Source organism: Pelodiscus sinensis, chromosome 5 (genome assembly GCF_049634645.1).
Source record: "Pelodiscus sinensis isolate JC-2024 chromosome 5, ASM4963464v1, whole genome shotgun sequence".
In the NCBI taxonomy this organism is placed as follows: domain Eukaryota; kingdom Metazoa; phylum Chordata; order Testudines; family Trionychidae; genus Pelodiscus; species Pelodiscus sinensis.
The window spans coordinates 48,859,169-49,003,347 of NC_134715.1; the positions used below are offsets into that span (position 1 = coordinate 48,859,169).

Below are 144,179 nucleotides of genomic sequence, written 5' to 3' on the forward strand. Positions count from 1 at the left end.
ACTCCTAAAACTATCCTCTGCAATATATATGGGTTATTTTGTGCCATTAGTTCCCTGGGCATTCTTTGGGAATTTGAAAGATGGTCAAAAACTCTAGTGATGACTATAGAAGGAGCACCTCAAAAATACAACATTGTATAATGCTGTAGATGTATTCCATTGAAAAGATCAAGAGGATTGTGGTGTCAGCAAAAAAAATGTTGCTTATCCTGCCTAAATGTGAAAATTATTTAGAGGTTATGTACTACTGCTGCATGCTTCCAAAAGTAAATTATTTTCCTTGCAGTTGAAAAACCCATTCTTATCCCTTGCTGTTATCAACATGCTTAAAGCTGGGGCCAAGTTTTCAAAAATTGACACATACGTTACATCTGAATAATTTTGAATGCACCCATTTTTGTGAATAAATATATCTGCATGAAACATAGAAATTACTTGTGTAAGTATGTGCTGTCACTCTTAGCTAAGAACACAATTCGCTGCTAGAACTATTTTAAGTCAGCAGAAGATACATCCAAAGTAAAACCCTAATTCCAAACTCTTCGGCTACGTCTACACTGGCACCCTTTTCCGAAAATGCTTAAAACGGAACAGTTTTCCGTTATAAGTATTTCCGGAAAAAGCGCGTCTACATTGGCAGGATGCTTTTCTGGAAAAGCACTTTTTCCGGAAAAGTGTCCGTGACAATGTAGATGCGCTTTTCCGCAAAAAAGCCCCGATCGTCATTTTCGCGATCGGGGCTTTTTTGCGGAAAAGAAATCTGTGCTGTCTACACTGGCCCTTTTCCGGAACAGTTTACCGGAAAAGGACTTTTGCCCAAACGGGAGCAGCATAGTTTTTCCGGAAAAGCACTGATGATTTTACAGTAGATCGTCAGTGCTTTTCCGGAATAAGTGGCCAGTGTAGACATAGCCATATAGTAGGTTCTGAAGTTCTGATACAACCCCAAATCTAATCTGAATTCTGTGTATGCCCATTATCGCTGTAATGGTCATAGTGAAACCTTATATCTGAGCATCCTTGCCAGGGCCGGCCCATAACATTTTGGCACCTGAGGAAGGGAGCTCAAATGATGCCCCCATGCCACCTTTTCTCCTGCCTGCCTGTTATGTCTCTTGTGCCCTCCTTACTCCAGCACAGTACACCATCTCTATGCATCCAGAGCAGAGAGAACACATATGCACCAGCAGCAGACACAATTTTCTACACGCTGGGTCCTAGTAGTGTCCCCCCACAGTCTGGCACCTGAGGCGACCACCTCAGTTCGCCTCATGGTAAGGCCAGCCCTGATCCTTGCACTTTTGGGGAAGCTCAGAGCTACACAAACTTGGCTGTTCTCAGCTCTGTTTAGTGTTCACTTTCTGTGGACCTTTGTGCAATCTAAGGGTATGTCTACACTACAAAGTTAGTTCGAATTAACGGATGTTAGTTCGAACTAACTTTAATAGGCGCAACACTAGCGCTCATTTTAGGAGGATTAAGCCTAGTTCGAACTAGCTAGTTCGAATTAAGGGGTGTGTAGCCTCTTAATTTGAACTAGTGGGAGGCTATCCCTCCCCAGCTTTCCCTGGTGGCCACTCTGGCCAACACCAGGGAAACTCTATTGCCCCCTCCCGGCCCCGGACCCCTTAAAGGGGCATGGGCTGGCTACGATGCCCGTGCCAGGTGGAAGCCTGCCAGCACCCAGCCAGCAGACCCTGCACCTGGCATGGATCAAGCCACCCACCTGATGCCCCCCAGCCCTCCCCCTCTTCCCGGGACCAGGCTGGCGGCTCCCGGGAGCTTGCCCGGGACCGCAAGAGGCGGGCACCCTCCTGGGCTAGTGCGGACATCTTGGACCTTGTCCATGACCTCCACACTAGGGGCAGGAGAGCTGCCAGCCTGGCCACCCAGGAGCAGGTGTGCATGAAAATCAAGGGGGTTCACTGAGACCCCCGACCCTGAGCCCTGAGCTTACAATGGCCGTCCTGGGTCAGACCAAAGGTCCATCTAGCCCAGTAGCCTGTCTGCTGACAGCGGCCAACCCTAGGGACCCTGGAGGGGATGGACCAAAGACAGTGACCAAGCCATTTGTCTCATGCCATACCTCTCCAGCCTTCGACAAACCTTGGACAGGGACACCACTCCTACCTCCTGGCTAATAGCACTCCATGGCTTGATCTCACTTCCCTTTAAACTCTGTTCTAGTTCTAGCCTTCACAGACTCCTGCAGCAAGGAGTTCCACAGGTTGACTCTTTGCTTTGTGAAGAACAACTTTCTGTTACTAGTTTGAAGCCTGCTACCCATTCCTTTCCTTTGGTGTCCTCTAGTCCTTCTTTATGGGAACTAATGAAGAACTTTTCTGTATGCACCCTCTCCACCCAACTCCTGCTTTTAGAGACCTCTATCTTGTCCCCCCTCCATCTCCTCTTTTCTAAGCTGAAAAGTCCCAGTCTCTTTAGCCTCTCTTCATATGGGACCTGTTCCCAACCCCTCATCATTTTAATTGCCCTCCCCTCTCCCACCCTCTCTCTTCCCTTCTCCCACCTCCTTTTCCCAGTCTCTCCCAGTTTTGTTCAATAAAGACAGATTCTATTTTTAACACAATTGTCCTTTATTTTGTACATCAAGAAGAGGGGCTAGGGAAGGGTAAGTGGAAGGAGGTGAGGGAGGAATGGGGTACGAGCCCCCGATGGGGAGGACTGGGTTGGCTCTGCAGGCTTCTGGGGGTGGAAGCTCTCCTGCAGTCCCCCAATTGCCCCCTCTCCCCAGATGGCAGCCTGCGGCAAGTGTAGCCGGTCTGATGGCCGAGTTCTGTGACGTGCCCAGTGTGGGTACTCCGGGCAATCCAAGCCAGGACTGCTTTGCAAGCGGGACACCCCTGAGAACTGTCTGTCCGGGGTGGGGGTTGGGACCCTTTAAGCACAGCCCTCGGCTAGCCTGAGACAGCATCTCCACGCTCTAAGTCCTCCTCTGATGCCCTGCCGGTACTGCTTCCAGACATCCTTAAGCCTGGTTCAGGGTCCACTTAATGTGGACATGCTAGTTCAAATTAGCATAATGCCTATTCGAACTAGTTTTTTAGTCTGGATCCGTTAGTTCGAATTAGCTTAGTTCGAATTAACTAATTCGAACTAAGTTAGTTCGAATTAACGTTGTAGTATAGACCTACCCTAATTTTACTGGTTAATATATTCATAGAAAAGGTGACTATTGAAATCAAATATTAAATTCTCATTTACAAATGTTTTTCAGGAACTATCATCTAAATAGGAACACCAGAGGCTTATCTCATTAATCAGAATTAAGCATTGATCTTCAAATGGAACTGATCCTGCGAATTATGGGCTCTCTTCTGAGAAGCACTCAATAGCTGACTGTCATTGAAATGAATCTGCCAACTCCTCAGCTGCTCTAAATTAGCACAGCTATATTGAAATCCATGGAACAAGGATGACATGTGACAGTGTGAACTGGAGACCGCGTTTCTCATTACATCTAACACTGTAATATTTCGGAGACAAAATAGTGTGTGTGTGTGTGCCCTGTTTTATGTAAAAATGCAATTGTCAACACTATTACTAACAGGTAGGGTAATTCTGAAGATTACACAAATGTAGATGTACATATGTGATAGGGAAATACTATAGTTCCATTAAGAGATTGAACTTTAAAGAAAAGAAAGAGAATATGAACTCTTATTGCATCATTTTCCATCTGTTCAAAAGTCAGATGTTGATGTTAATTCCATAGGCTCATGATTTAGCACTCTCTCACACCTGATGCTTTGAATGTACCCCCAAGCAACCATCATTTCCAGTGGAGACTGGAATTTGTCTGGCTTTTTGGAGAAACATAGCGATATTTACTGAAATATTAAAGAGAGGAACAGATTGCAAAACCCCAGGCTAGACAGCACGGGGAACTTCAGAGACATCTTAAAGGCACTTTTTTTCTACTTCCCTTCACAAGTACGATAAGGTAAACACCTTTCCTTTGAGCAAGCATTGCTTCACATAAACTCCTAAGCAAGGCACATACTTCCAAAAGAAAGGTAAATCTTAATAGAGATGGGATGCATATTGGAGAATTACACTAGTTTACAAAAAAGTAAATTTAATACTCAGTGAGCTTGCTTCCCATGCCTCACTTTGAAAATATATTGTTTAAAGCTTCCATTAAAATTTATTTGTGGTTACAAATTAAAAAGTTTCTTGTTCTAATCTTAAATATGAACAGAATAATAACAATTTTAGGTTGAGCAAGGTGAAAGTATTTTTAAAAAGGTGAATTGCTTAACTTTCCAATTATCTTCATTAGGGTCATCTCTTTCGTTTTGAATGTTTATGCTACATGGCCCATTTAGCCTGAGATCATGGATGAAGATTTCAAAAATCATACTTAGCCTTTCCTATTGCTTCACTTCACCTTCATTACATTGCTTATCAGTTCTGTTAGGAATGTGAAAGAATTCTAAGAATATTAACAGTGCTTAGAGGTAGGTCTGGCTGGAAAACAAAAATTCCATTTCATGAAAAATGGTGAAATTTCAAAACTTTTGTTCTTCATCCCTATGAACCCAATTTCCAAAGATGACCTTAATAGTCTAATGTCATCTACAGTTAAAAAAAAACTTGATACTGCTGGTTATACTGTTTCTCCAGCTGGATAGCCCATGTGCATTTGATCTACACAATAGCTTGATTCTAGATTCAGCATAAGTTATTCCTCTTTATTTAATATTTTCATATTTGTAGCACATTCCAAGTTCTTTTTCTGATCTTATGTGAATTTGATTGTTGTCAGATCTGCTAGTTTGTATATCTCTACCTTGTTCTTCTTTCCCACAGTTGGCACTCTTTCATAAATGACCTAAAATTAGTAATGGCCTCAAATTGGGCTATCCATTTTGAAACGCATTGTATTACTTTCATTTTCTGGGGAAATATTTATCTGATCTAAATGCCATGATTCATTCATTCTCCATCTGAAGCTCCAAAGTCCATCCTCCCGCCCCCACACACTCAATAATTATGGAGTTACCCAAACAGAGAATTGAGATATAGAACTTGATCCTGCAAGGTACTGAATACCTCCATGAGTTTCCTCAACTCTTCTGATATCATCCAAAAAATAAATACTCAAAACTTCAGACGATTGACCTCACAATAGACAATCCTTTACTCAGAGACACCCAAAACAGTAGAACAATAAAAATAAATCCCTCTTATGTCAGTATTTCTTCCTGTAGTTGAAAATATATATATATATATATATATATATATATATATATATATATATATATATATTAAAAGCAATGTTAGCATGCCCAAAGAAAATAAAATGCTTCATAAGTATCTTGAGTCTTATCTTATTGAAGAATTCCTATACCAAGGGCATAGAGTTTTGCAATCATGATCAACTCTGTCATCTGGAAAATCTTTAGGATCTAATGACAAAGTATATCTCCAAAATCGATTTTACATTCTTCAGTTTAGAAAACAACCAAAGTTCAGTTAAAACACGAGATAAATGTTTAGAAATCAGAGATGAATTCATGAAACCCATAATAATGTTAGAAAAGAACAAAAAACAGGTGGTGGCTTTGACAAAGACTTACTATGATAGGTTTGGCTTGTGTTTTATCCAAAATCCCAGATTCAGGTCCAGAAATGGCTGATCTGAGTTAGTCTCACCCAGACTGTGATTGAGGGAAAGGGACCAGCATGGTGACATGAGCTTTTCCCAAAAAATCTGTGTGTGAAATGTTATTTTAAAAGGTAATTTGGTTCCACATGCCAGAGCACTGAAAACATAAAACACACTCAGCTCCCATTGGTCTTTTCACCTGGCTACAATTGGGTCTGAAATTTGGTGAAATTGGAATATATTTTTAGTGTGGGCCCATCTCTAAATAATAATCATATTACATTGGGTGTCAAGATGACAGTAAAAGAATATTGAATCAATTATTTGAAATTTAGACATGCTACAATAAACAGTGTTTATGCAAACTTGTTAGTCTGCATATGATGTATGAACTCATACTGAATGAGGCCACTGGGTTTTTTTCACCCACAGGATCCTTCCTCAGCCAGGGAACAGGATAGGTGATATTTACTGAATGAGTAGTTATTTAATATTTATTTTCACAACTATTATCCTCCTCCTCCAGAGCATTGCCCCCCGGCCTTCTTTGTATCACATATTACCAATTACTTTGAATACAGAATTATTAATTCCATTATAGGCTTTTCCTGGAATCCTCTTCACCCTAGAACCTGTGTGATTGATAAATATGAATAAATTTAGTTTTGCAACACTTCTGTGAGTCAAGATAGTATTACTATCCTCATCTTACACACAGAACTGAGTCACAGAGATATTGAAGTCAAAACTGTCAAGTGTCAAAAACATATTACACAGCATATTTTTAAAAGTAATATATTGATATAATTGGATATCCATTAGATGATAAAGCTTTTTAGAAGCATACAGACAGATATTATAGCACATTTATTTATATACATAATATTTCCTACCCAGATTTTTTTAGTATTAGAAGTAAGAAGATATTTTCCTTGCCCCAAACAGAAGCTATCAAATATCTTTGCTTTGCTCTAACTACTAAAATACCATGACTTCTGCTATGAACATTTATGTACTGCAAATACATTTGATTAAGTGAAACCCATCATTCACATTAGTGTTGGCAAGGCTGTCATTCTTCATTTTACAGATGACTGACTAATTTATTTCCCCTTCTACCTATGGTAAAGGTGCACATTGTCCAGATCAAGTTGGACCATGCTTTATGGAGAAAGGTGATTGCTTTGCTAGTGATTAAATATAATGATTCAGGGACATTAGCCATTTTATCTTCTTCAAGGTCCAAAGTGAAAAATGCTCCCCTTTTGACATTTTTCCACATGAGAGAGAGACAAACTACTGTTCAAGATAAAGAGAATTGCACAAATTGAGGCATTTACTTTTAATATCAGCATTTGAAAAAAGATTGATATTATGCAAATTTAAATTTTATCCCTTTAGCATGAAGAGCAGAGAGGAAACTTTAATAGCGACTGGTTTGAAGTGCCAACTATACACAGGAAATGGAAGAGTGGGTCATATATTTTGGAGCTATTTATCATTTTCAGAAGATTAGCCCCACACTCTTGTTACTGTACTATAAATAAAGATGACTGAAAATGTAAGTCAGCAGACACCAACTGTATTTGTAGTTCTTATAATTTTGATGAGTAGATAATTTCATTAACCATTATAATAAGCTAATCTAAGATATTTTTTGTAAACTGGTGTGTGTTTCATTAACTGAACATTTTTATTTTTATACTTGTGAAATACGATTCATTGAGCTAAATTCAAGCCATGTAATAGTTTCCCTGTGTTCAGTTGCATTGCTCGGAGCACATTGCCTCATTCCTCATGGTTCCACAGAGAGCTCAACTCACAGATTTTACACACTACTTCCTTTTGTAGGTACAATATAGATATTCTATTCTATTCTATATTGATTGTTATACTTTGTCTGTAGTGGGGCAGATCCCTCTCCCGGGCCAGGAGGTATTGAAATGTTTCTTTTGACATAATCAATATGAACCCAGTGCATCTGTGACATCATCAAGCCTGGAGATGGATATGTCCTTAAAATGGAGAATTCCAAGTTTATTGCAGGGCAGCTCTCCGACGGAGTACGAGTGTATAACCCAGAGCTTCTTAGAAGCAATGAGTCCCTCTCATGAATTGATAACTGATTAAAAGACTGGAAGAAAGGGTAGGAATAAATGGTCAGTTTTCAGAATGGAAAGAGGTAACTAGTAGTGTCCCCTAAAGGTCCATAGTGGGATAAATCCTATTTACCTATTGATAAATGATCTGAACAAAGGAATGACCAGCGAAGTGGCAAAATTTTCAGATGATACTAAACTTCTCAAGATAGTTAAGACCAAAGCAGACTGTGAAGAGCTCCAAAAGGATCTCACAAAGCTAGGTGATGGAGCAACAAAATGATAAATGAAATTTAATGTGAATAAATGTAAAGTAATGCACATTGGAAAAAATAATCCCAACTACACATACAAAATGATGGGGACTAATTTAACTATAACCACTCAAGAGAGAGATCTTGGAGTCATTGTGGATTGTTCTCTGAAAACATCCACTCAATGTGCAGTGGCAGTCAAAAAAGTAAACAATGTTAAGAATCATTTAAAAAGGGAAAGAATATACCTACACTAGCTCATTAGTTCGAGTTAGGTAGGGTAATGAGGGAAAGTAGAATTGCAAATGAAGCCCGGGATTTAAATATCCCAGGCTTCATTTGCATGTTCCCGGGTGCCGCCATTTTTAAATCCCCCTCAGTCCGAACTCCATGCCTGCGGCGACACGGAGTAGGTAGTTCGAATTAAAGATGCTAATTCGAACTACCATTACTCCTCATTCCACGAGGAAGAAGGACTCTTCTGAAAGAGGCTGTTTTTCTGAAATTTGGCCCAGGGTAGATGGGCCAAATTTCAGAAAAGCCTTTTCCGAAAAAACTGTCCGATAAATCATTGTAGTCTAGAGATATCCTCAGAGAGGAAAAGGTCTATAATCCCCCAGCATCCCTCCAACTTCCCTTATATTTTGGGGGTGCAGAAGAGTGCTTCTTGAAGGCCTAGAACTCTGGGTGGGAGGGTTGGTTGATTTATTTTTGTAGGCCATAGAAACATACTGATTTTGTTGATCCACTTTAATTCTCCCTAAAGATGGCAATTGCATCCAGAGGGTTTGGCCCTGGACTTTGAGACAGAAACAATTAAAGGTGTAGCCTAGTAAAATGGTCATCACCTTGATATCTGAGGGTACGTCCACACAGCATGGGAAAAGTCAAATTAAACTATGCAACTTCAGCTACATCAATTGCATAGCTGAAGTTGAAATAGCTTAATTCAGCTTTTGCACATTCTACACAGCAGGAAGTCAAAGGAAGAACACTCTTCTTTTGACTTCCCTTGCTCCTCATAAAATGAGGGTTACAGGAGTCAGAGTAAGAAATCTTTAATTCAACTTTAGCCCTGCTGGGCAGATATAACCTTTGGGTGAGTTCCTTGCACCTACTACAGATCTGTTACCCCTTTTAATAGAGTCAAAGTTGCATAAATAAGCTGTGACAGTCAGTGTAGCACAGTAGAAGACAGCTATAAAAGAGTATACAGGCTGTGAGGACAGGGATAGAATCAGGACAGGTCTGTTATGGAGAGCAGGTTCTGATAGATTCCAGGCAGCCTAGGAATACTATTGAATTTAGACAGGTCCCCAGAGTTGTCCAGCTTATACCAGGAACCTTTCTAGTGCCCAAAGTAACCCAAGATTGAAAGAATACAAAGTTGATTACAGCACAGTCTCCTTTAATACATACAACCTTAATATTTACTATATTTGTACAATGATTCCTGATGTTCCTTTGTTTAATTGAAGGAAGATCAATGCATGAGACCCTTTTAAAAATGTTCAAAAGCTTCATAGGGGTAGCTGAGTTAGTCTGTACAGGATAAACTTAAAAAAAAATGAATAGTCTGGTAGCACTTTAAAGACTAACAAAACATGTACAGTGGACTTCCGATAATCCAGAATCTTTGGGACGTAGGTGATGCCGGATTATCGGATATACCGGACTATCAGGAGGTGCTATAACCCTTTTTATTGTACATACTGTATACAGTATACTGTAATGTTTTAGGTTTTTTTAACTCTTTTACCCTTTTTATTGTATATACTATAATGCATAAATTTAGGGATCGAATGAAAGAATAAATGTACAGTACAGTACTCACCTTTATTGTTGCAAAGCCTTTGAATACAGAAAGCAGAGGATACTATGTACTGTAGTGTGCAGCACTGTCTAATCACTTAAACTATTAATACAGTAAATTAAAACACGTAATACAGCACTTTATTCACTTAAGCACAAAAAGTATACAGCACTAATACAGTCTGTAAATTATTTCCTTAAACACTAAAAACCCCACAAATTTAAACAAAACACTAAAACTTAAATCTTATTTTATTTATTTGACATGCTGCACGACTACTCATCATTTGATGAAACCAGTGCTTCATCATCTAGGACAGGGTGCTGGGGTGGGAACAGTGTGCCAGTGGTGGCAGGGGATAGGATGCCAGTGAGTGCTGGGTCAGGGAACAGGGTGCAGCGGCAGGGGAAAGGGTGTTGATGGGGGTAGGGGACAGGGTGATGGGGCAGGTAGCAGGCTGCCGGTGGGTGCTGGGGCAGGGAATAGGGTGTTGGTGGGGGCAGGGAACAGGGAATCCCCAACATGCGCCTCCTCCCAGGACTCCAACCCCCTCCCCCCCCCGCAGAGGAGAGAAGTCCGCGCACGCCTTCTCCGGGGACTTCTACTGCCTCCCCCTCCAGGGGAAGGATGTCCCCAGCATGCCACAGACCTGGCTTTTCAGGTACCGCACCAGCTGTTTGGGGGAGGAGGAGCAGCCAGCGCACTTCCTGAAACCCTGGAAGTGGCGCGTAGCTGCGGGACTTCCGTCCACTTTGCGGGAAGCCGGCACTACTTCCATTGTCACTGGAGGTAGGTAGTGGGGCTTCTTGGGGGAAAATGGGGGGGGCCCCGAACACCTCACAATTGACTGCTCGGGGCCTCCTGATTGACCAGTCGATCACGATCGACGGGTTGGTGACCATGGCACTAGGCTCTTGCCATTTTGATGCTGGATTTTCGGGAGTGCCGCACAATTGGATGCTGGACTATTGGAGTTTTACTGTAGATGGTTTCATGAGCTTTCGTGGGCACAGCTCACTTGTTCAGACGAAGAAGTGGGCTATGCTCACAAAAGTTCATGAAACCATCTACATGTTTTGTTAGTCTTTAAAGTGCTACCATGCTATTTGTTTTTTAAAAGATGTGGCATTCTTCCTTCCAAGGGATCATGGCTCTGTTTAGTGTTTTCCACTCTCTACCCACTTTCAAATGAGCAGGTCAGGAGCTGAGAAGTAGTGGAGTAATTTAGTAATAGCTACTGCTTTGTCCAAGCACAAGGACAATTACTGAACTTCAGGATTCCTGATGAATATCCCTTTCCCACTATCCATATTACCTGTACTGACTCTCTCCATCCCTTTGTGTGACTTCACAAGAGTGACTTATTCTAATCAATCTGGAGGATACTAACACAATATCTTAATTAAGTGACTTAAAGAATGTTTGTCCAATCTCAAGGGGCTTGGATCTGATTAGTGTTATATATGAGGCTAGTATCTCATTAACTTATGTAAGTGCAAAACTGTTTTTTATTATTGTGAAGATAATGTGGTTACTTCACATTCCACAACAGCTCTATATAACAGAGCATAGTACTTCTGCCTGGAAGGCAATTCTTACGTCTGACAAAGCAGGGAGATTTCAGTTCAGTCCTTAGCACATTACCCTGTCAGCAGGGTAGGCATGCTTCTTAACTATGGTGCTATCAAGTACAAAATAATAACATTGAGAAGCCCTATAAAAGAACACTGAAATTCTGTGGAGTCTGTTTGTTTAGAACAAAATAATTTTTTCTCCCAACATGAGGATAATGAAGCTGCTTTCCTGAAAAAATAATCAGTATTTTATCTAAATTAAAATCTAAATTACATCTACTGTTTTGTATGATCCAAATTTTTTTAGACTATCTCATTATTGCAGTGAATTCACAGTTTCAGACAGATGTAGAAATGTTAAAATCTATGAAATCAGTCAAAACAAAGACATCCCATTCAAAGTAAGAATTGGAAAAAATAGGAGGAGCTTGTTGAGAGTATCAGATTAGCCTAGTTTTAACATTTAACCTCCTTTTGAGGAATGAGGCAGCTGGTGCTACTCACCAGGTAAACAGAGGCTTGAACCCAGCACCCTAGGGTCTCCAGACTACTGCCCTAATCCCTAGGCAACATGTGATAGGACTACTTTATACCCATTTCTAAATGTTTTTACATTGCACCTTCCTGCCAAAGTATTGAATTTGAAAAGGTCACAGTATGTTAGTGTTCGGCCTTTTGAATGGAAAATACAAAATGAATTTTGAATTTGAAGGACATCTCTCTTCTATATTGCTAGAAATATAGAATCCTCTAAATTTGAAACCTCAAACTAAAGAATCAGTATAATGAATGAAATATAAAGAAATTGAGAGCGACATTGGAGCAAAGGAATAGAATCTATAGATAATAATTAAACATCTGGGCAAGATTCTGATCCCATTAGACTGGTTTTAAACTGATGTAGCTCCATTAGATCAGTTCTTGGGTCTGTCTGAGGAACTTTAATGCAAATTGGCAGGGGCAGGAAGCAGTTGTGTGATTCCTGGTCTCTCCAACAAACCATTATAACAAGCAGCTAGGGATTATTAGGGCACAGGAATGCCTACTCATACTCCTTTTCCTCTGGCCATATTGCTTGTGCTGGCTACAATTGCTCTTAGCACACAAGATGTTGGAGGATCCTTGTGTGGCTCCTTAAATTAGCTTCTTAGCAACTTCATGTCATCAACGTGATGCAAAACGGCTGAAGGATCTTCTCCATTGACTTCAGTGTATTTTACTCCAAGCTTATAACAATGTTAAAGCAGAATCCTGTCCTTAATTATTCCCACAGTAAAGCCAAACATATAGATATTTGTAATATCTTTATAATAGTGTATTTTCTAGGCATTCATTATTCAATATTCATTGTATTGTGAGTTGTAATGAAAGGAAAGGCTTATTCTTCTCTCCCTTTTTATATATGTGTCCTTGTGTAATAGATCCAGCTGATCATGAATTTAGATCTAGTGCATCTCTCTCTTTATAGAGAAATATAATGAAAGCCCCACACTTTCTCTATATCTTGCTATATCTTATTTAGGTTGCAGTGACCCTAAGTTTCTGGTTAGGATTTTTTGTCAAGCATTTATAGATGAATAAAATAATAAACAAGCAACCCCAAAACAGAATACCACAGACAATTCAAGGGAAAGAGAAAATTTTAGCAACCAGTATTCCTGCATGGTTTATGTTACAGCTCTTAATCTTAAAAAAAAAAAAAAAAAAAAAAAAAAAAAAAACCCTACAACTAACTTTTCATTGATCTACTGTTCAACTGTTGAAAAATAAATGTTCAGAAACCCTCCAAAGTTTTTCATTTTTAAGTCATGCCGGAACACTCTAGTAATTGCACTCTGGAATTCAGTATAAAACCTACAGTGAGGGAATAAACATTGGCTCATAACTTTTTGAGATATTTTTTCACGCTGTGTTGATGTACAAATACAATACATATTTTCTGAGTTTATAGTGAGCCTTTAGGGGACAAAACAAGTTCTCAGAATACATTGCTACATTAAAACCACACAAATTAAACACAGTTTCAAGAGGAAACAAAAATACAGTAGACCACCCGTGGCATTGAGGATTATTGCCAAAACTCAGCAGTGAACCGTACTTGAACAGCTGAAAATATGATAGTGAGGGAGTTATACATTATGATTAGATCTGACATTATAAGAATAAATGTGAATTTTACCTTTCAAAAACATAAAGCAGGAAACATTACCCATTAAAAGAACAATCAGGTAGTATGGCAACAATGGTTTCATAACTGGAGATAATATCCTGAAAAAGGATTGCAGATGTTTGAAAGGATTTAAAATTACTGGGAAATACTCACTGTTGGTAAAAGAAAGTGCACCTCCACTGAAGATGGCAGAGGTGAGACACTTCCATCAACAAGCCTTCAAATTCATATTTCAAAAGTAGAATTTTGATTATTAGGTTTGCTTTCACACTGGACAAAAATAATTTTGTTTAATCAAGTTAATTTTAAAGACTCTGGGAACTTGGTTTTAATAAAGCAGATAATATTACTGAGAAGTTATTTTGGTTTAGTGAGACTGCCAAATAGATCAGCCATCTAAGCATTTTTGTATTGCTGCATGTAATGTAGTTTTGCTAGCATAAAAATGACTCTCATTTGAGCTGTTTCCATTCTGTATTTAAAAGTTTGAATAATGTAACTGAGCTAAAGACTATTTTTCTGAAGATTGAAAGCTGGAAAACCCAGTGCATATTCAGTAAAAATACTAGAAAAAGAATTTGAAATGAATGTTCAATAGCCAGTCAAGAATCACTACATGATATCCCCACATTTATATTTGCAGGTTATAAAATATCCAAGGACAGGGACTGAAAAATATTTTGGAAGGATTCAAGAGATGGAAAGACAGATTCTGTACCCCCTACTTGTTTTGAGAATAATATTACACATATAAATTATTTTGTGACTATCGAAGTTCAAGTTGAAATGGCTACCTTTTGCTTTACTTTGCAAAGGAAGTGAGTGTGCTTTGAGAACATAAGCCCTAAAACTAGCAAAAATAGTGCAACAGTATATTTAACTAACTGAAATGTAAAATTGTATGAACAAGAAGTAGCCTGACGGTAATTAGATGTATCATTTACTCCAGGAATATGAGAAAACTATCTTATTACTTATATTTTTTCTTGGCAGTCTAGCCAAAAAACAGCCCTATCAACTGTGCTGCTTGGCTGCTAGGAAATCTCCAAGAATCTAATCATGGCCCATTGACAAGCCAATCTGCCTCTTTAAATGGGGTAGTGTTGGATGACACTTTGGAAAGCTAGTTGGCTGCTCAGGTTTGCCTTGTGAACATACATTTTGTCCTGAGTATTAACTTCATGATTGATTTCAAACACAGCACACTAAATAAATCTGCATGTAAGTATAATTAAACCATGCTAACTGGAGCTGGCAGAAACTGGGACATTTTCACCCTCACATTTTCAGAGAAAATCCCCATTTGATATTTTCCTATGGTGGAGGAAAATATTATATACATTAAAAAGAAATGGGGAAACTTACTTTCTTCAGTTTTTTTTTATTCTCCTCCACCCCCAACTTTTGCCACTTTTACCAGGTTCTCTCTCAACTCCTACTTTCTGACATTTCATACTGGAAAATGTTAGTGTTAATTTCTCTCACTTGAGAAGAGAGAAAGTGTTAAGAAGTTTGAGAGAGTGTGAATTTTAAGAGTGAAAGTATTACTTTGTCTTAGAAAGAGATATTCAGTATTTATCACTATTAAGCATTAGATTTCCTTTTAAAAAGTGAAATGTAAAACTTCTAAATAATGAACTTATACCTCCATTTAACTGTTCTTTAAACCTTCCTAGACTTTACTAAAGGAAATAAATTAATTATTGAGATAAGTGTGTATTTTCTCATGGGTACAACTAGGAAAAGATTGATTGGAAAATACCCTTTTCCAAAAATAAGTTTTTCCACAAGAGCGTTTGTTTCGACATTTGTTTGCAATAAAATTTGAAAACATACATTTCCAAAATAACTTTTTAAATGAAACTCCATTCGTAAACAACAATAACAAAGAGCATTATTGCCCAGGGAAGGGAGGTAGGTGGTGCAAATTTGATAATTGAATAGGTGGTCACAAAGATAACTGTAACTTGTTTCTTCTCTAATAAGGTTTTTTTACCCTTGTGTCACCTGACACACATTACTGATCAATGCTTCACTTATCTGTATTCTGTAGAAGTGTTGACCTGGAGCAGCTTGTGTTCTTGATAATGAACTACACCCAGATGTACTGTTTTCAAAGACCAACTACAGTATATCTGCTCTCTTCCTTAAACTATTTTATATGATGACTAGGATATGAATATTATGCTCATTACTTTCTCCTCCAGAGTTTTGCTCCTAGGAGACTGTGTCTACTTTCCTGTTTCTGCTTTCTAAAAGGAACTATAAGAAAGTGGTACATTTTCTTCTAGTCCCTCCCCATTTTATCTCATTTTCCTTGTGTTTTTGACAGCAGTAAGTGCATCAGATTAACTATTCTTGGCCACTTGATTTCTCTGTATAGCAGAATGAGTAATTGATTTCGGGAAGTCAGGGGCTGATCTGCTAAACATGGTTAGCTTTTAGCTAAAAAATATTTTCTTGGAAAGAGAAGGGTTCTTCTGATCAAATGAAACATTTTGAATGTCATTTTAAAATGACTAATGAAATGTAACAGAACCAAAAGTGTCAAAATAGTTATATTGATATACAACTTTTTTTAAAAAATGTATAAGTATTTGTAGCTGAAAGCATTTGCCAAATTCAGCCCAAATGATGAATAGCTTTGGTGACCTAAAATGCACTCTTTGGTGAATATACTAATTGCTGGGGACAAGGGGTAAAGGGTTTGCCCAAATTAGCTCTATTCTGTTTGGTACCCAAACCAGTGAAATTCCTCAAAACATCTAACTGGCTCAGATTTGTATGTAGTGCTGAGCTCTGTTGCAGAATCTACAGTCCTAAGGGCAGGCAGTATGATGACTCTCAGGGTGAATTAAAACAGCTTTAAAGTATCTTAAATTTTGCTGGTGGGGATCAGCCAGAGTGCACTCTGGTTAGAGCCACAGCTGGTATGTGCTGATCCCATCTCTCCACCAGGTGGAAATACCTAGGTGCCTTATTATGGCAGCTTTGCATCTATTTTATGATATTCAACTTCTCACTTAGAGAAAGTCTTCATGTGCTCCCACAATTCTACTATTACAGATTCATGCTCAAATAGAACAATCAAACCTTTCCTTTCTCTGATTTTTTTCCTTTTGATTCCTCCACACACTGAATGTAGCTCTGTTGCAGTCAAGAGTAAGTCTCAGGTCTGACACTGGGTTCTCAAGGTACAAAGGACGCCACACAGGTATCTGTCAGACACAAGTAGTTTATTTTCTGACAGCTAGCAGCTGTGCCCCATAACTGGAAGAACAATATAACGAATAAGTGGCATATCTTATGTCCCTTCCTACTAGCCTGGAACCCTGGTAGGCTGCAGACAAAGTGGGAGGTTGTCTCAGCTTCTGAGTCACTGGTACCCAAAGCCCATCGGTGAGGTCCAAATTGCTGTGCTTTAGTGCAGCCTTAAATACAGTTTTCTTGTCTTGTTTTGCAGTTTGGAAATTTCCAGGGGTTACTCATTACGTGCTGATGTAGAGCTTAGCTGTTAGTTATCGACCTGGTTCTGATCTAGTTCTACTTGTTCTTTGGCCTTGTTTACGTGATCAGTATGTTAGGGTAAACAGAATTGTTTATACGTTCTTGCCCTTTACCCTTATCTTATACTTGTTCTTCCTATACTGGCAACAATGCTTATCGTAAATGGCGTATGTTCCCAAAGATTTGTTTCTGGCTCATCAGACATAGGGAAAGGCGGGAAAGAACTCAGGCCTCACCACCCCTAAAGTTGCACGTACAAAGTTCTTCTGCAATTAACTCCTACAAGCTCTCACTACATTAATATTTAAATTAGTCAATCTATTTCACAAGTTCATGAAGTTAATGTACTACTTTAGTCAAGACTTAATTCCAGGACCAGGCAAGTAAACAACTCCAGCATTCCAAATGGAAAATTAGAATAAGATTGTGATTTTTTTTTTTGCTTGACGCACATTGGTGTGAATACCAGAAGCTGAATACAAAATGTGAAAATATAATGCTGAGTAATTAGTAAGACATTTTTCTGACTACAAATAGTTGGACCCATGCACATCACAGTCAATTCTCTATGCTCAAGGAGAACAGGGACTACTTCGCCTCTATTCTCCCAAGAGGCAGATGGCACCCAACATGAGCTATATAGTCCATCTCCCATATATGCTGATGGATCAAGACTGACACCAATGAGGAGCAGAAGAGGGTGCACACTTGAGGTCAGTGAAACTATACACCACCCCTTATTATGGGTTAGTGTCTCAGGGTACGTCTAGACTACATACTTTTGTCGACAGAAGTTTTGTCGACAGATACTGTCAACAAAGCTTCTGTCAACAAAGAGCGTCTAGACTACATCCAGTTCTGTCGACAAAACAAGCCACTTTGTTGACATGACAGCGTAGACGCAAAGGACAATGTAGATGCAATAACACCTTCTGTTGACAGAACTCTGTCAACAAAAGGCGTTATTCCTCATAGAATGAGGTTTACAGCTGTTGACAAAACTGCTGAGTTCTGTCGATGTTTTGTCAACAAACTCAGCGGCAGTGTAGACGCAGGTATAGTTTTGTCGACAAAAGTCCACTTTTGTAGACAAAACCCTGTAGTCTAGACACACCCTCAGATTTGATGCAGCATTTTAGGGACAAGAAAGTAATGATCTCACTCAGGGCCAGATTGTGACTCACTCACATCTGCAAGCGGTTTCACATAAGAGCAATCCTATTGAAATAAACGGTGACTCAAAGGCAAATAAGGAGGTAACAAAAATACTTTAATCAAGTACACCTATCTTTTAAGATGTATTGTAAACCAAATTGTTCTAAATAAAAGTGAGGATTATGCAGGCAGTTAAGAAAAGAGTGAAAATTAAGGTCTGTGCTAAATGGACTAATGTAGAAAAGCCATACAGTATTTTAAGGGTAATGGTATATTTTGGAGCACATTGCCTATGTATAATTCTGAGCTGCATTTGTGGTGTTACTTGTTTGAAGTGGCTTGTGGAGACACTAACAGCTGTACCACACTTGAGAACAGCTAATGATAAAAAGATTTCCTGGCAAGCTAGTTCTTTTCTGTTAAATGGGGAATGTGATGTGTTTGGCATGTATAATTTAGATAATTTGTACAAGAAACACATTACTTAACCAGCTGTAGATTCCGCTGTTGCATGATAAAGATTGCAATCCATTAATCAATTTATAGACATAAATACATTATCACTCAAGAAAAAAAAACCACAAGGATTTAAACACCATTGAATCAATGAGTATAATTAAAACAATGGCATGTTGCAGTCATTTATTTGATTGTCCTACAGCTGTCTGGTGAGATTATTGAAGCAGAGAGCCAAACAGCTAACACTACATTTAGTTTCGTTTATTGAAATAATGATGGTGTGTTAATGATAAAGTACAGAAGTGTGTAATAGAAATTAATGTAGTATGAAATAAAATTGTGTTTGAAAATCAAGGAGAGTACAATAAAAGTTTAAAAATCTTAAAATGAACATTATATAAAACATATTTGGAAACAGTTTTTTATTATTTTAATAGAATAGTGACTGCAAGCTATATGCCATGGGATAAAATAGTAATATGTTCTAGATAGAAGCTAAATTAAATCAAATTAGTTTCATGAAAAAATATTCTAATCTTGTTTCTTGAATTCATAGCTAAAGAGCAAGAATGAGAGGCATTGACTGCGATTGGTATTTCAATCTTTTGTAAGCAAATTATACATATGACTCATTAGGAGATCCAAACTCAAGTCTTTTCCTGAAACTTCAGCCACTTTCACTGAGTGTCTGTGTATAAATTGTAACTGACTGGAATTTTAAAGGCATCCTAAAATAAGTACACATTGTAACTTCAAATTATGAGCGGATGTGACTAAATTAGAAGAACGAATAATCACACTGTTCAGTTTCTTTCAAAGTATTAATGAACAAATAAAAGGGGTTTATAACTTAACAAAAAGAATACAATGACATATTATTGGCTGCTTTTCAAGAAGATTATAGTTAACAAATTGGCAAGTACAATAAAAAGATGTTGTCCATTTGTTATCTGTTTTACTGCATAGTGCATACTAAACACCATCAACAAAGGAATATGCCAATGTGTACCAGCAAGTAAGATAATAACAGTGCTATTGGACATTCCATATTTTTATAAACTCTTTATAACTTTTAATTATTAGTTCATCTTAACTGTTTTACTGATTTATAAATATTATGACAGGTTATAACCCTAGGCTAAAGTGGGGCCTGATATAGAGTCTTAATGCCATCCTCTCTGCCTGATTCTTAAAATGACTCTTTGATGTCAGTGGAAACTTGGAACTTTACACGTGCCTCAATACTTAGCATAATGTTAGGCTCTAACATCTAACTCCTTACTTTCAAAAGTCTAGGCTTAGTAAATCTTTCCCCTTAAAAAGCTCATTTAACAGGAAAAAGAGGGTAATTGTATCTTTGTTTAAAATATATTTCTGCCTCCCCTACCCCCAGCCTGCCATCACTCTGAGCTGATTTTTTGGTCAGGTTCAACATAATTTGGACTCTTTTTTGGTAACATATCTCATGTTATTTTCCTACGTGGATGGTGGTGGTATGATATACAGCATTTTGATTTTTTTTTAAATCATGGAACGACTCAATGTTAAACAAGAAATCATTACGGTAAGGCAGCATTTCAATATATTTTAATATTACTGCAATAGGGATAGTAATGAATATGAGGATGGGAGACAGCAATAATACAGGATCAATGGAATATGACAGAGGCTTCAAAGATCCTGGTGATAACTAACCTTTCACATATGAGAGTAACTGGTAATGCTATTCAATCATTATCACTTTATCTTACATTGGAGTTTTTATTGCTCTATTATTTGTCTCAGAAGCAAAATGACTTAAGTTTTTGACCTCTTCAAAGTACATGTGTTGGAATTAGTGAGTCTGGAGCCTGCAAATAGCCTTGGAAAGATACAAAAGGCTTAGTCATACTCTACTACAGGTACTTTTCAGTAGAACTGTCACAACTTATCACTATTTCAGGACAGAGAAACTACAAATTTATTAACTTTGATGGCTGGTAAAAGTAGATTTTTTGGGGGGAGGGGGAAATGTTACATAGCTGATATAAATTGTAGGAGATATAAGCTTACGTTTACAGGGAGTGGCACAAGACTTTTAAATTTCAGAAAATCCCCTCTTGTTTGTACTTTTTTATAGCTGTTTTCCAAGTTTGGACTACTAATGGGAGCATTCTTATGGGAGAAAAGGATGATCCAGTGATTAGAACAGTGGTTCCCAACCATTTTTATACCACAGACTGGAAAACCCATTCACAAGCTTTTGGTGGACTGGTAACATTTTATTTGCATATTCATTATACAAACAATGAATATGCAAATAAAATGTTTCCCATCTACCAAAAGCCCTGGCCCCCAGAGCTGCCACAAACAGATTTTCCAGCCCCCTTCCCCTTAAGGCTTAGAGCCCCCACCAGGCCCTGCCAGTGCCAGCCTTCTGTTTCCAGAGCCCCACTGCACCCAACCCTCCCAATATACCCTCCAGTGACAGCCTCCAATCGCTAATATTAGCCTCATCACCCAAACCCCCCAGTGTCTGCCCCCATAGGCCCTTCCCACTGCTAGCCCCACCTCCAGAGCCCTCCCCCCCCAGTGCCAGCTTCCCACCGAAATGTCCCAGGGCCCCCCAGTGTCAGCGCCCCACCTCTTAGAGCTCCCACTCCTTAAAATACCCCACAATTCAGCAGCTGTAGGGTTGGGCAGAGAGAGGGAGAAAAGGCTGTTTGGAATTATTCACATGGGGACTTGGGTGGAAAGTGGCAGGTCCCAGCACTTGCAGGTGTTTGCTCAGCTAATTTCAGTACCAAGCATGGTAGAAACTATAGTAAAGAACCTCTTTCAAATATGTAAACACAGTTTGTTGGGGAAGAGGCTTCACCAATCTATTACAATTCTTAAAGGATGTCAGCAAGAATGTGGTATAAGGTGAATCAATTGCTATATCATATTTGAATGTTCAGAAAGAACTTGACAAGATCTCTTGTCCAGGATCCTTCAGAAAGCAAAGTAATCATAGGAAGGTCCTCTCATGGATTAGTAACTGTTTAAAAAATAGAAAACAGAGAATAAGAATAAATGGATCGTTTTCACAATGTAGAAGTTAGAGTAGAGTTCTCCAAGGTTCTGTACTGGGAACTGCACTGTTCAACATGATTATTAATGATCTGAAAAAAGTACAGTGAGTAGTAAAGTCTGCAGGCAATAAGTAACTTAAAAAATTTCGTAACTCCAAAGCCGACAACAAAGACTCACAGGGGATCTCACAAAACTGATTAATAAAATAACAGATGAAATTCATCATTGATAAGTGTAAAGTAATGCACCTCAAAGAAAGTAATCCCAAGCTATATACACAGTTTGAAACACTGAAGCTCTGGCACTGGCCACTGTCTGAGCCAAGATACTGGAATTAGTTGATGTACAACTTGATGGCCTCTGATCATCTTTATATAGTTTAGTTTAAAAAGGCAAAACTGACAAAAAGTGAGTGAAAAATTTATTTCAGATACGTAGATGCCACATTAGTGACTGTAAAACAATCAGCAATTTGCATAGAATGGAATTGCAAATGTACACAAAAATGAAATATGTGAAATTAAACTTTAATGTTCTTTTTCTCATGAAGAAACTCATGTTTCTTGTTGATATCCCGTAAAAGTGTATTTTCTCATTATTTTAGATCTTACACATGGAAGGTTTTGTGGAGAGGATAATTGATTTGTTTTCCATGTCCACATTTTAACTCCCTTAGCAAGATCACTTCATAATCCTACAGGGAGTACCTACCATTTAACAATTTTGGAAATACAGGACAGTTACAATTCCCTAATGCTTGATTGCAATCTCTGAGTTGAGAGTCAGTTTTAGCTAAATATAATGTGAACCTGATTTTAAAAAACCCTGATAAATAATTGCAGAGTGTGCTAGCACCTCTTTTTCGCAGTAGAATAGCCCGGAAATCCCCAATGTACCTTTATATTTTATATCTTCAAGAGTTCAGAGGATGGGTGAGGTCTCAGAGGACTGGAGAAGGATAAACATAGTGTTATGTTTTAAAAGGGGAACAAAGAGGATCTGGGGAATTATAGATAAATCAGCCTAATTTATATACCTGGGAAAATACTGAAACAAATTATTAAACCATTAACTTGTAAATACCTAGAAGATTCTAGAATGATAAATAATAGGAAACATGTATTTGTCAAGAACAAATCATGCCAAACAAACCTAATTTCCCTTTTGATCAGGATGATTAGTCTAGTAGACTGGAGAAAACTGCATACATCTTGATTTCAATACAACTTTTGGCAGTCCCCTGTGACATGCTCATAAGCAAACTTGCAAAATGTGGTCTAGATCAAACTACTATGAAGTGGGTGTGTAAGTTTACCATCAAAATTGGAGGGCACATCTTATGGGGACATGAAGGAATCAGTTTTGTCTCCAACACTATTTAGAATTTAATTAATGACTTAGATAATGGAATGGAGAATGTACATATAAAGTTTACACATAACTGTAAGCGGGGAGAGGTTGCAAGGATTTTGGAGGACAAGATTAAAATTTAAAGTGATTGTAATACATTGGAGTATTGTCTTCATTTTGGGCACCACACTTTACCAAAGAAGTAAACAAATTGGAGAAAGTCCAGAGGACACAAACATCTTATCGTCAAGATTTTTTTTTTAATATAAAAGCATATACATGATCTTGAGAGAAGAATACTGAAGAGGAACCAAACAACAGTCTTTAAATATGTTAAGGCTATCAGAAAGAGAAGACAATAATCACTTGTTCTGCATCTCATCTGAAGATAGGACTAGAAAGAATAAGTTTGTTTTGCAGCAAGAGTTTTTGTGTAGATGTTTCAAAAATCTAATTATAAAGATAGATTAATATTGAAACAAGTTACTGAAGAATCTCCCACCATTGCGGATGTTTAAGAGCAAGTTAGACAAACACTTGTCAGGTAGGATCTAGCTATTTTTGGTCCTCAGGGTTGCAGGGATAGACTAGATAACCTCTCCAAGTCCCTTTACAGTTTCACATTTCTATGGTTCTATGAAAGATTTTTAAAAGCATTGTCTGGCTACATTCCGTGCAATTCTTTGGGGAGAAATGTTTTAAACATAATGTTTAAACTAAGATCACTTTTGGATTGTTAAACAGCAAAATGGAACACATTTTCAAATCTGAGTCTATGCCCACCTGGTGCTAGTGCCACAAATGATGCCCCTTTTTCACTATAGCAATGCAGTGACTCCTGGCAAATGCTTCTGGGAAAGCACATGTTAATCAAATTTTATCTTCCTATATGATTTTCAGTTTCTACATGTCAAAAAGTGCTTCCCCATCTGAACTTTCACAGCACAGCACTGAGCATAATACATGCCAATACTGGAAATCATTGGGTTTTTTATTTGTTGCTTCATTGCTGGAAGAGTGCTAGTTTTTGTTTAATTATTATAATCATTGCTGTTGTTTGTTTGTTTTTTTGTTGCATACCTTCCAAGATAAGTAGACCATGAAAATCTGAGAAATAACTTGCAATGAGGCTTATTATGCTTGCATAAATATGATTTGTATGGTGGCCCAACCGTGACTTTCACTTATTGAAAATAATAGTAAGAAGCTAATGTGAACTTGCAGGTGGCATAGCAGGCTATTGCTATACAGTATGTTATAGTCTTGACTTTTGAGGAGGGTGCTGAAGACTTTGGCACCCAAGTCACATCAGTGCTTTGGTCCTACTATTCATTTTCCAAAAAATGGCCTATGGAGCTCTTCAGAAAGCTTGAAACATAAAAAGATAATTATTTAATGGAATCATAAGTGACTTGTTGGAGGGTGACAGTAAAGGGATATCCTGAAATCTATCTATCTATCTATCTATCTATCTATCTATCTATCTATCTATCTATCTATAAAAGATGAGTGCTGATGGTTGAAATACTCTGAGAGCTGCATAAGAGATATGAGTGTTCTTTTGGACACCCGACTGATGCTGGGAAACTTTAATAGAAATAGGAAGCCACATTATAACCAGGAGGAGAAGCAATGAAAAGCTTCCAGATATGTTCTTAAAGGGTGATTTATTTCTGTACATTTTGAAAGTTTTACCTTTAGATAAACATACCCATGAATGTACCCTGGGTAAGAATTTGATCTGCAAATTAAATAGATTTATAATTTACCTTTTGAATGAAAATCTGCCATTTTCATGAACTTTGCTCCTTCATGGTGGATCTCTACATGGATGTAGATCAGGCACAATTTCTTGGTCCTAGTTGTTCAGTGTGCATAGCTGCTATTATGGTCAATAGTGCACGGGAAAACATCTTCAAGATTGGGCTACAGCAATGTATCACATAGCTGCTAAAGTTCAATGTCAGAGCAATACACAAAGTTAAATGAGTCTTTCCACAATATACCTCAGATTTCTAGGATACATATTTTGCTGACATAAGCAGTAGGAGGTTGAAAAAAGGAGAGCTAAGGCAGCTCAGATGACAGTTACCATCAAAGGATAAACTTTATTTGTGTACTTGTTTTTAAAATTCTTTTCACAGTACATTATTGCAACAGTTATTAAAAGTGTGTGTCCAATATCATGTTTAAAGTTAGAATATGGGTTGATCCAACATGGGAGAACTAGAAGGGGAACAGGGAAGTGTTCATTTGCTCTATCAACTCCTAAGTTCATCAGTTCAGAAGACAGCCTTTCACTATGTACCTCACTGAGCCCTAGTCCACATTAAGGAGTTATTTTGAAATAACTCCCCTTATTTCAAAATAACAAATAATAATAGTTATTTCGGGAGTTATTATTTTCAAATACGTTATTTAGAAATAATTACCTAGTGTAGACATTCCCTATGAGTACAACAGTACTCTAAGAGGTTTAACAATGAAAGGGATGTTAGATCTGCTACACTGAGGTCAGGTCTAAACTACCAGAGAAAGTTGACTTAAAGAATGCTAGTCTCACAGCTGGAGTTGCATGTCTTAAGTCAAATTTCTGCAGCGTTCCCACTGCAGGAGGTCAACAGGAAAATTCCTCCCATTAATTTCCATTATTCCCTATGACCCAAATGGAGTACTGGGATCAACAGGGATGCCATAAGTGGTTGATTTAGTGGGCCTTTACTAGAAAACATTATAATTGAAATTGATATACTGGTACTCAGGGTTGGGTTTTTTTCACTAAAATTATTACAAACCTCTAGGGTCAGTGCACTTCCCACTACTATAGCAAGGCTTTTAAATATCAGTATTTCTATTTTTCTGCACATGGGTTATTCATCTGTTCCTTTGAATGTTGTTAGCTGAATATCAACAAAACCCGTGGTTAGGTCCCTGGAGATGGGTGGCCATTCCTAGTGGTTGGACCAAAAGATCAGTAGCCAGGGATAGGAACCAAGGGTCAGGAACTGTAGCTAAGGGTCAGAGTTGAGTTACCTAGAATGAGGGAAGTCTGGGGTCAAGACTGGAACAGGGTGGGAACAGGTATGTACAGTGGTTAAAATCAAGGACAAATGCTATTACTGGCCTAGTGCTACCTCTGGGCTGAAGAGTGGGCCTGCTGATTCCTCCAACCAATTGGGTGGTCTGGCCAAACATATTCATCTACTGAAAGCCAGCTATTATCTGCTATTCTTCTGCCACTCAGTAAGGAGGTAGAACTAGCTGGTCCTAGGCTAAGCTGCAAGCCCTATGTTCTAACACCTTCATGCCAAATTTTGAATCTATCTGTCATATGAAAGGACCGTATGTATAAAAAACAGATATATACATGAAACATACTAAGAGATGCAAAACACAAGGGTCCATATTCATACCTAACATAACTGCAGAGATATCAGTGAAGCTACACTGGGGGATGAATTTTGTGCTTGGGGACTTTATCAGACTATATATTTGAAACCCCCAATTCAGATAATTGTGTTACTGTTCCTTAAAGTTTGCACAGTTAAAGAGTTAATCAGGGCCACAAATGATAGGCACAATCCATGTGTGTGAAGGAGGGGGAATGTTGCTTCTTTAACATCATCCATAGCCTCCCATGGATGTATGCCTGAGGAAGTCATTATGGCAGATGATCTGGAAAGCTCTGGAGATATGGGACTGGAATAAGATTATTGTGACAGGAGTTGACATTGACTCTCCGAATCTGCTTGTGAGATACATCTCAGGACTTCATGGTAAAAGTAAGGGACCTCTTTTGACAATTTTGTATTGATGACTTTAGGTTGTCCAGGAAATATGCAGGATTTTATTTTGTTCTCTAATTTTCAGCCAATGCAAAATATGATATAAGAAATACTCCAGAGGGGATGACACCACATAAGCATATGGTGTGCTCTTTCAGTGATAGGAATATATTTTATAAATTCATCTTGGATATTATGCATATAGTGTTTTCAATATTTCTTCTGTATGGGTGCCTTCTACTCCTAAGGGGATTTCTGTTAGTCAGATTGTATTGTGGCAAGATCTAGTGTTGAAGTTGTACAGTTTTTCCTGCGGAATCTGGCTTTTTTTCTTCCCATTTAGTATTAACATTTTTCCATTTTTAACCTGCTTTTCACTGATTCTCTGTTCCACATCAGATACCTTGCCCCAAAATCCTCTGTATGAATGTGTGCATAAGCATACACACATACTGAAAACTTATTTAAATTCTCTTTTATCTCTCCCAATCTTACCTTCTATATTTATATTCCTCTTTCTGCATTTAGTTTTTTTTTCTGATGATGATGGACTATTTGATTTTACTTCCATTTTATTCACTGCTGGTTCTCTGGACTCGTGGCCTATCAGAGAATATAGCTATGATTATAGACTATCCCTTGGTACTGGAAGTGACCAAATATGGCTTCCCAAGGAGAAACAGGATGTAGAGTCATGTAGCAATATGCACAATCTGCATGGCATGGATTTTGGCTCTATCACAATCCCCTATTATGGGAGTGCCAAGTTCCTCAGGGATCAGTTTTGGGGCCAATTTTATTTAATCTTTTTATCGCTGACCTTGGCACCAAAAGTGGAAGTGTCCTGATAAAATTTGCGGATGACACAAAGTTGGGAGCTATTGCCAATTCAGAAAAGGATTGGGATATCATACAGGAAGATCTGGATGGTCTTGTAAATTGGAGTGATAACAATAGGATGAAATTTAATAGTGAGAAGTGTAAGGTTATGCATCTAGGGATTAATAACAAGAATTTTAGTTATAAGCTGGGAACACATCAGTTGGAAGTAACGGAGGAGGAGAAGGACCTCAGAGTCCTGGTTGATTGTAGAATGACTATGAGCCGTCATTGTGACATGGCCATGAAAAAGGCTAATATGATCTTGGGATGTATTAGGCGAGGTATTTCCAGTAGGGATAAGGAGGTGCTAGTTCCATTATACAAGGCATTGGTAAGACCCCATTTGGAATACTGTGTGCAGTTCTGGTCTCCCATGTTTAAGAAGGATGAATTCAAACTGGAACAGGTACAAAGAAAGGCCACTAGGATGATCCCAGGAATGGAAAACCTGTCTTATGAAAGGAGCTTGGCTTGTTTACCTTAACAAAAGAAGGATGAGGAGGGACATGATTGCACTCTTTAAATATATTAGAGGAATAAATACCAGGGAGGGAGAGGAATTATTTAAGCTTAATACCAATGTGGACACAAGAACAAATGGATATAAGCTGGCTAGTAGGAAATTTAGACTTGAGATTAGACGAAGGTTTCTAACCACTAGAGGAGTGAGGTTCTGGAACAGCCTTCCAAGGGAAGTAGTGGGGGCAAAAGATCGATCTGGTTTCAAGATTTAACTAGATGGGTTTATGAAGGGGATGGTTTGATGAGATAACATGATCTTGTTAACTAATTGACCATTCATTATCAGTGGGAACTAGGTCAATGGAGGGATGATAGGAGTTACTATAGAGAACTTTCTGGGCGTCTGGCTGATGAGTCTTGCCCACATGCTCAGGGTTTAGCTGATCGCCATATTTGGGGTCGGGAAGGAATTTTCCTTTAGGGTAGATTGGCACAGGCCCTGGAGGTTTTTCGCCTTCCTCTGTAGAATGGGGTACAGATCACAGCTGGAGGATTCTCTGCATCTTGGGGTCTTCAAAGTATTTGAAGGCTTCAATATCTGAGATATAGGTGAGAGGATTATTCTAGGAGGGGTGGGTGAGATTCTGTGGCCTGCACTGTGCAGGGGGTCGGACTAGATGATCATAACGGTCCCTTCTGACCTTAAAGTCTATGAGACTATGAGTCTATGAGAATTAAGCAAGTGTGTGGGTGGAAGTTCTGATGCTATCTAGATACTTCTAATCTCTTTGGGTATGTCTACACTTCATTCCTCTTTTGAGAGAGGAATGCAAACGCAGCTGAGCAAAATTGCAAATGAAGCGTGGATTTGAATTTTACATGCTTCATTTGCATAATCGCATCTGGGCACTATTTCAAAAAAAGAAAGGCTGTCTAGACACGGTTATTTCGAAAGAAAACCCTTCTTTCGAAATTACCCTTAAACCTCATTTTATAAGGAGTTAGGGTAATTTCGAAAGAAGGGTTTTCTTTCGAAATAATCGTGTCTAGACAGCCTTTCTTTTTTCGAAATAAGGTATTTCGAAATAGTGCCCGGACGCGATTATGCAAATGAAGCACGGGAAATCCACGCTTCATTTGCAATTTCGCTCAGCTACATTTGAATTCCTCTCTCGAAAGAGGAATGCAATGTAGTCATACCTTTTGTGCATACACACAGAGGTAGAATAATAAAGTCTCAGAGTCTCAGGGCTGGAAAACTTCAGAGCCACTCGATGTACTACTAGGATGCATTCCCTCCCTTCCTGAGCACAAGCTTTCCTGTAGATCACCCTAGCATAACTGCTTAGGATGGGCTGTAAAAAAAAAAAAGGATTAAAGTGACTGTTACTACTGGCCTGCCAATATTTTGTGTCATAATTGTTATTTCTTCCTCCTTGAAGTCTCTTTATGGTAACTCACTTCAGTGAAATATTGCCACACAACATTAACAACATTAATACAGAGACACAAAGTTACTAGGCTATGAGGCAGAGTTGCCCTCTGGGTCACAAGAACTGTGTCATCTGCATTTTGTTCACACAGCTAAGGAGACCGACAGCACTTAAAATAATTAATTTTGTCCTGGAGATTACTCTTTGGCTTTGTTTCAGAATGCTAGTAGTTGTCCGACCTACTCAACAGTAAGAATTCAGAAAACACCCATGCATTTGAATAATTTAATTTATATGATTGTTTTCAATGAAGTCAGTAAGATCTCAAATATCACCAAGCACTGTGTTTGGTGATATTTCTGAGACTGGGTTCTTATTGAGCAGAATTTACATGGAACTCCCTAGAAATATCCTGTACTATAAATGAACTCCTGACAACTGGAACTTCAGGGTGAATCATAAACAATAATAATATCTTGAATTTCATTTGAATGTGATGTTCCAAATATGTTTTATGTCCTGAACTGAGTTAATATTTTTATTCAACAAACCTGGCAGTCACCAAACTTTTACATTTGATTGTTATCATTCAAATATACAAGAGCAGTATTTGTCTCAATTTCTATGCAAAATATTGGGCAAAGCCAGTTCATTATTACACTTTTTCCAAATCCCCTTCAAGAAAAGTGAAGTCTTATCTGACCCATAGAATTCTAATATGGATCTTGAAACCTTCAGAATTCAGATATTGTATTTAAGTCAATACATTACAGAGGTAGGAGCCAGTAATTTTGATTTGTATTCTGGCTATTCCCTCTCTTCCTATAAAGTTTCGGTTTTGTTTTAGCCCCATCTCCTCTAAAATTAAATATTCAAAAACCAAAATACAGACTAAATTTTTCTTGGCAGGGTGAAAGACATACATTAAGTCATATAAGGTATTTTCTCCTATTAACATTTTCATCAGAAACATGCAATTGTAAAAATTCTGAAATAAACTCCCAGTACATGGTACCTCAAAGAGTTCAGATATTTAATTTTGTCTGAATAAGCCCCAAATATTTCATTTCTTTAAGGAATAGTTAGTAGCAGGCAGTAGGAACAAGTGTCCCTCAAGTGGTTCATCTGCATGGTTTAGAGTAGGAAGGGAGTGAAAATAAGACAGACAATGCTGCTCTTCCTGCCTGGCTGCTAATTTTAGCATCACTCTCTTCTGTTCAAATTATTTGTCCTAAGACAATCTCAATGTTTCGTTTTCCTGATACCTGAATCCCTGTTTTGGTGGCATGCCACTTTCTATTTTGTAGAAATAGTTGATCCTTCTAGCTTTGACACAGTTACTGGTATTGTTTTTCGACCTCTGAATCACCCAGCCCTTCAATCTCCAGAATGTTCTAACCATTGCTGATATTGTCATTAGCATATTAAAGGAGTCAACTTCAAGGTAGACCTCAGAGAATGTTGGGTTCCAATTTGAGACTATATTCAAACTTGTATACCCAGAGACTCTCTCAGATCTGAAGAGCTCCAGCATACATTGAATAATTTTCACTGAGAGAATCCCTAAATACAAAATGGCAGTGTTATCAGACTGTTCCCATTTTGCACAGCTTACTTACTTTCATTTCACCACTCAGACTGAGAGAGATTTTATGTACATAAAATACAGGACACTCCTTAAACCAAATGGAGGGAATGATAAATTGTAACCTAGCGCAACACATGTAAACATTTTAAAGGAATTTTTTATTTACCTGAGTTCTGTTTTTTGTCCATATGACAGAGTAAAACCCATCGCTGTAATATCTGGGTAGGTAAATGATAATATGTATATGTTTCACATAATTTAATGGAACTTCTCCTAGTGTCTCCTTAATTTCCTAGGAAGGACTCTTGTCATTCTCCAGAGTAAAGTCCCTGTTAAATGGAGCATCAAGCATTTTTCCAATAAAGAGCAAATGTTCCAGCCCCAGACAGCTGGAGGCACAGTAGTCATCCCATACTCTATCTCACGTGTCTTACTGCTTTCAAACAATCAGATCCAAGTAGATCGTTTTTTCACTTGATTTTAGTGAGCTAGTGGCCTGGCCTATGAATCCAAAAAATAGTGTGGCTAATTCTGTTATTACACATAAGAGACAAGAAATAGCTCATCTCATTGTAACTAGAGTTTCCATTATCCCTATAAATACCCATTTTTAAAAGCCTTTTTTCCAGCATCCAGCACATACTCTTTTTAGCTATAGAGATGCAACATGCACATTTAATATATAGAACTATGTAATTCAAAACAAAAGTGTGTCTGAATTCTTGTGTCTTTTCCTGTGCTGCTTACCATTTACAAGTATTTATTTCCAATTGACATTCACAGTTGAAAACTGAATGCTTAGTGCACAACAGACCGTATGGTATTGCTGAATATAATGATATGCTTCAGGTGCAAAGCGAGGCACAAAATGATGCAGAGTTCTTCCAGAATGCTGAAGAAGTACTATGTTATTATTCAGCCTGGCTGCACTGTTGAGAGTGTCTTAATGTGACTATAAATGGAGAAAATGTTGAATATAAATGAAGAAGGAAAAAAAAGAAAAAAATTAAAGGGGAACGGGCAAGATCAAAATTATGTGGGAGATTCTTACTATAAATCAGCACAGCAACACTGAGGTCTTAGTTTGGTGATGAATGGCTTATAAACACAGAGAGAGAAAGAGTCAGCTTCTGATGTTCTGTTACAAAAGCAGATCATTTCTGTAACTCAAAGTAATGGTCCTATTCTTTCAGCCCTTACTAAGGCAAATAACTCCACTGATATGATGTGAGTGCTCACAGGAGTAAGTAATGCAAGCTATGGCTCGAGAGAAAAATGGAACCATATTAATTAAAAGTAGCTAAAGATTTGGTCCTATATATTAAGCAACCCACCCAGTTTCATTGCTGCAACTGTTTTAGACTACTAAAATTAAAAGCAAAACTAAAATTCAATGTACATTCCAAATATACATTTTTATTTACCCTCTGCATTTCTCTGCTCTTTTAACTGGTCAACATGATATGTTGGTTCTCATACATTAGCCCTGAACATTATATTTGGGTTTCTGATACTGTAGAGTAATATTTGAATCTGAATAGAATTAAGTTTGTTCACTAATTTAAAGAAAAATCATGGACATATTACTATTTAAATCTTTTTTCATGGGTATTTTTAATGTCAACGTAACGGAAATAAAAATTCAGCTAAATATTTTTCAGTAGCAAAAATAAATAGATGTTTTTTAGTAATCTTGATACAGAGTTGTTGCTATCTGCTAGTTTGCAATGAGGCTCTGTTTTCTGGTAAGAATGCTTGCTTTATTAATTTAGCTGTCAAGGAACACAGAGAGTGAAATTGTCAAAGGATGGTCATTAAGAGGAATTGTAAAAATTTGCATAAAATCTTTGGTATAGTGTTAATCTGAATTTTGACATTCAAATTTTGTGACAAAATGCACAATGAATTAGGAGTACAAGTATCTTATTTACACACACAAATATCCATTTGTTATTGTTGGTCCCAGTTGGTGCACAGGTAATGGTACAGCTTACTATGGGCGCCTATGCTTGGGCCCTGCTACTCTTGATGGTCTACTTCAAACCCCTTCACTTCCATATTTCCACTTAATTTGAGGTAACCACCTCCAATATGCATTGCCTCTTCTGCTTCCCAGTCTATCCAAATTTGTCATTAGTTCAGTAATTATGTTTCCTTCTCCAGTCTCAAAGAGCTCTGTGTAGCTGGAAAGCTTGCATCTGCCATCCACAGAAGTTTATCCAATGAAAGATTTTTTCTCCTTCTTTTATATATAAACTAGAAGACATACCCAATGTTGCCTGTGTCCTTCAGTGCAGAAGTCAGGGCAAGGCCATGGGGATATGTGGGGGCGGGGGAGGGGTTAGGGAAGGAGGCTGGAGAGCTAGGAGGTGAGAAGGGTTAGTGCTACTAATCAAAGTTCCAGTATGAAACTCTCACTTCTATAACTATAAACAATGAGTGTTTTGCTTCTTCCCTTACTAATATAAATAATTCCACTGATGAAGATGTGATCATTAGTAATAGTGATCACAGGATATGAGATTAAGCTATATTTTTTGCTTAATGAAAATGCCTATTAAAGCAAAACCAATGAGAATATACGAATACCAACAGACTTACCTAGCATTGCCCAGATCCTTCAGGGTAGGGCTGACAACACGGGGGAGGGGCAGGACTCAGGGTAGGGCTTTGTGGATGTGGGACAAGTGCAGGAAGCTGTGGGGATGAGAGTGAAGTTTGGGGGCGAGGAGTGGCTCAGAGCAGCAGGTTCCATGTGTCCCTCAGGACTTTTCTATCCTCCCAGCACCCCCACATGGGTGTTTTTCTTCCCCCAGCCACTCTCTCCTGCTCCCAAGAGTCTTTTTCTCCCCCCTTCCAAACTCTCCAGCCACCAATACCTTCCTCCTGCCTCCTCGCCTCCATGATGTGTCCAAGTGCTGAGAGGGGGGCAAAGGGGGTGCTTACTTGGTGTGCTGGCAGGCAAGATGGTGCATACCCAGCCTTGCTGGCCACTTCTTTGGTGGTATATCTGCCCCCTCATTGGCACTCTGTAGGATAGCTCTCCCCTGTGAGCTTGCTGCCTCCAGTGGCCACTCTCATATTGCATCCCTCCAAACAGCAGCCCCTCCCTTTGTATGTTATGGAAAACAGTCCTTTTCCCGGGTCCTTCTGATTGTCCTGGCACAATCAAACACTGATCTTGCTTTAATATTGGAGAAGAGGAAACTGAATACCAAATTTGGTGACCCTTGATCTTAGTATTTAGGAGGGGTTCTGGAACAAAAGGACTCCCAGATAGACACACAGACAGATAGACAGACACACTCTAATATATATATATATATGATAAGCAAGAAGACTGCACCTCCTTTGTTGTAGTATTTTCTCCTTATAGTGTAAATGGCTATTTTGCGGAGGAAAACAGGTATCTCAGAATCAGTGGATTACATTTAATGCATATTTCTATGGTAATAAGAATTTTAGATATACTGTAAATAAGCATTCTTTTCTGGGCTCTTTCCAGCCCCAAACATGGAGAAATGAAGAGTTTAAAAAAAGTGACCAACTTTTCATATGATTGAGTTGGGGTGCACATAAGTATAGCTCAGGGAAGTTGTAGCCAGGAACTTAGCAAGGCCAAAATGTTCAACTGCAATTAAAACTCACTTCCAAACATATGGAAATGCCATATCAGCAGAAGATCAGCTGATGCATAAGCTGCAAAAGAGGGTTCTAGAGTAGATTATTAGGACTGGATACATTATTTGTTGCTAGAGTTATGCATATTTCTTTTAAAAAGAAATCTGTTACCGAGTGATGTGAACAGGCCCACAGCTAGGGAGCTGGAGAGCTCAGCAGCTGCTGCAATGTACTACTTCTTGAGCTATTCTGGCTCATTCAACCTATATGCCTCAAGAGACTCCAGCTGTTTCAGAGGCTTCCTTTTCCTCATTCCCTTCTAAGTATAACCTTCTATCTTTATTCAGACAAGACCACCCTGGAATCTATGGCCTGAGTATGACTAGAAGAATTTAGCCAAAAGACAGACTAGTTGTGCATGCAGCATGCTACTTTAAACTTCTGTTTCTCCAGATCACATTAGTGAGACAAGCTGGCACTTTGTGCTGAGAGTTGATGTGTGAGGGTACATCTGCAGAGCAGGGCAAAAGTCAAATTAAGCTACACAACGTCAGCTATGTCCATTGTGTTGCTTAAGTAGAAAAAGCTTAATTCAGCTTTTGGTGCTGTCTACACAGCAGGAAGTTGAAGGAAGAACACTTACTCATCGTGAAATGAGGTTTACAGGAGTCGGAGTAAGTAGTCCTCCAGCTCGATATTATTTTGAAATAAAGGCTTGTAGTGTAGATGCACGCTATGTTATTTCAAAATAGCTCTGCTGTGTAGACGAACCCCAAGTGCTTATGGTATGGTGCCTTAATATCATTCTTTTTCATATATCTTCTCGTATTGGATAAAGAATACAGAGGGTTAAAATGAACAAATGTTTCATGTTGACTTTTTTATTCGTTCTGGGATAAAAGTGTGTAGTTGTGTTTACAGCAGTAACAAACTAACACAAACTATAAATGAATTTTCTTTTTCATCCCCAGTTTTTATTGAGTTTCATCTTCCTGTTCACTGCCATGGGATATTATTCTGTACACCTGCACTCAACCAGAAATATAATGAAAAAGAATCAATCTCAGAAGAGAAAGTTATCACCAGCCAATTATATTGGGTCACTTTTATGGGCTCTACAGTATTTCAACCAATTGCCAAACACCTTGGCATTATAAACTCTAGATAGTATCCTCAATTGCTCCTGCTAGTGCCTGTCCTATCTATACAGCTATCTCTCCATCTATCTATCACAGTTTTGTTTCACAGAAAATCTAGAGTTTGAGTTTTTAAAATAGGGGATTCATTAGGACATTTATGTATTAATTTTGCCCTTTTGAATTTTCTAGTAATGTTTCCTGATCTCATCTCGACAGAACAACACAATTTTAAGACTGCAAAGAATTATACCACGTATTGATTATAATTATAACTTCATTGGTATAGCATGTCGCTTCACTAGCAAAGTGTTCTCCTAATATCTCTTACACAGCACATCCCAGAAATCTTCAAAATCTTCTTTGTATAACTAAGTATAGCTTACCTGACTAGAGAAATTTCCATAGGACACACACACACAGTAGAATGGTGTCCAAAACTGTAACTCTGTTAATATAATATACTTCTTTACTTTATAATGTAAGTTGATTCTATAAGGTGGAGGTTTTTTATTTATATTTATTTATTTATTTTTTTATTGCAAAAGTCTTAGCAGATAAACAGCTTTTTCCAGAGCATCATTAAAAAAGAGGATGAACTATCAAAGGTACAGATGTGCATTGTTCACTTTAGTTAGCCATCTCTCTCTCTTTCTCTGTTTTCTTTTATCCTTTCAAGTTCTTGTAACTAGAGCTATAGTTGGTCTAATTCTCTCTGTTTTTTAAATACTGTTCTTGTTGAAATAGAAAAAAGTGAATGCAGTGAATAGAGTATTTCAAAAAGGTATCATTAATATGTAAATTTCAGGTGTCACTTTTGAAATTGTCTGTATTCTAGTCTACAATACACCAAATGAGTTTGCCATATGTGTTTATTAATAAAAACTCAATTTTCACATGTCGGTGCATATTTCCTTTGGTGTACTCCGTTATCCCGTCTTCATTTACTTGGCTATGGAAAAAATGTCGCCTTGTTGTCATTATGGCAAGCCCTTGCTTGTAGACACAGAGGAGAGGCAGTAGGCAAGAGAAAAGCATAGCAGGGTTTCTTGAAATCTTTGTAATACTGAAAATGTTATCCAAGACAACTCAGTAATGTTCCTCAGTGCTGTTCTCCACTTTTTTAATTAAGAGAGTAAATGCTTTCTGATTCACATATGATTCTCATCCCATATTCCTTTCTGATTCTACTTAGTGAGGCCTTCAGCTTAATGAGCTACCATTTGGCAACCACTAAGCAACTTTGATTTAGTGATGTGCCACTCTCAAAAGGAATCTGCAGTAAATATGTTCAGAGTTGGCTGCTTGCTTTCTGGAATGATTGAAGGTGCAGTTTTCAAACAAAAGCAGTTGCTTTGTTACTGTCATGAAACTTCACATTATTTTGTGTTAGCTGTACTGTGTGTCAGCCTCTGTCAGTGTGGAACATTTTGCCATTATCACACAAAATTGGACTAATATGCTGGATTCCATCCAAAATTTAAATGGTATTTCTTAGACATGCTACCTGGAATGCAGTTCAAGATTGTGGAAGACTTTTAATAATGAATCTAGAGTTATTTCTAGAAACATCTCCTTTGAGTACTATTTAAGCACTTATATATCTCAATACCATGAATAAATATCTTCATTGTATGAAGTATCAGAGGGGTAGCCGTCTGAATCTGCAAAAGTGGCGAGGAGTCCTGTGGCACCTTATAGACTAACTGAAGTGTTGGAGCGTAAGCTTTCATGGGCAAAGACCCACTTTGTCAGATGCATGTAGTGGAAATTTCCAGAGGCAGGTATAAATATGCAGGCCAGAATCAGGCTGGAGATGACGAGGTGGATCCAGTCAGGAAGGATGAGGCCCACTTCTAGTAGCTGATCTGGAAGTGTGAATTCCAAGAGAGAAGAAGCTGCTTTTATAGTTAGCTAGTCATTCACAATACAAAAGCAGCTTCTCCTCTCTTGGAATTCACACCTCCAGATCAGCTACTAGAAGTGGGCCTCATCCTCCCTGATTGGATCCATCTCGTCATCTCCAGGCTGATTCTGGCCTGCATATTTATACCTGCCTCTGGAAATTTCCACTACATGTATCCAATGAAGTGGGTCTTTGCCCACGAAAGCTTATGCTCCAACACTTCAGTTAGTCTACAAGGTGCCACAGGACTCCTCGCCACTTCCAATGTATGAGATAGAGATAAAGAAGGCAGAGACAGAGGTTTGGGAAACATCTTGAATTAAGATAGAGGTTGAAAATTTACCAAACTACGGTAGTTCAAGTTTGCAAACTTTTCTTAATTTAAATCAATATCTCTTTTCAATAACAATGATGCAATTTAAAACAAAACAATAATTCCCTATGTTTTAATTAAGGGAAAACTGGAAACTGTGATCTGTGTGAAGAATAGAGTAAGTCACTATAAACGCTGGATACCTTACATATGGGACGTATGAAGTATTTTTATCAAAGTCTTCTGTCTCTCCTTTTCTATATAATTTGTTGTCTCTCTCATTTCTCCCTCTGCACTCACAAACTTAAGTTTTCAGTTTTTCAGCTTTCTATGCTTGCTCTTTTCCCAATTTAGTCTTTTCTAATAAAAGTGCAAACTTAATAATATTCAAGTCAAATTTTTAAACCAATGACTTTTGTGTTGGTTGAAAATGAGGAATATAATTGTGCCTAGTCCTAATCATTAGAAGTCACTATTTAAATAGAGGTGAGCAATGCGTAGTATGCAAAAGTAAATTCAGTGCCATTGTCCCCTCATAGGGTATGTCTACACTACCCCGCTAGTTCATGCTAGCGGGGTAATGTAGGCATACCGCACTTGCAAATGAAGCCCGGGATTTGAATTTCCCGGGCTTCATTTGCCTAAGCGGGGAGCCGCCATTTTTAAAACCCCGCTGGTTCGAACCACGTGCAGCACGGCTACACGGGGCACGAACTAGGTAGTTCGAACTAGGTTTCCTAGTTCGAACTACCGTTACTTCTCATTCCACGAGGAGTAATGGTAGTTCGAACTAGGAAGCCTAGTTCGAACTACCTAGTTCATGCCCCGTGTAGCCGCGCTGCATGGGGTTCGAACCAGCAGGGCTTTAAAAATGGTGGCTCCCCGCTTATGCAAATGAAGCCCAGGAAATTCAAATCCCGGGCTTCATTTGCAAGTGCGGTATGCCTACATTACCCTCCTAGTTCGAACAAGGAGGGTAGTGTAGACATACCCATATATATTAACCCAAGCAAAAGGGATTAGGAGGAAGAAATTTAAGTGAGATTTTCTTCCCAGTTCTGAGTTGGGGAAAACCATAACTTGTCCTTCATGAAACAGATCTCGGGCCACCTCACAAATCCCATCTCATGTCTTCATTGAGAGCCCACAGCCATTATTATGGAGATCCTAAGGCTCTGGGCAAGTTCTGGTTCTCTGGTAGCCTGCCTACTTGGCTAGCAATACAGCACTAACTGAACCATGCTGAAATGGCTCCTTCAGCTAGCAGTTGCCCTGGAATACTCACTTTCCACCTCCACCATTTTAAAGGGTATTCCAGGAACAGTGGTTTCCCTAGAAAGATAATACAAACTGAGGTTTACTAACTCTCTGAAGATCTCCATGAGGCCCAATGCTGTAATAATGTTTTTGCTCCAACCATATACTTTAGCCATTCTTATCTCTCTCTGAATCTATTCAGGTCATAAACTGTCTTACAAGAGGCAGGTAGTGATGGACAATGTCAGACAGATGGCTGAACCCCCTTTGCATGAATGAAGGAAGTATAATCTGACCTTTTCCTTTTAAAGTAAAACCTGTGTGTAATCTGTATGTAAAGTAAAAGTATGTAAATCTGTGCAGACTTCAGGGGAGTTGCAGCAGAGTAAAGGTAGATTTTTTTTATCCTGAATATTTTCGAAAGCATATTATAAAGGACAGAAATAAAAGGGAAATCTGACTGAAATTTCTGATGTTTTAAAACAATATTTTAAATAATTTGAATACATTTAATAGTGAAATAAATTATTGTTCTTTTAAGATTTTAATCTTCTCTTGATTGCAATGCAGTTTAAAGCAAACAGAGAATGGTTCATATAGGAAACAGAACCTAGAAAACTCCAAACAAAAAAAGTCTTAAATTATTCATCTTTTGCAGTAGGAAGTATTATATAAATATGCATAGGAGAAATATTATTGCATTAGAGTCCTTTATAAACAAAATCTTAATATAACCATTGCATCTGTCATAGTCGAATGAGACTGTGCTTTTGATTATGGTTACCTGACAGAGGCATACCCAAAAGATGACTAAGCTAATTCACTTGGTTTGGAAATAGAATTGGGAGCAACCTAGAGAAGTTATAGAAGATTTTTATCTATCACCTCATCAGATTATCACATTTTGTTTTTCATTCTTGATTACCTAGAAATCTAATTAGGTCTTCATATACTTCTAGATGATTAGATGGAGGCTCTTGCCAATTTAACATTATCATCTGTGAGGTTTACAAAAAAAACCCTGTTTCTTTAATGTGCAGACCTCATCACTGATAGTCATACTTCTCTGATATCAGACTTTCAGGCTACGTCTACACTGGCCCCTTTTCCGGAAGGGGCATGTTAATTTCAGCTATCGTAGTAGGGAAATCCGCGGGGGATTTAAATATCCCCCGCGGCATTTAAATAAAAATGTCCGCCGCTTTTTTCCGGCTTGTAGAAAAGCCGGAAAAGAGCGTCTACACTGGCCCCGATCCTCCGGAAAAAGCGCCCTTTTCCGGAGGCTCTTATTCCTACTTTGAAGTACTTATTCCTACTTTGAAGTAGGAATAAGAGCCTCCGGAAAAGGGCGCTTTTTCCGGAGGATCGGGGCCAGTGTAGATGCTCTTTTCCGGCTTTTCTACAAGCCGGAAAAAAGCGGCGGACATTTTTATTTAAATGCCGCGGGGGATATTTAAATCCCCCGCGGATTTCCCTACTACGATAGCTGAAATTAACATGCCCCTTCCGGAAAAGGGGCCAGTGTAGACGAGCCCTCAAAGTGCTCCATTCAGGGATATCAGATTCTGGGATACAACACACACTGGAGAGGTTCTGTGTCACCCCAATGCAGTCATATAGCACTATTATCCATATTTGCATATGAAAACTGTGCTTTCTTATGCCTTGTTCTATGCCTCCGAGTAGATTGCTGGTTTGATAACAAAATATTGTATTTCCTTTTCTTAAATATTTTCTTTTGTTTTCCTATACTGTTATATTTATTGCTCTTTATATAATGAGAACATTATGGTTCCTGGAACCTGATCACTAGCCCTAACAAAGTACAGTACAATTATTTTGTTCTTATTTTTCATCTTCTGCTCTTTGTTCCTTGCTTTTCTGCCCTCATGCAACAAAGATTCACTGTAATCGAAAGCAGACTCTATAATCATTGCTTGTTATGTTTTTGCTTAATGTAGTGTACAAAATTAGACAAAGGTGAATGTTACTGAATGTAGCAAAAATCAGAGGACGTCATTATTTCCAGTTGCTGTGTCTTTATATAAAATAACAACAAAAGATGTTACACAATGGGAGAGAACAAGCTGAAAATGAAGAATAGTGAAGCCCCAAACCCTGGAGCACGTTCTGTTTGCAGAAGCATTAACTTATTAAACAGATGACTGAGTATTCATGATGGAAATAGCTTCCTTAATACACATTGTAGAGAAATAACTTCCTAATATTTAAAATTCGTCTTTGTATGTAACCTTTTTCATCAGAGGCACAACTAACTAAATTAAGGAAGGGAACATCATCAGTTTAATTTTAAACATTAGTTGCAATCTTAAGTCTTTCTAATAATGGAATTTCGGCATGCATGCTAAAATCTAAGTCACTGTGAAATGCATTTTAATTTGTACATTGCTAGGCATTTAGAGAGAATTATACTTTTACTACAAACACTCATCTATGTGAATCTTTTTTTGCATACATTCTACCAACAGAAAATGTGTGGTACATTTTTTGCCTAAAACTGTATACTTGAGAATTATTTGCATGCCAGTTGGCATTACATAGCTAAGCTGAATTTAATACAATGCTATATACGTTTATTCATTACTCAGTGCTAGATGTCTTTAGTATTCATAGGTGAGTTGCAGAGTAATGTATACTGATTTTTCCAATTTCTGTAACTGTATTTTTTAAAGTAAATCTGAATGTTTCAATTCTCAAACAGAGATGTGTTGCTCTAATTGTAAAACAAATATAAAATAATTCTTTATCTTCTGATATGACAAGAGATTCTAGGTTTTCTTGTAAGCCTAGCTTCAGAATATAGTCTAAAGAGAAAAGATATCTCTTCAGGTGTGAAAGCTACAAAAAGCTGCCAGGTAGACTGACATTTAAATCATCAGGTGTGAATTTAATATGAGAGTGGTAAAGTACTTCTAGTATATTTAAATTTGACTCTAAGGGCTTCTTTACAAATACCAGGAGCTCAGAGCTTTACAATTATCATCGGTGCTTACACCATGAGCAAAGAATAGGTTCATACATTGGATTTATGACAATATGTTTAGACTTTATAAAAAGCTTATAAATTGCTGCATGCATTAATCTAATATCTTGATCAAGTGATAATTTAAGTTTTTGCTTTGTAACTGTAAAAAGTATACTGAAACTGGGAACCCAGTGAACAAGGATCATCTAATTATCAAGACCTATCAAAACTAAGTGGGCTATTATGGGACATCAGAATGCAAAGACTTTGTTAATTGCCCTCTTATACTCATACAGAAGCTGCATACAAATAGGATTAGCCCATAAGCTTGAATTCTGGAAGAACTACATAAAAATAGCTCACAAGCTAATTTTTCACCTTTTGCTGTTTGGACACTCACAGGACCAGAGCTATGAAATAGAAGCAGAGATCCCCAGAGTTTGCCCTAAAAGACAACTAGACCTGACAGATTACTAAAATTCTGTCACCTCTTGAAGCTGTAGACTGTAATTCATTTGTGTACATATGTTTGCCTGCTTTAACCCTTTAGTAGCTCTATTTCTTCTCCTAGTTAATAAATCATTAGATCATTTTCTGTAGGATAGACTTAGTGTGAAAACTAAGAACATGTCTACACTAGGAAATTATTTTGAAATAACTAACTCTGAAATAATAACGCCTGAAATAACTATTTTGAAATAAGCTTATTCCCCAGGGAAAGCAGGAATTATTATTTTTAAATAACCAGCCCCTTAACAAATTTAGCTTGTTATTTCAAAATAACTCCCTAATGTAGACCAGGACTAAGGTACACATTTACATCATCTCTTGGGACTAGGAACAATGTGACTATTTTGTGTACAGCAACCATCTACCTCTAAGCCCAATTTGCAAAGCAAAGGCTGGCAAGGCAGACCAGAGTGCCTGACATAAGACTGATATAGTGCTTTAGTAGTGCAGAATTTTTACTGGGTTGGTGAAATCTAATTATAGAACATACAGTCACTTTGGGTTTTCTACTCTGCTTTTGAACAGTCTGCCTTGAAATTGGTACTCGTGATCATGGGCCATTCTATACAACATGGCAGCAGGCAGAAGGAAGACAAATATTATTCCTTGATTTGAGGGCCACTGACCGCCCTAATACCATACAAAAGTGACTCTTGGGTAGCTTTAAATCGTGCCACTGATTTTTGATGGACTCAGAATCAATGGAGGATTACATAACTCTGTATAACTCTACCTTTCCCACTCCCCATCTTTGACAGGTTCCTACTCCAAGGTCTTGGGCACTGGTCTGGCATAGATATTCTATGTGGAAAGCTTCTTTATACCATGGGAATTCTCTGGTGCGAATTTTCAGGCTGATTATAGCTCCATTATATCTCTTGAACACTAAAGGCCTGGATCAAGTTAACAAGCCTGACCATAAGTGATTATTAACCTTTCTTCGGGATATTTCCCTTACAGAAAGTGTAGTTACTTTTGGACTCTAACATTTTCCACATCCTTACTAATGACAAAATTCTTTCTTCCAATCCATGCACAGGAATTCCAGTGAGAGGATGATGTATTAATTAGAGAGCAGAACCGAGCCCTACAAATTTGATTTGTTTTTTGTTTGCTTTTATTTTTTGTTGGGTTTTTTTTTTGAGAGGGATGGGGATGTTGCACATATCAAAGGCAATGGGCATATTGGCAAAGTCATTTAAATTTTATAGAGTTTCTCAATAATTAATATTCCTACATAAAGGGAAAATAACATAGTTGATATAGTTAACTCAGAATCTTAAAGTTCCTTCAACAGAAAGAAAAGAAATTTTATCTTCCTAATAGAACAATAAACTTAGCTACCCAAATGGAATATTTTAGGCTATATACTAATGGTACTGCTGAGTGCTGAATTTTAATATTTCTTTTAAACGTTTTCTCCTGAGATACTGTTAATGAGTTATCCCCTCTTCCCAGCTCTTCATGGAGATGAGCATGTAAGATGTAAAATGTACTGCTTATATAGGAAAATGTTCTGTGAAGTACTTACAGAATATTTTATTCTGGTTCTTCAAGACTTTTCGTCATCACACCTTTTTTTTAAAACTAAATTTATTCTCACCTATGAAACATCTCCCAAATGTCTTTTCAAATATTTATAATTCATATTTGGGGAAGGAAGAAGCTTCTTCTAGCCACAGATGCAGGAATAGGATAGTGGCAAAACCCAGCAGAGTTGGTCACATCTATCAGGCAGACTAGTGATTTAAGAACCTCAAAAGATTTAGAGTTTGGGTTTGATTCAGGTAGTAAAAAAATGGCTGAAAATCTCATGAAAGCAGATCTTCTCTGGAGAATTCTGATATATTGTCAGTCTGAAAATACCTCTTCTCTCCACTATCTATAGCACTAAAGGTAGAGATCTATGTCTGGTCCAGGATGGTTAAACCTGTGGTCCATTTAGGGATTGCCTTTCTTTCCTTGTTCACGGGCACTAATAAGACCATCCTTCTTCTTGGGGCACCATTCTGTGCAGGGATGAAAAGCTGCATGTCCGCACTGCCATGGCTATATGCAACTATTTCTCTTCTCCTTAATCCCATGTTGGGTTAGGCAGTGCCAGGAGCAATTGGGTGTCCAGCAGAATCCTAGCAAAATCACCCCAAGAGGCTTAGCAGAAGGAACCAGAGTAGCAGTAATGAGCATGTACAGTGAGTGGGCAGCCCAACATTTGGATCTCTAAACATGTATCAGGAACCAGAACTTTAACTTTGGGAGGGTGACAGGGAACCCTGTTTGTGCCAGGCAGCAAATCTTCTCATGGAGGATTTTCCATGGGTGGAGGTGTGTGCAAAGGGCTTTGAGGGATATGAGTTTTGTGCCCTAGCTGAGCCCTCCCTAATAACCTTTGCTACCAAACCTGGGAGCAGGACAACAAGTGGGAGAGACCTGTGAACTTTCCTAGAAGCTGAAATTACTGATCTGTTGCTAGGATGCAGGGAGGAAGAGCTAAAAGATCTCATTTCAAGAAACTTGGTGGGAATTCCTGGAGCTATGGTAATCATAAAGTTTCCATTGGGATGATGGGCATCTCCATAGAAAGACTGACATTAGAGGATTTCCTCTTTTCGATTCTCCAGGAGTTGGAAATAGTCTGTAGTCCCGACTCTCTGTAGAGCCAGTAGTTGAGCTTCCAAATAAGGATGTGTAACACCTACTTGCTGTTTCCCATCTCCTAGAACTCTAGACTGAGCCTTAAGGCCTCGGACACCATTTCTCGGGGGGTATGTCTACACTACACTCCAAGTTCGAACTAGGGGGGTAATGTAGGCATACCGCACTTGCAAATGAAGCCCGGGATTTGAATTTCCCGGGCTTCATTTGCATAAGCGGGGAGCCGCCATTTTTAAAACCCCGCTGGTTCGAACCCCGTGCAGCGCGGCTACACGGGGCACGAACTAGGTAGGCTACATTACCCCGCTAGTTTGAACTAGCGGGGTAGTGTAGACATACCCAGAATGTTTAGAATCTAGGGTGCCTACATTACCCCGCTAGTTTGAACTAGCGGGGTAGTGTAGACATACCCAGAATGTTTAGAATCTAGGGTGGGGACAGAATGGGTTAGAAATGCAAGATAATTCCAAAAGGGAGCTGTTACGAGGTCCACAGGCCCACCCCGCCCCGGGCAGCCCCGCTGCCCCGATTGCCGTCCCGGACAGTCCCAATCTCCGTGACACGGCACCTGGTCACCCTCCCTTCGGTCGCCCAGACGATCCCTCGAGCGAGGAGGTGAGGGGGGTCCGGGCCCTCCCTCTCTCCAGACCCCAGACCAGGGCCCTAAGGCGGGGGAGACGCTCCTCTCTCCCCCAACCTGGCTGATGGGGCACGGAGCCACAATGCATCAGCCCTCGGGCTCCAGTACACCCGCCCTGGGCTGCTTCCTCACGACCTCGCTCATTCGCTCACCAGCTGGCTTGTCCTGCTGCCTCCTCATGCCTCTCAGTCCCTTCCTCTGGCGTCCTCCTCCTCGCCTTCCCCCTCTTCCTCTGACTCTGTTGGTTTTATACCTGGGAAGGGTGCCGCCCCCGCCCATCCAGAGCACCCGCACCTGTGTTCACCTCTGGCTCCAGCTTCTCCTCCCCGGCTGTTTCTATTCACCCCTGGCGTCTTCCTTGCCTCCAGCAGCAGTGGAGAATAGGGCTGGCTGGGGGCGTCTGCGGGGCCGCCCGCCCTGAGGCCGGTAGGGTGGCGTTCCTCCCCCGTTGCCCCTGCCGCCCTTAGCGCGGGGGTCCTTCTCCCGCGGTGCTCGGGACCGCGTTCGTGAAGCCGCCTGCTGGGCGGCGCATCCCGGCTACCCCGCCGACCGCGTCCTCGGAAGCGGCGGGAAAAGCCGCGGCGCTCCTTTCAGTCCCGCTGGGCGGGGCACCCTCAGTGTGGGGTTGCCTCATCCCGTCACCCCCCCCCCCGCTGCTCAGGGCCGTGCCGGCTAAACTGCCTGCCGAGCGGCGCGTCCCGGCTACCCCGCCGACCGCGTCCCCTGCGGCGGCAGGACAAGCCGCGGCGCTTCTTTCTGCCCCACTGGGGGGGGGGCACCTTTAGTGCGGGGTTGCCTCACCCCGTCACAGAAGCCTTTGCAGGGAGTGATATGCATAAGCAGTTTGATCAGCCAATGATGAGCCAAGGCTGGTCAGTACTCTCAGTGAGAGGGATAGCCTGACGTGAAGACAAAAACTGGCTTTACATAGGTTCAATACAAGTTGGACATCCCTGGTCCAGCACCATCGATATCTGACAGGTCCCACGCAAGAGAATTTGCTGGACAAGGGGGAATCCTCTGCCACTCACCCCTAAGCTCATTGACTGCTGCCAGCAGGCTTTTCCTATTCCCAGTGAAATCCCTCTTCACCCTCGTCCTCTTCTGCCCCAACCTGGCTGAGCTGCTCACCCAGCTGCTGGCAACTCCTTAAGCGGCCCAGGCTCTGGCTCTTGTGGTGGGGACCTAGCACCTCTTGCCATTGGCTGTCATGGGGCTCTGACACTGTGCTCCATCGGTCTGCCATGGCCCTCCAGTCCTTAGGCTCCTGGGCGGTCTGGTCCAGGAGCATCCATGGTCCTGCCAGACCACAGATGTTGCCAGACCAGAGAGTGCCCATTTTTGGAGGAGCAACCTATATTGAGCTTTGAGTTTGGGAGCTGAGAGAGACACAAATCAGCTAAGGGGAGTCTCTGATTAACTCCCATTCCACATAGAGGGAGTCTTTGAACTGCATGAGATGTAGTGCACTGGCCCGGCCTGTGGCTATCAATGACCAGAGTGGCAGAGATTTGACTCAGCTCTGGTTACTGAAGGTCAGCTGATGCTTCGCTAGGCTGTTTGTTCCATTGTCCTCCTTCACCAGAGATTTCAAAAAGAGGCTGGCTAGACATCCATCTTGAATAGTTTAGACCCAAAAAATATTGCATAGTGGTGGGAGTTCAATGAGATTACCCTTGTGGTCCCTTCTAACCTTTTGGTTCTATGATTTTATGAGAGCATCATAGCATTCCAGTTCAGGAAGCTAGAAGAGGACCTTGACACATCCAGAGGTGAAGACACAGTAAGGGGACCCCTTTTGTTTGAATTATCCAATGCTCCCAGGGCATTGGAACTTCTCTATGGCATCATTCTCTGAGCACCATCTGACTACCAAGAAGCCGGGAAGGGAACTGCATGCTGAAAAGAACTGAGAGTATTAGGTCAGAAATGTGTTGATTCGTTCATGTTTCGTTTTTGTTATTAACCTTAAACTTCTCCTTCCCCAGATCCTGTTTTCCTATTCCCAATGAAGTCCCTCTTTGTTAGATTGTTTCTTCTCTGCTGGGATTACATAGATATACTTGCCAGCATTAGTAGCATTTTAACTTGTTCCAAAGGGATCATAGCCACTGAAACAGCTCTTGCTGAGTAAGGGTGAGGTGAATTATTGTATGGTGAGATCCATTGTGACAAACTAAGAGTGACAGGAGCAATGGCACAGGAGCTAGCAAACAGACCTGAAAGCAGAGGGCTCTGAGTGAAAATTCTGTTGGAGGAGGTGAGTCCCTGTTCTCTAAGGGTATGTCTACACTACAAAGTTAATTCGAACTAACAGACGTTGGTTCGAATTAACTTTGATAGGCACTACACATGCAAACCGCTAGTTCGAACTTAATTCGAACTAGCGGTGCGCTTAGTTCAAATTAGGTAAACCTCATTGCACGAGGACTAACGCCTAGTTCGAATTAACTAGTTCGAATTAAGGGCTGTGTAGCCACTTAATTCAAACTAGTGGGAGGCTAGCCCTCCCCAGTTTCTCTGGTGGCCACTCTGGGCACCACCAGGGAAACTCTTCTGCCCCCCCTCCCAGCCCTGGAGCACTTAAAGGGGCACGGTCTGGCTACGGTGCCTGTGCCAGGTGCAAGCCTGCCAGCACCCAGCCAGCAGACCCTGCACCTGGCACAGCTTGAGCCAGCCACCCGCTACCACCCAGCCCTCCACCTCCTCCCGGGACCAGGCTGGTGGCTCCCGGGAGCCTGCCCAGGTCCGCAAGAGGCGGGCACCTGCCTGGTCTAGTGCAGACATCATGGACCTCATCCATGACCTCCGCACTAGGCACAGGAAAGTGGCCGTCTAGGGCAGGATAGCTGCCAGCCTGGCCACCCAGGAGCAGGTTGGCATGAAAATCAAGGTGGTCCAGTGAGACCCTCGACCCTGACCCCTGAGCTTAGAATGCCCGTACTGGGTCAGACCAAAGGTCCATCTAGCCCAGTAGCCTGTCTGCCGACAGCGGCCAACACTAGGTACCCTGGAGGGGATAGACTGAAGAAAATGACCAAGCCATTTGTCTCATGCCATCCATCTCCAGTCTTTCACAAACAGAGGGCAGGGACACCATTACTACCCTCTGGCTAATAGCACTCCATGGACCCAACCTCCATGACTTTATCTCACTTCTCTTTAAACTCTGTTCTAGTTCTAGCCTTCACAGACTCCTGCAGCAAGGAGTTCCACAGGTTGACTATGTGCTTGTGAAGAACTTTCTGTTGTTAGTTTGAAGCCTGCTACCCATTCATTTCATTTGGTGTCCTCTAGTCCTTCTATTACGGGAACTAATGAAGAACTTTTCTTTAAGCACCCTCTCCACACCACTCATGCTTTTATAGACCTCTGTCATATCCCCCCTCAGTCTCCTCTTTTCTAAGCTGAAAAGTCCCAGTCTCTTTAGCCTCTCTTCATATGGGACCTGTTCCAAACCCCTGATCATTTTAGTTGCCCTCCCCTCTCCCACCCTCTCTCTTCCCTTCTCCCACCTTTTTTCCCAGTCTCCCTGAGTTTTGTTCAATAAAGAGAGTTTTTATTTTTGAACACACGTGTCCTTTATTTTGTACATCAGGAAGGGGGGCTAGGGAGGGGTAAGTGGAAGGAGGTGAGGGAGGAATGGGGTACGAGCCTCTGATGGGGAGGACTGGGCTGGCTCTGCGGGCTCCTCAGGTGGAAACTCTCCTGAAGCCCCTCGATTGACCCCCCCCTCCAGATGGCAGCCTGCAGCAAGTGCAGCCGGGCTGATGGCCGAGTGCTGTGATGTGCCGAGTGTGGGCACTCCGGGCACTCCAAGCCAGGACTGCTTTGCAAGCGGGGAACCCCTGAGAACTGTCTGTCCGGGGTGGGGGTCGGGTCCCTTTAAGCACAGCCCTCGGCTAGCCTGAGACAGCAGCTCCACACTCTAAGTCCTAACCTGATGACCTGCTGGCACTGCTTCCGGCCATCCTTAACCTCTGTTCAGGGTCCACTCTGTGTGGACATGCTAGTTCGAATTAGCAAAATGCTAATTCGAACTAGTTTTTAAGTCTAGATGTGCTAATTCGAATTAGCTTAGTTCGAATTAACTAATTCGAACTAAGTTAGTTCGAATTAGTGCTGTAGTGTAGACATACCCTAAGGGTGCATCTTGACAACGCCCTTACCTTGAAATAAGTTACGTGATTTTATTTCAAAATACCTTATTTTGAAATTTGGTGCTGACTACACAGCACCAAATTTCATAATAAAGCACTATTCCAAAATGCCCCTTATCCCTTGTGCATTGAGGTTTACACGGACCTTGGCATAGCTCTTAAGACGTGGAATAACAATTTCAGGATACCTCCAGTATCCCAAAATAGCTCCGCAGTGTAGACGTAGCCAAAGGGGTATGTGTGTATGTCTTTGTGGTTTTAGTGGAGGGTTCTTTTCAGTTTCCAGAGACTGGTAGGGACAGTGTCCTGTAAGGGGAATACAAACAAATAAGAGGAAAGAAGGTGGACACCTTTATGGATATGCACAGAATGTAGGTTTAGATAGAACTGTTATAAAAAAAAGGGATGTCTGCCCAGAATGGGACAACTGAGCTCCCTCTGGGAAACTCCAGCAGGAATTATCTGTCTATTGATGATCAAGTCATAAGAGACCCATCAGATCCTAACACTATTGTCAAGGATATGAATTTAAGTATATTTGTAACTGGTGCATAGGTCTGTATAGGATTTGTATATGCTTGGGTAATCATGAATGTAATTTTAATAAAACTTATAAACTAGACTAGGCTTTGTAATGGTGGATATTTACAGGGTCACAACCTTTGGTTTCTATGTTTTTCTAGAGACTCTAAATTTGAAGCAAGTAACAGAGATGATTTTCATTCTGTTAAGCTTGAAACTGTAGCTGCTAGAACTGAACCCATGATGCTGTCACATCACATTACAAAATTTACTTATAAGAAAAGACTTCAAATACAAGGAGGAACTAGAAATGCTGGTGCAGGAAAAGAGTTTCTCCCACAGACACAGCCACCACCTCTTACAGAGTTCATTTTATTTTGCCAACAGAAGAGAGCTCTCCTCAGCACAAAATATCTTCACCTGATACACCACAGTGACTTATCTCCCTTCCCCGCTTTGTGCTCCCCCTGTTGGCTTGATAATTTTGTTTATCTGATATATAAGTACATTCTCATTGCCTTCCGAAGTACTTTGGAAGTAACTGCCTAATGGAGAAATCAACTTCCCTTGTTTAGGGTGGGCTACCCCTTGTTTGACTGGCAAACACACTTTAAGAATTATCATTTCAGTTTATGCCATTGTTTGCACCTACATTATACAATATTATTAATATCCGGTGAGTTATGAACTTTCCAAAAATGTATTATTTATATCTTTTAGATACAGATTATAACAATAGTGATTTGCGGTATATTGTGTTCCTCTAGCTAGTTCAAATTTACTGTTAGTTATCAGGGCACTCTTGATCCTCTTGCCCTTGGGCTCCTCTTAATACCACAGTATCAAGAGCTTTCTCTTGAGTTATTTCTGACTTAATCCCCTTGTAAAAACCACCATTAAAAATCACACTAACCATTTCTAAAAGATATATAAAGCAAGAAGGAAAATAGCCAAATATTTTAAAGCATAAGAAATTAAGTAAGGTTTTCTTTTAACCAGTGCCCTTATTACCTTCCCCTACAGCTGTCTAACATTTCAAAGGGGGATATGTTTGCTTTGACAGTCAATATTAACTTCTTTTTATTTTAAGAGAAAGTCAGTTTAGATATTTATGAGCTGTTACTCAAATTCTATTTGATTTTGTATTAAACTAAACAAAACAAACTTAACTCACACAGTAGGGAAAGAAAAGAAAAGCATAATAGAAAGTACAACTTTTGTCAAATATATTCTTTTGCTTGGATCATGGTTGGTGGGAAATTACAGGCACAGCACAAGGTCCTATCAGCCACAACAAACTTTTAGTGGCTTTGGAATATTAAAGTTACTACTTCCACCTTTCCTTTGTCTTTACAGGCACCTAGAAGTGTTGCAAAATGTACATTTATCTGTGCTGGCTAAGCCAGATTCTTGAAGAAAAAGACAAAAATTGAAAAGAGGAGGAATAAGGTGGAGGGAGGAAGGGGATAATAGCATGAATCTGGTAGAAGTCATGATTAGAACTGTGTGAATCCTTTCATAGCAATTCCAGATGACACTAAATCCTTGTCAGCACAGGCATATTTTGTCACCAAAAAATTGCCTTTTGAGCGTGCACATTACAACGTGACAAATATCATGACATATGGTCACTTTTGGTGACAAAAACTTCCAGCCCCACGAGGGACTTATCATGCAGTGTGTACTAGGTAGGGTTTTGGTTGAGTTTATTGGTCTCAGCATGTATCCCACAGTGCCCCTTTTAGCCACTCTGGACATCACCTTGAACTCAGCTGCCTTTCAGCCAGGTAATGTTTATAGGTAAAGAGATGCTCCCATCCCATCTCCAGACACTAGGAAATTTAAATCCATTCCCTGTGTCTGTGGCACATTATGTAGTGGTTCTCATGGCATCTCCTCAGGGAAATAGGGGTGGTGGCTATCATTTCAAAATCTCTCCTGCTTGGAACAATGTATAGCTTTTGGATCTAACTGGTGTTTGGTATGAAGAAACAGTGTAGTCAAGATGCAAGTGAGCCATAGGACCTGAAACACTTAAAGTTGCATTTCTCGAGCCCTCTGAGAAAGGATATGAGCAATACACCCCACAATGCAGAGCCATGATCAAGGAACTCCGGCAGAACTACCAGAAAGCAAATGAGGCAAACAGCCTGTCTAGTACTGCACCCAGAAATGCTCATTGTTTTTAAAGAACTGGATGAAATCCTGGATGGGAATCTCACAATCAAACCTCACAATACTATAGATAGCTCTCAGAGAACAGAGCCAGAAATACTTGTCCCAGATACACAGACTAAAGCTGATCAGGAGATTGAAGAGGGCCAGGAGGTGAGGTTCAATCCAATGACAACCTGTGTGCCCGGCAATAAGGAACTGTTCTCAAGTAAAGATATTTGCGACGATGCTTAGCAACTCATTGTGGAAGAGATACCGCATATTGAGGCAATGGAAGGGATGCAGGATACATTGTTGTGCAGGCAGGTGGAGTTGGGGCCTGAGCAGGTGGAAGCCATGCAGGCGGTATGGTAGTGGTGCTGGAGTGAGTGGTTGCTGTGCAGGCCTGGTGGAGTGGGGAGCTAAGTAGGCAGCAGCTATTCAGGGCGGCAAATTGCTCTATACAGTCATGGAGGAGGGGGTAGCAGTACTGGACAACCAGAGGCTGTATTTCTGTGAGCTGCCTAGAACTCCATGGGTCTGCATTATGGCCTAACACAACATCGATGCATGCACAGATAAGAAGACAGTCTTCCTGAGAAATAGTATTGATTATTTGCTTTATGTTCTTACTAATTTTGTCATGGAGATTCCATAGCAGGGCTGCTTTTTCCCTATCCCCATGGTACGACACTTTCCCAAACCGCACAATTTGGCTGCATAAGGACCAGGGAGCCCTCCAAAAGTGCAGCATAGGTTTGTTTGTTAACCTTCAGCAAGGATAAGTTAACAAGAGTGATTGCAGCCTGTGGACAAGTTTAGGATTATCAAAAATAATTTTCTTGTACAAAAGCTGCACAAATGCGATCTGTATTTTCTTGGGGAGTCATAAGCAACCCCATTTTCCCACCACCACATTTAAAACTCATCATGATCACAGTGTCTGCAGAGATCTGTGTTCACTTGCAGGCTAATCCAAAAAGAAGAGTGATTTTTTTCAGGGGCATGCTTGCTAGTGAAATACAACAATCTTGATCATGATAAGTAGAGTCACTCTATGTTAATGGTTACTTTTGCAGACCATATCTTGAGAACTCAGCCGATCTATCCACCAGCAGACGGACTACAGCAACTGAGGAAAAAGAAGCCAAAGATGCACAATGACCAGGTGAAGGATTTGCTGTGTCACTCAACAAGTCAGTCAGGGTGTGTCTAGAGTACAGGATTTTTTCAAAAAAAGGCAACTTCCCCTGCGTCTAGACTGCTGCCGCGTTCTTTTGAAAGTAAATCGAAAGAATGTGGCAGTTTTTTCGACCGTGGAGAGCCTCGTTTTACAAGCAATTATGCCTTTTTTTGAAAGTGCTCTTTCGAAAGAGGCTTGTAGTCTAGACATAGCCTCAGAGAAAAAAAGACCAACAAAGAGAGCAGTGACAAGCTACGGAGAGGGAGCATAGAGAGCAGAGATAGGGACAAGGAGAAGAGAGAGCAGAGACAAAATGCAGAAAACTAAGGACTAGAAGAAATTAAAATCTATAGTTGGGGGCAGTAAATTATATCTGGGAAATGGTGTCTCTGGAGGTGTATTTAGAATTATGTAATAAAAGAAAACAAAAGAAAGAATCACCCTACATAAGAAATTAAGTTTGTGTGTTTAGATATGGTAAATTTAGTCACCATTGCTTAATATATAGTGACAGACCTAAAGATGAAAAATGGATAGAAAAAGAGCCTTTTGGATGCCTGCAGTTCAGAAGTCCAAAAGAATTTCTAATTTGAAAACCATAATGGTACCTGAATAATGTTAGCATTAGACTAGATAAAGGTTGTACAGAATATGACATCTATTATATTTTTAGATTCATTATCAGATATACTGGTTATTAAAAGGGGTGCCTGTGACGGGGTGGTGGGGATCGTGAGTCCCAACCCCGCGCCCCACACTGGGGCACCACGGGGGACAGGTGCTGAAACGCCTGAGCGGCTCTGCCGTGCTTATTCGGCAGCGGCTGCCGATGTAGGCAGGGGCCGGGCGGTGGGGATCGCAAGCCCCAACCCTATGCCCCACGCCAGGGGCGCCGCGGGACATTGCCGCAGGGAAGTCCGAGCGGCTCTAACACGCCAGCCCAGGGACGGTGGTCGGTGCAGGCGCAGGAGCCTTCGCCTGGAGGGGCCGCCCACGCACGCGCCCAGCCCCTCTTGCAGGGGGCATGCGCCGGCGTCCCTGAGGAGGAGCGCGGGGTTTAAAGGCCTGGACTCAAAGGGGGGAGAGGAGGGAGCTCCGGGGAGACGGGGCGAGGACGATTGCTCCGGACGACGGCGGGGTGGAAGGACCGACGGCGGACCCAGGACGGGCAACCGACTGTCCCGCAACCTGAGTGGGTGAGTCAACCCCGAAAACACCGCTGAACCAAACTGAGACATACAGACCCGAAAGGGTCGGAGGAAGCAGCCCAGGACGGGGTCAGAAACCCCAGGGACCAGTGTGTTGCGGCCATAGCCCCCTCCCCCCCGGTTGGACAGCGCGTCTCAGATGCACTCCCTTAGGGTCCTGGGCTGGGACCTGGAGAGGGGGTGGGCCCAGGTCCCCCTCCGCCCCAGTCGGATACCGGGGAACCATCCAAGAGACAAATCAGCGAAGGATAACGACCCCTCTTCCCGAGGTAGGGGCCGGGACCGTTACAGTGCCTTAGTAAGCAAATGATCTAATAAATAATTTATTGTTTTTGATAACAGAATTAGTATGTTCAGGTGTGAAAACTGTTCAAGCATGGATTCCAGCACATGTTGGATACCTGGTAATGAAATAATCTAATATTCCTGTTTGCACAAAGGAATCTATATCAATTTCTTTATGCATTAAAGTTTGATTTAAAAAGGACTTAATGTGAAATGGCAAAAATGGTGGATCAGGAAGAAAAAGAGGAAGAAGGTTTCCTGAGGTATGCCCCATATTAGAAGATATTGCATTAGTCCAAAGCTATGAAGGGATCAGAGAAGTATTCATGTTTAGACTATTAACTGGGCACTTGTACATTGAACAGCAATGCATAGTTACTGAATAGATGCAAACATGCCTTAAAGAAATAGAAAATCATCAGAAGACATGCAGACAATGTTCCCAGGAAAGAAAAGCTCTTTCTGAAGAGTTTGGATCTTTTAAGGGGACTGATTATATGTGGAGTTTAGTGAGAGCACTGGGCAAGCTGGATAAGAATAAAAAAGCTGTTATGTTGTTGTTATTTTTAAGAAGGTAGAATAGGTAGGAGAGTTCAGAGGCAAGAGTATACCATTAATAAAATAGGAGTTGGCTGTATCTAAACTTATCGGTAAGTTTGCTTCATTGTAAAGCAGAAGATGATGATGACCCAGGGATGCACAGCTAACTGGTTCACTCAGGAAAAACATGAGATGAGAGCTAACATGAGATGAGAGCTGCCAGAGGCAGATGGTGATTCCTGAGAAAGAGCTGATGAGAAAAAAAAAGAAAGGTTCGCTGCCTGGCATCCACAAACCAGAGAGCTGGGGCAGAAGAGGGGTGATGATAAGAGGAGTACCAGATGGAGATGTTTGTGGGGTCTCAGCCACAGGGACAGATCCAATGGCCAAAAAGGGATGAATGAAGGAGCAGAAAAGGGACTTTTCTTGTGATGTCTGACTGCCAGAGAGCCAGGCCTCAGAGGAACCAAGAGAAGGTCAGGGGTATGAGGGATGCTTCCAGAAGAAGGACTGTGGCGTTCCTGCATTCTCAGAAGGAAGGGCTGTGATGGCTGTCCTAGCAGAGTGACAAAGCAGGACTGACAAAGAATCTATGCTGAGAAAAAAACTGGATTTTAAAGACTACATGTTCTGGGGAGTGATATGGATAATGATTGGGGAATTTGGAAATGTAGTCTTTTCCAGTCTGTTTAGTTAATTAACCATGGATTAGGCAATACATTCACGTGGAATTAGTGTGGGCTCAAAAGAGAAAATGAGACAAGAAACCACATACTGGACTCCCCTGAAGTCACACATTTTGCATACCAATATTTTTCATAACTTCTATATCTATAAACAATTTTATATAACAGACTGAGTTGGACTTCTGTTACTTTGGGCACTTTAGGCTGTGTATACTTGGAACTAGGAGTGGGGTTCTCAGCTTGAGTCGACATTCTCATGTTAACGTTCATTGAGCGAGCCAGTTAAAAAGAATAATGTATTGTAGTAGCACAAGCAGTGGCAAGTGGCAGTACAAACTAGCTGTCTCAAGCACACACCAGCCCAGACCTGATGGGCACATAACAGAGACAGGTGTCAGAGGGGTAGCTGTGTTAGTCTGAATCTGCAAGAGCGGCAAGGAGTCCTGTGGCACCTTATAGACTAACCGAAGTGTTGGAGCATAAGCTTTCGTGGGCAAAGACCCACTTCGTCAGATGCACGATGTGCAGGACATGCATCTGACAAAGTGGGTCTTTGCCCACGAAAGCTTAAGCTCCAACACTTCGGTTAGTCTATAAGGTGCCACAGGACTCCTCGCCACTATAACAGAGACAGCTAGCCATTGCCATCACTTGCCATTGCCTGTGCTATCTATAGCTATGCTACTGGCTTTAGTAAGCTATCTCAATGAAAGCTGGGGTAAGTATGCTTAATAAATCTGGGACTCACTCCACTAGCTCCAAGTGTAAATGTAGCCTTTGAATATAGGAATCTGTATAGCATTATGTTTAGATGGTTTTCATGTCTCCCTTAGTCACTGTTTGACAAATCCATATTTAGTTATTTTAATCATTTGACACAATTCTATCCCTTCCAGAGCCTTAATTATTTTTGTTGATCTTCTCTTTGACCCCCTATGATATACTGACATATTCTGGAAGTTAAGCCATTCTTTTTAACAAAGGACTGAAAATAAATAGAGATAACAGTTCTAAATGTACACATGAAAATTAATGGAGAGGGACACTTCTCAGAAAATGACAGTGAATGGTGCCATATGGCCTGAAGTATGTATTTCTATCTCCTGATTTTAAGAGTAGCTTCAAGCTTGCCCATATTTGTTTCCAAACAACTGTATGTATGATAATCACTTGCACATGTGATTTGTACAATACCAGTTGTGTGTTCAAAGGATAAAATGTATTCATACAAACTCTATTTTCATTCAGAAATGGGGTATGCAATTTATTACAAAGTTTAGCATTCTCAAAGAGACTATATTTTGAATGTATCCCCTGTAAATAATTTAAAGCAAAATTAAGAGCTACTTTAGGCATTGATTATGGAAAATATATCTATGATGGCCTTATATGATATTTTTAGTTCTATTTCCATATATATAGAAATATGATGAAAAGATGATGTTACCATAACTAAAATAACAAACCATGATTTGACAAAAGAGTTAACAAGTTTAAGATTACATTGACCATAAAAATGCTGTTTAAATAGGTACCTGTTGTACTCTCTAGAGTGATGAGTGATGTTTAGAAAAGCTCAAGCTAGCGACAGAAAGTTAATAACATTCATTTAAAAAATATGAAGAGGTTTTTCTCACATTATATATTAGTGTTAAAATTATGGTCACTTGAATAAATTATTTCTTTTCTCATTTACACAGAAATTTCTTGCAAAAATGGTACATTCCCATTATGAGACAGAAATAAATTCAGATGACAGCTGTAACAATTGTGGGGGTCATTTAATAACAAATCAATTAATGAAAAATAACTCTCCAGTGTCGACATGCCCTTAAAATTTTACACAATTGAGTTTTATATGGCTAGAAGCCCACAGTGACTGTAGATTACCTAAATTGCCTTTGGGTAGGGTTTTTAAAACCTGCACTCTCTTGAGGATTTTTTATTGAAGTTGGGGTTAGATTCTTGGGAAGGGAAATCCCTTTGTCCCAGAGGTTGAGAGAGAGAAGGGGTCTGGAAATAAATCTCTCCCCCCTGTGAGCCCTTCAAATATATTCATTAACAATTTCTGCAGCTTCCAAAACTGTAGAAGGTCGGTGTTTTTGTCACAAATGGCTGCCTTTTTATCTGTAACTGCCCACAGCAATTGATCCTACGTCATTAAATCAAACAGATCTCATAATCAACCTCAGCCTCCACCCCATTATCAATTTTCTCATAAAATTACACGTTTTATGTATATATTCAACATGAGTGATATGGTGAAACATTTGTAGATTTCTATACTTCAGTTGATAGAATCAGGGTAATCTTAAACCTTTCGGTATATATTTTTTTTCAGTTTCATATGCAGCATAACATCACCCTTCTCTCTTTCCTTAAAAATCTTGTCTCACCTTCCTAGTTTATTTGGTCAAGAAGATAGGCATCTACTTATCCTGTGGGATCTTTTGGATACTACACAGTCTCCCAAAGATAGGCACAATTTTTCGGAATAGCTTGTCTCTTTATATATTGGGCATGCTTTCTCCCACTCCTTTTTACACTCTGACTTAGTAGCATTCCTTTTGCTACTCCAGTATATACTCCAGTATCCAGTGTGAGAGCACCTTTCTCACCATTTTTGTTGTTGTTGTTGTTCCACGCATCTTTGCTGGGCTTTCTCTCAGTCTCTTTGGTCTCCTTTAACTGCGGCTCCACCATCACACTCTGGTTCCTGGTTATCTGGTACTTCAATTGAACCAGTTTCACTGCAACTGCATGGGCAGCTGGAATAAGAGGAAAGGGGAGGCAATGTTTTCCCTAGGTCTTAGTGCTCAACCTGTCCCTTTTTTCTATCTCTATTCTGACCATTCCTGAAGGCTCCCACAGCAGACTGTTGCTGCTTGTAGACTGGTAACTCTTCCCCCGAAGTGGATCTGTCAACTTAAAAGTGAAAAGCCTTCCAGACCTATTAATATAACATTGAACCTATGAAAGAGCCTCTAAGTGGGAATGAAGCCATTTAATGTGCATGTGTAAACCCTGAATTTGTTAACAAAACATTACTAGGTCTACAAGACCTTAGTTTAAAATTGGCTTTAAATATTTCATTAGTTTGTTTTTATGAAGAGCTGTTTGTTGGGGCTTTGGCCTAATCAATATGTTCTGACAGTGAAGCAGAATAGAGCAAGGGATAGAATAGCACCATGTAGGTCAGAATAGCACCATGGTCAGCAGCACTTAGGCCATTCACTTGAAAGGTAAGAAACTGTAGCCAGACAGGAACCCCCCCTGCAACATCCATCTTGCTTGCCCCTCTGAGGTGCCTGGAGCATACAAGGCATAGAAAACAATAAAATCAGTATAGTCTTTGAAGCCATGACAGAAGGCCCGGATATGCTGGCCGCTCTGACCCTGGATGGCTGTAAACAGAGATACGCCATTGACCTGCAAGAGGCTGCGAGAATTGCCTTGGCTGGCACCTATATTGATACGAACACACAGCCGTCCTCGGGGGAGAGGAAGGGGAGAATCGCCCACTACTCAAAGAATGTCCAGAACTCCCAATTTAGTTCTCTCTCTTACAAGTGTAAATTAAGTTCACAGCTCCCTTGTAAGAACTGGCATCAATCACAAAGACAAACCAGCACAATTTGGCATCTTAGATAAAAAAAGAGGATATGTGCCCCTACAGGTATAAAGATGGGTCCAGCAGCACACTCACTCTGAGCGTCAATCTACCATCTACCTGCTGGTCGGGTTAGGTGATTGCCTCCCGAGGTCCACATGGGGATGCTCAGCCTCATATTCGTCTTTCCCAGGGAATTGAGGGACCGATCCTGGCCTGACACACTGGAATCGAGGGACGCAGAAGGGGGAAAAAATTGTACCTGTATGTGTCCTTTTGTTTTAGTGCATGCATAGAATAGAGCTCTTTAAAGATTAAGCTGTCACTTGGTACCATTATTTTCTATCTTCCTTTTTCCTTTGTAACCATTTTAGATCTGTATTTGCTAGCACTTAAGAATTAGAACAATAGCCACTGTAACCACATGCTTTAGAAACCTCTTTAATAAACCTGTAACTGTTTAAGCTTTAACCTGACTCCTCCAGTTGCTGTAACAGAGCCAAACACAATTAAAAGAACTCCAGTCAGTCATAGGGGCAGACGCAGTGAGAGCTGGGCATTTGGGTTTTGTCACCTCCATGACAAAACTCTCCATGGGTTTTGTCGCCTTGGGGTTCCGACAGTTCTCCAATAGGCTGCCCACTGCAAAGGCACCCTGGTCCTACCAGTTGAAGACTCGGGTGTATAACATACACACACCACGCACTGCCCTGACCATCGGCTGATAGAAACCAAGTTTCAAATCCCTTCTCAGCAAGCTTAAAGGGGGATTTGATCCCCAAGCTAAAACATGCTAAGCACATATTCCAGATTGCTAAACTCCACAAGGATGCTGCCTAGCCTTGTGACCCCCTCATGAGTATGGAATTAAAGTGGAACAACTGCAGCAGAACAGAATGAGGCAGCAAACACCAGGCCCACCTCAGGGAGACCACATCTGAGTCCAGCAGCCTGATGTTCACTTCATATACAACTGCTCAAGTCCCTTTTCAGGAAACTGAGAGAGGAATTAAATGTGTATCACCCACACATCTGGGTAAGCACCCAGACCACTGACCTACAAAAGGATTCAGCAATTAGACTTTGCCTAATTGCTACTTAATAACAATGACACAACTTTAAGATGCTAAAAGGCACAATCCACCTTAGTCTCTCTCTTAGATCCCTTACTGGGACTCACACATGAGAGAATACAGACCCCTATTCAAATCCTTTCTCCTCAGGTAGGAAGAAGGAAATTGAACCAGTGTCTATCCTGCCAAGGTGCCAGCCTCTGCTTGTGATCCCTGGCCAGGTTTGGAATTAGGTACCAAATCATTTCTCATGAGGTACCTTTGAATGCCCTACCAAACAACGGAGGCCATAGGAGGAAGGAGGCTTAGGCCTACCATTATCTTTAGCTTACTAGTAGGGGCCTCATCTGTGCCTTCAGGGAGGAGGGAGCAGCTCCTATTTCAGCATGAAAAGCCATTACAAAGGCAGGATATGTTAGAGATATATAAACCATTGGAGAAGTGATTTTATCAGTAATAGGGATGTGTTACTGAGAATTGCCCTCGAGATGACTGAGGTCCTCATTGGGCACTGACAGCTGGAACTTGTTGGTCATAGAGTCCGCCTCAGAGATTAAGTTCCTGCATACTGAACACTGAAGACTTAGGTCAGGAGGAGATGTTACTCAGTCACAGACAAGTGGCAGCCTTGTGGTCATCCTTGAGAGGTCATCAAGTCCAGTCCCCTGTCCTCATGGCAGGACTAAGAACTGTTTATGTCATCCCTGATAGACATCTGTTTAACCCCGTGGTCCCTAACACAGTGCCCGCGGGCACCATGGCGCCCGCGGGGGCATTTGCATGCGCCCGCCAGGTGCTCGGGGCTGGCCTGGCCCCGGGCACATGGCGCGGCGCTTGCAGGGAGCGTTGGCTCCGGGCGCGCGGTGCTTGCGGGGGGGGGAAGCGCCGGCCCCAGGCGCACGGTGCTTGCAGGGGGGAAGAGCGCCGGCCCCGGGCGTGCGGCGCTTGCAGGCAGGAGGAGCGCCGGCCCCGGGCGCGCGGCGCTTGCAGGGGGGCCACCGGTCCCGGGCGCGTGGCTATGGGGGGGCCCCGGCCCTGGGTGCGTGGCTATGGGGGGGGGCCGCCCCTGGTCAAGCGGTTATGGGGGGGGCCGCCCTCGGGCATGCGGCTATGGGGGGGTGCTCCTGGGTGCGCAAGTGTCCCCGCCTCCTGGCGCCCGGTGGGTGAACGGCCACACCCCCTGGCGCCCGACAACCACAAAAGGTTGGGGACCACTGGTCTAACCTGCTCTTAAATATCTCCAGAGATGGAGATTCCACAACCTCCGTAGGCAATCAGGGGCAAATGTACTGCTCAGGGCACAGACGTTGTTCAGAGGTAGACCAGCTCTAGATCTAGACTAGTTGCCTAGTTTTATAACATGCTACAATAAAAAAGCTCTAGCAAAGACATTACAAACTGAAATCTCATACAGACAATGACTTGTTCATAGTGTTCTTTCTTCTGAAATGTAAATACAACATTTATATTGCAATTGATTTATTTTATAATAAGGAGAATGTAAGCAATTTTTCAGTAACGGGGTGTGGTGACAATTTTGTCTTTTTATATCTGATTTAGTAAGCAAGCTGTTTTTAAGTGAGGTGAAATGGAGTACATAAGGCAAATCAGCCTCCTGAAAGAGACACAGCAGTTTTGAAAGGTTGAGAACCACAGCACCATTTTGGTGATTCACAGAGTGGAGCCAGAGACCTGTGCAGCTTCAGAAAATAGCTGGAATTCTGAAAGGGGAAGGAGAAGTCTCTACATAGCTCCTTCCTCAGGGACCTGGAGAATGTGAGGATTTGATGCAATTGTTGCAAAGCTAATATGTATGCCATGTGGGTGTATTATCATTCATCATTACATTTAAGATTACAGGGCAGATTGAATCAAATGAAAGCACGTGGTACTTCTCTTATACCTTACTCTTTCAGCTGTTTTCATAGTCAGATATACATCAGCACATTCATCTAGACTTTGTTGCACTTTTGGGATACCAGAAGTATCCCAAAATAGCAACGACGCGTCATTAAAAGTACCTACTTTTCCCCCAAATAGTGGGCATGCTATTCAGGTGTCCCTGTAACCCTCATCCCATGAGGGCTAAGGGATTTGTCAGAATATTGTCTTATTTTCAAAACTGGCATTGTCTAGACAGCGCCAAATTTCAAAATAATCTCTTTCAATTTAGACTTGGAAAAAGCTACGCAATTTGCATAGCGCAAATCGTGTAACTTATTCTGACAGAACGGTGCTGTCTAGATGCACCCTTCCATTCAGTTTAGAATTTGAAGGTTTTCATGACAACTAAAAGGGCTTCAGATTTTGAGTAAAATCCTGGCCCCATTGAAGTCAATGGCAAAACTTCAATTTATTAATGAGTCCAGAATTTCACCCTTCATTTTTTTTAAAGAAAGTTTAAATTCTGAGGCAAGAGATGTTATTATCCAGGGAAACATGCTAGTTTGGAAAGGCCATGAGTTGACTCAACCTGATATTGGAATAAAGTTACTGGAATAGATTTTCTAATACCTCTTGCTCGGGACCATTCAGATCTTAAGGGTGCCAAACCAGGGAGGTCCAAACTGTATTCACTTTTTATGGTTGGTTGTCTCAATAACCCAATACTAATTCCTGCATTAATTGGGTGGACCAATATTTAGAAGCAAGTTTAGTGCCTTAGGAGTGTTTAATTTACCAGAGAAATGACTGGGAGCTCATTTTGTCTCCATAAACTGACCCTAGTTTCAAGATTGTTGTGCTCCTTTCTCATATAATCCTAGCCAAGTTTGCAGTCATTTTTCTATTGCACATACAGTAGAGATTCCCCAAAATAATGCATAAAGCATATCTTTTAGAAAAAAAATAACTAGGGCTGTCAAACAATTAAAAAAAATTAATCATGCTTAATGATGTGATTAAAAAAATTAATTGTGATTAATTGTGCAATTAATTGCACTATTAAACAATAATAAGAATACAGATACCCTGCTCCAACCCAATGCCCTCATCCCTCCTACAGAGACAGGCACCCATAGCTGCCCTGCTCTAACCCAGTGCTCCTGCCTTCCCCCAGAACCAGCCATCCCCCCAACATCCCTGCTCTAACCCAATGCTCTCACCCCTCCTGCAGAGCCAGATACCCCCATGCCACCTGCTCTAACCCAATGCCCCACCTCTCCCACAGAACTAGGGACATAACCTAATGGGCTGTTGGATAAGGCAGTGGCTCCGTGGGAGGAGCCAACCTCCCCTACATCACACCGCCCTTGGTCTCACCAGAGCTGCCACCGTGGCAACGTGCTTTTCTCTCCAGGAACTGGGGCGCATGTTCAAAGTGGATGTGACGGTCCAGGCACGTTCCAGGCTCCAAACGTTCCATTTGACAAGCACAGGCCTCTGCCTCCTCCCCAATTCCCTTTGTAGGGCAAAATCCAGGACATTTTTTGCCATTTAAAAAAGCCAGATGGATGGAGATTTAACAACATGATTTAAGGACATGTCTGGAAAAAAAATGTACGTATGGTAACCCTAGATTAATGTGCATTAATTTTTTCACACATTAATTCTGCCCTGCATTAATCACAGGCATTAACACACGTTAATTCACAGCCCTAAAAATAACCAATCTTGATTTAAAAATTCTCACTGATGCAGGCACCACCATGACTCTTGACCAACTGTTCCAAAGATTAATTACTCTTACTGATAAAATGTATCTATTGGACTGGGTTACATGTTTCTCTGCTCAACTGAGATGCTCATTGCCAAATAATTGTTCTTTATGTAGGTTCTTATGTAGACTGTTATCAAGTCACCTCTTACCCTTCTCTTTGTTAAGCTAACTATGTTGAATGTTAGGCTCTTGAATCTATCACTACAATATATGTTTTCTAATTTTTTCATCATTCTTATGGTTCTTCCCTATTCTATTTTATCACTATCCTAATTTATCAATAACCTTCTTGAATTGTGAATATTAAACAGGACACAGTATTACAGGAGCAATCTAGTCCTCAAGTTTTGCTTGGTTGTGCACTGAAGATTTCCCTGTTTTGCATCCGAGCATTTGCCCTTAATTTAATTAATCATTTTTGCCACAACATTACACTGGGAGGTAGTGTTCAGCTGATTGAAAAAGACCTGAGAGTTGTTGCAAACAGAAACATTGCTTCCCAGGATAGAGTTCCTCATCCTGTATTTGCATCCTACATTCTGAGTGGTTTATATCACTGAACTTCCCCTTCATTATCTATCAGTCCCTCAACGTTCATATCATGTGCAAACTTCATGGTTTCTTTCAAGTATATTATAAAAACATTAAATAGTGTAGGCCGAGGGCCAAAAACAATCACTGGAAACCCACTAGAAACACTCACAATTGATAATTTCCATTCATAATTACATTTTGAGACCTATGAGTTAGTTTTTAATCCTTTTCATGTGTGCCATATTAATTCTATATTTTTAATCACAATGTCTTGCTTTATCAAGTCAAATACCTTACAGGCATCTATTATACCTACGCTATTATCTTTATCAATCAAACTTGCAACCTCATCAAAACATATTAAATTCATTTAACAGGAAGTGATTTCCATAAACTCTTTTTTATTTGGATGAATTTTATTACCCTCCTTTGTTTATATATTAATGAGTCCTGTATCAGCCCATCCATTATCTTGCCTGGTATCAATGTTAAACTGACAGGCCTTCAAATGTCCGGATCACATAATTTACCTCTTTGAAATATCAAAACATTATAACTTTCTTTCAGTATTCTAGAACTTCTCTATTATTCCAAAATGTCTTAAAATGAACATTAACAATCCAATGAACTCTTTTAACGTTCTTGCAAGTCAAATTCCTAGTCTAGATTTTATTTTGATTTTACATTATAAATATGACCAAGTCATAGTCACTTTTGCATGAACTACCATTAATTAATTTTTAGTTCTGTGACCAGTTCTTCTTTATCTAAAAAGGTGAGTGAAAATAGAATTGCCTCATATTGAGTGTAACAGTTGTTGAGTTAGTAAACTGTCTTCTATATTTAGAAAGTCTAAGGATGTTTTGGTACTGACAGCGAATGACCTCCAATATCATTCAATTGAAACCCACCAAAGTAACAGTTTTTTTTGTCCAACATATGATAGGCATTTAAGGAACTGATCGTTCTATTGTATGTGATATGATTTGGTGAGTTGTAGTAGACATCAACTAATATCCCAATTTGTGCTTTATCTAGTATGGCATTGATCCAGCAGCATTCAAGATAATTTTATTCTGAGTTATCAATAAATCACAAACAGATAATGCAATTTTTTATACGGAGTGCCACTCCCGCATATATTTTACCTACTTGATCCTTCCAAATAACTTACAACCTTGATTTTAACATTCCAAATACGTGACTCATTCCACCAAGTTTCAGGTATACCAAGTTGATTGAATTTTTGTTAATGAGAAATTCTAGCCCTTCTTGCTGAGGATCTCGTAGCATTAGTGTTTTAGGAAATTAAATAATTTCTCCCCTTCATGTCCTCTGGTTCCTTGATTCATTTTGTTCTAGGAATATAAATTTTATTCTGAATGGGTGTTGATTATTCCCTCTTTTAACCCTTCTCCTGTATTATTTATATTATTCCCTCCTGACTCATCTAGCCCATCTGCCCCAGGAACATTGGGTTCCATTTTTATGAGGTAAAGGTCATCCAAACTACACAGCCCTATTCCCATTGAAGGTGTATTAGTGCTTCACAAAATCAAAATTCTATACCACTTACCTAACCAGCAGTTCAAGTCTGCCTTCTTCTCAGGGAAAATCATGTAGACATAGAGGATGACCAGGCAAGTACTTCTAACTTGAATGATCTCATTTATACATGTCATGTATGCTTAGCAGCTCTTTAAAATTAAGCCACAGCAAAAGCACAGACAGCTATGTTTAAGAGGAAGTAGCCTAACTGCAGACTACATGTATTGGATTTTTTTTGCTGGTAAGGAGTGTATTAGGAAATGTGTTATGAAACATGATAAAGTAGGATAAGCAGTAAAATTTGTAAGAGTAAAAATCCTCATCTGAATCGCTAGCTCTTAAGCAACACACCAAATTTGGTGTAAGGGAAAAAAAAATTTTGCATCTACTTACAAGATCCTCAGCTAATTCGCTAGCCCTTAAGAGAAAACAATTTTTTGCATCTCAAATTAACCACAGAACTAAATAAACAATGAGACATCAGGCCATAAATACCCTGCTGTAACGACTGCGAGTACCTCATCATATACAACTCATTCTGGAAACTTAACTCACGTGCTGCTCTCTGACAACAAGAGGAAGGAGGTCCAAGAGCTGTCAGTGCCCAATGAGGACCTCAGTCATCTCGAGGGCAATTCTCAGTAACACATCCCTATTACTGATAAAATCACTTCTCCAATGGTTTATATATCTCTAACATATCCTGCCTTTGTAATGGCTTTTCATGCTGAAATAGGAGCTGCTCCCTCCTCCCTGAAGGCACAGATGAGGCCCCTACTAGTAAGCTAAAGATAATGGTAGGCCTAAGCCTCCTTCCTCCTATGGCCTCCGTTGTTTGGTAAGGCATTCAAAGGTACCTCATGAGAAATGATTTGGTACCTAATTCCAAACCTGGCCAGGGATCACAAGCAGAGGCTGGCACCTTGGCAGGATAGACACTGGTTCAATTTCCTTCTTCCTACCTGAGGAGAAAGGATTTGAATAGGGGTCTGTATTCTCTCATGTGTGAGTCCCAGTAAGGGATCTAAGAGATAGACTAAGGTGGATTGTGCCTTTTAGCATCTTAAAGTTGTGTCATTGTTATTAAGTAGCAATTAGGCAAAGTCTAATTGCTGAATCCTTTTGTAGGTCAGTGGTCTGGGCACTTTGTCAGATGCATGTAGTGGAAATTTCCAGAGGCGGGTCTATAAGGTGTCACAGGACTCCTCGCCACTTCTTTTATTATGTTCTTTTTAATTCTCAGCTGTTATTTTTTGACTTTGTTATTCATTAAGTGGCAACATCAATAAAGTTAGGCTAATTGATTAAGACAAAAATTGGTATTTGGTCTAAATTATTGACGACTTCCCAGGTAAGCAAGGGGCCAGACCAGAATTCTGGACAGTCCTAGCGAACCCAAAGAAGGGGGTGGTTTGCTTAATCGCGACCACTCATGGCAATACATGTTCACATTCAAATTCAACATGAGTGTTTGAACAGATAAAAGCTCTTCCCCATACCTATATGCAAACAAAAGCAGTTGGACTAATATTTATGAAAAATTGTACAAAATGAAGGTATGACCACGGACATAGTGAACCAGAAAGAGGGCTTAATTTTAATGTATCTGAATATATATTTCTACTCTTCACTGAACTCTAGTTAAAACATTTTTCTATATGATTTGATGTGAGTTTAGGTGTAGAGGAGACACTTTATTTTTTCCTTCACTTTGGATAAGGTCATAGAAGAAACATCTGACAAGTGCCTGAAAACACCTTACAGGGATGCATGTGAGAAGTATCTCTGTAGCATGCTAACATGCATTAACCCCATATGCTTTAAGAGACTGTAGGTGCTTTTTATGTAATATTAAACTTAGTCATACACTAAAAGTACAAGCTTACAGTCAAGTTAATCCACACAGGGGGATGCTAATGGCATGGTGTTATCATGTGATAATACTGCTATTACCCACTTCATATCATTCACACATAACAGTGGCATGAGACTAAAATCTTCAGGGGAGTCAGTTTTTCATTTCTAGGGTGTCATTTTTGTTTTATGTGATTAAGAATTCATGAAGCACTTATTGAAACTAATAAACTGATTGCAAGCCAGAAAAGTGAATTGATTAATAAGAAATGTAAAGTGGAATAGTGATGAGCTCATTTCCATTGTAAATAATGTAAAATAAATCAAATAAATGTTGGCTCTCTGGGGGGCAAATGAAATAGGCTCAACACCAAATCAGTCTCAACATGATTGAGTTAAAAAGAGATTTAAAAGGGACACCGCAAATATGGCTTCTGATTTCTCATAAGTCAGGTAAGCATTTTTTACAAAATAAAAATGAAAAGTTCAGCAGTCTTGTGCCCAATTTGTATTTCAATGTATACTGATGTACATTGACAATCTACACTAGTGTAAGATGAGTTAAAGGCCTGCTGCCTTTAAAATAAGCAGTCGATCCAAGAAGCACAAAAATTCATAAATGTTTGGATAGGCCTATATTTGCAGGATTGAGTCCCATAATGCAGAACGATGCTCCATCTTGTCTGCTTCAAGATTCTTTTGGAAGGATATTTCATTCTTATGTAACCATAGTTTTGGGGTCAACATGCCCTTAAACACGGGTGGTATGAGAGGTCATAAGTGGAATTAAGCCTGATAAAATTTTCATTGACACAGTTTGTCCCACTCAACCAAATGAGAAGCATAAAAATTAGTATCAGTGGCTTCTTGAGGTATCCCTCTGTCAGCAGAGGCATGCAGATTAGTCAGGTTGACATTGCAAATGAAGCAGGGATTTAAATATCCTGTGCCTAATTTGCATAAAAATGGCTGCTGCATTTTGCTGACTCAGAACTTTATCTGCAAAAAGTGGCAGTCTAGAGGGGGATTTGTTGAGAAAGAAAGCCTTTTTCAACAGATCCCTTATGCTTCCCTGTCTCCCAGCACCACGGATGCAGGCGCCTCGGCATCCCTGGGGGGATGGGGAGGGATTGGAGGGTGTTGAGGGGGTGGAGGAAGTGGAGGGAGAAGCAGGAGGGCAAGAAAGAGGAGGAGGAGGAGCGATAGCTGGGGAGGCAGCAGGGGCTAGAGTGGCAGGAGGCAGCACGCTCTGCACCAGGGTCTGCAGGTGTTGGCAGATGGCACGGCCCTGGGTAAGCTGCTCCTGTCGGAGCTCCAGGTCTTCTTGCACCCAGTGCTGGAGGGTGCAGTGAAGGGCTCGCAGTGCCCCCAAGTGCTGCTGTCGGTAGCCCTCCACTGCACTGGTGATCCTGAGGAGCCCTCGGGATTGGGAGCATGTCCCGGGTGGAGTGCTGCACCCTGCGCACGCAGCTGGTGCGGCTGTGGAGAAACAAGAGAAGTGGTCAGTTATCCCTGGGGACACAGTGGGTGAAGTCCAGCCCCCTTCTGCAAGGTGAGGATGACCATTCCCTGCACCATCAGAGCCAATGTGCTTGCACACAGGCCATGTTCAGAATGTCCTGCTATCCCTGGGAGTGGGAGCTGCCCTGAGACCACACTCATGCCCCATGGTCTCCGCACTGAACCAGGAAGGCACTCTCCTTCTCTGGCCCCTGGCAGGCTCCTGGGAGCTGGGGGACTGGGCCCAGGGAGCAGTGGAGAGCTGGCTGGCACTGGCTGCCTGGCTCATGGTGGGGCCACTGGGTCAGGGGCAGCGACTGCTGGCTTTGTGCTGGCAGGCTTGCAGCTGGCACAGGCACTGTGGCCAGAGTTTACCCCTTTAAGGGCTCCAGGGCTGGAGGAGAGGAGAGGAGTTTTCCTGGTTTGTCCCAGAGTGGCCACCAGGGCAAACTCGGAAGAGCTGGAGGCCCCCTATTTCAAAATAAGCATCTACACAGCACTTATTTTGAATTAGCTATTTCGAATTTGGCGTTATTCCTTGTAGAATGAGGTTTACCAGATTCGAAATAAGCATGCTGCTATTTCGAATTCATTTTGAAATAGTGGTTTGGCTGTGTAGATGCTAGGAACGTTTTTTCGAAATAACTTTGCTGTGTAGACATACTCTTAGAAAAGAGGATAAGCTTTGTTGCTCGGAAGCCCCTATATCAGTATCACTGAAGAGGAAGTTGAGTTGCACAGAGTTACCTTTTTAGACGATATGCACAAAAATGATGCTCTGAAGAAGAAACTGGAGAATTCTTTGAAAAATCAGAACTGAAACTTAAAGCAGTTGCAAACTGGAAAAGTACTTATAAAAGAATGGCATAGGGATAATAGAACCATAAAAAGATGTCTAAATATGCAAAGATTCAAGGTACAATCCATTGTAAATGTAGATGAAGGAAAATAAAAATGTTTTGAAAATTCACTTGCAACCCTCATTCCTGATAAACTGGAGCATAACTGTGTCAAAACATGGACAGCTCACACTGGAGTGAACATGCTCACAATAGAAAAATCTTCCTCAGGTGAACAGGAATACTCAATTCAGTACAATTAAGATTCTATGTCAGCTTGAAACAGGTGGAAAAAGGACAGGTAGTTCTTTGTGTAAGGTAAAGATCTTGCTTGGGAATGGCTCTGAAAAAAAAGAGTGTTTTTAGGTGTTGGAAGGGCTTTTTTGCAACTCAGTGACCTGCTGGCCTGGCTGCTGTCATTGATTTAAAACTCACCAAAATTATCAGGATAACAGTTTGTCTGAAATTTGCTGAGCTCCTCTTCGTCCAACAGCCACCAGAAATTGGGAACAGTATGTATCGCTGGTTTGTGAAGTACAGTTAAACTCCATTTGTCCGGCATCCAATGCTCCGGGACTCCTGATGGTCCGGCACCATCAGGAACCCGGAAGTGCTGGGGCAGCCGGACAGGCTTCCCCCATTCAGCTGCTGCTGAAACTGACCAGCAGCTGAATCGGGGAAGCCGGGAGCAGAACAGCTGGGGTGCTGCCGGGTTGGTTCATAGCGCTTCCCCTCAGGGCTGTGGGACCAACCTGGCAGCACCCCAGCTGCTCTTGGGGATGCCTGGGGCAGAGCAGCTGGGGTCCTGCTGGGTTGGTCCCGCAGCCCCGAGGGGCAGCATTACGGGACCAACCGGGCAGTACCCCAGCTGCTCTGTCCCAGGCATCCCCAAGAGCAGCTGGGGTGCTGCTGGGTTGGTCCCGCAGCCCCGAGGGGCAGCACTCTGGGATCAACCGGGCAGTACCCCAGCTGCTCTGTCCCAGGCGTCCCCAAGAGCAGCTGGAGTGCTGCTGGGTTGGTGCTGTAGCGCCACCCCTTGGCGCTGTGGGACCAACCCGGCAGCACCCCAGCAGCTCTATTGCAGGCGTCCCCGATTCAGCTGCTGCTGAAACTGACCTGCAGCAGCTGAATCAGGGACGCCTGGGGCAGAGCCGGACTATCGTAAGGGGGGGCTATGAGGGGTCTGGGGTGGCATCCCCTCCCACCCCACTCCAGACCCCTCATAGCCCCCCCTTCTAATAGTCCGGCATATCTGATAATCCGGCACCCCCTGGCTCCTAAAGGTGCCGGATTATCGGAAGTTTACTATACAATATATTTCTATTTTGTTTCCCCACAATGGGCTCTAGGTTTAAAAATTTTTATAAACTTGATTGATTTTATATCCATGTCTTCTGTCTTTAAGTTCAATATTTGTTTCCACTTCTTTAAATAAAACATCATTGTATCATGTGGGTTCATTTTTCTTTTTGCTGAGATTGTGTTAATGGTAGAAAGGATTTGCACTATACCCGAGGCAAAAACTTTATTTCCTACAGTGAATGATCCAGTTGGATTGTGTGCAACTTCATGTGACTTTATTACATGGCACTACAATAGAAAACCAGGAAGGCAAATAAATCTTGCCTTCTGTTTCAGATTACCTGGAGACAACAGAGAAAAATAAGTACATTAATTACTGAAGAAAGTGATCTGCAAAAATCACAAAAGATCAAGGAAGACTGATGGTGAAATGATTCAAAATCATAAGAACTTCTTGAAGAGTAGAATACCATAATGCCATTCCCAATAATAAAAGACCTTAAATGCTTAAATGGTCTCTCAAAATAAGTATTCATTATTTATGCTAAACAATCGGTTCCCTCTTTTATTTAGCTGTGACATAACGAGTAAGTTACTCCAAGCTGAAGAAAAGCTCTGTCTAAGCTTCAAAGCTTGTCTCTCTCACCAACAGAAGTTGGTCTAATAAAATATATTACTTTATTCACCTCATCTCTTGCTTGTTTGCCTTTTTGGAAAGGGGGACAAAAGACAGATTACCTTTTGATCTATTGATTGATGAGTACCTGTTCTGTTCATTTCTTCTAAAGCACCCAACATTGGCCACTATCAGATGACAAGATACTAGGCTAGATGGACCTTTGGTATGGCCGTTCTTCTGTATTTGAGAACAAACGTGTGAGGTCATATTTATTATCTGTTGATGGGTTTCTAAAACATTCAGGAAGGTGAGGTAATGATGTCTCTCTTTCATGGCTCCTTTGATGCTGTAAACTCAGAAGAGCGACACTGCTGGAAGTTATTGTAAGGCAGAGCTACACTATCAAGCCCGTTATTTCAAAATAAGGGGCTGGTTATTTTGAAATAACAACTCCTGCTTTCCAAGAGGAAAAACACTTATTTAGAAATAGTTATTTCAGGAGTTATTATTTCAAAATAAGTTATTGCAAAATAATTTCCTAGTGTAGACATGCCCTTAGTATGCAGAGAGGCCTGCTAGTATCCTGTTCTAAGAGAAGAGCAATAATTCTGTACTGTAGCTTTTCTTTGGATTTGCTTTTAAACACATTACAAAGGTGCATATATGTAAGAACTCTGAAAAAGCAATTTGGTCTCTGTTTGGTGTTGGGATAGAAACTGAAAAATCAGTCTGAATCCCAGTCCAAAGTTAACTAATCATACTTTTGATCCAAATCAGGACTTCATTGTTTCAGAGGGATTTTAACTTAAATCATTTAAACACATCTTTCCTTTAATTTAATTATCTGCTGATAATAGTCACCTTCTCTCCTATGAATGATTTCAATAATCTATTCCTCTTATTTCAATAATAATTCCTCTATTCAAACAGAACTTGACATACTTCTCTCTGGAAACCATCAACCATTGTTCCTGAAATGATCAAAGGTTTCAGTACAGTGTAACACCACAGGTGTTAAGGATGTAGCCTCTATATTGTTCCAGCCTCTTGAAGTACATGACCAAATGGACTGTCTTTTACTCCATATAATAGACTGCATGTCTACCAACAATCAATTTCAATTAGCTGGCAGAAAAAGTGATAAAATGACAAGAAATAACCTAATGTTCCCAGTAAGTCAGCCACTGAATTCTGAAAAAAAAAAAGGAAAGAATCCTAATGAAATGGACTAAAATGAATGTACAAAATATACTTTGTTAAAAACATGGGAAAGGTTAAATAAAATTCTGGCTATCAGAAAGGCTTTAGAATATCATGTCACACACAAAACAATTCCAAAACAATGCTCATTTTTCCTAGCGGTAGATGCATTTAATTAACAGTAATTGTGTCATGTCTAACAGCTCTGGCCTATTTTAATCTATTAGGGTATGTCTACACTTGCCCCCTACTTTGAATTAGGGATGCAAATGCAGACATTTGAAATTGCTAATGAAGAAAGGATTTAAATATCCCACGCTTCATTAGCATGATCTCGCCGGCTTGTTACTCCGAATACCAGCTGTTTCGAAAGTGAAAGTGCGCGCTGGGATGCGTTAGTTCGAACCAAACCCCTTGGTCAGGCTTTTAATACCTTGAAAGATTTGAGCCTAAAAGCCTTATTTATGCAACTTCCTGACTGAGCTGTACATTTACCTCAATTGGTAGATGTTTGGCCCCAGGTCCTCAAAGGTATTTAGGCTCCTGACTTCCATTAAAAATTAAGGGAAGTTAGAAGTCAAAGGGCTTATAAACAATTAAAATATTACAGTGACATAGTGGCACCACAGCTGTGCTTCAATGTAGACACTAACTGGGCCAACAGGATTCTCATTTCAGCATAGTTAATCCATCTCCCTGAGAGGTAGTTAGGTCAATGAAAGAATTGTTCATATCCCTGACTGATGTAGTCAAATGGACCTATTTTTTCTTGTGTAAACCAGGCCTAGATAACTTTAAGGGTCTGGGCCTTGTTCTTCAGTGCTTTAGGTATATGCCTCCTGATGATCCACAGAAGATATAATGGGCACAGTGCTGACTATACAGATTTATAAAAGCAATATGTCTGCCGCCTGCTATCCTTAACATAAAATATGCCATATGTAACTACAGAAATCTGACATCTGAAATTATCAAGGATATGCTTTTCTGCAAGGTAGCTTCAGGGGGTAAGATTTGTCTAATCAGGCTTGGGAAAAACTGTACAAAGTGAAACTTTCATTATTTCATTCGTTCTATAATCCAAGGACCTAGTAGTCCAGCATCCTATGGTTTCCACTCCTTTGTAAGCTTGGATAATAAATCCACAAATACTTCTGCTCATCAAATAAAATCTTTAGCACCAGACAGATACTATGCTTGATTTCAATTTCTAGTTAACTATGTTATTGTGCAGTCTCAGCCTTCCCATTCCTTGAATGCCATCATTTCACAGTTCTCTCTGAAAAACAGAGACATATTTTCCTTTTGTTGCTAATTTCCTGCATAGCTTCCACCCCCAAACTCCCCACGTTGTTTTATGTGCAAAATGAAGAGTGAGAATAAAATCCAAGTGTTCTTGCAATTAATGTATTTTAATACTATTTTCTAAGAATTTATGGATGTAATGTGCATTCAATATGAGTAAAAGATAAAGGAAAAGGGGCTAATATTAATAAACTATGCATTTTAGAACTTATGGTCAAGGACATTTGTGGTACATTTTTCAATAATGATCATTATGTTGTAATATGTGGTTACTAGGATACCAGTGGCATTCACCTGTTCTATTTTGTATATTCATTCAAAACTAAATTTAAATGTAGGTCCTCAAAGCTATAACTAGCTCTGCACAGGGACAGGGTTTCACTGCTGCAGAGCTAGTTATAGAATCATGATCTATGTCAATAAATAGGAAAATGTATTAAATTTGCATAGAACTTGAAACCTTTAAATCACTGGGACTGGACATGAGTTTATGTTCCTAGTCCTTTAGGACAGGGATCTGTCCTCTTCCCCGATAACTGTACAGTGCCTAGCACATTTTGATATTAGAATGTCAACAGGAGTAATTTAAAGTAAGTTTTAGGTTGTATTTGGTTTTAAGGAAAAACGTCTATATTTACTTCATCTTTTATCCAAATCAGCAAATTAAATCAGTTTAAATTAGGGATGCAATTAAGAATTTACAAAAACACTGTATTACTGGCTATAATTATATGTTGGGTATCTCAATGAAACTGACAATCTCATTCCTATTCTCCATGTAGATTGGCAAATTCTCCAAAATTTGGAGAATATAAACTTTAGGTGAACCCCTTTACACTTTTAAATGTACCATAAATCTTGCCAAATGTTGGATCTGAGGATGACACTTGTAAATCCATCTTCCATGGACCTCATTGAAAGCCTGGGCATAGTGTAAACTGGTTTGAATGAATACTTCCCTGATAGTTGGCAGGGAGTGGGAGACTTTGGGTGTGTTTATGTCAATACAGTAGACACTGCTGTATCTGCTGAATATGTAAGCAGAACGGGAGCAAAGTAATACATTTTGGCTGCAATTGGAGTATAAATTGCCTTAGTTCTGTATGAAGGGGTAGTGAAATATGGTTACCAATTATGTTATTATTGTTAGAATACAGGAAAGCAGGACTATGTGTAACCTGTCCCAAAAAGGAGGGAGGGGAGCGAGGGAGGCAATCTTAGTTGAAAGAATCTTTTTAAGCCAGGGGTTCAAATGTTAGAGGGGTAGGGAGAGGTGTCTTACCATGGAGGCTACAAACCCTTCCCAAGTGTCCTTCTTGGATTAGTTTAACCTCTTCTCCTCTCCTGGTGAAAGAGCTAAATAGGTTTCATTAGGAGCCTCTTTGTTATGTTAAATACTCAGTCATAGCCGGGCTCTGTTCTGGTAGGACTGTGTCTGTAGCCCGTATGCAAAGAGCTGAAAATTACTAAGGGTATGTCTACACTGCCACCCTAGTTCGAACTACGATGGCTAATGTAGGCATTCAAAGTTGCAAATGAAGCCTGGGATTTAAATATCCCGGGCTTCATTTGAATCTTGCCGGGCGCCACCATTTTTAAATCCCCCTTAGGGCGGACTCTGTGCCCGTGGCTACAAGCGGCACGGAGTAGGTAGTTTGAATTAGGCTCTCTAATTCAAACTACCGTTACTCCTCGTGGAACGAGGTGTACCGGTAGTTCGAATTGGAGAGCCTAATTCGAACTACCTACTCTGTGCCACGTGTAACCGTGGGCACGGAGTCTGCACTAAGGGGGATTTAAAAATGGCAGCGCCCGGCAAGATGCAAATGAAGCCCGGGATATTTAAATCCCGGGCTTCATTTGCAACTTCGAATGCCTACATTAGCCACCCTAGTTCAAACTAGGGTGGCAGTGTAGACATACCCTAAGAGAGTTTTGTGTAGTGGTCACAGCAGAGAGGCTGGTGGCAGCAGAATATGACTGACAAACAGCAGTGAACAAATGGCTAGAGAAGTGCACAAATGGCCAGCAGGGTAGCGGGTGAAGAGGTGCAGCAAGAGCAGAGAGCAAGTGGCCAGCAGGAGCGACTGGTGACATAGTAGCTGCAAAGGAGAGTGCCTGAGTAGAGGAGTGAGTAAGATGCCTCTTTACATCCTTTTCATGAGGGTGTGGGAGGTGGACTCCACAGAGGTATCTCTGTTTGCACGGACAAGTACAGCAACTGTGAGTGGGGTGCAGCGAAGGGTCAGACATATGAAAGTGACATTTGGGTTGCTGGACATAAGACTGTTAGGGGAAAAGGAATCTGCCCAACCTACTTGTAGTGTGTCTTTTACTCATTGTTTATGCTTATGAACTTTGTGTCATTTTCCCAAATTGATGTCAAATTGCTTCCCTCCCTTTTATTATTATTTATTTTATTTCTTTCTGTGCTCCAAGTCTGTCCTTGTGAGTGGGGAAGTATTGCCTCTCAGAGGTGTCCGGGAGTGAGGTATAAATTTCCCAGGCTGCTGGGAAGGGACTCGTGTCATTTCTCTGTTCTATCAATTGAAAGGAACTTCTAGATATTGAACCCGACCCTAGTTACTGCTGGCTCCCTCTGGCAGAGGGGGATACCATAGGCAAAGTCTGAGTGTGGGAGAGGTATGTCAGGGTTGGGCCCCATCAAACAAAACTTGAGATTTTGGGAAGTGCTCAGGTGCATAGGTAGGTGGGAATAGGTTGTTCTTAGATACACCTCAGAACTGCTCGTGTTACACAGGAGGCTGCAGAGTCGCCCAGAAATGGGAGGGCACAAAGGTAGTTTATTGCCACCCAGGCTTCCCCTTTCCTGGGTTGTAAATTATGGTTGTTGCTTGAAGGATCCATCTACACTTATGACTAGATATGATTACATGTGCGTTGTTGTGCCATAAGCCCCCTCTTGTCCACGTGTGAAACCCTGAAGCATATTAATGAAGGACAGTTCAGTATGTGAAACTACTATGCATGAAGGGCATGGGTATGTACATTCCTCTGCTATACTTAGGCCTTCTACCCATTGTACAGTGCACAGGGACAAAGGGTTTGTGTCAGGTCATGAATTTTGATAGCCCTCCAGGACCATTAACCCAATTTATCCTTTTTCTGCCTTTGAGAGCAGCACTCTCATCTCTAAAGCACACACAGATGCTGATCAATAAGAATATGCCATCCCCAAATCTTAGCAAAGATCAGCAGGAACATTCTCTGTAGCGGGAGATTTTCCAGAGACTGGAGGAGTATTCCATTCATTCAGTGCTGACCCAGTGCTGACACTGTTGGAGTTCTTTACTCTTTGGGGACAGGAAATAGGTGCATCATGCAGTCACCCCTTTAAAAACAGAAACTGTAAAGAACAGGATTGGAGAGGATGGTGGCTTGTGTGTTAGTCAGCCTACATCCAGGAGGGAAGAGGCTGTCCAAGGAAAGTCAGAGCAGACCATTCCACCTGTGACTCTCTTAAAAGTCTAGTACCATTCTAATTCCTAGGGTGTATACTCTCCTTGCATGGAACCATTCTGTAGAAGATGGGATAAAGCAGAGGTGGTGAACATCTGCTCTGGCAGGTTGACAATATCATGTCATATTCTTTAACAAGGGAGAAGCAAATAGCTTGGGATGTTAATCCAAAAATTCTGGAAAGAAAAGTGACTTTTGGAGTCCCCCTCAGTTTTCTTGTCCTTTTCAGTGCTGTTTGCTGAATGCTACTCCTGTCTTTAACTTGTCAGGATATTCCAGAGCTGACAGTGAAAAGGAACAAGTGGCACCACAGAGACAGCAAAGAAGTATGAAGTCCTGGGAGACCTGCTTTGTGGCAATGGCAGAAGGAGTCATGAGCATCTCAAATTTCCTAGGAAAAGGGAGGAATGGGCAGGGCTCTTAGGCATGGTGAGGGCTCTTAGGCATCCTGAAAATGGAGAGAGAGTAGAGGCTGCACAGAGAGAATAGAATAATGTACTCAGTCCATAGTTCAACTGGTAGCAAATGTTTTCAGGGCCCCCCTTACAGTCCTCAACACTGCTCCTATACAGGAACAGCCAACACCCCATTCATTATTTCCTTCCACTTCTTTCAGCAGCTGTCCAAATTGCTGCTGAGGTAGTATATCCTGTCCGCCACCCCCGCCCCAATGCCTTGCTTGGAGCTTGATACAACATTATCCACAGGTACATGAAATGTCTTTCTGGGGAACCCAAAGCATCAAGGAAGGAAATGAAGAGCCTGATCCAAGCTCTGCAGTCCAGACTATGTTCACTCACCACCCCCAAGCTGCGCACAGTAGACATCCTCATTTGCCCATGGGCATCATATTCTGCAGCCATTCTACCCTTGTCCAGGAGAGAAGGAGGGGAAGGATGAAGCAGTGTATTCACAGACATTAAGGTTTGTCCACTTCTCAGGGAATTTGACTTTTTGGTTCTTTGTTTTGTTTTTGGTTCAATTGTTCCCGTTAAAAATTGTTTTAGATCAATATTTTATGTATGCATGTAAATAGAAGTTATTGTTCTTATTACTGTTCATTTCACTTTTGTGAGCACTTGTGTGTGAACCTAGTTTTGCCAATATGATCACTGAAATATTTCTCAGAGCTTTGGGACCCTATAGCAGAATTCAAAGCATATTCTTTACAGTCTGATGACATGGAAATATTAACAATTTCACTTTTCCCACACTATCCCTCTTGCCTACCCCCCAGTTATGAATTTGCTCTTTTTTAAAGGTTCATGACTATGGTATGCTATGAAATAGCTGATGGTGTTCTAAGTGTCAGAATGAAAAAGAGAAGACTGAAATGTCTTTATGGCTTTGTTAACAATTTGAGAATACAGGCAAGGGAAACTAAATTAACACTAAAGATCTCTGATACTGATATCTTGTTCTTTTCCACCTCTTTCCCTCCAAAATTCATTATTCGTTCAGGGATGAATTGAAGAGCAAAAACCATGAGAGTATGTATGGCATGGGAGTAATCACTAATGGCCCCTGGTAAATGCAGTGAGCAATGGTGTCAGAAAACATTGTGAGGAAGGAGTATGGGAAAGCCCTACCAAAACTACATTTTTTTTCAATTACTTTAACATTGTTTAAGCACTCCACATTAAGGTACCCTTAAATAGCATTAAAACTTCCCTCAGCACAAAACCAGGGCCAGAGGTGCTAACAGGGCAGTAATGTAATGATTGTTTGCTTTCAGTTAGTACATTAAATGCAGCTGCAGGAGCTTGAAATACACTGAAGTATCTTCCAACAGAAGTGTGTGACAATGCTCTAATGAGCTTTTACAGCAGCACTATAACATCAAAATAAGACTGTGCTAATTCATTTTAAATCACATTATCGAGCACTGAGAAACCAGAAGACATGACCACACAGCACCACAAGTTTCTATGGCCATCTGGGAACCAGGAGCAGTTTGTGCTTGAGTGGGATCGGGCTTTCTGTAAGGCTTTGAAAAATGGCTTTTTCCTGTGCCCACCCTCTCTGGAAAATTTCTCCTTTAACTAGCATGTGTTGTGTAAAGCACAATATACATGTTGGACCTCCCCCATCTGGAACCCTTGGGACCTGACCTGTCCTGGATGAGGACCAGAGGAGGTCATATCTGGTCCCTATGCTACTGGTGCCCCTCAGCCCTGGACCAGCTGCTGGCCTCCTGGACCAGCTGCTGACCTCTTGTCCAGCTCCCCCTGTGCTACTGGCCTCTCTGCTTTGCCAGTCCCCCTAGTCCCTTCCTGGCTACATCGGACAGCCCAGCTCCCTGCACGCTGGGCTCCTGTCCCTGCCTGGCAGCCCCACTGGGTTGTAACTAGCAGCCTGGATGCAGCACACTGGATGTGGGGTTCCAGGCAGCCCAGCTGTGGGGCACCCAGACGCCAGACCTCCACCGGGGCTTTCTGGTTCTAGAACATCCGTGGTCTGGCAGGTTCATTTTAATTCAAACTGCATTAGGAATGTTGGTATCTGGATAGGTCTAGAGCAGTGGTCCCCAACGCAGTGCCCGCGGGCACCATGTTGCCCGCCTGGCCATTTCTGGGCACCCACCGAGTGATCAGAGCTGACCCTTGGGTGCATGGTGCATGGGCGATGCTGGGCCCTAGGCGCACAGTATATGGGCGGCCCTGCCCCCAGGTGCATTGAGCAAGGGCTGTGCCAGTCCCAGGCGCATGGCATATGGGCGGTGCCAAGCCTGGGCACGTGGCACAGGGGTGGTGCCGGCTCCAGGTGCACAGCACAGGGGCGGTCCCGGGCATGCGGCACAAGGGATGCACTGGCCCTGGGCGTGCAGTGCATGGGCTGTGCCGGCACAGGAGCAGTGCCGGCCTTGGGCATGCAGCGCATGGGCCGTTCTGGCCCTGGGCGCATGGTGTATGGGCAGCCCCACCCCTGGGTGTGTGGCACAGGAGCGGCACCAGCACTGGGAGTGGAGTGCATGGGTGGTGCCGGCACTGGGTACGTGGTGTATGGGTGGTCCCGCCCCCGGGTGTGTGCACAGCCCCACTCCAGTGCGTGTGTGCGGCCCCGCCCCCGGGTGCCCGGCGCTTGAGTGTCCCCACACCTGGGCACCCAGCAGCCCCAAAAGGTTGGGGACCACTGGTCTAGAGTGATCGCTAACAGATGTTCAGCTGCCCAAAGATGCACTCCCTATCCATTTGGTAACTACTCAGTTTGTAGTTCAATTCTCTTTTTTGGGGGGGAAGGGAGGGGGTTTGCAACCATCAGAGTATGGTTTCATGAACCACGGTAGGAATGGATATGACATTGACACAGAAGCACAACACACAATCAGATTGTTTGGTGGGAAGCTGGAGAGGACTTTATTCCCCTAATGTCACACTTCTAACCACTTGAATACCCTAGCATGATGGATTTTTTCTTTCCTGTGTGTGAATTGTTCATATTCATGGACCCATCACTGTGATCTACTAAACCTTGGATAACCAGTGAATAGTAATCTTTTCAGTTATTGTATTCCTTGGCCCCTTTTGGTGGACAAAGTACAGGTTTGGTGGACAAAGTACACACACGTTTCAGAAACCCCATCTGCTGAAATTGTGAATAATTTCAGGGATTTGAGTTTGGTGGTCATTCTTGGGGATATCGCAGGGTTGGTAGGCTGGCAAATCTGTATAGCCTCTGCCCTAAAAGTTAATTTGCCAATCCTGAGATAGTTTGCAACTGACAGTAAATGTCATGATGCCAGACTGCAAAGGATGGTAACCATTTGCTTGTGCATTGGTAGGGATTTCTAAGATAGCGGGGCTTGGCACTGGAAAGTTAGTGCAAGCTGCTTGCACAACTCTATGAAGGTCTTTTCACTTCTTCCAAATGTCTGCAACCACAAGTTATCTCAAATTTCCAAGATGATGTTGTCCACCACAGAGTGTTAGTTCTTCAGGAACAGAAGTATGGTCGACTTTTGGGCACAGAAGTACAAATGTGACACCAAACATGTGTGTTTCTCAGGACCATAGTGTTTTTTCCTCTTTCCGCCCCCCTCCCACCCTCCCCGTCAGACATTTTTTGCTATATCAATTTGTATGGACTGATTCCCTCCAGTATCTGCTATTGCACTTCATGAACAGTTGTCCAGGTAGCAGGGGAAGGAGAAGAACCACATCTTTATGCATTTGCCCCATATCACCAGCAATGTTTGCCATAAAGAAGAGGTGAGTGGATACAGTCATCATAATATGTATGAAGATGGCATACCAGCAATATGCAGCAAGGTAGTTTCCAGAGTAGCTTCTGTTACACGCAGGACTTGGGAAAACTGTCCATGAAATGGTAGTGATACTATCAGAGAATGAAAAGAGGTATATATATGTAGGGATGGAGTATGGGGTGTAAAAGTGCATGCAGTACATGTCCAAATCCCAGGGAAGCATGAACATGTAGACATAATGTTAGAGAAATAGCGCAAAATCTCCCTCATGTGCCCCTTTTAAAGTTTTTTTTTTTGTCGATAAAATTTTGGTATGGCATTATTACAAAGCAAAGCCCTTTGGCATTGATATAAAATCTTTTTTATCGTTACATCTTAACACTGGAAATAAATGTCAGTATCATACCAAAATGTACCACTTAACTTTTATATATATAAGCACATTATTATACTTAAGTACAACATGACTATTCTTTGTTTACAGTTTGGTTTTACCCAGGAAAGTGCACCTTGATTTACCTCTAATTTCTAAGGCAACTCCATCAGTTGTTGGGGATCTAATACTTCAGCAATTCTGGCTCTTACTAAGTTAGATTGTGCATAACCACTGAGCTGGTGGTAAAAGCACAGCTGCTGCTAAATAGAAGACTATATGCTCTTGTCAATGCTGCTGAATTAATGTGCATGGAGAAAATAGTGTGGCAGGTGCCTGTAATTGTTATTTGTGTATTACTTTAGTAACTAGACAACCAAACAGAATTGTGGTAGGTGCGGTATAAATTGAGTTGTATTTGAAAGTCACTGTAGAAAAGCACTCACAATTTGAATAAACAGAGGGAGAAAAAAATATTATCCCAAACTGATGGTAAATCGAAGAATGAAGAGAGCTGGTAATAGAAAAATTCTATATTAGCAGCCAGAATTTAATTCAGATCTCCTAATTCTGGACTATTACCTTAATCTCAAAAGAAAATCTTCCTTCCTTTCTCTGTGAAGAGTTTCATGTGTATTTGCATTGACACTAAGGTAAAAAGAACTTGAGCAGCTTGCCCATGATTACCATAATTGATGAGTATTTCAGCCTATAGAGATTATTACTCAGAAATTTACCCACTCTGATATCAAGATTCCCTTCTTGCTAGTGCTGGTGTAAATCAAAAGTAGCTATATTCAAGTCAAATGGAGTTAAACCAGTACAAAACTGGTGTGAGATGAAAATCCATCACCTTGGTTTTTTACTATAAGAAGCAAAGTACAAAAGCCCCACAAGTTTTCCTTGTACAAGAGTACATTTTAATTTGACTTCACTCAACAATGCTAATAAAATAGCACTCTAAGGCAAGAATTTAAAATGATTAACTCTGAGACTTTAAAAAAGACTTTAAAGAATCTCAGTATGTCAGTCAACCTCATGGGGCAAAGAATAATGAAAATGAAATGCACACAGGAGTGAGTTTTATATTGTCAATGATAAAAGTGATAATCGCTTCAAGTCAAAGCAAAATGACAGACGAAAGAAACCTATAGAACATAGCCTGGGGGAGCTCCTGAGGCTAGAGCAGGGTACCAGATATACACCTGCTAGACTGATATTTAATGAAGCTTTGGTTGGCTCTATAATAAAAATGTTCAAGGTCCCTGGGGCATCAAATACCATTTAACCACTGCTGCAAGGAAATTTTCTCTTTGGGTTGTGGTTTGTTTTTGTATGTTTTTCCCTTGGGGTGGTGGTGAGGGGGCATTTCTTACACTCTGTCACCTATTTCAACAAACATCTTTCATTTGGAAGACAAGTGTGCGAAAGAGAAACTTTGCCTGGATTTTGTATTTGTAACCTTTACATTTATGTAAAACAGAATAGAAGATAAACATTGTGGAACTGAATGTGGGAGGCAGCAAAAGTGGCTGTAGGGCACTTTTGAATTCCCTGAATCTTGGGTCCAGATGGGCTATGTCTACATAGCAGTGTTATTTTGGAATAACTGATGTTATTTGGAAATAACAAAGAGTGTGTCTACACTCCAAGTCTTTATGTTGAAATAATGTTGAGCTGGAGGACTTCTTACTCTGACTCCTGTAACCCTCATTTTACGAGGAGTAAGGGATGTCCAAGGAAGACTGTTCTTCCTTCAACTTTCTGTTGTGTAGACAGCACTAAAAGCTGAATTAAGCTATTTTGACTTAAGCTATGTAAATGACGTAGCTCAAGTTGCGTAGCTTAATACAACTTTTACCGTGCTGTGTAGATGTGCCCTTGGAGGCCAAGATGATGTAACTCCTTTCAGTTATGACTTGTTCATAATCAGAGAACTGAGGGACACAAGGAGTTGGAATAGAACTGTAACACTGGTTCTCCTCCCACATCAAAAAACTCTTATTATCAAATCTATTGAAGTAGTTCAATGGGACCTTAACATAATATAGAATCATGCCCAATGCATCTAGAAGTCCATACCACAATACAATGAGTGGCTTTTCAAAATAACCTGATCTGATCAATTCTTTTACCTATTAATCTTAGCTCTCTCCAGAAAAAAACTTCCCATGGGTTAATCTCATTGCATCGTATTCAGCCCTGGTGAAAGTCCACTAACATTGTCAGAGATATATCAGAACTAAAATTTGTCCCCCATAGTTGGCTTTAGTGCTGCTGATTGAAATTAACATGGAGATGTTTAATCAGCACCTGTAGGATCCTTGCCCCAGCAAGGTACAGAATATTATTTATATGTAAAGTGGAATTATTAGCATTATTACCCTTTCCTCATTTGTCACTGTCTTCAGGAAAACAATGGGTTAAACAGTCAAGATAAGCCAATGAAAGAAAAATTCCACTGGTAATTGGTGTGGTTGGTTATTGGTGAAGTTCAGCTGAAATTCATTATAATGGAGGTGAAATTAAGTAGGATGCACACTTGGGAAAAGGCAAAGGCCCTAGCAATATGAACACGGGTATACCTTTTCTCTTTGAATGCGGAATAGAAAGTTTTTGTGAATATTGAGGGCAGAGTTGAGAAAAGCTGTATTGTTGTTCCTACTATAAAACAGCAGAGCTAACCTGAGCTAGTTATTTGTATGCTATTACTTACCTAGTTAGCTTTTATTTTTCTAGATTTTTTCCTGTTTGCTTGGAACTTGAAATAAATCCAGTGAATACAAGATTCCAAAATGTTTCCAAAAGTAATCTAGCAGAAAAACTACCTTGAATAATTGTGAAATTACACAATGAAGTGGGTGTACATAAAATTGATATTTTAAGCCAATTAATCACCTCAGTAAAATAATAGAAAATAGGATTGGAGCGGGGGGGGGGGGGCTTGTTTATTTTATACACACTTGTCAGATAAGAACAATCCTTTGAGGCCTTATTTTCAGGAAGAAAGGTGTAAAGAAATTAAGCCTTCAAATACTTAGAATTTATAATACAATCTATCTTTGCTCTGCTTGTTTTTCCAAAGTGGTCAGAAAAAAAAAATGATGAAATAGATTTTAGAGAACATTTTAACACCCTAGAGTATTTTGGCATCAATTGCCACCTTCCTGGATCAAAATGTGTTAATGACCTGTCATGTGATGCAGTTCAGAAGAGAAATATGACTGATTGATTTCTGTAGGCTCCATGTAATTGTGGGCATTTGAAACATCAGTGAGCAGTATTACCCAGAAGAATATTGCCATCAGGGACATAAATTTAGAATAACAAATGTAAAGTAAAACAAGCAATTAGTTTGATCATTTTCTACCTGAAAAAATTTTGAATTCGGAAAACTGCAATTCAAAATATCTTTATCAATAGTTTAAACTCTAAACACTAGGAATAGCTCCTTGGTACCAGGCTATTACAACTAGGCAGGCGTCTTTGTATATAGATCAGTAATGAAAACTCATGCCAGAACAAGCAAGGCTCAGAAAAAGAAAGAACATAACTCCCTTGTGCTGGCTCCCCCCAGCACCCCACTTGGCCTAGATAAGCAGTTCCCCTTTTTAAGTTGGTGCATTGACAATTTCCCTTATCTTTCAGTGTACCTTAACCACTGCGTATAGCTCCTTTAGGCCTTGTATCATTGTAACTCTTTGATGTGCATTATAGGCCATTTAAGTGATGGCTGACATTTTGGCATCTGATTAAAGTGGGAACCTCCAGAGTTAAAAAGTATGAATCTCTAAACCTTGAACTTAAAAGCTAGGCTCTATAACTGGGGATCAGAACAGACTTTCATCCTCCATGAATCATACACAATAAAGATTCATAATATGTGGTGACCAGTGGATTGCAGTTTCACATGTGCTAGTAGGAGTATGATTATACTATACTGGTTGTCTCTGACACCAGAGTAAGGGAGAGATTAACAGCACAGCCTCTGAAAAATCCAGTTAAATTGCAACTGTACAGCAACTTCTTCATAACATTAAATGCAGCAGTTTTCTTCATGCAATTGTCCCATGTAAAGGAAAACTCATGAATCCATCCCTGTGTTGACTTAGAGTGTAATGCACAGATTCTAGAGAACTTTTAAGGAAACTGCTGAATAAATGGTGGAATCTTCCTAGTGCAATGAGATCCGCTATGGCCAATGACTTATTGACCAGTGATAGAAGAGAAAGTTCATGCTTGCAAACATAAGCATTGTGTAGCTTTACCTGGTTCAGTGAGGGGAAGGGGGGAAGATAAAATACAGAGTGTCAAATCCCCATTGGGGATACCTTCTGCTCTGACTTGTAACCCATTTGATCTATCTCAGGTGTGAGTAAGAGCCACATTTGGCTTATGGTAGCACAAGAAAGCAGGTGAACTGCAAAGAAACTAACTAGAGCAGGTAGGAGAGGCGGACACAGGGTACTTTGGTAAGGAGTGTATAGATTGCCACAGATATAGTTCTCCAATATCCACTTCCATTGCCATTGCCAAAAAGTAACTTGTGGGTATGTAGAAAATATCCTGTAGCTCCCCAAGAGTCAAAGGGTATGTCTACACTACAGCACTAATTGAACTAAGCTAATTCGAATTAGAGCATCTAGACTTAAAAACTAATTCAAATTAGAGTTTTGCTAATTCAAACTAGCGTGTCCACACTGATTGGATGCTGGGTCGCATTTAAGGGCAACTGTAACTGGTTCCGGCAGGGCATCGGATCAGTAGTTGCTTTGTGTGGCTGCTGTCTGAGGCTATCTGAGGCTCGTACTTAAAGGGACCCCCCTGGACAGTCAGTTCTTAGCTTTTCTGCTTGCTTGTCTACCTCGCTGAGGGACAGCAAAGCATTTTTCTGTCCGCCTGCCTGTGTCAGTGCTTCCATTGGGGCCGCCGCCGCAGATGGCAACATGGAGCCAGAGCTCACCTTGGGCATGCTGCTCCAGTTTTTGGACTTGCTGCTGCAAGCCTGCCAGTGGAAGCTGTCTTGCACCATTTGGTGCACATCAGCCCCCTGCCTCTTCCCATGACCTCCCCGGGGGTCATGGAGGATTGGCAGCAGCAACCGGATGGTGCCCTGCTGTGTCTGGCGTCTGGACACCAGCAGCGACTGGTGGGACCACATCATCCTGGAGCGCTGGGGAGACCAACACTGGATCCAGAACTTCAGGATGAAGAAGGACACCTTCCTGGAGCTCTGCGAGTGGCTCGACCCTACTCTGCAGCAATGGGACACTCGCATGAGGCCCACCATTCCCCTCCAGAAGTGTGTGGCCATCACCCTGTGGAAGCTCTCCACGCCGGACAGCTACCGATCTGTCAGGAACCAGTTCGGCGTGGGGAGATCCACCGTCGGAGCAATGCTCATGGAGGTACGGCACCCACCGGTGACTGGGCTGGAGGGGAGGGGAGCTCCAAGGAGGGGATGGGCCGCCCCAGGTAAAACGGGGGGGAGGAGGCGAAAGTGCCCCACACCAGAGGGTTCGGTCTGTCCCAGCCGTACTACACGCCGCTCGTGGGGGTTGCTTCTGGGAGTGGGGCACGGGGCAGTGCCAGGGAATGAACACTCCAAGCCACTCGGGTGCCCTAGTGATTCACGGATTGCTGTGACCCTCAACAGGTGGTCAAGGCAATCAACCGGGTGTTGCACCAGAGGGTGGTCAGCCTCGCTGACCTAGACGCCATCATCCGGGGGTTTGGCGCCCTCGGCTTCCCCAACTGCAGGGGGGCCATTGACGGGACACACATCCCCATCCATGCCCCGGAACACCAGGCCTCCCAGTACATCAACAGGAAGGGGTACTTCTCCGTGCTCCTGCAGGCCGTGTGTGACCACTGGGGTCAGTTTACAGACATTAATGTGGGCTGGTCCGGCAAGGCACATGACGCCAGGGTGTTCAGCAACTCTTCCGTGTGCCAGAGGCTGCATGCCGGGACCTTCTTTCCTGACCGCCACATCAGGGTCGGGGGCGTGGACATGCCCGTGTGCCTGGTTGGGGATGCGGCCTACCCCCTACAGCCCTGGCTGATGAAGCCATACACAGGGCACCTCAACCCCTCCCGCCAGGCCTTCAATGCCAGTCTCACCAAGGCCCGTATTGTGGTCGAGGGGGCCTTCGGATGCCTGAAAGCCAGATTTAGTTGCCTCCTCACCCACCTCGACCTCGCCGAACACAATATCCCTGCTGTGGTGGCAGCATGTTGTGTGCTCCACAATTTATGTGAGCGGAAGAGGGAGGCTTTCCTGCCAGACTGAATGGCTGAGGTTGACTGCATGACTGGCCAGTACGCGCAGCCCCGCACCGCCGCCATCCGGGAAGCCCAGCGGGGGGCCGTCCGGATCAGGGAAGCCCTGAGGGAGAGCTTCCAGGTGGAGGAGGAGGACTGAACTCTCCCTGCATGCCCCACTGGGGCCTTCTTCCACCCTCCCCTCTTTCCCCTTTCCCCTCCCTAATCCCCCCTTCCTAATGTCAAATAAAGACACCTGTTTTGCCAACAAAAATCTCTTTTTATTTTACATAACTGGGGTGGGAGGAGGGAGGAGTGAGGGTGGGAGAGGGGAAACCTGGGAGGAGGGAGATGGAAAGGGGTGGAAGGGGAGGAAGGGAAGGGAAAGCTCAGGGTTGGGGGTCCTGCTGGCTCTCCCATCTCGCAGCACTGCGGGTGCAGGGGCGTTGGGGGAGCGGGTGTGGAGGGTGGGGCAGGAGGGACGGGGGTGCGGAGGAAGTGGGAGGGTGAGCAGAGGTGGGAGGAGGAGCAAGAGCTGGGGTGGCCACGGGGCTGAAACTGGAGCAGGAGGAGGCAGGAACCTGTCCACCAGGGTCTGGAGGTGACCTCTGAGGGCACGGCTCTGCTCCTCTAGCACCTTCAAGCTCCACTGCCGCAGCCGCAGGTCCTCCCGGACCCAGTGCTCCTGGATGCAGATCTGGTGCTCCAGTAGCCGCAGGTGCCACTGCTGGTAGTCCTCCAGGTTCCTGGTGCATCTGCTGGCCCAGGTGCGGGTGGCTGTTTCAGGCGGGGTGGTGCGCCCTGCAGTCCCAGGTGCTGCGGCTGTGGTGAAACAAGAGCAGTGGTCAGTTCTCCCTGGGGACACGGTGGGTGAAACCCAGTCCCCCTCTGCAAGACAAGGTCGGCGTGTGGGGAACGGGCCAGGGCCCCTGCATGACACCCAGCTGCTGCTCCATGGTGGGCAAGGCCCAGGCACATGTCCCTGGGCTCCCTCTCGCCCAACGCCCCCCATACACATAAGGTGAGCATGATGGCACTCACATGTGGAGCCCTCCCCTGCCTCGGATGACGCAGCCAATGTGCTCTGTGGGGTGCCTCGGGGGTCCTGGGTCCTGGGTCCTGGGCAGGCTCCCTGCAGGCTCCTGGCTCTCAGCGTCCTCCTCCTCCATGTCCAGGACAGGTCCCTCTGCCCCGGGGTCTACCATCACCTGGGGGCATGAACGGCGTGAGCCCCCAGGATGCGGTCCAGGGCCTCAAAGTGGGGGTAGGCCGCCGGGTCAGCCCCTGGATGGGAGGCCCTGGAGTAGAACTGCCACAAGTCCTTGACCTTGCAGCAGACCTGGTCCCAGGTCCACATGTGGCCTCTGGTGGCCAGGCTGTCAGCCATGCGGCTGTAGACCGCTGCGTTCCTGTGGCTAGTGCAGAGATCGTGGACTTTGGAGGCTTCCCCCCAAACCTCGATGAGGTCCACGATGTCCACACTAGACCAGGTGGGCTCCCGCCTCTTGCGGCCCCAGGCAGGCTCCTGTGAGCCACCAACCTGGTCTTGGGAAGAGGGGGAGGGCTGGGTGGCAGCGGGTGGCTGGCTCATCCCGTGCCAGGTGCAGGGTCTGCTGGCTAGGTGCTGGCAGGCTTGCAACTGGCACAAGAACCGTAGCCAGACCGTCGCCCTTTAAGGGCTCCGGGGTCGGGAGGGAGGCAGAAGAGTTTCCCTGGTTTGGCCCAGAGTGAACACCAGGGCAAGCTGGGAAGGGCTAGCCTCCAACTAGTTCGAAATAAATGGCTACACAGCCCTTAATTCGAACTACTTAATTCGAACTAGGTGTTAGTCCTTGTAGAATGAGGTTTACCTAGTTCGAATTAAGCGCTCTGCTAGTTCGAATTAAGTTCGAACTAGCGGTTTGCATGTGTAGCGCCTATGAAAGTTAATTCAAACTAACGGCTGTTAGTTCAAATTAACTTTGTAGTGTAGACATACCCAAAGTGAGCACAATGGTAACTACCAAGCTTGAAGATACCCCAGAATGAAGGAGGGTATGAAAATGTCAATGGTGAGTCAAACCAATAGTTCATTTAACTCATTATCCTGTCTCCTGTCATACGAACATAAGAATGGCCATACTGGGTCAGATCAGCGGTCCATCGGGCCCAGTATCCTGTCTGGTGACAGTGGCCAATACCAGACGCCCGCGAGGGAGGGAACACAACAGGTAATACTCACGTGATCCCTCCTCTGTCACCCATTTCTAGACAATTGCAACAAAACACAATTACAATTAAAATTACAATTACATTGTCCAATCCCAATATCTGGAAGTCTGATTTTAGGGCCACTTATGGCATGGTGCACCCCTCTCTATCTTGGCTAAGTTCCATTGATGGAACTATACCCTTATTATTAACTATTAACTTACTTAATCCATTTTTTGAACATACTTATAATTTAGGTCTTCTCAGTATACCCTGGCAACAAATTCAACAGGTTGTCTATGAGTTTGTGTGAAAACGCGCTTCGTTTTGTTTGTCTTAAACCTGCTGCCTATTAATTTAACTGGGAGACCTCTAATTTGTGTGTTATGTGAAGGGGTTTATAGTACTTTTTTCTTCACTTTCTTCACACCATTCATAAATTTATAAACCTCTTCAGGTGATGTTTTGAAAGACCTGGGACTGACATGAATTTTAAATTGGTTTTAATTTTTTACTGTCTTGAAAAGTTCATATGTATATACTGTTCATTAGTGACCTTCCAAAATTAAATTACTTTTCTAAAATGAGAGGTCAGAATGTCAGTAAATGTAGTTAGTCCTTTACTGATTTATGCAGAAAACTTTTTTTCATACTGACTGTGTTAATTACTTTATTTAAAAAGTAATGTTAACTGTTTTGATGCACCTCTTGAAAAGTTGTTCTCCTTTCTTTGCCTGTAGATTTTGGGTTCCTAGTTTCAGTGTTTCTAGCAGGTTTATGGAGCTAGTACAGCCCAGATAAAATATTATTGGATTACCTGCCAAACCTTTTAAGATCTCCCTGGGTAGAAGCCAAAATTTGAGGCGCAAGTATCTGGGTTTTCACTTGTTTATAGCTCAGCAGGACTCACAAATGTAATTAGTGACTCCGTAAAAGGTCATTAAAGAAGTTTTGAAACATGTGCTTAGGTTACCGAGATGCAAACTACATTTAATATATATAACATACACCTCTTCCAAAGTAGATAAATTTCCCTGAAAGCAAATGCCTAAAACAGGGTCAATTCACGAGTACTGGGGCATAACATAAGGAGCAGATGGATGATAGGAAGAATGGCAGATCACCATAAGTATTCAATAAGGGTATGTCTGCACTACAGCGCTAATTCGAACTAACTTAGTTTGAATTAGTTAATTCGAACAAAGCTAATTCGAACTAACGCATCCAGACTAAAAAACTAGTTCGAATTAGCATTTTGCTAATTCAAACTAGCATGTCCACACAGAGTGGACCCTGAATCGGGGTTAAGGATGACCGGAAGCAGTGCAGGCAGGGCATCAGATGAGGACTTAGAGCGTTGAGCTGCTGTCTCAGGCTAGCCAAGGGCTGTGCTAAAAGGGACTCGACCCTCACCCCGGACAGACAGTTCTCAGGGGTACCCCGCTTGCAAAGCAGTCCTGGCTTGGATTGCTCGGAGTACCCACACTGGGCACATCACAGCACTCGGCCATCAGACCAGCTGCACTTGCCTCAGGCTGCCATCTGGGGAGAGAGGGCAATTGGGGGGCTGCAGGAGAGCTTCCACCCCCAGAAGCCCGCAGAGCCAGCCCAGTCCTCCCCATCGGGGGCTCGTACCCCATTCCTCCCTCACCTCCTTCCACTTACCCCTCCCTAGCCCCCCTTCCTGATGTACAAAATAAAGGACAATTGTGTTCAAAAATAGAATCTCTCTTTATTGAACAAAACTGGGGGAGACTGGGAAAAGGAGGTGGGAGAGGGGAGGGCAACTACAATGATCAGGGGTTTGGAACAGGTCCCATATGAAGAGAGGCTAAAGAGACTGGGACTTTTCAGCTTAGAAAAGAGGAGATGGAGGGGGGATATGATAGAGGTCTATAAAAGCATGAGTGGGGTGGAGAGGGTGCACCAAGAAAAGTTCTTCATTAGTTCCCATAATAGAAGGACTAGAGGACACCAAAGGAAAGGAATGGGTAGCAGGCTTCAAACTAATAACAGAAAGTTCTTCTTCACAAAGCAAAGAGTCAACCTTTGGAACTCCTTGCTGCAGGAGTCTGTGAAGGCTAGAACTGGAACAGAGTTTAAAGAGAAGTGAGATAAAGTGATGGAGGTTGGGTCCATGGAGTGGTATTAGCCAGGGGGTAGGAGTGGTGTCCCTGCCCAAAGTTTGTGGAAGGCTCGAGAGGGATGGCACGAGACAAATGGCTTGGTCACTGTCTTCGGTCCATCCCCTCCAGGGTTCCTAGGGTTGGCTGCTGTCGGCAGACAGGCTACTGGGCTAGATGGACCTTTGGTCTGACCTAGTACGGACATTGTAAGCTCAGGGTCGGGGGTCTCAGTGGACCACCTTGATTTTCATGCACACCTGTTCCTGGGTGGCCAGGCTGGCAGCTCTCCTGCCCTAGACGGCCACTTTCTTGTGCCTAGTGCGGAGGTCGTGGACGAGGTCCACGATGTCCGCACTAGACCAGGTGGGTGCCCGCCTCTTGCGGTTCCGGGCAAGCTCCCGGGAGCCGCCAGCCTCGTCCCGGGAAGAGGGGGAGAGCTGGGGGGCATCGAGTGGCATCGGGTGGCTGGCTCGAGCCGTGCCAGGTGCAGGGTCTGCTGGCTGGGTGCTGGCAGGGTTGCACCTGGCACGGGCACCGTAGCCAGCCTGTGCCTCTTTAAGGAGTCCGGGGCCGGGAGGGGGGCATACGAGTTTCCCCGGTGTTGGCCAGAGTGGCCACCAGAGAAATCTGGGGAGGGCTAGCCTCCCACTAGTTCGAATTAAGGGGCTACACACCCCTTAATTCGAACTAGTAAGTTCCAACTAGGCTTAGTCCTCATAGAATGAGGTTTATCTAGTTCAAACTAAGCGTTCCGCTAGTTCGAATTAAGTTCGAACTAGCGGAGCACTTGTGTAGCGCCTATCAAAGTTAATTCGAACTAACGTCTGTTAGTTCGAATTAACTTTGTAGTGTAGACATACCCTAAGATTTATTGACATTGGAGCTGGTTGGAAAGTAGTAATGCATTTTCATGAAAAAATTCAAATACTCTTCCTTCTGCATGTTTTCAAACATAATAGCTTTCAGCTTTGAAAATACTCATGTTTTGAGGTTTTCCCTCTTTTTATTTCTTACTAACTTTTCTTCTCCTCCTCCCCTTTTTTTCCTGCATATTCTCACCGAAAAAAAGGTGTGAGCTAGGGAAGAGTGGGAAATGAACTATTAACATTTGTTTTCAGGTTTTGCTAGGCCCACCATACAATGATTTTCCTCAGGGCTACCCAGGGCTATGAGTTACCTGGTGACCACCCCCTTATCAAAGGGGTGAGCAATAAGTGGCCCTTGGGCTTGGTGCTGTTCACCAGTATTAGCCCCTGGCAGGGCACTAGATGCTGTAGGTACAGCCGCTCCCAGTTCCTGTTGCCTGTGGTTTGCTATTTCCAGCCAATGGGAGCTGTGGGCCACCACATCCCACATCTCCCTTGGCTAGGAAAGGTGAACTGTGGTGAAGAATCTCCTGCTTGAAAGATGTGTTAGCTAGTGGTACCTACCTTAATTCTAAGGCTTTGGGTTATTCAGGATAATTTTCAGGATTGATTCATATCTTCTTAAATATTATTCATACGTATATTTCAGAATAATTGATTCTTGGCGAAGCGCTTACATGCAACCTTTGGTGAATTTAATATGGATATATCCAACTCAGAGCATGCATCCCTATTGTCCTCTGCCAGTTGGTATCAAGAAGTTCCTGGATCACACTTAATCCTGTGGCGACTTTACCTCTGAGTGTTCCTCAAAAGAAGAACTTCTTCATGAGGATGTAAATGAACAACAGACTCAGAGATGGTTTATGTGGCAGGCTACAGCTACCCCTCTCCCACACCACTTATTTAACAGGCTCTAGGGCAGTGTTACTGAATTCCTACTATATTACTAATAAGTTGTTTAGACCCTCTTCAGCATATCGGTACGACTCAGTTCACTTCTGAATCCTCTTACTCTCCTCCATGAGATGAGGTAGAGGATACCAAGGGGACTTCCGTCTGCAAAGATGTCGGTGTTCCCTTTGTTGAAGGCTAACAAAAACTCCAATAAGCCTCTGCAATAGGGAGGGTAAAAGGAGCTGCAGACCCAGCAAGATGGTTCCAAGATGCCCCACAAGTATTAAATGTCAGGAGGTGGGCGGTGTACAATAGCCAATTGCTCCCCTGGGAGAACGCTTTCCCTTCTCCTAGGCACATGCATGTTGAAGAACAAATTGAGGCTAGACTCCAGCACATGTGGCCAAAAGCAGTATTAAGTGATGTCGGCTGTGCTGAATTTGAACATCCCATAGCTGCCTTGGCACTGATTCATCCCGGGCCCAATCCATCTACTTTTTAGGCTGCGTCAGTCACCTGCAGGCTTTCATTGATGAACAGAATGTGATCATATTGCACCTCACAATTGATATTATCTAAACAAAAATGAACCTGGCCCCAAAGGAAGAGGAAATTTGAAGAAAAAAAAAGTCAAAAGAAAAACTATTGATGTGATGCCACAAATAATTCATAACAAAAGCAATAATACCCATCTGAGCATTTGTAAAGCAAGGGTGTCAAACTTCCAGCCTGTGAGCCATCCCCGCCAGAGCAACTGTGTACTTTGGCCTGGGATTCGGGAAGGATGGGAAGGAGGCTGTCTGTTACTTGCCCCCAAACCCTGCTCCTTCCCATCATTGCTCTGCCTTCTCCCCCCCTGTAACACTCCCTCCCCTGAGGACATGGCCTTAGGATCACTTTGGAGGGGGCCTTGGTGCAGCTCAGTGGCAGTGATTGGGCCCCCTCCCCCCACACCCCCCATGGTAGCAGGAGCTGTGGGGAAGCAGAGTGCATTAGGAGGGCCCTGCACTCCCCACAGTGGCAAAAGCCACAGGGAAGGGGACCATAGTGGAGTGAGTGGACTTGCACTGCATCACATCAGCCCCCTGGTGATCTCTGAAGCCACATTCTTGGGAGATAGGATGCCATGAGGGGAGAGGGTGGGGTGATGGTGGCAAGAAGCCAGTAACAGACAGCCTTCCCGCCAGGAGCTGTGGGCCAGACTGCACAATCACTCCTGCCGGGGTTGGCTTGTGGGTTGTTAGTGTGACACCCAGTGTAAAGACACTAGAGAGTGTATCCCTCTGTTTTCCACGTTAACCAATAACCCTCTCTCAGGAATTGGTCAATAAATGAGGACTTTTCCATTCATGCATCTTCAGAACTCAAGAGAAGGATGCTGCTATGAGTCATTGTCTCTTCCTGAGCTCCTCATGGAGCAGTGAAGTTCTGAAGCTTCCATAACACAGGTCTATGTCTAAGTAACAAAGCCCAGACTCTAATGGATACACATAGACCCCTACTGAGCATTTCATAAATTGAAAGCTATAAAACACGTCATATGTTCTAGGCCATTTAATTAAACAGTTATGAAGTAATAACTTTCAGTCATTGTCACTCCTATGGGTTGAATAAGAACTCCAAGCCCTGTATGCTACTGCAATATCTCTGAGATAGTCAATCCCTTTGGTGATTTTATATTGTATGCATTATTTCCTTAAAAATTTATTCTTTGGTTTTGCTCTCTCTTGCATTCTCCTGCTGGTGTGTTAGTTCCCCTGGAGGAGTGACTAAAGTCACAAAGAAAAGAAAGGTTCTTCCCAAGGGAGGAAAATATGCAAAACCAATATACTGATGTCAGAGTGCTATCGGGAAGGGTTGCATAGTATAAAAACGTGAAATTTATCAAGTCTCAAGAAGCAATTCAATCTGCTGTAAATTTTTCATCAAAATATATTACATTCTGAAACCTTCATTTCACTTTGAAAGAACAGTGTTGATTTTAAGATATAAAACAAAGGGAGTCCTAAAGGCAGAAACTTTATAGAGTGTCCCTGTGGATTTGCAGGGTCATATCATTAACTTAAGAAAGTGTGCATGTGTGTGGCTCTGTATGAGTATGCAAGAAAATAAGCAAAATATTTGTCATACTTTAGAACCAATGCACCACATTTCAAAGTGTGGTGGTTCTCTGAAAAGTGCTTCTGAAAAAACAGCACAGTGAGGTTTCATATTTGTCTTTCAGGGAATTCCAAGTCAAATTTGCTTAATTTGTGAAATAAAAGTTGTTTGTTTGTTTGTTTTTAACAGCTCTGCAAACTCTACTTGGGCCAGGAAATTCAAGCTGGATTCTCTCCTTTTTTACAGCAACATTCCTAAAATTCTTTAGGGCACATTTTGTCCTTATTGTCACCTTTACAAACCTCATTGTGAAGTCCCATTGCATTCTGTTGGTTTACACAGATGGAAATGATTTAACCCAGTGTACAAGTATTGTGATGCACAAGTAATAGAATCAAACTCTCTGCATTTGTAACAGGAGTAAACCTTATCGTAGTAACTAGAATTTGCAGCTATGATTTCAAATACACAGAAAAGGGTAAGGCTGCTGGATATTCAAGTGTTTGGTGATCTTCTAGTTTAAACTCCCTCCTTATCTCAGTGGGTTATTTCATCTGATAGATTTCTATGAACAATGTCTTGCATTTTCCTACTCACTATGTGCACATTTAATATGTGAAGAACAATAAGGGCCTAGGAATTCATTTTCTAATGTTTTAACTGGTTGCATATTCTGAGATCTGAATCACTAAGATATTTTAAATCCAGATCAAATGCTTGTTTGATGTTGCTTTTTAATTATATTTGAATTGCAAAGCACACTATGATGTTCTTTGTTAAGGATGCTGCACATTAGTATTAATGTTGTCACTGTTAGCAGCAACAATGATCAAGGACTAGTTTGTGAAAATGTTGCATACTGCATTATTAGTACATGTGTAAATTAAAAACCTGTGCCTGAAAGTGAATGTTCAGACTGTAGTGCATGAAATTAAATGCCCTGTCATTTTCACACAAGCAATAGGTATAGATACTGAATATCTGTACAATCCTGTCAGGGGTTGCTATTCATTGGGAGTGGAAAGAAATACAAATACATACTCAAAGTTTACATTTCAAAGTAGTTTGTATGTAGCCAATTTCCATTTGATCTGGTCAAGTTTAACCTTGATTAAGTAAAGTAAGATTTTTACAAAATTACTACAGGAATAAGCAGGACAATGTAGCACTTTAAAGACTAACAAGATGGTTTATTAGATGATGAGCTTTCGTGGGCCAGACCCACTTCCTCAGATCAAATAGTGGAAGAAAATAGTCACAACCATATATACCAAAGGATACAATTAAAAAAAATGAACACATATGAAAAGGACAAATCACATTTCAGAACAGGAGGGGATGCGGGGGGGGGGGGGGGAGGAAGGAAGGTAAATGTCTGTGAATTGACGATATTAGAGGTGGGGAGAGTGGGATGTTTGTGAGTTAATGGTATTAGAGGTGATAATTGGGGAAGCTATCTTGATAATGTGTAAGATAGTTCAAGTGTTTGTTCAATCCTCTTTGGAGAGTGTCGAATTTTAACATGAATGACAGTTCAGAGGATTCCCTTTCAAGTGCAGATGTAAAAGGTCTTTGTAGCAGAATGCAGGTGGTTAAGTCATTGAGAGAGTGTCCTTTCTGGTTAAAATGGCAAGAAACTGTTTTTTCTTTGTGATCTTGTCTGATATCTGTTTTGTGGGCATTAATCCTTTGGCGAAGTGTCTGAGATGTTTGTCCAATGTACATAGCAGACGGACACTTTCGGCACATGATAGCATAGATTATATTTCTGGATGCGCAGTAATATGTGTTCTTGATCTTATATTCTACAGGAATAACTTTTGCTTGTGGAAAAAAAGCCTCTAGTTCATTATGCAGAAGAAAAAGATTTATGAGGATCAGTATTCCACACAGGTAAATTGCTGTTTATGAGCAGGAGCTGTTCATTTTAAGACTTCCCAGGAGAACACTTTTTAGATAATTATATGACAAAAAAAACCTTTTAGGATCCCTGAAAAAGTCCTCTGAAATGTCAAACACATACAAGATGTACTTCACCTGTAATGGTAAAAACTATTCAAGTTATAACCTTTCTAGCAGAAGACTTACTAAACACATTAATTGAATGTTATGGCACTGTAATGTCCGTGGTGCTGAGCAAGGGAGAGCTGGGAAAAACAAATATCGGATTTTCCACAAGGATCATGCAGGAATAATACAAAATGTTTCAAAATGAGATAGAAAACTGGAGTGGCAAGTGGATTATAATTAGAATGTGACTCAAAATAAGTGGATATTGAGGAGTTTTTAGAACAACTTAGACCAGCTTCCCAAAGAATACACAAAAAATCTGCCACTTTCTTCAAAAGAGTATTACTGTTTTCATTGACAGCTCCAGTACCAAGTCATGCCTTATGTTAATGACATGACACTTTATCAGTTCTAAATTGAACCCATATAGATATTTACCCCAGCACTTGTAATACATTGAAACCATAACATTTCAAATAATAAATTGTATATATTTTTAAAGATGTATTTGAGAGATTGTGAGAGCAATGGATGAACTAAACTCATCCAGACAAATTAAGCAGTATTGTTCACAAGCTATTTGATGGCAGACAATGCAAAGAAAACAAGCACATATTTCATAGAACACAACAAGGATATCAGTGCCTAATAAATATCTACTGTTCATTTTGTCAGAGCTATTTTTCTTACAAAATAATGCCCTCACCTTTCAAAGCACTTGCGCATTTTTACTAATGTGAATATTTCCACTGATTTTAATTGATCTACTCACATTAATAAAGTTATGTATATGCTTAAAAGTTATGGAATTGAAATCTAATTCCATACAGTACTGGAACACCCTGAGGGAGTTCTAGGCTATGTATAGTCTTATACTGTGCTTATCACTGCATATCTGAGCATCTTCTACTGGTGTGTTAGCAAGGTCACTTAACATCTGTCATGTTTTGCTCTCTTATACATTTCTCCACTTGGAGGAAGGTTAACAGGGAAAATTGTTTTTTGGTAGGCTTTAATTATTGTTGTTCATTACATAAATATACATGTTGCTATATCAGCAAGTGGCACTTTAAGGATTAAAATTATGGAATAAGCTTTTGTGCGTTGCATCTCCCTTCATCAGATACATAAAGTGAAAGAAAAAGAAGCAGATTTCAGGGTTGCACAGATGGGAGTGTTACATCAAAGCTCATTCAATCAGGCTGGATGTAGATAAGAAGGTGAGAAACCTATAGTGGAAAATTACTTATTGTAATAAGACCCATTCCCAGTTCCTATTCAGATCCATTCTGATATAATTAAACTGTTAGTCTTTAAAATGCAACTAGACTCCTTGTTACTAACATTGCTACCTTTGAAATATGTTTCTATCTTAAAAAAAAAGGCAGGTCAAAGAACTTCCAGTGCACAGAAGTGAGGATTGCAATGGGCCTGAGTCTTTGGGTCATGTAAATGCACAATCTTGGACAGCTCCGATGAAAGAGTTCTGTTTCTCACTGAGACAAGTTTTAGTCTTACTCCACTGAATTCTCCTGTGGCAAAGGAGCATAGCTGTCACTCCCATATTTGTCGCAGAGTTTTAGACAATCTTTTACATATCCTGGGTCCAGGCCATGGAGCTCTTTGAAGATAAGGACTGAGATTTTTAAAGAATAAAAAGCCAAGGATAGGTTTTATAAATTTGCAGCATACCATGTTGCTAGGAAGGTCCCCTGCACCATTCTGGATTAACTGAAGTTTCCTGAGTGATAATGGCTTAATACCGAGGTATTTCATTGCTGTAGTCCAACTGAGAGTTGACAAAATCATGAATAAATGAGGCCAGGATCTCATCCTCTAAGATAAGATGGAGTCTCCTAGCCAAGTAGAGGCGGCTGACTAGTGTTCTCATTAATGCAGATGTTGAATCTTTTGAATTGAATGGACAATGGATCAAGCATGAGGAAAACATAGTGAATCTTAACCTTGCTCATACAGACTGCATCTTCACTGTACAGGATCAAGTCCTGAATGCACTAATTACATCAAATCATAATTCTTAATAGGCTTTGAAAATCATATGATTTCAATATCAGTGAAATTTTCTATACTACACAATACATAATCATAATTAGCATATTAAAAGAATGATCTTGATTATTGCTTTTGTCAAATTCATGAATCTATGCAGTTTGTTTTGACCTCAATATATACCCATTAACAGTAATATACCCGTTTGAAACTGAAGCATTTTCTATTCTATGCAAGATATAGCCTCTTTTACATATCTTAAAGGTATGATCCTGTGAGTAGTTTATCACTGTAAAAGATTCTAAGCACCCTCCTGGTTCAATTATTTGAGAAGGTTTGGCCTTTAATTGTTCTCACTTAAAATAAAATCTGGCATAAAATGACAAGGGTATTTATTTTTTCCATTTTTAACGGAACTTTAAACTTCAGCTTTCAAATACAAAGCAACAGAGGGAAATAAACTTAAATATTTTAGTTGCATTGGGAATTGTGACTGATTTATACTTAAAATCCCTGTGACACTCAAATAATCAAAAGTTTATCCACCTCTGTTTTCCAATTTACTGCTCTCTGAATTCCCATTAATATGACACTCATCTAATTTGCAATTGCTGAGTTGCTGGATGTTTTTGTTCTACTAAATTATCTAGCAATGTTGCTTTTTACTTGAAAAAAAGGTTTGACTGACCACTTGGAAACTCTTTTTAGTTGTGTGTAATGCTGCCAATTCTGCCACAGCCAGAAAGACAACTTTAAAATGTGTTATGTCTGGCTGGGATGAGATCCAGATTATTAACAGGATGACTTGTTTCATGAGAGAGCAAGTGAAAAATTCAATACCACCTAGGCTTTCAATCCTTTCTCTCAATTTTAATGCCTGGAGTCTTTGAACTGATATTTGATTATTTATGAATGTATAATAACCAAATAGTGGCACTAAATTGAGGGCCATTATGTTCACGGGTGACATCAAGGCTCCGAAACAGTCCATTTTTCCATTTTTAACACTCTTGAATGACAAGCTGCTGATAAAAAATAAATACTTTGTGACAGAGGAAGAAATATGACTTGAGGGTGTCGGTGGTGGAATGAATATCAGAGAGGTCTTCCATCACAGCCGTTAAATGTGGAATGGCATCTAAAATTGTACAGCTCAATAAATGGCCACTCTGTAGACCATGTTTGTAATAAGGGAATACAATCTGAAGTCTCACATTTCTGTATTTCTACATTTCTATAAAGGTGAAATAAATATTTCTAATGTTTAAAATTTAATCCACATAAATCTGGGCTTTGAGATCATACTGAACGACTTTATTACCTTACTACAGTTTGACTAGTTTTTCACACTGTATACAGAGTTGTTATATACAGAATTGTTGAACAGTCTGCCTGACTTATTTTAAATCATTCTATTATATGAAATCATACTATTTTACATCATTACTAGAGGATTTACCTGGTATTGCTCAAGTCAAGGGGGGCCAAACAAGAAGAATTTGTCTATGGCTCTGGCAGCTGCAGTGGGCACAGCAAGGGGAGGAGTGACTGACAGACAGACACACACACACAGAGACACACAGAGAAATATATAGTAGATATGTATTCAGTGCATTGTAAATATATATGACTTATTATAAAAAATAATATAGCATGTTTATGAGATGTTCTACAATGTAGGCAATAAAAAGAATTACCTTTATGTCAAGTTGCCAATTTTCATTTCACAAACACCAGTATTTATAAGTAAAACATTTTTCGCATATTCCAATAAATGTGTGAATTCAAGTGGGGACTACTAAATGTCTTGTGGCATGTGAATTCCTCTACATTGATTTTAGTCCAGTTCATTTCTTTCAACTTGGAAGTTTTGAGATTTTTTAAAAAATTTAGTGCCAGAATTTTGTAACTATCATTGGGCCCTGGGCCAGAGCCTATGGGAGTAGGAAGTGTTGGAGTTCCCTACCAAAACCCCCTTTCACTAACCTCTGACCACCAGGTGATACTTCCAACAAGCACCTATAATCACAGTCTGTGCCACAGTTAGAAATATATTGTAATATTTTTGAAGCAATAGTAGAAAGTAATAACTTTACTGAGTGTTTCCATATCTTTAGGATCTCTTCTTTCCTTTTCCTCTTTAAGGTTACATATGTACAGTAATAGGCTGTACTTAAATGTCGATTTTATTTGCATAAAACTAACATAACAGCTGGTGAAATCTCAGTACATTAAAGCCTGTAATCTCATTTTCCATACAGAAATCTCATAGAGTTCTGTTTGTGAGCTGTGATGAGCAAAGGACACCCTGCAGAGTGATAATGAATGCCTCCAATAGAAACCCATTAGAAATGAAAAGATAAATGTAAACAGAAATCTTGCTGACTACCTTTTTCTTTCATTTGCAGCCTAGTTTTAAAATCTGGTATTGCAAATATATGCAAAATACAGCGGTGTATTATACATTCAGACATCGAAGCATAATGGAAAAAAATCTAGTTTCTGAAATTACACTGATGTGTATAGTTGCGTTTATCTACTCTATTTTTTCATCATATGGCACATGAGTATTGATGCTCTTTGTAAATGAATCTCATAGAGTGTAGCTGCAGGTGCAGCTGTTATTCATATTAATGTATAATACTATTTTTAAGGAATCCCTAAACTATCTCAATAATATCCCATGGCAATGAGCTTCCCAAACTTACTAAGCATCAGGCTTGATTCTGACCCCTTGTTCTCTTTTGCAGCAATTGTCCTCCTCCCCACACCCACTCATTAAGTACTATTCCTTTCAGCCAGACAAATTTCCACCCCATCCTTCTTAAAGGCATAGTGCAGTCATTCTGTATAGGTCAGAATGATATAGTTAATACTTCTGTGTATTACAATAAACAGAGAACTATGAAGTACTGGGTATCTTTTTTTTTTTTTTTTAGTTTTCATACTCTTTTTTTGACAAATAACTCTTTTATTATGTTATTATTATTATATTGTACATTTTTATTATTATAAAAAAAGTTATGTCTTAAACAGGAGGTGCCTATTATGCCATCCCAGACATTCAGTGCTATTTAATTCTACCTATGATTCTATATGGCTTCAATTTCATTCTGCAGAGTAGGAACTACTCAAGTTGAGAAAAGGAGAAACAATCTAATCCAAAAATATATACATTCAATATTTGAAAAATGGACTTTTCCTGTAGTGTGAAATTTCAGCATTTCAAAATCACTTTCTGTTTGGAATCTGAATGAAAAGTCAAACATTGAAAATTTCAAGGAAACAAAGCTTATATATTTTCAATTGAAAACAAAGAAAAAAAAAGATATTTTTTCTTGAGACAGTTTTTTTGTTTTTTAATGGCATTTCTAACTGGCAATATTTTATTTTCAATCTGTTTCTAACAAACAATTATATTTCAAAATAAAAATTTGTTTGCAATCAGGTCAGTTAAAATTAAACCAGATTTCCCTATGGGAACAGTTTTCAAGGAAAAACAAAACAAAACAAAATCCATAATCTTGAATTAAGAGCAACTATATCCATAAAAAGCAAAGTGACTATAATCATCATCAAGAAGAAAAATATTTAAGCATTTATATTTGATTTACATAGTAAAAGCTTTTTTAATACATTAATATAACTACACAAGGACCACTCTCATTCCATCTCAGATTGAGTAATTCCTTACTCTCAGAATAGTTTTATGTCTTGAGTTCTAGTGCCCATGAAATAGGATAACTTAGGGTACGTCTAGATTACATGCCTCTACTGACAGAGGCATGTAAAATAGGCTACCCGACATAGTCAACGAAGCAGGGATTTAAATATCCCTGGCTTCATTAAAATACAAATGGCCACCATGCTGTGCCAGCTCAGCTGATCGTCGGCACAGCACGCGAGTCAAGACATGGATCGGTTGACAAGGGCAGCCTGTGTAGACTGCTCCCTTATGCCTCGTGTAATCTAGACATACCCTTAATGTCAGACTCTGGATATTTATGAAAAGTGAGGAAAACTATAGAGACCTGTAAAAGACTATTGAGAAATTGGTGAGAATTTAAAAAATGAATTGCAATGTTCCTAATAGGCTGTTCAGTTAGAGATTTCCCATTTGCTCATTTACAAGAGTTGATGCTATGAAACACAACTGGTATGATTCAAGTTTTGGCATCAATGGTCTGTATATTGCCTGATCCTATAGCCCCAAATCTCCCATTTGAAGTCAATGGGAGGCTTTTTCCCACTCCATGAGTAAGTGTTCTGTTCCACAATGAATTCAGTTGTGGTATCATCTGAGATAGTGTCTATCTGAGATAATAATAGCCCTGTAGTTTCACTTTGAACAGCTATCACCAAGGGGTTCTTAAACTGTGGGTCAGGGCTCCAAAATGGGTCATGACTTCATTTTAATGGGCTTGCCAAGACTGGTGATGGAATTCTTGGGACATGGAGCTGAAGTCAAGGCCTGAGCTTCACTGCCCAGGGCCAAAGCCAAAGCCTAAAGGTTTCAGCCATGGTAGGTGGGGCTCAAGTTCCATGTCTTGAATTGAAGTCCTTGGGCTTTGAGTTTGGTCCCCCACCCAGGGGGACCAATGCTTGGGATCTGCCTGGGATTATGTACAGGTTGGACTTCCCTGGTCCAGCACCCTTGGAACCTGGGTGGTCCCAAACCAGGGAGTTTGTCGGACCAGGGGAGGTCATTTATCCCCTACTTGCTGCCCCACTCCCAGGCTCCCAAGGCTGGGGTTTCCACCCTGCTACTGGCACCGCTGCATCCAGAGTTCCCCAAGATTCCCGAGGCCACCCAGCTGCCAACAGCCTCGCTCAGAAGCTGTCTGCCCAGTTGCTTCTGGGAATTCCTCAGGGCTCCCCGGCCAAGACTTTCTTGTTGCCTGGAGTTCTCTGGCTGGGGTCATCTGGCCACCCCATGCCCACCGACACTGGGGATTACCCATGTTCCCTGACCCAGATAACTCTGGGGAGTTCCCCGATTGGGGCTGTGAAGACCTACTGGCCCCACTGCTACAGTGAGTTCCCTGGCTGAAGCAGGGGCTTCTCAATTGCTGCCCGGCCAGGCTGACACCAGGGGTTCCCTGGCTAGGGTGGGGGGCTCCCTATTTGCTACCTGGTCCTAGCAATGCCAGTGGTTCTTTGGACAAGGTGGGACTCCTCACTGATGTTGGGAATTCCACAGCTGGGCTGAGGCCCCCCAGGAACCACCTAGCCCAACCACTGCTAACTCAATCAGGGCTCCCCAGCCCTCTGCTCTTCAGCTGGCTCTTGCTCCCTCCTCTGCGGCTTTTTGGTCCAGCAACATCCATGACCCGACCAGACCATGGATGTTGCCAGATCAGAGAGTGCTGGATTTGAGAGGTTCAACCTGTAATCATTTTTGTTGTCAGAAGGAGGTCACTATGCAATTATGTTTGGGAACCACTTAACGCAGGTATTACTTTTTTGTTTATTTTCATACTGATTGTGAAACTGATGTATTAATTTTAACATTAGTTTTCTTTGGATTTAAGTAGTGTTTTTTGCCTAATTTTGACACGTCCTTTAGGTTTGTTATGAACACATGCTAACAACTTTGAGATAAAAGGATTGAAAATTAAAAGTAAAAATGCTTAGTAAACATCAACAAAACCAAAACAATTTATCTATACTGTACTTTCATTACATGGAATTCATACAAGCATTAATCTTATGCTTCTAAAGATGTACATTCATAAAGCTAAAACATTCCTTATGGTCTCCTAAATCAATTTCTGACTATTTTTCTGAGCACAGAATCCTTGCTGACATTTCTAATTATAACTATACCGAGACTCAAATAGTATTTAGGTGCTCTGTCAGAACATTACCACACAAAAGTCAGACACAACTTAAATATTAATAATAATTTGCTGTGTTGTTTGGCAACATATGTTTGGCAAAATAAGCCAGAAGTAATAAGCTTTGAAGTGTATGCATGTTTTGAGGAAAAATCTTTCACAGGTGCTAAAGCTGTATGGGTCTCAGATGTTCTTAAAGATCTAAGACAACAGAATCTCTCTCCAAGCCATTAAAATGTGAAGAGCAAGTGAACAGATGTTCATTTCTTTCACTTAATATTTCAGGCAGCTGTGTAACTTCACTGTGTTGTTTTTTTCCTAACATTTAAAAACTAAACTAGATATAAGGTCAAGCCTGATGACTGTCTGAACTGGTTCTGACAGCTGTTTAAATGTTTGTGACATCAGCCTCAGAAGCTGGGACTCGTGTCTTTCTTCTGCCTGAGCTGACAGAGATTTTTTCTTTTGTCATTTCCCCAGGCAACTTCTCTTTGTAAAGAATTTAAGATTCTGGGAACCATGGAAAGTTTATGAATAACTTGGACTGGGTTCTATGGCTTCAATATACACACATGCATTTTCAGTGCTAAACCTAAGTTGTCTGATTGCTGAGATAAAATTATCTTTGATTTATTCTTTTTTCAATGAGCTGAATGAAACATTAGCCTAACCAGAGATATGTTGAATGATGATACTGTGTTTCTGCAAAGAGACCTAAAGGCACATTGATAGTAATATCCTAAGGCTAAAATTAGCAGCAGTCCTTCAATTTTTGTGTGTCTAAAATTTCTATCTGCAACTAATGGTGAACATGTAAGTTGGGAGCCCACTGGAAAGTTATTAAATATGCAAAGCACTAAATCTGCAAATGTAACAACAAGTTGAACCTCCCTAGTCTGGTACCTTTGGGATTTGACCGGTGCCAAACCAGAGAATGTGTCGAGCCATGGGACATCAATATTATCTAGCAGCATTAGCCACACTTCTACTGCCTTAGAAGACTTGTAGGAGCACAGGAAACTTAGCTCACATCATGGTAAGTGGACATTTGGCTAACTAAATCATACTGGACTATGGATGTTGCTAGACCAGAAAGTGCCTGAGCAGAGAGGTTCAACCTGTAGTAAATGTGGTGTCTCATGCTTTGGGGACTAAATGTGAGTCATCTTGAAGGAGCCTGATTTTCAGGGGTTTGTTGTTCATTAGTTATTACTGTCCAATCCCAAGCAACTGCTGGTGATTTATCAGAAATTTGGTTTAGTAGCACATGGGGAAGGAGGTGGTGCTATCTGTTTATTTGTGTTTTGTTTCTTTATTAAATTATTCTGTTAGCTCACCAAGGATATGTCTACACTACAAAGTTAGTTCGAACTAACAGACGTTAGTTCGAACTAACTTTCATAGGCGCTACACTAGCGCTCCGTTAGTTCGAATTTAATTCAAACTAACGGAGCGCTTAGTTCAAACTAGGTAATCCTCGTTCCACGAGGATTAAGCCTAGTTCGAACTAGCTAGTTCAAATTAAGGGATCTGTAGCCCCTTAATTCGAACTAGTGGGAGGCTAGCCCTCCCCAGGTTTCCCTGGTGGCCACTCTGGCCAACACCAGAGAAACTCTATGCCCCCCTCCTGGCCCCGGACCCCTTAAAGGGGCACGGGCTGGCTACGATTCCCATGTCAGGTGCAAGCCTGCCAGCACCCAGCCAGCAGACCCTGCACCTGGCACGGATCGAGCCACCCACTCGATGCCCCCCAGCGCTCCCCCTCTTCCCGTGACCAGGCTGGCAGCTCCCGGGAGCTTGCCCGGGACCGCAAAAGGCGGGCACCCGCCTGAGCTAGTGCGGACATCGTGGACCTTGTCCACGATCTCCGCACTAGGCACAGGAAAGTGGCCGTCTAGGGCAGGAGAGCTGCCAGCCTGGCCACCCAGGACCAGGTGTGCAAGAGAATCAAGGGGGTCCAGTGAGACCCCTGACCCTGAGCCCTGAGCTTACAATGGCTGTCCTGGGTCAGACAAAAGGTCCATCTAGCCCAGTAGCCTGTCTGCCGACTGCGGCCAACCCTAGGGACCCTGGAGGGGATGGACCGAAGACAGTGACCAAGCCATTTGTCTCGTGCCATCCCTCTCCAGCCTTCCGCAAACCTTGGGCAGGGACACCACTCCTATCCCCTGGCTAATACCACTCCATGGACCCAACCTCCATGACTTGATCTCACTTCCCTTTAAACTCTGTTCCAGTTCTAGCCTTCACAGCCTCCTGTGGCAAGGAGTTCCACAGGTTGACTCTTTGCTTTGTGAAGAAGAACTTTCTGTTACTAGTTTGAAGCCTGCTACCCATTCCTTTCCTTTGGTGTCCTCTAGTCCTTCTTTATGGGAACTAATGAAGAACTTTTCTATATGCACCCTCTCCACCCAACTCCTGCTTTTAGAGACCTCTATTCTGTCCCCCCTCTGTCTCCTCTTTTCTACGATGAAAAGTCCCAGTCTCTTTAGCCTCTCTTCATATGGGACCTGTTCCCAACCCCTGATCATTTTAGTTGCCCTCCCCTCTCCCAGCCTCTCTCTTCCCCTCTCCCACCTACTTTTCCCAGTCTCCCCCAGTTTTGTTCAATAAAGACAGATTCCATTTTTGAAGACACGTTATCTTTATTTTGTACATCAAGAAGTGGGGCTAGGGAAGGGTAAGTGGAAGGAGGTGAGGGAGGAATGGGGTACGAGCCCCCGATGGGGAGGACTGGGCTGGCTCTGTGAGCTTCTGGGGGTGGAAGCTCTCCTGCAGCCCCCCAATTGCCCTCTCTCCCCAGATGGCAGCCTGCGGTAAATGCAGCCGGGCTGATGGCCGAGTGCTGTGATGTGCCCAGTGTGGGCACTCAGGGCACTCCAAGCCGACTGCTTTGCATGCGGGGCACCCCTGAGAACTGTCTGTCCGGGGTGGGGGTCGGGTCCCTTTAAGCACAGCCCTCGGCTAGCCTGAGACATCATCTCCACGCTCTAAGTCCTCCTCTGATGCCCTGCCGGCACTGCTTCCGGCCATCCTTAACCCCGGTTCAGGGTCCACTTAATGTGGACGTGCTAGTTCGAATTAGTAAAATGCTAATTCGAACTAGTTTTTAGTTCTAGATGCGTTAGTTCGAATTAGCTTAGTTCGAATTAACAAATTCGAACTAAGTTAGTTCGAATTAGCGCTGTAGTGTAGACATACCCCAAGGTATTAAGATAAGTTCCCTCTATGCCATGTGGCTACTCAGCTGTCTATTAAGTGATGTGCAGGTGCTCAGAGCTGATGTAGGGAAAGATGCCTTTTCCCAAGCCCTAGACCTGCCACGGTACCCCTTCCCTAGCCCAGAACCAGCTGCAGCCAAGAGACAGATGTCTTTCAAGATATGTCAGTTTAGACAGTGTCACCATCAATGTCATCTGTTGCACTATGGCCACCATATATAGCAAGTAGATGGGACAGAGAGACTTTTATTTTGCTGGTGAGGAGTTGGGAGACTCATCGAAGTGGATGCAGTCATATCAAGGTACATGGTGTTGGGGTTCCCTGACACCTCTTCCTCTTCCAAGAACTCAGTTTTACTCCAGTATCATAACTTAGTGAATATTAGATAAAAGAACCTGAGTTGATTATACTCAGGTTGAGGGGTGAAGATGTGAGTCATATCCAAATCTATAAGCAAATCTCTTCCTTTATGTGTCAAGTATCAGAGGAGTAGCCGTGTTAGTCTGAATCTGCAAAAGCACCATTTCCTTTATGTGCATTACATTAAATATTTGGGGATTGGGTTTGTTACTTTGTAGGAACTAATTATCACTGTACCGCATGCTGTGTCCATGCACAACTTCCTCTTTACCTCACCTTACGTTCCAGGCTTATCTGACTCATTGTTATATTCTCTATTGTAAATGGTTCCCTTAGTGCTCTCCCTTATCATACCTAGCACAGACATTCTGTTTCCACCTAGCTGATTCATCTATATCCCTAATTCTGTCTCCCAAGAAATAAGGCCTCACTCATGTCCAATTACTTAGGTCAAGTCTACATGTCATCATTTTATTTTTGTGGTTTTTTTTTGCTTCTGTTTTATTTCTCAATATTTTAAAGTATTTGAATTGTTATTAGGCTCATAGTATGAAGCAGCAAGTGTAAGCTTACTTTTTATGATCCAGCTCACTATGGTGTAATATTATATTATAATCTTGGTTTGTTTTAAAAGCATTTTTAAATTAATTTGTTTTGGCTTAGGAAACATTTACTAGAGACAGTATACAACTGAAGTTTCTTTGGTTTCTTATTAACAGGATTATCATAAGCAAACAGCATCCGGAAATATGTGTTAGTGTATCTGTGGGAGGCTTCCATAAATGGTCTTGAAATTTTCCTGACAATACAATATTGTTAAAAGGTTATTTAAAGAAGTATGGAGTGAAAAAAGAGAAAATAAAATGAAAGATGAAATGAGATGAAATGTGAAAAACAAATCCCTGATTTTCAGGAGATACCTAAAGTTCCAGTTTTCTTCTGATGAGTTAAGGAGCCCAGAACTTCTGGAAATCAGGCCCTGAACATTGGTGGGCTTTGTAGTATAATATTGCATAGTTAATTTTAAATGATCACCTTTTTAAATCTTGAAGTGGCTAAGAAGTACAATCTATGTGGTCTGTGAATGACTTGAATGTCTGTCCCAGCACCCCTATTTTTTTCCCCGTGTTATATTGCATTACAGACAAATACAAGGTAATTAAATGCTGTCCTAAGCATAGGCAATTGTTGTAGTTGCCATAGGTGAGTTATCTGATCGCATATATCATTGGGAAGGTGGTTGACATAATGACCATGAATTGGAGGGACAGTGCTCCACAAGCCAAGCTGTTTATTAAGAGGTGATCCCTTTATGGAAAAGTCCAAGAAGAGCTGCATCACGTCATTTCCTGCAGAAGAAGGATTAAAAAATCCAATCGTTGTATGCTGTGTTCAAACTGTGTCAGTCCTAGAATATTAGAGATACCAGGTCAGCAATAGGATAATTGTTATTGGACCAATGTCTGTTGGTGAGAGAGACAAGATTGCAAGCTACACAAAGCTCTTTGTATGGTGCTGAAAACTTGCATACGGTGTAGTAGTTAAATACAAGGTAGGAAAAGATTAACTACTTATGCTTAACAAACTTGTATTTAGCTGTGACTCTTTGAGTACCTTTCCCAGAGCTGACAAATAACTCAAGTAAGCTCAAAAGACTGTCTCTCCAGCCAATAGTCATAGCAGACTGGTGCTGGAACTAGTGGTGTGGCATGTGTGGGTGTGGAGCGAGCAGCCAAGCTTGAAGTGGTTTCCATTATATCCGGGGTTTACAGTTTGGTTTAATACAGGGGTGGCAAAAGGGCCACCACAGGCCTGATCCAGTCAGCCAAGCAGATGGATACAGGCCACAGATGCCTTGCCGCACCCCCGCTCCCATGCATATCAGAGTCTGGGGGCAGAAGGGGCATGCAAAATCTCTCACTCCCTGTCCCCGCCCTGCAACCACCGCATACCCCTTGCAGGGTGGGGGCAGGGATCAAGAGACTTTGCATGCTCTTCCCACCTCTAGGCCCCAATTTCTTGCAAAGTGTCCTCCTGCCCTTAAGGGGGCGGGTGCTTAGAGGGAACTTCCAGCTGTTCAGAACATCTGGTAGTGCTCTCTAGGTGGGGGAGAGCAAGGACAAAGGCTTCACTGTGCTCTCCCATCCCCATGCCAATCAGGGTCTGTGGGAAGAGAAGCACGGAAGTGTTGTGGTTCCGCCCCTTCCGCCAGAGGCACTGCCCCTTCTAGGGCAGTCTGGGGCCACTTAAAAAAAGAGTGAAGTGGCCCCCCATCTAAAATTATTGCCCATCCTTGGCTTAATGGCTCTCTCCAGCCCCACTATAAATATTGTTCCAGCATCACAATCACAGATATGTCACCAACCTCTTTTACTAGTCAAATCATTTAAACTGGTTCCAATAATTCTTTGTTTTGGTACATGTCACAATAGGTATTGCCTCCATGCCTGCCATTGGGAGGCTGAACTAAAAATGAGGCAGAATTACAATTTCTTAATCACGAGGATATATGCATTCCAAAGAATGCAAGGAAGGATGAGCAGATGCTGTTCCTCATCTATTTGCAGAAGAATAACTATGTTTTGGGTTCTTCTCCCTCAAAGCCCACTTTAGGTTTCAAGTTACTGTAGTTTTCCTCAGAGTAGCAAAAAAATATTACATCGTCTCATATCAGGTCCAGGGATAATGCAGAATACTATGGTACTAGATAGAATTCCAAGCTGAAGAAAAATTAAGGAACAGGAAATATGTAAGGAAATCAAAAGATTAATACTTTTTCCATTCAATGACAAGAACAAAAATTGTCATGCTACTAAAAAACACATTGTTTTTGCTATGAGAGTTTTTACTTCTCTTCTAATGTTTCACTGCAGTCTGGAAAATATATTTCCACAGGTTTCTTGTAGGAAATGTATACTTAATAAAGCTGGTGCAATACTTCTATGAGTACAGGAGGGTTTTTTTTGTGTTATTTCTGGTTGCAGCAGAGCAAAGAGTGGAATAATGTATGCACAAACATGCTCTCTAAATCCTGATTTGATTCAAATCCTGATTTGATTCAACCATGTTTGTACCTTTCTTGTTGTTTGATAGTCTACAGACATTAGTGAAGCTTTTTTTTTTTTTTGCTCAGGAAAATGTTTTGAATAGTAACTTATATTCATATGTATATGGCCATTAAGGCATGAACAAAAGTGTTTGTATGCAAACAAGCATGTGTATACGTACATAAGAAAAGATGTCAAAAATACTCACTTGCCCACCGTCTACAGGTACATAGTTATGACAAGAGAGAATTAAAGCAAAATCAGGTAGGCAGACATTTATTCTCTTTTTCCTCTGTTAGTTTAAAATTGGGACTAACATATATATTCAAATATGGGACCTGACCATAGTAAACTGAAGTCAAGGAGGAAAAGCTCACTGATTTCACTGAAATTTGGATCAATTCCATAACCTTTTTTTTTTAATAAAAGAAGGCAGAAATACATTTTACATGTTTCAATGTTCCCAGGGACAAAAAATTAAAACTAACTTACAGTATCAAGTTCTGGAAAGGAGCACTCAGAGCGAACACTTCAGACTCAAATGAGTTTGAAAAAATGATTATAGTCCCCTTACTAAAGGGGCCTCTGTTATTTTCCTGGAAAGACCCTGTGTGCTGCAAACCAGACTACAATTTGCAGGAGCCCTTGGAAAAAACAGGAAGGAAGGTCTCTTGGGGAGATGACTCTCTCTCCATGTGCATGAAGAAAAGAGGCCTAGCAGTCTGGGACTCTGCCTTGGAGTTTGGAACCGAAGGGGAGCCAGGCTGCTGCCAAGGAGACTAGAAGCCTGTTGGAACTAGGATTTAGCAGGCTGCTTCCAATAGGCACAGCATGAGGCAGTAAATTTTGGGCCTTGTTGAAAAAGTGCTACCTGGGACAGAGCTGTTGTCTAGCCTGGACCGAATCTCCACTACAGCTGCAACATCAGCATGCCAATGCAAGCAAGAGTCTGGGACTGTGAGTCCAGGGGTGGGATCAATATTGGCAGTACAAATGTTATCTATATAAGCTTCAATTAGTGTTGTACGTTTTGTTAATGCTGTTCATTGCTAATCTGTTAACCCCTGTTTATTTAAGTTAAGTAAAGATTGTTTATTTTAAAGTATTCTATTAGATGTATATGATGTGTAGTTGTTCTGGAATTAGATCCAGGTTATAGTTGGAAAGAGTATGTTCCTGGAGGCTCTCAAGGCACACCAGTGAGTGTGTGCAGGGCCAGCCAGGTAGAGGCATCACCATTTGTGCATTCATTACGAGCAAGGGACTGCAGCAAGGGGGTGGAAAGGGTTTTTCCCCCAAATTAAACACCATCACTACTGGGGTACTCAGAATCTCCTTTTGGGTTAAAACCATCAGGTGCCCAGGCACACCTGTGAGTGTGACCTGCTCCCACGTAACCCGGGGAGGAAAAAGGGGGGGTTACATGATTCTTTGAATCATTAAAAAATGGATACAGTCGTAAAAGTTATATCTGTTATAGGACAATTTGCAAAAGGGACAGATCACACTGACAAACTGCTTGCAATTAATAGGTTGACCAAGTCCAGAGTAATAAACATGAAAATAAGATTCCTGGATTGTCTGACTATAACTTCTTGTCAAATGCTTCCTGTCTTTTATTTATATATATATATAAATAAATAGTCAGGCTACAACTTTATTATTAGATATCTGGGGGTACCCAATAGATAAAAGTGCACAGTGCAAGTAACCCAAATGTTTACTCCATAATTAACCAGAGAGCTTTTACTAGTTCCCCCTCTTTTCCCATCCATGTCCTTCCAACAAATCCATTGCTAGGGCCTTACTATCTACAGCACTCTCAAAGAGGGTATGTCTATACTGTGGGATAAGGTTGAATTAAGATACGCAACTTCAGCTACGTTAATTGCGTAGCTGAAGTCAAAGTTCCTTAACTTGACTTTTGGCACTGTCCACACTGAAGGAAGTTGAAGGGTGTCAGCCGGTGGCCAGAGTAGCGAGTGGTCTGTGAGCCCTAATACACCCAAGTCTTTGACTGCTAGGCCAAAAGTCCCTTCACAGCGGGCATCCAGGAAAGCTGACGGGAGCCCCAAGAGTCTGCCTCGTGGAAGCAACACAACTCGACACTTAGCTCTTACTGCATTTACCCCTGACTGGCTATGATTCTTTTAATTGTGACTGGTTCTGTAACAGAAACAGAAGGAGTCAGGTTAAAGCTTAAACAGTTACAGGTTTATTAGAGAAACTTATAAATATACGGTTACAATGGCTATTGCTCAACTTCTTAACTGCTAGCAGATACAGGTCTTAAATGTTTACAAGGAAAAGAGGGAAACAAAACACACCAGTAGTATAAGCTTACAACTTAGCCTTATATAGAGCTGTAATGCTATACGTGCACAATGACAAGAAGAAAAAGGACACATACAGGTACAATTTTTACCCCCTTCTGCGTCTCTCGATTCCAGTGTGTCAGGCCTGGATCGGTTACTCAATTCCTTGGAAAGATGAATACGAGGCTGGGCATCCCCATGTGGACCTTGGGAGTCAATCACCTAACCCGACCAGCAGGTAGTTGGTAGATTGATACTCAAAGTGAGTGTGCTGCTGGGCCCATCTTTATATCCATGGGATCACGTATTCTCTTTCTTATCTAAGGTTCCAAATTGTGTTGGTTCGTCTTTGTGACACCAGTTCTTACAAGGGAGTTGTAAACATAATTTACACTTGTAAGAGAGAGATAACTAAATTGGGAGTAGTGGACATTCTTTACTCAGCGGGAGATTCCTCTCCCAGGACGATTGTGTGATCGTATCAATATCGGCAGTAGCCAAGGGCAGTTTCTGCAGCCTCTTGGTCAATGACTGGCTTGATGGCCACCCTCTTATCTATGTTTACAGTTGTCTAGGGTCATGATGAGCCAGCATATCTGGGCCTTCTGTCAAGGCATCAAAGACTATGCTGATTTTATTGCTCTCTGTGCCCTGTGTGCTTTGAGGCATCTTAGAGGGGCAAGCAAAATGGATGTGGCAGGGAATTCCTGTCTGGCTACAAAGGGAAAACACTCTTCCTTTGACTTCCCTTATTCCAGTCAATGCCAGCCAAGGTCCTCTCAATACTGGAGTGCTCCTCTCAATTCGAATTAGCGGGTCTTCACTAGACCCGTTAATTCAAACCTTGGATGATTGACAACATCAGCTTCAATCTTCTCTGTAGTGTAAATGTACCCAGAAGTGTTAAGGTGGGCTGTAAGAATTGGGGGTTGGCTCTCTGCTGTATCAATATGGAAGTCCCAAATCATACTCCCCCCCCCACCCCATTAATTCTTTTAATGAACACCTCTTTTAATCCCTTTAGTTCTATCTTTCTCAGTAACAAATTTGGGGCAATTTATTTAACCCCCATAGTGCAACATCATTTGCAGTACTGAGACTTTAGAGTGTTACAAAGATAAAGCTATTATTACAAAACCAGATTTTCAAATCATATATGTGGCCAGAGTTTGCATGGGCCTATCCTGATTCACCTCAGGAAATGCATAGGTGTAAATGTACAAATTTGAAAATTTGCCAGATTATTTATATAAAGAAGACCATGTGTGAATACTGGAAGTTCAGTTTCATAAACATCTAAATAATTCTTTGAAAATTATAGTCCTTTTGGGACTAAACTTGAAAGATTTGTTAAATGTTTATTGTATTGGAGTAAATCTTTCTATTTGGTATAGCTAAATTTTGGCAGCATATTGATCTCTGAAGTCAATGGGAATCTGATCATTTCATGGATAAAAGTATTCTTTTGACAGAGAACACATGACTGAAAAATCATAGAGATATTATCTGCTGTATTATAAATATAGAAGAAAATGTCATAATTTTGTGTATTATTGTATTATGGAAACAACTCTTACATTTTTTAAATGGAATTAAAATAATCTTCATTCTATGGATGTGAAAATTGTATGCCTTAAAGGACGATAAAACTGTTAAAAGTTTTGATGTGCTCAGATATTTCTTTGATCAACAGCAAAATAAAGCCAATAATAAAATAAATAAAATCATTATCATAGCTAGAAGTCCTTCATTCATTTTGCTCTGTATAATATGAAATAACATTATGCAGTGATTCCTATTCTACTTTATGTACGTATAGATAAGGTACAGAATTTTTTTTACTTTTGCCATGTCATTTGACTCATGATTTGAAATGCATTCAGAGAAACTATTGTCTGTAGATTTGTATGCATATGATTACACAGAAGGAAATGCATGTAAATGAGGATGTATTTGCACTGATTATAGCAATTTAAGCAAAAAAAAAAAACCACAAGAGAAGTAAAATTTAACTGAGGGTCACATTGCTAGGAAAGCATTAGTGTCAAAACAGAAAATAATATGACTATATAATCTAAGAAAAGGAAAGCTGGCTCATTATTAACAGTAGCTTCTGATTTATAATATATATGCATTCCAACTTATTGTACAGTTTGAAACCCGGAAAAAAATAATAGTTACAACAAAAATTGCATGTTGTAAATTTGACTGAAAATAGGAGGTCAGTAAGAAAATTGACTATTTTCTGCTCCTCCTGTCTGAGAAACAAATACCATCCAAATTTAAATGTTTCTTTTTAAAGACCTATTAATTGTGCCTTTACAATGTCAGGTACAAAGAGAAAGCCAGTTTTAATTGTTTTCTGCCAGTTCTTAGATTAAGTTAAGAACTGCAGGCAGTTTTCATCTTGTCTAGCACAGAAGATATTGTTTGCTGATATTTTGCACCTTTGACAGCAGGAAGCAAATCCCACACATAGCTCTGGTGTCCATGTAATCCATAGTTTGATATCTCCCTTGGGAATCTAATGGTTTGAAAGCCAGAATATTCTCTTTGGTTTTACTTTTTGTCCTGTGTAATAGAATGGAAGAACTTTAGAGGAACATACCATACAGATTGAAACTCTCTTAATCAGGACTCTCTGGTCTAGCAACATCTGTGGTCTGGTAGGATCAATGATGTTCCAGGACCAGAGTCCTACTGGAAGGATAGTGCCTGGGAGCCTTGCAGGCTGGCAGGGCTGTGGGAGCCCCATATGCAACTGCTGGAGCCCCATGCATGGCAATGGGGATTCCCAGAGGGTTGCAGGTGCCTCATGTGTGGTAGCAGGAGCCTGGTGCAGAGGCTGAGGGCTGCCTGGAGTAGCAGCAGGAGGCAGGCTCTACAGCAGGAACCCAGTGTACAGAGGCAGTGGGGCTGCACAATACAACACTGAGAGCCCAGTGAGTGAAAGCAGCAGAGCTGCTTGGCACAGCAGTGGGAGCCCTGCAAGCAGAGGTGATGGGAGTGCCTGCTAGGGCAGTGGGACTGACTAGGCAGCAGGGCCAGCAAAAGGGGGGAGCCAGCTAGGAGGACAGAAGTCAGGCTAGGGTTAGTGGGGGCTGGTGGTTGAGGACCCAGAAATGACTTTCTCTGCTCCAGCAAAATCCCTCATCCAGGACCAGTGAGATCCCAAAGGTGCTGTACCAGGAACATCCAACCTGTATAAAATCTTGAAATTGTGTGAAGCATTCTATGAATGAAGTCTTTTAAGGTGATATATGTTCTGTTATATTTCACACATTTCAGATATTCACAAATTTTCCAAATGAACCTCAGCAAGTTGTTTATGGAAAAAAAAGAGATATTTACAAATGTAAAGAATGGGATTGCAAGTGACACCTGCTATTTACCTACTCACATTTATACAGGTTGGACCTCCCAAAATTGGGACTCTGGTCCAGCAACATCGATGGTCAGACAGAACCCTGGATGTTCCAGAAACAAGGTGTCCTGGTTGACAGCCTCAGTAGTGCTGCTGGGGATGCATCAACCCCAGTAACAGGCCTGGGTATGTGATAGATGTGACAGCCCCGGTAGTGGACTGGAGCAAGGGATACAGAAGCCCCAGTAGCAGGGCTGGGTCCAGGGATGCAGCAGCCCCAATAGCAGGGCCAGAGCTGGGGACGCAGCAGCCTGGGCCATAACAGCACGGCAGTCCAGCAGGGGGTTGGCTAGGGCCAGCATCAGGGAGGGGAGGTGGACTGGGGGGACTGGTAGCAAGGGACCTGGTCTGGTAAATTCCTTCATTTGGGACTGGTCAGAAATAGAAATAGAGAAATAATCTGGTAGAAATACTGGTAGAAATAGACAAATAAAAATTGGTAGGAGTAATCTATATTTACTCTATACATTTTCTCATGCAGTCATATCAAGGGAAATTACCTGTAATGGAATTGGATCTTTTAATGAAGTAACAGTCTTAAATGAGCCAAACTGTTCCATAGAATCTCTATGGACAGTAATTCCATGCTCCAATAATAAGACTATAGCAGAGGGATATATTATCGACCACCTGATCAGGACAGTGATAGTGACAATAAAATACTAAGGCAGATTAGAGAGGCTATCAAAATTAAAAACTCAGCAATAGTGGGGGATTTCAACTATTCCCATATTGACTGGGTTTACGTCACCTCAGTATGAGATGCAGAGATAAAATTTCTTCATACCTTAAATGACTGCTTCTTGGAGCAGCTGGTTCTGGAACCCACAAGGGGAGAGGCTATTCTTGATTTAGTCCTAAGTGGAGTGCAGGATCTGGTTCAAGAGATAAATATAACTGGATCACTTGGAAATAGTGACCATAATGTAATAAAATTTAACATACCTGTGGTGGAAAAAACACTTCAGCAGCCAAACACTATAGCATTTAATTTCAGAAAGGGGAACCACACAAAAATGAGGAAGTTAGTTAAATAGAAATGAAAAGGTACGGTGACAAAAGTAAAATCTCTGCAAGCTGCATGGAAACTTTTCAAAGACACTATAATAAAGGCCCAACTTAAATGTATACCCAAAATTTAAAAAAAAAACATAATAAGAGGCTTTGGAATGATTAAGGCTTTGGAATGAATCCCATATCAAGACAGATTAAAAAGACTTAATCTCCTCTTTTCTAAGCTGAGAAGTCCAAGGGGGGGATATTATAGTGGTCTATAAAATCATAACTGGTGTGGAAAAAGTGAATAAGGAAAAGTGATTTAGTTATTCCCACAATATAAGAACCAGGTGTCACCAAATGAAATTAATAGGCAGCATGTTTAAAACAAACAAAAAGAAGCTTTTCTTCTCTCAGCGCATAGTCAGCCTGTGGAACTCCTTGACAGAGGATGTGGTAAAGGCTAGAACTTTAACAGGGTTCAAAAAAAACCTAAATAGCCATTGATGGACCTAACCTCCGTGAATCTATTAGCCAGGATGGGTAGGAATGGTGTCCCTATCCTCTGTTTCTCTGGAGGTGGGTGACAAGGGAAAGATCACGTGAGGATTACCTGTTGTGTTCCCTCCCTCTGGAACATCCACTATTGACCACTGTTGGCAGACAGAATACTGAGCTGGATGGACCGTTGGTCTGTCCCAGTATGGCCATTTTTATGTTCTTATGATCCCCTTAAGATTTTATTTTTATAGAAAAAGAAAGTTCATGTATTAAATTATAAAGGTCAGATATTCTCAAATTTTCCAAATAAACCATGGCAAGATGCTTATGAAAGAGAAGAGATTTTGAAATATAAATAGAAGAAGCTCATCTCTAAGTTTTGGTGTTACAGTGGACCTTGATAGGGGTTCAGCGAACTAGCACACAAACAATGACAGCTAAGGTGGGAAAACCAAACCATGGAGAAAAGATTAGGAATGAAGAATGATTGGACTATAGAGTGAGATAACTCCAAAGCAATGCCCTACATAAGAGGCTTAGTTAAATGGCACTGTAGTCTTCATATATTTCTGAAATTTGGATAATGGATTAAAGTTTGCATCATAGTTAAATATAAATAGATTTTATTGAACCAGAAATTCTAGTATGACTGGTTTTGTATTGTAACTGACATGCATTAGCTATATGTTATTGTTATTTTGCTTTCTGTATCTTGTTATTTGAAATTAAAATGAAACTCAAGAATGTGAAGGTAGCTGAACTATTGTTAAATTGATCAAATGCTAAAAATCTCAATCATAATTTATTGCTCAGAGTTTTCTGATTTAGTAAATAAAACAAATTGTTTTTTAGAAAGACACATTAGAGTTGTAGATTGTATTTCCCAATACAATTTGAGAAATGTTTGTGTTTTATAGTTTTACTTAGAGTCCCAAATATGGCCTCAAATTTTTGGAGTTGATGTTAGTACATATTTAATTATAATACAATTGGTAGGAAAATAATTTATGTCCATTTTAAATAGAAGTAGGGCTGAAGTAAAGAGCTTTCTAAAACACAGTATACCAACAATTCAGAGAAAAGGGGCTGAAAATAACTCTCTTTATCTATAGATCCCACTACTTTCCCTGGGAATAAGAACAGAATTCCCACTAACGTGGAAAAAAAACAGGACTATGTAGCACTTTAAAGACTAACAAGATGGTTTATTAGGTGATGAGCTTTTGTGGGCCAGACCCACTTCCTCAGATCAAATAGTGGAAGAAAATTGTGACAACCATATATACCAACGGATACAATTAAAAAAATGAACACATATGAAAAGGACAAATCAAATTTCAGAACAGAAGGGGGATGGGGACGAGGTAGATGTCTGTGAGCTAATGATATTAGAGGTGATAACTGGGGAAGCTATCTTTGTAATGGGTAAGATAATTAGAGTCTTTATTCAAACGTAAGTGTAAAGTGTCAAATTTAAGCATGAATGAGGAAGTGAGTCTGGCCCATGAAAGCTCATCACCTAATAAACCATCTTGTTAGTCTTTAAAGTGCTACATTGTCTTGTTTTTTGCTTCAGCTGCACCAGACTAACACGGCTACATTTCTATCATTATTCCACTAAAGTGGGTTATTTTCAACACTTAGTTGTTGCAAATGGTGCAATAGGCAGGTTCTGAAATATCTGATGCAATTACTGTAGGTATAGTATCTCAAACATTTTCTTCAATTAAATGGTAACTTACAAAAATATCTGAGAGATATTATTTCAAATTTTGGGTTTATTCTAAAATCTTCTATCTAATTTGAATGAAAACTACATACAGATTTTTGTATATTGTCTTTAGTATACCTGCTTTTTATACATATATCTAAACATTTTGTATTTAAAATATTAAATATTCAGATTTCTTGTGGAAAACAGAGAGGACACACTATTAGGTGGAATGTCATTGGTAGGTTCAGAAAATTATCCAATTTCAAACTCTGTTAGCCAGGCTCCATTTTCAAATCTATTAGTTACTAGCATTTCTATCCACTGGATGCCACTTAAGCAAGCACCATCCTGATTTGTCAAGACCACCAATAGACATGAGTGAAGTGCCATATTTAATGCCTGATATGTCATTACAAACGTAAAAGGACAGGTTCATCTGAGAACCTTCTCTTCTCAAAGGACAGATGATTGTATGTGTTTGGGATAATATATATATATATGAAGTAAAGGAATTTATGCACTAAATTTCATAGATGTGGTTCAGAGACAGGTTTCCTTGAGAGCCTGTGAAATAGCAGCTAAACATCTTGTTTCTTTGCCACATAACATAAAAATACTCTAAATATAGAAAATTAAAATACAGATTTAGAATTGATATTTTTCTGCATATCTTTGCATTTGGTAATTGTGATGTCACTCTTCTATATAGGGAAATTATGAATCCTGCAATTTACATGTCTCCATATGTCAGAATGGAGATAAATTCCTCAAATTTGGTAATACAATGCTAATTACATTTTCCAACAATGGCTAATTATGTTTTTCATCATTTTGAAACTTACAAAAGAATTATAGCAACTTTTATCAATATATAGTTGGTATTTAATTAAAATACATAAACAGCATTGTTCCATAATGTACGTCACATTCTTTGTTCACATTGTTACATATTTTAGAAGACCTACATCAAGATATGCATATAATATCTTTTGAACATTTCACAGGATGTAGTTTTGTCTTTAAAATAAGCCACATATTTAAGACATAGAAGTAGTTGGCTGCTGCATTACAAAATATGAAATTCCATTCTTATCATATCCCATAATCAGACATGTTCATAGACACTGTCACATTCTGCCACGCACGTTTATAATCTCTTGTTGATAGTCATATTTATTTCCATTTACGCTGCTTCACTCATGCTCATTCATACTGAATCAGGTTTTGTGCTTGGTTGATCATTTTGAATCAAAACTATTCATTTCTACTCACTTCTATATTCAGAACCTGTTCTTACTTTTTATTCATATTCACTTCTTCACACATGCATAATCCTTCATCTTCAGATATTTTCATTCTGCATAGCTGTAAATATTTCCAATTATGGGGGACACCCATGAATCATTTACATTTAAGAAAAATGTATTCACTGCATTTTCTTGGGGTTTTGTGAGTGTGTGTTTTAAGAATTATGGAATGTTTTAGATATCAGGAAAAGTATGGAGAAATGGTAAAGTGGGATATTTTTTGCATAGTTCACCTGCAATCTTCACACTGAATAGTATGCATATTTACAGGTAGGTCCACTGAATCTGATTGGTCAACTCAAGGTATAATGTACAATTCAATGTAATGGTTGTAGAATCTGGTCCCTATTGTTCTGAGATGCACAATTAAAGAGTAAGTTAAAGAGTGAGAAGAATATAGATATATATTATACACACACACACACACACACACACACACCTGTTCTATTGGGGTTCTTCAATCTATCATGAGAAAGCTATTTCAAAGGAGATCTTTTTAAAGTTTAAATAAGTATAGAATGGTATGTACTTCAGACTCGATATAGTGTGAGAGTGAAACATGCTACAACACAGAGGGCCTGAGTCTCATTTACATAAAGACAATTTCACACTAGAAAAGGGCCCTTAAATTATATTTCCACTCACATAACTGCAATGGTGGATATTGATTCTCATTTACACTAAGACCAAGTCCAGAGACAACATGAGCCATATTATTATAGCCCCATTAATTCCAAGACTATGACTGCTCTGACCTTTTACGCTGAGAATCCTCTGCTTTCTGTATTCAAAGGCTTTGCAATAATAATGGTGAGTACTGTACTGTACATTTATTCTTTCATTCGATTAATAAATTTATGCATTACAGTATGTACAATAAAAAGGGGTAAAAAGGGGTTAAATAACCTAAAATATTACAGTATACTGTATACAGTATGTACAAAAAAAAGGGTTTAAAACACTTTATATACAGTATATACTGCATATACATATAATCACCTTATAGTACCTCCTGATAGTCCGGCATGTCTGATAATCCGGTACCACCTAGGTCCCAAAGGTTCCGGACTATCAGAAGTCTACTGTATTTCAAAATGGACTCAAAATAAGCTATGCAATTTGCGTAGCTCAAATTGCATAGCTTATTTCAAGCTACGAGTATAATATAGACAACCGAGTGATAGTTATCTTGAGATACATATCTCAGTATAAAACCACATCTTTTTCAGTGAAAATACAGTCTGGGTAGTCTCACTGATTTACGTAGTCTCACTGACATCTTTTTCAGTGAAAACATATCAGTAGTCTCACTGACTTACTTAAAATACTTCACAACTTGAATAAGGAAATCAGAATCTGTTCTTACAATAGATTCTACACTCTTTTAACAGATAAACTGAAATGGAATGGAAGAAAAGATTTATATGTGATATTTGAACTACAGCCTTTGTAAAAGCTATACATTTCTTTGTAATTCATCATGCAGATAATTTTATTTTTACATTTATGTGAATTAAGATTACACACACACAGAGAGAAATAACACCACAATTAGATGTTTCAGAGGGGTAGCTGTATTAATCTGTAATAGAAAAACATTAAAAAACAATGAAAAGTCCTGCAGAGACTAACAAAAAAGGTAGATGGTATCATGAGCTTTTGTAGACACAACATACTTCTTCAGATGAATGGAGTTTAAGGGGTTCAGGTTCCAAAAAAATGGCAGATAGGGGACAGGAAGGGAAAGAAAAGGAGGGAGAAAATGGTAAAAGAATTGTCATTCAGGCTACGTCTACACTGCAGGCTTTTTGCGCAAGAACTGTTTTGTGCAAGAGTTCTTATGCAAAAATTTTTGAGCAAAAGCACATCCACACTATCATGTGCTTTTACACAAGAGATGTGCTTTTGCGCAATGCGTCCATGGTAATGTGGATGCTCTCGCGCAAGAAAGCTCTGATGGCTATTTTAGCCATAGGGGTTTCTTGTGCAAGAAACCCTTGTTGCCCATCCACACTGTCTTCTTGCGCAAGAGATCTTGCACAAGAAGGTTTATTCCTCGCGGTGAGAGGAATAACTCGTGTGCAAGAAAACCTCTGTTCCAAGACTGTACTGTAAATTTACTTGCGCAAGAACACACATGCAGTGTAGACACTCTGCAAAAAATGTTGGTCACGAATGGCCGTTCTAGTGCAAGAATCCTGCAGTATAGACATAGCCTCAAAGTTTCCATTCTAAATGAAGCTGCTAGAAAGGGTTCTAAGTACTGTTAAGTACTGGGTGTTTGTTTGGTTTTTTATGTTATTAGCATGTGAAATGTAGCAGGTAATCCAGTTAAGGTCTTTGTTTAAACCTCAATTGTAGGTATCAAAATTGTAAAGGAAATTAATCTCTGCAGCCTCCCTTTCAAGCTCGTTTTTTAAATTGGCTTATAATAATATGGAAACTTTCAGATCCATTAATGAGTTCCTGGGCAAGTTAAAATGTTCCCCAAGAAGTTTCTGCATGTTACCACAATTAGGGTGTATCTACGTAGCTCCCTTAACTTGAAATAAGCTATGCAAATTGCACTATGCAAATTGCATAGCTTATTTCGATTGTATTTCAAAATAGTTTATTTTATAATTTGGTGCTGACTACACAAGGGTTACCGGGACATCAAAATAAGCTGCCCATTATTTCAAAATGATTTTAAAATAATGGGCTGCTTCATTAGATGCGGAATAGTCTACAGTGTAGATGTATCCTTAGAGTGATTAATTTCTTTTGATATAAATACTTGGTGTAGAAACAGCAGTTTGTTGCACTTTAAACAACAAGCTTCTGTCACTGCCATTCTGCCTTTCTGACTTCTTCATCCCTATCTTTTTATTCTGTGGTTTTCCAACAATGGAGAGCTTAGTGGATTTCTTTGCTTCTCAAACATGGCTGAATTGTGTGTGTGAAAAGTGTGTGAGGCAGAGAAAGGGGGATTTTTCAAAGTGTAGGCCATTTGCAAGGACAACAGTATTGCCCACTTGGTCCAGGCCCTTTTGTAGAGATTAACCACAGAGCTCAGAATTTCAACAGGGTTCAGTGGTGGCATTAGTTGATACTGAACACTTCAAAAAAAATTCCACATCTATTATGTAAAGTAGGATGAGATGAAGAATGCAACAACTTTCAAATGGCTTCTCTGTGCGGCCAGCTAAAGAGCAAGGTACAGAGATGAGTACTGGCAGAAGTGGCCTGTTATAGGGCATGACTCCTCTCCCACTGTGTTCCCTGGGGAAACTGCACGGATGCCAGCTGTGATGCCTTTTAATCTGTAGCCTTTTAATCTAAGTCTCTTCCAGCATTGACACAATTCTCCGTGAAGCCATGTATTTAATAAACCCACAGTGCTTGTGACTGTCTCCTTACCACCTGAAGGGAACAGAGATTTCCCTCTCTTGGACTAATTGTCTCATCCCTTCTAGCTAACCAGCCTGATTATCTAATTACATCCATCAACTTTCTCAAGGAAAACTAATTAATATCGGAGTGATCAGGGTGCAGGCTTACCTGTTCATCTCCTGTGCGAGAGGATATCATCATAAGCAGCTGCACTGATGAGCTCCTAAAACCCTATTAATTCAAATCCTAACTTTGGCAGGAGGAGAGATTATTTGGAGGACAGAGCAAGCAGGAAAGGAATGAAAGTGCTACAGAAACTGTATGGACATGGGGTGAATTGCAGTGGAAAGTGTCTGCCTAGTTAAATTCCTAGACCATTTTGAAGCAAATGCTACCCTGATAAATCACCAATAATTCCTAGTTTGCTTCATCATAAGGGCCATTGATGTTTAACTTGGTTTAATGTGTCACATAGTATGTGGGTTTATGATGCACTCTTTCTAAAAAGTATTCATGTTATCATGCATGAAGGTCACAGTAGAGCAAAATAATTCTACAGTATACTTTTTGAATAAGTAGCATTAAACAGCATTTAGATATTAAATTAACCATTGTTTACATGTGTAACCATTTTAAGAGGCCTTTTAAAACCTCTTAAATTCCAAATAAGCTAGCTACATCTCTTGACAGCTGCTGTTTTATATTAAACTGCTTTACAAGCATGCCAGGGGATAAAACACAGAATACTAACCCATAAACCATTCCATTGATCAGTCAGCTCCTACTATTAAGGTTCAGAAAATTCCATACAATAGTCTTACTTTACAGTAATAGATTTGTACACCTATCCTCAAATGGAGAGGAGCTATGTAGCCAGTTGGTGCTGTTCCAATTTATACCAGCTGATGCTTTGACCTGCTTCTTCAGAGTATACATTCAAGTCACTGGATAGTAGTAAATAATAGTTTAATAATTACAAAAAAAAGCTTTTTACTAATGGATTTTTTTTGAGAGAGGGGAGGGTAGGAATTGAGAACTTAAAAAAACAATGACATCAAATGTGGCTGTCTTTCTTCTGCTGTCTATATTTAATGTACTTTAGACTTTAACCAACCATGGGTTAATCAAACCTTTTTTACTGCTTCCAGAAGAAAACAGTCCAACTAGCTTGTATGAATAATGTTTGTAAATTTGAGTAATAAAGCTTCCTGAAAAACGTCTTTTTCAGCATATGTCCTTTTATTACCTCTAGCTCTTTCATCAGTCAACATCTGTTCTTTGATTCAACTTTTCCCTTTTTTTCTCCATTGCTAATAGCTGTTAACACTAGACCTGCCTGTTGCAGTTCAGGCTACAAACAGCATGAAAATACTTTCCAGTGTCAAGAATCTTTAATATGGCTTTATCTTTTAAAGTGTACTTGCAAATAAATGGGATCAGATTGCCATCGTGTTTTAACTTGACATCTATGAGAATGAATAACATACTCAGTTGTGAGCTAAGCACAAAGTGAAATCAAGCAACTGATGGGAACGTTGTGGTCTGTAGCTCTGATTAGTGTAGATCAGAGAAGTGCATGAGATGGGTTTTTCATGTTAATTGTTTTACATACGCACTTTGCTTTTGGCCATTAAGGTTCAGTTTCTTGAATTATTTTTTCTTATACTGAAAGAGACGTATTTTATATCCAATGCTCAGAGGCCCCTTCTTCTTGTGCATTCATCCTTCTATCCACCCACTGTGCCCTTTCATCACTACTGAGTCACATAAACTTCTGAACACATTTATTGCCATATGTAGCTTGTTTAAAAGAAACTTGGTAGCTAAAATAGTACTAAAGCCATCTGAAGAGGCTTTGCAATTGACCTTTCTGTAGGATTCAGGGCTGTACTCAAATAGCTTGCTTGAAGATGGGGCTTAAGGAGCTAAGTGATATGTGCATTGGGATCATAGTATTCGATGTAGGGTGATGAAATGTGTCTGGAGATTGTGATGGAAGAAGATTGCAAAATTACAAGCCTCAAAGGAAAATTAAATGGGAGGGGATCCTTAAACAAATGGTTAAGATGCTTTTAGATCAACAGCATACGTGCAGGGAGACAAGTCATAGTAGCAAACACACTTTTGTGCTCCGTAACACCACCAGTATGGATGTGTCTATATTAGAGTGGGAAACCATTATTGCAGCTCAAGAAAACGTACTCATGCTAGCTCTGATCAAACTAGTAAGCTAAAAATAGAAATATAGCCACAGTGGTATGAACAGATACTGAAAGTACCTCCCATTCAAGAACATAGGTATGTATTCAGAGCCCTTTTCTGCTGCCCACAAAGATGGGGCTACATTACCAATGCAATTGAATGTAAACACTCTAAATTTAGTGTAGGCATATCCTGTGTTTCAAAAGATTTGAAATTATTTAATTTCTTTTCACTTTAGTTCCACAGTAATGCAATGGTTTGTGCAGAATTTCCAAACCCTGTTTGTTGACATCTGTGTTGTATTGAGGATTGTGTTGAAATTGCAAATTATCACTAAAAAAGTGGGGATCTGAGGAGATTTGTAGTTCTGCTTGAAGACTAAAGGGTTCTGTAGAAAAGCAGGAGATTGGAGTCAGCCTAAAAATAGCCAACTTAAAACAAGGTGGGGGTAATTGGTGTCCCTGTTATAAGAAACAGCCTGTTTCATTTCTCTTTGGTTTGGAGTTCGTGTGTGTTCTGAATTCTAAATAAATAAAATTGTGTTATGTTGCAGCCTTCCAGGAAGAATATTCGTGTTTTATTTACTCTCTTTATTAGTAGGCTGTAAACTTAGCAATGTTCAGTTTCTGATCACATTTTAATCATTCATGAAAACTCAAACTTTGTTTGATCTGTTTCTAGAAGTGTTAAAATAGTATGTAGAAAAAGGGATTCTTCCCACATCTGTAGGATGTGTCATAGGGCCAGGCTCACCTCTGCAATGTCTCCTTCTGGTAGCTCCAGGGAATTAGTTCTGTCATCAACAGGGTGCCTCCTTCTGAGTGGTGTCTCACCCATTGTTGCTCCACACTCACAGTCTAGATCCACATTGCTCCCAGACCATAGCACACTCTTTGGGGGCACTGCCTTCCTGCCTTCCTACAGTGCCCACACAGTGGTCTCTCACACTCTTCCGGGGGTTTATTGGAAATCCTCAGATTCTCCTGTCACTGTGGCCAACTATGGCCTCAATTCTAGCCCTTGTCTCAAGGCAAGCCGCAATCTGTAAAGGCTACTATATTTGGTAGCAAGTTGTGCTGTAAGGAGAAAAGAGGAGGGGACCCTGGCCCATCCATTATACTAGGTCCTTGACCCAGGAACTCTTTGGTGGCAGTCTTTCCTTCCCTCCTTTACTCCCCTTTATTGACTCTTGTTCCCTGGGCCACTTCCTTGGTGAATCCTTACACCTTCTTGGCTTTTATATCAAGGCCTACAGCATGTCAGGTATCAAACTGGAGCTTCCTTTGCTCTGCTCATCTGAGACTATGCCATGCCGTGCTGTTCTGTGCTTTCCCCATGCTGCTCTAAGATATGGTCCTGCACCCAGTCCCTCCCTCATCAGGACCCAACCAGCTCTCTCTGCTGGGCAGCTCCTTAAAGAAGGGAGCTGCCTTTTGACAGGCTCCTTAAAAGCCTCTCCCTAATTGACCAGGTCTCTATACAGGTCCCCTCCAGCCTGCTTTGCCCCCTCTATGCCAGTGTGGGGCAATTGCCCCACCACAGAGTGCCCTGAATTAATGAGCTCTTTCTATGCCAACTTCTTCCAGTCTTTTTACCCTTAACATCACAAGGTAGTTGTAACTTACCTGTACAAAGTAGTAATAAAAAACCACCAATAAGGTGATAAGTGAAAGTAGCCCTAATTGTCCTTTTTTTAGATCAATGTAATTCCTGATTTTCCTTAGTGTAAACAAGAGAGTTGTCAAGACTCCTATCTTGAGGAGTATGATTCTGTTAATTTTTTAAATATGTTCTCCCTTTTTTTTTCAAATAATAAATAATGTAATTAATTTTAGGTGCCATCTCTCTGTATGCCCTTGTCTGTCCATAAATCTCAGGGAATCTAGTCCTTCTGCTTTCTCAAGCAGAGTTCTCTCTCAATTTATCACAAACTTTCTCTCTAAATATAAACACAGCAAGAAAGAGAAGACACTTCTATCTTGCTAGTGTTTTAAGTTTAAAATAACAAAGAATAATATATTATGTCAGAATTAAACACTGTACTTACTGGAAGTAAAGAGCATGCCTCTTCAGATGCAGATAATGAGCAAATTTACCATACTGTTAATGTAAAATAGAAATAATATAATAGAATAATTAATTGTTATAATGGAAGTTTATATGGCATTCTGCTTTGGATTATATGCAATCTTCTTGGATATCTTAATGATATCTTGAGACCTTCTGGCAGCACAAAGCAGTGCTGAAGTCAATTTATCTGAATAATAGAGGATCCCCTTTTGTAGGTGAATCCTTGGGTCAGGTAGATGTATCATTGTGACAATTACACCACTATTAATTCTTGCACCTTTTTGTAGAGGACATGGTTGAAAGAAGGAAGCATTAGAAGGGTGTTCTTATGTTCTGGCCACTCTGCAGTACTGCTTTAATTTATGAAAGAGACCTCCCCAGTCTTTGAGCTGTGTGTAGTACAGCTTGGATATAGTAACTTTATAACAATATTAATGTTAATGGGCCAGATTCTGATCTCAGATAAAGCCATATAAATGAGCTCAGAATCCAGTTCATCCTATTCTTAGTAGCCCATATTTATTAAAATGCAATACTTTTAGATGCTATTTTTTTCAATATCTTGTTAGGTTGATTTTTTTAAAAAATAATATGCTCAAAATCTGCTACTTAATCAAAGAACTACCACTGCTTTCAGTGTCTAAGATTTTACATTAAAACAGCAAAAATTCTAGTTTAAATATATTTATTATAGGTGTTTAGTTTTAATCTGATATCAGTTCAATACCTTGTGTTTTTTAATTAAACTTGCAATTCCTCGTTTTCATTTTTAATAAAGGAGTTATTGAAAAATATTTAAAAACAGCACTTAGCTTGAGGGGAAAATGAACTGTGCATGTTTTATGACATATTTTACTTTTTGAAGTATATTTTTGGTGGTTGCTGACAGTATTTAATTCCTTAAACAAAGTAGATTCAGCAATGTAACTTAGTTTTCATAATATCTGCCAATAAAAAGGTAAGAAGTACTGTAGAAGCTGAGGAAAGATATCTAGTGTGAAAGAGAAAAATAACTATGAACCCTTTATAGTCAAAAAACACTTTGTGAAGTTAAAATTGGGATTCCCTTTTGCTCTGGTTGGAGTAGAGGATACTTAGAGATGAATGAATGCAGGTAGGCTTGACATTTATCTGAAAAAGAATATTGTTTATATGATGAACTCGTCTATTGATATCCTAATTAGTTATTTTTGCTCTGTAACCACAGATGAAGAGTCTCTGAAATGCCCCCCTTTTCCATTGCATTGTACCATGGTTTAACGATTGCAGTAATAGATGATCATCATAGCTTGTTGCTCCAAAACCACAGGCAAGGCCAGAATGTTGTCACTTATTACAAATAGTTCTTCAGGAACAATATGTTGATGGAGTGTTGCCTTAGGGAGGGCAGTGTTCAAGTGTTTACTTAGGCTCTCCACATTCAGTTTTGAGGTCCTTTACCTTGGTCATATTGCCACCAGCTGTTGACAAGTCATCTTTTGCAGAATTTAAAGTTCACCAGTATTTTCATTAGAGATCATTTTTTGGAGGCAGTTGTTCTGAAGGAACCAGGTTCCCACTAGTAGTAGATGATGAGAAATTGCAGTCTGGAGATCTACTGGTACAATATCTTTCAGTTTTTTATATATTATACCATGGCTGGGCTGGAGACAAAAGCAAGGTTTGGTTTGTATTTGTATTCCAAATGCTAACCAATAGGAAGATTTTAACTCTTTATATAGGCTGTCTGGTTAATACGGGTTTATGGCTCCTTTATTTAACTGAAATGTTGCAACAGCCATCAGTGTGTCCTGGTGAATTTGGAGATTTCCTACTGGACACAGATGTAATTTATTGGCATGTAGATAATGGTTATTAGTAATTCCACATCATCTTTTAGGCTATCTAGCATCTTCATTCTAATGTAATTTTCCCTGGCACCCAGGAGGCAGCATATCATTCTAGAACCTGTTGTCAATGGTCATGATTAAGTCTTTCTTTCCTTCTTTCTTGTGACTGCTTTTGAATTCTCATACCATGCCAAATAGGCAATCTGCTGACCTCGCCTTGATTAGAGCAAAGTACTTCTTCTTGAGAGCATGGCAAATGATTAGGTATTCCCTTTCCTTCTCTTCTTTATATCTCTTGAGATATTTATATGTTCCTCATTACCATAGGACCTAAGTGCATCATAAGCAACATTAAGTTTAGCCACACACCACACCTCTGAGGGACCAGAAAACACATAGGCTATGTCTACACTGCACCCCTTTTCCAGAAAAGGGATGCAGATTAGACACTTTCAAGTAGGAATAAGAGATCCTCCGGAAAAGAGCTTATTTTCCGGAGAATCACATCTAGACTGGTGCTTTTCTCCGGCTTATCCCCAAGCCGGAAAAAAGCAGCAGCCATGTAAATGCAAATGCCACGGGGGATATTTAAATCCCCCGTGGATTTTGCTATTCCGAAGTCTACATTAGCATCCCTTTTCCGGAAAGGGGTGCCAATGTAGACACAGCCATAGGGTATGTCTACACAGCAGTGTTATTTTTGAATAAATGACATTATTCCAAAATAACATAGGCTGTGTCTACACTACAAGTCGTTATTTTGACATAATGCCAAAATAATATCGACCTGGAGGATGTCTCACTCCATTTTACAATGAGCCTCATTTTATAAGGAGCAAGGGAAGTCAGAGGGAGAGAGTTCTTCCTCAGACTTTTTGCTGTGTAGACTAGCAGTTCCCAACTGCCAGTCCGTGGACCAGTGCCAGTCTGTGAATCACTGGCTGCTGGGCCCCAGCGGCTGCTACAGCTGAAGGCGGCTGTTTGTGGGGCTCTGGGGCGGGGATGGGGAGAAGCACGTGGCTGAGCTGCAAGGCGGGTCTGGCTGTAGCTACTCCCCCTTCTCTCCAGCACACCTGCAAGGGGGCCTGGGCACTGTGCAGCCCCCACCTTCCCTGTTTATGGCCCAAACAAATGGGCGGCACATGACACTGTTAAAGTGGGGGGCCTCCTGTCCACCTGCTGTCCAGTCTCAACCTCGTCCCCACCCCGCTCTGGGCTTCTTTGTTCGGCGTCTGTGCCATGGCATCGCTCCTGTGAGGGGAGGAGAGTGATGATCACTGTTGTGAGACCTCTTCCCCCTATCTCTCTTCCTCCTCCTCCCCTAGCCAAGTTCACTGTGGTCCGGTCTTGGAGTGGCCACAGCTTTCCCTGGGACATGGCAAGAGTGGAGACAGCACTGCTCAATTCATTTGTAAATGCATCACAAAAAGGTGGCACAGAATGAAGAAAGCAAGCAGGTCTGTTGGCTCAGTGCCCAAAGTGCTTGGAATAAATAAAATTCAAACTATAGAAAAAATCAAACCAGAAAACCTCAGGGTATGTCTACACTACCACCCTAGTTCGAACTAGGGTGGTTAATGTAGGCAACCAAAGTTGCAAATGAAGCCTGGAATTTAAATATCCCAGGCTTCATTTGCATCTTACCGGGCGCCGCCATTTTTAAAGCCCCGGTAGTTCGGACTCCGTGCCCGCGGCTACACGCGGCATGGAGTAGGTAGTTCGAATTAGGCGTTCCACGAGGAGTAACGGTAGTTCAAATTAGAAAGCCTAATTCGAACTACCTACTCTGTGCCGCGTGTAGCCGCGGGCACGGAGTCTGAACTACCGGGGATTTAAAAATGGCGGCGCCTGGTAAAATTCAAATGAAGCCCGGGATATTTATATCCCGGGCTTCATTTGCAACTTCGGTTGCCTACATTAACCACCCTAGTTCAAACTAGGGTGGTAGTGTAGACATACCCGCAGTGTCTGCAGTAACAACACTTTGAAAACACTGGGACATCAACATCCCTGCTGAAGTCAAATGTAGTGATGACCTTTTAGCAGGGAGGATGGGGTGACTATGGTGTCAAGGCAAGGGAAAGCACCTGAACATCCACAGCATCTTCAGCTTCAGGCAGAAAAAAAGTTAAAAAGTAATGGCAGAGCGGGGAACTGCAAAATGGGGGCGGGGGTGGAATTTCTTCAAGCTACAGCCTCATAGATCCAGGGGGGAGCAGTGGCTCCAGCAGCTGCCAGACTGGAGGCAGAAGAGGAGTCAGTGGGGCCCTACAAGGGGTGAGGGGGTGGGGAGAGAAAAAGCGGCCCAGAGGAGATGGGGTCACAGGGCCCTGCAGCACTATGGAGTGTGGCTGCAGCCCTATGGCCAGTGTGAGCAGTGACAAACTGCTAGAGCCTGATCGGTAACATTTTCTTTGCATATTTGCATATTCATTATTTGTATAATGAATAAGCAAACAAAATGTTGCTGGTGTGCCAAAAATTTGTGAATGAGTTTGCCAATCTGCAGTATAAAAGGTAGGGAACCCATGTATACAGCTCCAAAAGCCGAAATAAGCTATTTTGACTTAAGCTATGCAGTTGACATAACTCAAGTTGCATAGCTTATTTCAGCTTTAGCTGTGCTGTATAGACATGCCCATATGGATTGAGTGACTATCCAGGGTTTGAAGCTAGCCCTTACTGTTCCACCATGTTACCTTAAGCAAAAAGTCATACCCCCTAGAATTTTGATAGTATCTATTACTCCTTAAACTCACTGTTTCAATTCCTCCTTTATCTTATCTCATGTTTGTTTTATATGTTCCTTTTATGAAGGTAATTTACTTTGGGATACATATTACATTTAGGAAAGAACGTATTTGTTAAAATGTTATTTGTTCAACTATAAGATTTAAACCATTTAAAATGTATTATTTAATGATATTTCAGCTAATTTAACATTTATTTTTCAAATTGGTTAATCATTATGCTAGCATCTCATTCAAAATACATTTCTTGTGAATGTGCTTCTATGTTGTAGTAAATTAATATTAGTCCCCTACATTGGTCACATTTCATTGAATTTTAACATCTCTGGGAAGAATCAATAGCCACATTTCTATCACTGTTAATGAAGTATAGTGATAGTGCTGATCCTTAATGAATAAAACATGACAGGAATTTCAGTTGTGGGTAATTTCAGCTCACCTAGGTGTTGTTATATTGCACAAAGCCAAAGACTATATTCATCCAAAAAGTCCAATCTCTTACTGCAATGCTTTGGTTTGAATATCTACTTGCCATTTTGAAATAGATTTGACACATTGAAAATAAAGAAGAAAATTACATACTTCTAATTTAGTGGGCATCCTAAATATGCAAATGAGATCAATGACAGGCATTGAAAAAAGCTACTAATACAGTCAACGCTGTTAAGTTATTTCTCAATCAAGACTAGCAGTGCTATTAAGTGCCATACTAATTAAATGTTTTTTCTAGTGCATTTAGAGAATCTGATGTTTTAGTAGGTTGATGATATTGTTTCTCTGTCTGAACAAAACATTTTCAGATCAAATAAGGAAAGCTCTTGAATCAGTATAAATTACATCAAGGTAACTGCCATTTCAATACCAATCAACTAAAAATTGTGAATTGTTTTCAGAAAAGTGTAACCATGAATGTTGTTTTTAGATCAACTTCACCACTCATTGTTTTGAAAAATCCATTTTCTAAAATACAATAGTGTCTTTAAAAAGCATGTTATTAGGAAAGGAATGTTATTTTCATGACTTTTGAAAAAAAACACATTCAGCAAGATAATTCAAAATTCATAACATACAAAATACACATTGACTTCAGAAATTGTATTCAGGTAACTGAGGGAAGAACTTGTCTTTGGGATCTTGAATAGGGCATCAGGAAACCAGAAAAAGTCCTCCTCTCTTTTTTCTGTCTCTCCAGAAAGATAATAATCTCAAAGGAGGCAGATTGGAAGTTGGGTCATAATCCTGCCCCATCCCTACCTCTCTTAGCTTTAGAGTGACACATGCCAGGAGATAGTTCATCTTTGTATATCCACAAGTTGCTTCCAGTTTCTTTTGAAGGATATGAATTTGTTTCAAAATAGTCTCTGAACATGATTTTGCTGTATATATTATTACTATGCATATTTTGTGACAGTTGGGCAGCTGGTGAAACACTGTGACTCTTGAGTTTCTACTTCTTCCATGTCTTCATTTGTTTGGGGCAGCTCTACACTTTCTCAAATGCCACCATCTGGTCCTAAGTCTATGAAGTATATGAAATAGAAATCATTTTGACAACTGCCTTGATTAAAAAACTGAAATAAAGATGTATCAACCACTGATATTAATCAGGATAGTTATTAAGTGTCAATTAGTGTGTTTGTAATTAATACCTAATGAATTTACTCCTAGCTGTCTCCTTAAAAAGTCAATTAAATGCTTGAACAGATATTCCATATTTAATAAACTAATAAAAATGATTCATTTATAGCATGATAATTACCCAGCAGCTGTTCTTATTTCTAATAATTTTATTAAATCTCAGAAATCCATTTTAACAATTTAATATTTAAAAGGCATCATAGTGAAATTAAATGTTCATTTATAGTGTTATGAGTTGTTTTTTTAATCATTTTTCCCTTGCACTTGCCCAAATTCTGTCTGTAACACATATACAACTTCACTGCAATTGCATATGTGTGAGTTAACTTGGGACATGATTCTCCTTTGCCTGGCGCTTAGTTTAGTGATTTTCATTGGTGTAAAATACTACCATTTAGTTTTAGTATTGTTTTATATCCAGTCTTCACAAGGCTAAATGAAAAGCCAAGATGTAAGGCAGAACAGAATAATGGCATTGCCTTCTGAGAACCTCCATGTCCTCTTTCAACCATTATAGGGCACTCTCAGATCTATGAAAAAAGTAATATGTGACAAGGCCCTCTCCTTATATTTTATGGGAAAAATATATCAATTAAATTTAATTGCTACCTAGTTAATCCATCTAATAATATAATTGATTTTTTTCTTGCCCTGGTTGTATATGTTATAATTGGGGCATACAATTGTTGTAAAAGTGTGGTAACATATTTTATCTTGTTTAGTAGTGTACAGAGTATGAGGAATTCATAAAATATTCATAAGCCAATCTTGTGTTAGTTAATAAGGTATGGATAAAATATAAGTTCTTCTTCACACAGCGTGTAGTCAACCTGTGGAACTCCTTGCCAGAGGAGGCTGTGAAGGCTAGGACTATAATAGAGTTTAAAGAGAAGCTAGATAATTTCATGGAGGTTAGGTCCATAAAAGGCTATTAGCCAGGGGATAAAATGGTGTCCTTGGCCTCTGTTTCTCAGAGGCTGGAGAGGGATGGCAGGAGACAAATTGCTTGATTATTGTCTTCGGTCCACCCTCTCTGGGGCACCTGGTGCTGGCCACTGTCGGTAGACAGGATACTGGGCTAGATGGACCTTTGGTCTGACCCAGTACGACCGTTCTTATGTTCTTATGTTCTTATGTTAACTCTTGCAGAATATATATTTTGTCTGTTCTTGCTCTTTCTCTCTCTGCATTTCAAAGATATAGGATCATAGGAGCCAATTAAAAACCATAATCCAAAAACCATAGCCATAAACCATAATCCAAAAGGATTACAAGCCTGGGGTCAAAGTCCAGCCACAAGAAGGAAGTAAAACGAGTAATACTACAAGGCTACGTCTACATTGGCCCCTTCTCTGGAAGAGGCATGTTAATTTCCAACTTCAGAATAGGGAAATCCGCGGGGGATTTAAATATCCCCCGCGGGATTTAAATAAACATGGCTGCTGCTTTTTTTCCGGCTTGGGGTAAAGCTGGAAAAAAGCGTCTAGACTGGCGCGATCCTCCGGAATAAAGCCCGGAGGATCTCTTATTCCTATTTCAAAGGAATTCCTACTTCAAAGTAGGAATAAGAGATCCTCCGGAAAAGGGCTTTATTCCGGAAGATCGCGCCAGTCTAGACGCTTTTTTCCGGCTTTTCCCCATGCCGGAAAAAAAGCGGCAGCCATGTTTATTTAAATCTCGCGGGGGATATTTAAATCCCCCGCGGATTTCCCTATTCTGAAGTTGGAAATTAACATGCCTCTTCCGGAGAAGGGGCCAATATAGACGTAGACCAAGTGAAGAATGTCTTTTACCTAATGAGGTCCATTTAAGAAGCCATAATAGGGTATGCACAAGAGTGAAGTGTACATACAATCAGTATGGGTACTGTTTAAATTCTGATCAGTACAATTACTATATGGACTCTGCCTTCCATTTGAATTCATATGAATCAGTTGCAAAGGCTTTTTTTGAACAACATTTCTGCATGCACATGGTAGGATTTAAATTAAAAAAGAAACATTTGCCAATGATTATTGACCCCAAAAACTTCAGAAGTGTGGCTTTGGTTATTCGCATGTGTACATTAAAATAGGCAGATGTTATATACACAAATGCAGACTGGGTATGACTTGCTATTGAAAATCCTTCCCTCGGTATAAACTGAGACTCCAATAGCAGTAAAAAACAAAGCCATACATTTTGTATATTAAAAAAATCTAATTAATCTCATAATTAAAAAATTTACTCCAAATTGTAAACTACTTCACTTCTTACAGGTGTTAAAGTTTCTCATTTCCTAACTGCCCTCTTTCCAACAGACTGAAATGGCTATAGTTTATTCTGAACATGTTTACTAGAGCTGAAAAAGAATGTAGAGGTTTTGTTAGTTTATCTACTATCTGTAGATTAAAACCACATTAAAAGTACCTTTCTTGGGATTTAAAGAGCAAAATTCAAAATGAACAAAAAAGTAAGATGGAATTATATCAGTTCTAATTCAGTTTTTTTTAAATAATGAATGTGGATACTGATTGCTTTCTGCAAAAACATTTAGTGGCTCTTATTTTCAAACAAGCCCTTTTTGCAGTGCTGTAGTCAAACAGTTATCATAGAAAGTAACCGAAGCTGACATGAGAACATCTGTAGATTCTAACAAGTGGATGACATTAACAGACTCTCCGATGTTCAGACAGGAACACAAGCTTTACAATTCTAGTCAGATAATACATTTACTATTGGTACACTTATGTATAGATACACGATGGCTACGTCTACACTGCAGGCTCAGTTCTTGTGAAAAACTTGCCAAGTGTCTACACTGCACGTGCGTTTTTGCGCAAGTAAATTTACAATAAAGCATCAGAAAACAGGGCTTCTTCTAGAAGAGTTATTCCTCTCCCCATGAGGAATAAGCCCTCTTGCGCAAGAGCTCTTCCACAAGAAGGCAGTGTAGACAGGCAACATGATTTTCTTGCGTAAGAAACCCCTGTGGCTAAAATGGCCATCAGAGCTTTCTTGTGCAAGAGTGTGTCCACACTGCCATGGACGCTCTTGAGCAAAAGCACATGGCAGTGTGGATGCGCTCTTGTGGAAGATCTTTTGCACAAGAACTCTTGCACAAAGTAGTTCTTGCGCAAGAAGCCTGCAGTGTAGATGTAGCCAATATGTATTGATTTGCACGTGCTTGATTTAGATGTAGATTGAAGGTATGACTAAGTAATAGAGAAAAAAAGAACTCTCCATCATTCTTCTTCTTCCCCAGTGCTAACTATGTAATGATGCAGAAAGATTAAGTTAATGCACTGTTTCCAAGATTTTTCTGAGACTGAAGATGTGAAAGTTTAATCTTCATTATACTGTTCTGGATTTAAAAGATTCCCCTTTCAACTAAACATCTACATAAGCCCTGTTACCCCAAAAAATATACCATTCTGAAATATGCACTTTGTCCTTGAGAGCCAATATTTTTGTGATTTATTAAATCAGTTAGTAAATATGCTATACAAGTTACTGTGATTAGTGTTTTATCAAAAAATATTTATTAGAGCGGAAAAAGAATATGGATTTTGATGTATTGGATCAATAGGCAAAGGATCCTTTTCGTGTCCTATCAACCTGTCTCTCACTGAATCCTCAAGATACATTCATCTTATACCTTCCCGGACTTCTCTATTTCTCCTTCGTTCGTTTCAGCATCTCCATGTTAGTAGTAGTATTCAAGTAAGGTCACATTTTTCCTCCTCAGACCACCACATAAGGACATTAAAAGAAGAGACAGACCTCAGCCTTTCTTTGAGCTACTCTTATCTTCTTGACTATGCTTTTCCAACCCCCTCTGGTGTATATCAAAGATGAAGCCAGAACATGAAACACTTGTTTATTTTTTAAATTAAATACGTTACCACAAATGTGATGGCAATTTTGAAAATATGATCTCACCATTTCCTACAAGGTATAATTGAATCAAAATTCTTCATATATCGGGGATATTTTTGCAGGGAGATGCAGGGAGTAGAAGGCAGATTGAGGGGATACAGGAGATAGACTGCGCAGATATCTGGGTGGTAAAGGGGACTGAGGAACCTGGGAATAGAGGATAGAATAATAGCTTACCACACTCAATGGCTAGGAGTTGTTAAGTGAAGTTTTCTTGAAGTAATGAAAAGGAAAGATGCATTTTTGTGTGTACATTTAGGGTTGTTCTTTTATCCCGAGTGCTTTTTCAGTTCTGGGCAGGTTTTCAAGGTTGGTCCATGGGAGCAATGTATGTCAATATAACTATGTAGCTCAGGGGGTGGAAAATCCACACCTGTGAGTGATGTAGTTATACCAACCATACTCCCAGTACAGACAACACTATGTCAACAGAAAGGCTTCTCCACTTGACATAACTACTACCTGTCAGGGAGGCAGAAGGCTTCTTGTGAGACAAGGTAGCAACTTCTTGTCAGCTAAGGTATCAATATAGTGGTGCAGATGGACCAGTGCAGCATTTTAAATGAAAACAAGCCCCCACAGTGTCACAGATAAATACAAGGATGAACAGATTGTGTAGAATAAGTAGCTAACACATGTTTTAAGAGACTATTTAATATAAAGTGACCCATTAATATGCCTTCAGTCATAGGACAAAAAAGAGCGGTTAGCCTATTATTTTTTAATATAAGACATACATCCAGTGTATTTATTCATACCATGGTTTTTACTGTCTAGCAAAAATATGAAATTAGGCTCCCAGCCATGGCTTTGGAAGGTATTGTGCAGGTTACCTTTGAGGATGAGGACTCTGAGTTCAGATGTGGAACAATGAGTTTGTGAAAATGTTTGTCTGTGGGTGATACTGTGATTTTGTCTTTTTATACTTTTTCTTTGTGCATTCATTTGAAAGCATTGTGACTGTGATTGTCAGCTTTCACCCAAGTAGTTATTATTGGAATATTTAGTGCACTGAGTGAGATGAACCACATGTTATGTTAAGCAAATGTAGGACCAAGGGATTTTGAAAAGTATGGGGATATTGTTCATTGTAGCAATGGAGAAATATCCGTTGGTTTTGCATCGGCTGTCATGGCATA

At 40.8% G+C, this 144,179-nt stretch overlaps 1 long non-coding RNA gene across 1 annotated transcript; it reads left to right on the forward strand.

Annotated features, from left to right (window-relative positions):
- Positions 1-17,623: 17,623 nt before the first annotated feature.
- Positions 17,624-73,547, forward strand: LOC142829430 (uncharacterized). Its single transcript, XR_012903834.1, has 3 exons — positions 17,624-17,759; positions 54,154-54,242; positions 73,231-73,547. It is a non-coding gene; the product is annotated as an uncharacterized LOC142829430 (long non-coding RNA).
- Positions 73,548-144,179: the final 70,632 nt, after the last annotated feature.